The following is a 144,179-nucleotide window of genomic DNA, read 5'->3' on the forward strand; positions in this document are numbered from 1 at the left end:
ATAAGGCACCCATTTCTTTTCTTTAAAAGTCAAAGAGTACAAAGCTTGACAACAAAGATGAATTACAGTCTACAATATACAAGCTCACATATTATTGGAATAATTGTAGACTAAGAATCATCTTTATTGCCATACACACATACGGGACACAAACGCTTTCCAGGAAAATATTTGTCTACGGGCGGGTATGGACGAGATGACGGGCATATGCCGAATCCTATTCGTCGACGGGGTGGGGGTGGGTGGTTGGTGATCATTGATTACTAATTAGCAGTCGTCACTACCATTTAGCTGTCATTGTTGAGGAAAGGGAGTGCCAATTATAATTCATCGCCTGGGCGTCGGAAGAAGCACCCGGCATGAATATGGACCAGCCGTTCGGGAAACTTGCGAAGTTCCCGATGGCCAGTCTGCCCCTGCTGAAATGGCTTAACTGGATTTTCACAAATTTCTTGCAGAGCTATAGCACCCCCTAGCCCTGGTGTAGTGCTGTCCTTGCACACACTGGAGCAGAGGGCTACTTATGCACCCCGGGGAATCTGTGTCTTGCCCAAGGGCAACATAGCCGTAGGTCCGATGGATGTTGCCTCCTAAAGCTCCTAAACTCTGCCAAGCTGAAAGGCTGGCATTTTTCTTGAACTGGGATCCTCACAATTGCAGGCAACAATCTTAACCACTTGGTCACGGCTGCCTGTGGAGCTTTAAAGTTCTCTCCAGCGTGAACATTACTACAACGTGACCATGATAACTTCCAAGTAGAAACTTTATTATTTTGACAACATTCGAATATCCAACCACATGACTGTTTTGTTGAAATTCTGAGACTGTTTGATCTTCAGCTTGTGTGAACAAAGTTGACCAAATGGAAACTTTCAAGAGTATACTGTGCATGTGAATGTTCTTTATAAACGTTGGCATTAAGATGAAATATGCCCTCAAGACTTCAATTACAATTCTCAAACTGGGTTCTTTGGAATAGACAGGACAGAAAAATTTGAAATTTGTTCACCAGGGGTCATAAAATGTATGTTTCTTCTAGATGTGTCTATATGAAGATATAAAGTTTAGTCTTTTATCAGAGAGGGGGGAAAAGTCACTTCTATTTAAATCTCAATACTGACTTGTTTAGATCAAGTGGCAAGTAGTAGATGCGTGTTTTAAAACATGCCCTGCATTGTCAAATGTCGCAAAGCCTAAAACATTTAAGCGGCTAAGCCCTGCATCTGCTTTTACTGCTTTGACAGTTGCCTTATAATGACTGGAAGTGTTTGAGTAAATATTACTCCTACCCTCTGGCTGCTTAGATTAGGATCTGTTTAACATTCTTTTCTGACCCGTTAAAAAGCAACTTCTAACTTCAGTGTTCCCGGTTCAACCCCACTCGGAAACCTTTTGGCTTTGCCATTTCCCCGATACAGTAGAAGGACTGTGCATTAATCAGAATTCTGAGGGAAGCTCACCCAGTCTGTGTTACCGTTTGCTATTCCGAGTCCAAATGCAGTATGACATGTTTGACAAAAGTGAACGAAGGGAATAACACCGGTTGTCAGGTAGAAAAGAGCCAGGCTAAAAGGCCGCAGCAATCAGGAACATTTGGTCCGGCGTTAGGCATGACTTCAATAAAATACCTCCAGTCCCACTTTTAAAAGCATTAGTCCTGGGTAAATTAAAAAGTAGAGTGCAATTAAAAGAAATCACTGTGTAAATGTTAGCATGTGGAAGTTGTTCTTTTTCCTTTCCCCCTTTTTTCCCTCCTCCATGCCGAACAAAGAATGCCCCAGAGGCAGAGTGGTGCAGCTGCTGAATATTACGGCATCCATGTGTTTTAAATAAGACCCCATTATAATCCAAATCATAAAAAAGGCAGTGGCTTCCTTAAACGGATCCTTCAGAAAACATTTAAATTCAAGTTAACCAATATTGGACTAAAGCGTTTGTGATTCATGGTTAAATAATAATTTGGAAAACAAAATGAAAGACAAGAACCCACACCAAATGTAGGTTTTTAAGCATTTGATTTAAAATGGACTTAAATGCTGCAATTTCTCAGAAGATATTTGTTGACATTTGACGACATTAGGAAATTTAGGAAATAACTCTGTTACATAAAACGAAAAAATATATTGATTGATGGCGCTGGGCTCGACGATAAAGTGCCCTTTCCAATCAGCTTAACCTTAAAACATTATTTGTTTTGGTAACATCATGATATGACACGTGGAGTGTATTCCAATAGTTCAGTGGTCTTGCAGATAAGCTCTGGCCTCAATAAGTGAGCATATTGGCTAAATCTGTTGTTAACTGTTTTCCCATAGTTCTTCGCTTCCAAGTGTGGTTTCCAGATGAACTCTAACATTTAGTCCCAAGGGGAGATTTAACATGGAACGATGTGTCATACAACATTCAAACAAACATGAAGGAATAAGCAGCTGATTTATAGCACTCGCAAACAACCTGTAGCTTTCACAGAAGCTCTCAAGTTAAGTCATTTTCAAAGAAACCAGAGGACCAAATTGCAGATTCATTTTGTGGGGCGTGCTGATCCGCAGCAGTCTGCACCCAACCCTTTAGTTAAAAGTCACTGAGGGTGTCGTCTCACACCAGGACAGATGAGTTTCCATGGGAGGAATGAGGACGTCTGGCCAAATCCACTTTTCCACCTTATTAAAATGGATATTTCCAAGTTGTCAGAGGGTGAAGTCTGGGTTTTGCAGACTCTCGCTGACAGTAGGCTTCCTTTTGCCATTGGTTCAGTATCTCCTGTGGCTCTCTCTCTTCCACTGTGCGGTATAGCGGGTTCCCTATTGGTTCTAAGCCAGCAGAGTTCTGGCAAAATGCACACTTTTGGCTGAGCAGCAAACACTAATTTACTGTGACTCCGCACTGTTTTGGGTCGGCAGGGCAATTCCCAAATTCCATTTGACAAAATATATAATTTGTCCCCCATCGTGTAAATGCTTGTTCATGGTAAAAGAACTGGGTGTAAAACTGCCTGACTAAATCAGCAGTGATCTCAAGTGTGCATCATTCTGACCACTAGTCTGGAATAAAGAGTGGGCATTGAGAATTTTAGCCTATGAAGCGTAGCTTCAATGTAGTTTCCAAGGAAATTGAGATTCAATAATATTACATTATATCTGTGGTATGGACACCACTGTGGTGTATGGTTAGCACGTCTGCCTCAAAATTGAGAGTATCTGGATTTTAATCTGAGCCCAGAGACTCCTTTATGGAGTTACCGTGCTTGTACAAGTTCTCTCCGTGTACTCTGCCTTCCTGCCACATTCCTAAAAACGGCATGGTTAGGTCAACTGAAGACTCGAAACTGCTGATAGATGTGAATGTGTGACTGATTCTTTGTTCATATGTGTCCTGCGATTCGCTAGCATGTCTCAAAAGTCAGCTGGGATAGGGTCCCGCTCACCTGCGAGACAAGTGGAAAATGGCTGCATTTGTAGTTTTGTTGTTGTTGTTTGTTTTGTTTTATTATGTTCAGTCTGTCCCTCTTTACTGTATTTGTTTATTTTGGATGGTTGATTTACAACATGCAATCTTCGACAGTTCCCATATTTTTTTTAACCTCACAGCAGTGCACTGCTACAGCCACCTGCCACCTTAAATTAACCAACTCAGATATGTGCCTTATATTGCACCAGACTAATGTGAAATAGGAAATTCCAAGGTCCAATCTCAGGGTAACTGTGTAATCCCAATGTTTTTAGAATTGGAGATACTAATTGATAAAATACATGGTTGATGAATCTCACATTTGTAGAATAATAATTAATCTGATTAATCCACATCACCCCAATTTTTTACTTGACCCTAAGGACAAAAGCTTAGGCTGCCCAAAAAAAAAACTCCTTGTAAAGTTTATAATGATTACATTATTTTTGGACTATACTGCATGTCGCTCCATAGTATCCATAGTACAAGTCGTACATATATAAATCACTCCGGAGTATCAATTGATTTTGTGTCTGTGTGTGTGGTTTATTTTACAAAAACCACGGAAATATGCGTTCCGTTCAAACACTCAGGACCAATTCCACTAAAGCTTTGTGGGGCTTTTGCGCAACCCTAACTAGCAAAAACATAGCGTCTCATTCACAAAACATTTGCAGGTGGTGACATTCTTACTAACTGCGCTGCAACTTCTTGCGCCGATGGTATTTGCATGTATTTATATGAGCGATAATGCATACATTTGGCGCATAAATTGCCCACCACCTAGGCCAATATGCACATAATAAACAGTGTCTCATCACTCTGTTGTGATGGAGAAAATGATGGAGAAATATAGGAAGACCTTGGACGAGGCGATTGTGTGGTACGCTGACAAATTGCGTTTGATTGGCAATTTGGATCGTATCAATTACAACAAAGAGACTGCTGGCTCGCTGACCCGAAAGTACTGCCCAGCAGGACGTGTATTGATCTTGAATCAATGAAAACACATTACAGCATGTAATTACGTTATTATATACCATACAAGCAGGGGTTTTACAATTTCCCACTAAGTCTTGGTGACTGGAGACATAACTGTGACATAACTTACTTTAGCGCATACTGAATGAATACATTAAAGTAGAAATAGACTTGTTAAAGTTATGGTAAATGGTACTTCATTTATATAGCGCTTTTCCACCTTACAAGGTACTCAAAGCGCTTTACATTCAACTACCTATTGACCTACTGATGACGCAGCATCAGGGGCAACTGCGGGTTCAGTATCTTGCTCAAGGATACTTCGACAGGCTCACAATGGCATGGGATCGAACCCATAAACTCTGGGTTGGGAAACGGCCACTCTATCACTGAGTCACGCCGACCCAATCCTGGAGCAGACGATTTGGATTGCAAACTTTTGTCGGTGTCCGGATCCCATGAGTGACGATGACGCTTCATGCAAGAGAGTGCTGTCATCTCCCCACAATCTCAAGCTACACACGAAGAAAGAATTGCGGACATTTTTTCTGCTCTCTAAACTACAACAACAAATTACAAATTACGCAAGTGGGTGGAACTCTTCCACCAATATGGCAACCAGCGGTGCATTCTGGGTAATCTGAAAAGGTGGGAACACTCTATACACACAGATCACGCACTGTGAGTAGGGTGCCATTCTCCATGAGCGAGAGGGGTGTCAATATAGCGATGTGTTGTGTATTGTATCACATGCACACAACATGTCACAGCATGACGTGGACTGGATAAAAATGTCCAATAATTACATATTCTAATAAAAAGGAAATGAAAAGTAATCATTTTCATCTGTTGTGTGGGTCAATTTGACTACATTTTCATCCCAAAGTGCAAATGGGGACAGATGGGGTCAGTGATCAAGGCTGGGTGAGCACCTCCTGATTGATTTGGCTCAAGTATTGATAGTAAATGTGAACACCACACAGAAAGTGGCCAAAACAAACACGCCTGGAAATTCCAGCATTGGTCAACCAATATTTTCTTTTCATGTTTCAATACAACATCAAAACATGGTAGATACAATCAGGGATTCCTCACACTGGATTCAACTAACATGTTGACTACAAGATACTACTAGTGACCTAGTCTGATTTTGTTGCTACAGTTTACAAAGTATATAATTTTTTTAAACTGCATTTCTATAACTTCCCTGCCATGTTGAAGTTGGCTTATTTTAGGAGTGGATGTGTCTCATACAGAGTGGCAGCGCTAACCCTGATCCACATCCGATGACGAGCCCAGTTTTGTGCGATTTACAACCAGACCTGGATCATGCCATTTTGCTAGCATTTGGTTGTCCCCTTTTCTGTCTTGCCCGGCAGAAGCCGACTGATTGCGTCTATTAGTGGGAGCGGTGCCCAAAACGCGGAAAACAAGCGAGCGCCCTTACAATGAAAGCATTTTAGTAGACACCTCACCAAAATCAAACACCCCCACTGCCCTCCTTGCAAACAAATTCACGGAACAATAAAGAAAGTGCTAATGCTATTATATGGCTAATATGTGTACCCTGCCCCCAAAACTCAACCCAAAATTGCAAAGCGAAACAATTTAATCAACAATTTAACCATAGCGCTCCAATAGCGATTTAATTGTGTCAACTCTGTTCCATTTCATCACCAAGTTACCAAAGCGGTGTTGCACATGATGTCTAAATGCTTAGATCTGTGAGCCAAACATGTCACGACCTCCAGACGGCCTGCGATTCAGAGCCACCTCGGAGGAGTTTCTAAAAAGCAGTTCCATTGTAACCGCATGGCAACGGAAAAGTCTAACGGTAAAGTGACCACTTGAGGGTAGAACCGGTACAATGGAAAAGCAGCTTAAGACTCCATGAAAAGAAAAAGTCCAATTGAATTCATACCACTGCATTGAATGACTACTATCCTATTTTTTGATTGTTCTGTTTTTATTTTATTTTTTATTTATTTATTTATTTATTTATTTTTGGTGTTTCAATCTGTTGGAAAGCCTCTTTAAAAGACTTAATAAATCATTTTCATATTATGTAAACTATATTGATGTATTATTATAAAATAGGACATTGTACATTCAATTATTTCCTAGATATTTACCATAAATAGAATATATAACACAATTTATTTGAATAATTGAATGTATTTTTTCATTTAAATCTATTTTTTTGTGCTTAAATCTGATTAAATTATGTTGTTTATAACACTATATTATAAAATATATTTTTACATATATATTTCCATACGTACAATGCCTCCTCATTATGTAATTAGAGTTTGTATAATATGAACCCGAGTGTCCCCGCCTCCATAGGGCACTTGTGGCACCAGACACTTAAGCAGCAAGGATTGTGGGCCCAACCATAACTGAAAATTGGGTCAGAGTGGTTTCTGTGTTGGGCAACCACAGTCAACTTTTCGCCAATGCAGAAGGATGCTCAGCCCATTCTGCCTTCATGCTAGGCAAAGCCACAGGACACAAGAGCCAAGGTGCTAGTGAGACCCCAATACAGAGGAACATCCAGAGACCAAGAAACACTCTGGCACACGCTGGGTGTTTAGGCTACAAGAACTGTAGGCTACAAAAAGACAAACAATCATTCACATTGACATTCATACTGTATCTATGGACAACTTACCTACCTAACTTAATGGACATTTTTTTGTTTTTGTTTTAAATATAAGAGGAAACTAGCGTACCGAAAATTCACCAAGTACAGCGATGGTAGGTTGAAATGCTAAACTCTGGTTCACCATGCCACCTTAATGCAATATAAAACACACAAATAAAACCTTTTGACCAGTCGGTAGGCAGTTCAAATTGGATTGACATTTTTGCCAAAGACAGCACAGCAACTCAAAAAAATCCCCTCTCTTGTTCCAAACACCAGCTGAGGAGGAACACAAAGTCCATTCGAGAAGCAGGTAAATGTTGCCAGGCGTGATGAAAGAGTCTCCTTGGTAATTATATATATAGCAGTCTTTGCTGCTTTTGACAGGATTAACTCAACAGAGCTAAAACAACAGAACACAATTGCAATTGACAAACACCACACACTTTCTGGAAGACGATGAAGACCTTCAGTTTGTCTGTGGCAGTGATCATCATGCTTGCCGTCTTTTTCATTCAGGAGAGTTGCACCTTCTCCATTGATGATAGGGTAAGGACATGAAATAAATACATTTCTTGTTAGATCTAACTCTTTTTCAAATACATCCTTTCATACTTGATATTTAAATTACAGGATACTGACAAGCATATCGTGGTAGCAAGAGATGACGCAGCTGCTGAGATCCCAGCGGACCCATCAATGGTATACTACAATATTTCGATTCATCAAGCAAGATAAGTGATAATTCAAAACAGTGTTTAAGACTTGTGTTGTTCATACAGGTGGCAGGCAACAACAGGCAGAAACGCCACAGTGGACCTTGCCGCTTTTGCTGTAACTGCTGTGGTAATAGTAATTTCTGCGGCTTCTGCTGCGAATGGAGATGGTGATTGTAGGAACCATCTGCAATGTTACATCAGTCAAAAATGAGCATCTGTTAATTTTTGTTCTGCCTTTAATTAAGCATTTGCATTTGGTAGAGTTGAGCATGCTCACATGCTCAGTAAAAAAACAAAAAACAAAAACTTATGAAATGTCTTTGCACAATAAATGGCAAAAAACTGTATAATGTGTCAACGTGTTGTTTGGGTGTAGTCTACAATTGAAATATACAAATGACATACAGTATTAATATCTGGATCTTTTATGTGGCTGAAAGAACTGTCATTTGTCAGATCAACGTTGATGATTTCATAACGTTAATCGATTGGATCAAGATGTCTAAATCTCAACCCAAATTTATTTAGAGATCATTTAAACAAAGTGCTGTACATAAAGTAAAAATATGGCATATACAAGCAAAGATAGTTAAAATAATAAATAACATAAAAACAGTAAATACAATAAACCACTAAAACAATACTGACTCTCATGCTGAGTTGAAAGCCAAAGAATAAAAAATATGTTTTAAGATGAGCATTAAAAGTGGCTAGAGAAAGGGGCTTGCCTAACGTTTAGTGGGAGAGACCGTCAAAGAATAAAACTTAATCCCATCAAAATCTCAATCTCACCTGAACCTCTGCTTAGTCCTCGGTACCTCCAAGTAACATCGGGTCTGCTGACATGAGGCAGAAACAGGGTGTCTAAATAAAAATATATACACTTTTCAGTTCACCAGAATTCACACCACTAGCTTCTTTTTATGGGGATACCTAAAAGACAAAGTCTACACCATCAGACCTGCAACAGTCACTGAATTGAGAACAACCATCGAACATGAATGCACGCAAATACTAAGAGAATTGTTTTATGATGTGTGCTTCACATTGTCGGCAGTGCCTGAACCAGAACGGACATCAGTTTGAGAACAGGCGGTGACAAAAACAATATAATTTTTTTTACATGTTACAAAATAAAACAAATTATAACACCTAGTTTACATTTATTTAAAACCCGTGGGTGTTATTTTGTTTAGATTAAATTATTGTAATTTTTGATAAAATCAGGCATTTCCTTTGAAGTGTGATAACTTAATCATTTATGAATATTTTTTTCACTTTCAACCGCTCAAAATGTTCACTGGCATCAGACCTATCTATACATATATAGTTAAAAAAAATGTTTTTTTTAATGCCCTCTATGGACAATAATAGCAGTATTATGCTAACAGCAAAATTTACTATGCTGTATAAATATATGTAAAATAAAGGTCTAATTTGAATATTTCATATGACATATTTAGAGGCTTGAATAAGTCCACAAGTCATAACAATATAATTTTTTATGCATGCTCAGTTTTCACACAATGGCAGTTTTCTGAATAACACAAAATTCTTGTAATTTTGCCCAAATCTGGCTTTTCCTTTCAAGTGAGATAACTTAGTCATTTATGAATATTGTTTTCACTTTCAACCGCTGAAAATGTTCAGTGGCATCAGACCTATCTAAACATATATAGTTGGAAAACAAATCTAACGCAGTTTCAGGGCTGCTGATTCTGGCTACTGCGTAGAGGGTTGCCCCGGGGTTAGGAATGGGATGGGGGAAATAATGTGTGGCCACTTTGTGAGTAGGAGACCATAATAGTAAAAAAATTTTTGAGGGACATTCACTCATTTCTTTGCCCTGATCGCCGTCATTTTCATCATCCTCTGCCTCCTCGTCGTGTTCATCAAATTCATTTATTAGCCTATGGCGCAACCTAGTGGATTTTGGGTGTTAACACTCTCAACACCAAATTCTTCTATCTTCATGTTTATGACTCGTCAAAGAAGCGATTGCATAAGTAATCACGGAAAAAGCATTATAGCATATCAGGTTTACAGCATATCAAAAACTGTGATTTATAACGGGAGTCAATGAGCCAAAATCGGGCATTATTACAAGAATTTCGAGTGAATCTCTCCCTTCTGTTTGCAATAATTATAAATTGCAGCATGGCGCCAATTTGAACTTCTACATTTTTTAACAATCCTGGTGAAATGTCAGGACCCTAGTGTATTTTTTTCAAATGCTTTTTCTTTGATGAAACACAGAAAAACATAAAAATGCCAGAAAATGGACAAATAACACCGACGGGTTAAAGTGTGTATACAATTTTTTTCAGAACCGCTTATCCTTACTAGGGTCGTGTCACTAGTTGGTCATATATTTGAAAATATACAGCAACATGGGGGTGGGCATCCTATTGCTAAATATTGATTAATCTATTATAAAATACAGTGCCGTCCAAACAGATATTGCATTGAATCATTATATGCTGAAACCATGTGAATTTAAAAAGCTTCATCAACAATAGTCCAAATCACATATTGCGTGATATTCAGTTACAGTATTTATTGATTTATATTGTGAAATGCAGCTGACATAGAGTATTATACATTATCCACATTATTATTTTCAACAGCAGCAGCAATAAGAAATTTTTTTCTTGTTGGACTAGGAAAATAAAAGATGGATAATATTTTTTAAACGATATGTCAATCTTCAATGGTTGGTTGGATTCCCTTTGCCTTAATCATTGCCTCGATATGTATTGTGGCGGCCCTTGTTTTCCTCTTTTAACAGCACTATCAAGAGGAAAATGAGGGCCACCAGACCCAAAAACAAAGAGCTGACAGCAATCATCAATAAAGCCTGTGCTTCCAGGACCTCCAGGCAATGCCACGGCGCATCAAGGCAGGGATTAAAGCAAAGGGATTCCATCTACTGAAGATTGACATTCGTTTTGAAAATACCATCCATCCATCCAATCCATTTTTTTTTCATGCAAAAGACTGGGAAGCATGCATGGTGATTTCTTCACATTATTAAAAAAAAAAATTACATCCTGTTTTCATGGGTTTTATGAGTGTGTGTGTAAGTGAGCTTTTGTTCATGTTTACTTCCTCAAAGATGTGATTCTTTCAATCCCAGTACACAAAAACCAAAGCTACTCAGACTGCAATACAGAGGAACTGCCAGAGCCGAGAAACCGGTCACGTAAACCATTGAGGAAACCTCTGTTGTCAGTACAAGATCACATACTTTTGGTAGGGGTGGTAGGGGTCGGTTGAATGATTCAGTGAACGAATCTTTTGAACGGTTCTTTTTAATGGACTGATTCTAATGATTCAGTTAACTTAAAAGAACTGTCAAGCCCATCACTAGGCAGCTCCAATTGGGGCAACATTGCACATTTTTTTCGCGTTCACCTCGATCATTTGTCTCCATATAAAATACAGAGAGTTGCATTTTTTTTTATTGTTTTAAATGTATATGAATGAAAAAGAAGAGTGGGGGGTGTACTCGGGGTGTTACGACACTTCCCGCTTATGGTCGGACAGTTCCTGCCCACTGTACCAGGTATGATCGGGCTGCAAGATTTAATGTATGTATATAAAGTCAAATATGTCCTTGTTTTCCCTCCGAATAACCATTAACCACAATCCAATTCCCAGAGGCACAAAACATAATTGCTTTACATCTGTGCCAAAGGCAGCACAGAAATCCAAAAAAGTCCCTTTTCACCAGTTGAGGATGGACGCAAAGTCCATTCGAGAAACAAGTAAATATTGCCAGGTATGATGAAAGAGCCCCCTTGACAACTATATATATACACACAGTGTATATATATATATATAGCAGTCTTTGCTACTTGTGACAGGATTAACTCAACAGAGCTAAAGAAACAGAACACAATTGCAATTGGCAAACACCACATACTTTCTGGAAGAGGATGAAGACCTTCAGTTTTTCTGTGGCAGTGATCATCATGCTTGCCTTCATTTTTATTCAGGAGAGTTGCACCTTCTCTAATGATAGTAGGGTAAGGACATGAAATAGATTCCTTGTTAGATCTAACTCTTTATCAAATACATCCTTTCATACTTGATATTTAAATCACAGGATCCTGACCAGCATATGATAAACGTAAGAGATGACGCAGCTGCTGAGATCCAAGCGGACCAATCAGCGGTATAGTACAGTATTTTGATTCATCAAGTAAGATGAGTGATAATTCAAAACAGTGTTTAAAACTTGTGTTGTTCATACAGGTGGCAGGCATCAACAGGCAGAAACGCCACAGTGGACCTTGCCGCGTTTGCTGTAACTGCTGTGGTGATGCGTCTTTCTGCGGCCTCTGCTGCCAGTGGTGATTCTTGGAAACATCTGCATTGTCACATCACAAATATTAATCTGTGAATTTGTATTCTTCCTGTAAGCAAATGCTAAAAACTTATGAAATGTCTATTTGCACAATACACACCATTAAACAGTAAAGAGTGTCAACATATTGTTTGAGTGGGCAATTGAAACGCTCAAATGACATACATTCATTTCTTAATCTCTCATTAGGAAAATTTCTTAGATGTGGATGGAAGAACAGACAATTGTCACATCAATGTGGCTGATTTCATAATGTTAATTGATTAGACTAAGATGTCCACATTGCAACTCAACTTTATTTAGAGAACACTTTTAAAACAACCATAGCTGCATCCAAAGTGTTGCACATAAAGAAAAATCAAATCAATATCACACAGTTTTTTTGTTTTGGTTTACAGTATATCTTTTTAATTTTAACTAAATTTTATGAATTATTATGAAATGACTGTTTCAATGACTAAAAGATGCTGACATATTTCAGAGAATGAAAACTTAGGAAAAACTATTTTATTGTACATTTTATTTTACATTTAGAACCGATATAAAAAAATTGCGATTAATCATGAGTTACTATTGATGTCATGCCAAAAAGCTAGATGTTAATGCTAACAAGAATGCTAGTGTAGAGCCCCTCTTTCTGTCCTTCAGCAAGCTATGTATTATCTTGTTATGAAAGCATGAGTGCACCAACTGCCGTAATTAGTAGCAACCCAGCTCAGCTCAGCTCAGCTCTGCGATGTTGGTGGAGGAAACGCAGAGGTGGCAAATCCACTGGACCTGGATTTGGCCCCTCTAGGTTCCCTTTGTATGTGCATTGAAAATAAGTCTTAACTTGGTAATTTCACAGCCAATTTTTCATGAAGCTGTCAATGTCAGAAGCGTGTGCTATCAATACAGAAAATGCATCCATGAGATTTTGGGTGTGTTTTTTTGTGTGACATCCGTGAACATAGAATGCAACAACACTTTACCGCTATGAGCTTTAACATCCGGGTGAATCATACCTCCCTTTTTTGCATACCTTTGATTCCCAGAAAGCATTGCCTAGCGCAATTTATTTAATTAATTAAGCTATAAGGATGATAATTCTTGTAATTTTTGTAAATGTAATATTTAATGTTGAAACATAACACACATGAAACCTTACGATTACATGACACTTAATGAGCCAGCCAGTCGGTAGGCAGTTAAAACTGGATTTGTGCCATAGATAACGCAGCAACCCCAAAAAATCCCTTCTCTTGTTCCAGTCACCAGTTGAGGAGGGTCACATCCGAGAAGCAGGTAAATATTGCCAGACATGATGAAATAGTCCACTTTTTAACCATATTTATACAGCAGACTTTGCTACTTCTGACAGGATTAACTCAACTGAGCTAAAGAAACTGAGCACAATCGCAATTGACAAACATCACATATTGTCTGGATCATGATGAAGACCTTCAGTTTGTCTGTAGCAGTGGCCATCATGCTTGCCTTCCTTTTTATTCAGGGGGCTTGCACTTTCTCCAATGATAACAGGGTAAGACATGAAATAAACTAACAACCAAGTAAATAACCAACTCTTCTTCTAAAACATATTTTCATACTGGATATTTGAATCATAGGATCCTGTCCAGCATATGATGGAAGCAAGAGATGACATCCCAGCTGACCAATGGACGGTACAGTACAGTATTTTGATTCATCAAGCAGGTCAAGTGTTTTATATATATATTGTTAAGTAATATGCTTTCAAATGAAAATGCGTTTTTCTTTAAAATCAGCAAAATCTTTCGAAGCTGCATTTAATGCTTATCTCTTTTTTCATTTTTTGTTATTCTTTGTAATATTTCATTCCCCTATTTTTTAATCCGTGCTGGGATAAATTAATACACAAAATTCTTGTTTACTCCTGAGCATACACATGCATGATGACAAAGTAGTCAGAAAAAGTACTACTATTACTACTACTACTACTACTACTTTCAAAACGACTTTAAAAATGATTTCAAAATATCAGCCAGCATGAAATAACATGGGCAATAAATGTGAGTGACTCAAAACTGCTTGTTTTGCTGTAAACACCAGTCAGGTGGAAATGCAAAGTCCATTGTAAAAACTGAATCTGCCAGCGATGAGGAAATACAAAACTTTGAACGTCAGTATTTGTTGCACTCACGCTACACAAGAGCTACTCTAAAATACTGAGCCAGAATTTTTTTTTTAAGAACTTAGAATTTAAAAACAAAACAAAAGACATTCAACTCAAAATGTCAAATATAGCGGTTTAGATTTTAGGAACACAACTTCAAGCTATTAATACCTTATTTTAAATATATTTAAAATAAAAATGAATCTGCCTCATATTGCACTTAACGTTGTGTTCCTAAATGCTAAACGGCCATATTAGAATTTTAAGAACAGAACATTTTCAATTGATTTAATTATTAAAACCCACACAAGCTCTCATTCAACTTCACATTTGCAGTGGTCCTTTTGCTCACTTAAGCTGTTTTGTCAGAACATTTTGAACAAATCAGCATTTCTTAAATAGGAACAGGATGCGCTAGGAGCAAGAGATGAAGTTTTGAAAACATCTGAGATGCAATCACAACCAAAGGTAGGTTGAGATACAGGAAATTTCAAAGGCTGAAATTGAACGAGTATTGTTAAACCACCATGCTAATTTCAGTTATTTTGTCACACAGATGGACTCTGATGCGAGACTCAAACATGTCAGCAATGAGAATAGCTGCCGCTGGTGCTGTGGCTGCTGTGGTCGGCCATCTACATGGTGTGGTCTCTGCTGTGACTGGTGATTCCAGGAATATGTAATTCTCTACTGTCATCTGTCTGTACTATCACAATAAACCAATATATAACAATTGTTCTTCATCAATGATTTTTCACCACTAAAAAATTGATTGTTGTGTTGCATCACAGTCTATCTAATCCCCTCTACATTCACCTATTTGCCTCATTAGGATTGTGGTGGTGCTGGAGCCAGTCACTGACTTTATTTTTCAGATCAACAAAAACAACAAAAACGATAAATAGTACTTTGTCTTCATTTATTTTGTAAAATGTTTTGCCCATTAAAAAAATCAACTCAAAATGTCTAGTATGGCCATTTAGGATTAAGGAACAAAACTTTAAAAAAAAAAGTTCAATTGGAGGCAGATACATTCTTATTTCATACATGGTCCATGTGTAAAATAACAAAATATTAATGGCTTGAAGTTGTGTTCCTGATATCTAAACTGCTATTTTTGACATTTTGAGTTGATTTTTTATAATTGGCAAAGGTGTTTCATAAAAGAAATGAAGACAAAGTTCTCTCTCTCTCTCTCTCTCTCTCTCTCTCTCTCTCTCTCTCTGTTTAAATAATGAAAAGACCTCAAAGTGCAATCTATGGCACATTCCCTTTAAACATGGAGAGTGAATTACAAAGTAGCCAGTTGGTCCAGAATATTGAAAATAAATTAAAAAAGGAAGGCAGGTAACAGCTGTCACTCATTACTATTGCCAGCCCTTTTTTTGCATTTTGCACTTCAGGGCCACCGTACCAGCAAGGCAAGCGGTTCTCATGCTAACAGCTTGCTGCTAGCCACTAACGTCAGAGATTTGTATTGTACCAAACAATGACGGTGTCGGTACCAGATGTAATTGAGCTGCCAGATTGCATCGGGGTCGCCGAACGAACACGTCACCCGACAGGATTGGCTGGAAATTATTATCCAGTGGATGTCAAACATTGGAAAGAAAATATTAAAGATGTAATTTAAATAACAAAATGTATGGACTGAAATTGTAAAAACGTAAATAAATCTAAGAAGATAAAAGAAAGATATATTGAATAAATAATAAAATAGATTGAATAAATGATAAATACACAAATGAATTGCCTGAGATGTGACAAATATTGTCAGTTTAGATTGCTAATGTGTTCTTATTATCGTTAAGACTGTTTTGTGATGTGTTGTGATTTGTGAACAGCTAAAAAAGAAACCAAACCGAAGTGAACACATCTGAATCACACATTTCGTCAGCGCTGCTGTACTGACATCATCGACAAGCGCAAAGGCACTTCAATCAATTTTATTATTTCTTCCATTTTGAAGTATCCTGCTTTAATATTCTTAGATGTATTTACATTTTTACAATTTCAGTCCATACATTTTGTTATTTAAATGACAACTTTATTATTTTCTTTACAATGTTTTGACGTCAACCGGATATAACTTTGTTGAACAATTGTAAACGGATCATTTCCAGCCAATCCTGTAGCGTGACGTCATCGGTAGGCGACCCCAATACAATCCGGCAGCGCAATCACATCTGGTACCGACAACGGTGTAATTAATTCGCGGTTTCTTAGCGTCCTAAATTAGCGATTAAATATACTTTTGGGATGGCATTATGATAGTGGTAGAAAATATGGAATTTCAATAAAAACTTCGCTAATGTAAGCCAAAACGTCAAAAGGGAAGTCAAGCTAGCAGTCACGCCACCACCCAGGCTGAGGTCAAAGTAGAAGCCCCCTAAAGGTATTTGCAATTTTGCATTGGCGTTAATGTATTATTTGGAATGCTTTATTTAGAATTTTGCCTTAGTGTAGGCGGCGTGTTGAGTAGGTTCCAGCTTCCTTGTCATGTCTGAAATGCCAGTGTTGGGAGAAGAGTCAGAAAAAAAATCCTTTATCATTATTTTAATGAATAATTTCACCCCAAATTGCCAAAATGCTCTCATACATGTGACTTACATGATCCACAAGGGTTTTCAACTTCCTTAATCCGCGGATTGTGCGCAATCCAAACCGTGGGGCCTGATCAATGGATGCCGGTTACTCATATTGTACATTGTGGGATGTGCATATGCTGTGTAAAAAAGCATTAAAAAAAATTAAACAAAACAAAAAAACGCTTTCAAACATCAATCAGGTGGAAATGCAAAGTCCACTGTAAAAACAAAGACACGCTGCCAGCGATTAGGAAATACTTAACTATAAATGCCAGTATTTGTTGCACACACTACACAGGAGCTCTAAAGAGCCGAGACAGAGAACATTTTAAGGATTTAAAATTTGCTGTTTATTTAACAATTAAAACAACACAAGCTCGAAAGATGAAGACATTCAATTTTGCAGTTGCAGTTGTGTTTTTGCTCACCTTCATTTTAATACAGCAGAGCCGTGCCTGCCCACCAGTAAGAGCATGATTTTAACAATATTCCTTATCAGAATATTCTTAACAAATCTGCATTTCACAAAAAAAGGAACAGAATGGACTAGGAGCAGGAGATTATGACGTTTTGAAAACATTTGAGATGCAATCAGAACAACCAAAGGTAGGTTGAAATACAGGAAAGTGAAAGACTCAAATGGTATGAGTGATATTGCTTATTTTCCGTTATTTTGCCACGTAGATGGACTATGATGCCAGACACAGACACGTGAGAAGTGAGAGACGCTGCCGCTGGTGCTGTGGCTGCTGTGGTCGGCCATCTACATGGTGTGGTCTCTGCTGTGACTGGTGATTCCGGGAATCACCGTTATCTGGCAATAACAACAATAAAACCAATATATAGAAATCGTTCTTCACCAATCACCACTGAGAAATGTATTGTTTTTGTTCACTATTGAACTCTTGGTATAGATTTGTTGCTAAATCAAAATCAAGCATCAAATCAAATTTGTAGTGCACAAAAGAAGCTCTCAAACTGCCCAATGTTCTATGATAGGCCCTGCTTTGTTTCCTACTTTACCAAATGAAAACATTCATTGGTCTAATTACTATTGCCTCCAAATGGATTCTTATTTTGTTGATATGTCTCTTTAGTGATGCACTTCATGTGAAATGTTTGGGGTTACAAACACAACCTTAACATGGCCACTTGCATGGCCACTATTTGTACAGAGAAACATTATCATACAGGGTTTGAAGGAGATAATCAAAACATGAGGCTACTTGCAGGCCTGGATGTTGTTTCTGAGAGGCCAAATTACTGGATAATCACTAGGAATATTTCATATGGTGGCTTTAGTAGCAATTAGCCTGTCATACATGTGGTCATTTGTTAAAAATAAAGTTGGTAGGGACCCAACGTGAGGTAGGAAAGAGAGGACAGACACATAAATTGAAGTGCAAACAAGGACAGATGGATCAGTGACCAAGACCGGGTGAGACTGGTTGATGGCTGTGTGTTTGCTCTGGATTTGTTTGGGGCGAGTATTGATAGAAATGAAACACACCATGGAAACACAAGCCAAAACAAATATGGCAAGAGAAGTCAGGACCTGAGACAAAATCACATAATCCCTTGAAAACTTTATAGCGCTGCTATGTTCATATTTACAAAACATGCAAGTTTGAGTGTAACTTCATCTGAATGTTGTGTTCTGTTAAATAGCTGTTCTTCTGCTCTGGGAAGTAGCCATGTGATTGACTGGCCGCCTATGTAGGGCCCAGTGTTGGGAAAGTTCATTTTCTACGCGAACTAGTTCAAAGTTCAGTTCACAAATTTGAAAATAAACCCGTTTTCTAAACTAAATTAAATGGTCTAAAAATGAACTAGTTCATAGTTCTTCTTCTTCTTCTTCTTTAAAAAAAAAAAAACTTAAAACATAACTTTAAATATAACTTAAAAGGACAATTAGAAATTAAATTATTGGATACTACTGTACACTAAAATAAATAATGAATGACTTGACAATTTTAAAATAAAAGAACAAAAAGACAGTTATTGTGCATGTTGGCCTTTAAGGGCAGTGTGGTACCGTGCATGCATGGAGTACAATTAGATGGAAGAAGGTCGCATTTGAGCTCATGAACAATTTGAACATCTACGAGCAATTTCTGTTGTCATGACAGAAGCTGCAACACAAACAAATAAATGAAAATCTTTGTCTTGGGAGACAATGAAAAAAGAAAAATCGAGGCTACCCGGATAAAGGACAGTCAGGGATCAACATTGGGCCAGCTTTCACTCGCTAGCATGAGCTCAAAGAAGACGCTATGTGGGAAATGTGGTCTTCCTACAGGCAAAACACTACTGCTCTCGTCAATATATCGCTGCCATCATCAACGAAAACTGAAAGTTCTTAGAGCTGTTCAATAAAATATAGCTGTCACGTGTGGCTGAAAAAGGAAACGGCACACTCCCTTCTCACGTGGACTTGATATCACTCGAAATTTGAACTTAATCTATTGAGTATGAAGGACTTTTATGAGACTTATTTGTAATGATTGAAATGGTGTGGTTTTGTGAACATGACTTCAGTGGGGAGGGAGTTTGGGGAACTCACAAACACAAAATAGCGAATGTCATGAGATGAGAAATTCCCAGTGTACTTCCCATCATCACTCAGCGAAAGATGCAATCAATTCTTGGATGCAGGGTCAGTACATTGACACATTGATGAAGCAACATAGACTGAAATGAGTATAAATCGCAGTACATTTGAGCACACTCTTCAGACTCTGTCAACAAGATCAGGAGAAATCCAATTGTTTTGCCCAAAAACATCTTGAAGCAGTCAAAGATGAAGACGCTCAGTGTTGCGCTTGCAGTGGCCATTATGCTGGCCTTTATTTGTCTTCAGGAGAACTCAGCCAGCCCAGTCGGTGGAGTGAGTATCCATGTGACTGACCTTTTGAACACAATCGTTTCGATGTTGAGATTTCAACTGTGAACGCACTTAATTCATTAACAGACACAAGTGCTGGATGAGGTGTTGGATGAAGACAGTCCAGTTACCGCTTTGGATGAGACCTCTGAGGAATCCTGGAAGGTCTGTGAACTAACTTGGAGGGATGTTTCTCCCAGGTTCGAGATGATGCTGGAGTGGAACGTCTTGATCATGTCTGTTCCATTTGGTCACACAGATGCCGTACAGCAACAGACACAAGCGTGGCCTCAAATGTCGCTTCTGCTGTGGATGCTGCAAACCCGGAGTCTGTGGAGTGTGTTGCAGGTTCTGAGCGATCTTGCGCCAACAACGATGCACTTGTAATTCATATTTGATTTTTGCTTAGCCATTTTCTTAATGTGAAATACATTTTTGTTGCATTATCTATATTGAAATCATAAGTTGTGCCATGACAATGATCATATTTTGTGTTGTGTTTGGCTTTAGTAGTTTAAATGTTTAAGTGTATTGGAATATTAAATTATCTTTATGGGAAAACTGTTTGGGAATTGTGTGATTTCATTTATTAGGTTCACGGTCTTTAGCTATGTCAGTAATAAAGTATAATAATGTAAATATTTCTGCAGTCAACTGAAAATATCTTGAAAGATGAACAGATATTTCATCTTTTATTCCCAGGTATTTACACACTAGGTGTGTTTCCATAATAATAATAATAATAATCCATAAAAATAAGATTTGCGGAAAATGCAAGTTTGCGCAAAAGCAAACAGGAAATGGAAAATACTGCAAAAAAGTTTTTACGCTCTCATGAGATGGTTTTTGAGACGTGTCGAAAAGTATTTTGAAAAGACTCAGATTTTTCATGTATTTTTTTCTATCTTAATTGATGAGACTTATCTTTACAATACAAACATGTATTTTGTTCTTTGGAACACTTATTAAATCCAATCAAATGTCACTATTTGTTTAAAAATTGCAATTACACTTTGCTTTTTTTTTTTTTAACTCCCCTCGCCCCCCTTTCTTCCTCTCTGGCTCTCTCACTCTTCCTTTTTTCTCCCCTTATGTTATTGTTTTTTTTGTCAGTAGTGCTACTTTCCTTATTTTAGCACTGAAGACATTAGTCTTATTGTTTACAATATGTGCAAAGTATTGATCGTATTTCTATTAGATTTTTTACTTGTTGCTCTACGTGCCTTCAATTGCCCCCCAGTGGCAAATAAAAGTTTTTTGTTTTTTCATTGAATTGATATTTGACATTAAACAGCATACAGTGTGCCTTGGTAATTTGACTAGCAATTGTGACAGCAATGACATCAGGTCTGTTATAGCTAAAATTGCCATAAATCACACTGGATACAGCAATACACTCATTATGATGGTCCATAAATACGTAAAACAAAGTATAGTTATAGCCATAGCAGGCAGTGGAGTGTGTAAAAACTTGATGAACATAACAGTTTCAATGTTTAGATTTTTACTGAGAACTTGCTGAATTCATGAACAGACACAAGAACAAAAGGAGGTGATATACAGTCACAATTCAGTTCAGGTCAGTGAAAACTTTGAGGAGTCCTGGAAGGTCTGTGAATTACGAATGTTTAATTTTGTAATCATTTTATTATTGTATTGATTTTATGTTTTGTACTTTTTAAAAGTAACTCAAGAAGACAAGGGGGGGAAACAACAGTGATTTCAAATATTGCACAATAACATTACTTTTTTCAATAGATGAGATGACCGTTGTTGCACCTTTTGCCACTAACTAATGTTGATTAACACATATGCATTGCATGTTTTTATTTTTTCATTGTCATAGCCATCCATCCATGCAACCATACATCCACTCAAGTTTTAGTTTGAAGTGATGATAAAAAAAAGATATCATAATGATCAAAAATGTATGGTGCATTGTCATTCATTCGAAGGGTAAATTTACTGTTATGCAATATACAGTTGCTTACCAATTACTGTAACTCATTGGATATGTACACAAACAGTACCGGTGCCACCATGATTACAGAAATACTATAACACTAATAAAAATACTAATACATTTGTATATATATTTTTTATATACATTGAATATTTGCTGTTATTTTGAATATCTTTTTTTTTTGGTACGTTTTAGTTCAGAATAGATAAAGTGGCCTATGATTATCATGATAATTGGCTTTGAGTTGAAAATATTTTTATTGGGAAAATGACACCTCTCTCAATAATAACAAATACTTCACTGTCATAAGAAATTCCCACTGCAGTTCCCATCGTCACACAGAAAAATATACAGTTCTTTCCTGGATGCAGGGTCACTATGTTGAACCTGTGATGAAGCAACACAGGGCAAAGTGAGGGAGCAGCAGTTAATTTTGGATAGGAAGGTAAAAAAGAACATATTATGACACTATCAGTAAAAATAGTTTTTCACATTTCACAACTTAATGAGCTGAAATATACTTCTAATGCAGTTCTTCAATACTAACACAATTTTGAAACATTTATAAAACCATAGTTGCTTTAGAATTAGGCAATTGATTAAAAAAATAATATATATATATATATATATATATATATATATATATATATATATATATATATATATATATATATATATATATACTCTTATAATGATTACAGGTGTAATCAAAGTAATAACCTACACAGACTTTATTTCTTTTGATCATCCAAGTCTTTACATACAGAATGTAATGTATTCAATCTAACATACTGAGACATGCAACATCGGTCCACAGTAGTGTGTCAACATGGCTTCATCATATCTGTTTCTATAAAATGAGTGTCCTGTCAAGTTTGTGAAGCAGCAAGTGTGTTAAATGATTGCTGCTTTTTCCTATTTAGATTAACTTGCTGATGATTAGCAATCATATCACCTTTAGATAAGAAAATGCTCATGACTGTATTGTGTTATTGGGAAATTAAGAAAAATCACATGCAGTTTCCAAACAGAAGGAACATTCCATTGTCATGAGGTGAGAAATTTCCCGTTACTTCCCATCACACAGACAAGGATGCAGACCTTTTACTGAATGCAGGGTCAGTATACATTGAGCCTGTGATGAAGCAACGCGGGTTGAAGTATAAATAGCAGTACATTCTAGCATGCCTCAGAAACAATCAAATGTATCAGGAGAAATCCATTTGATTTGCTCAAGAACAACCTGAAACAGTCTAAGATGAAGATGCTCAGTGTTGCACTTGCAGTGGCCATTATGCTGGCTGTCATTTTTCTTGTATTTGTTCATACAGATGCCGTACAGAAACAGACACAAGCGTGGCTTCAAGTGTCATTTCTGCTGTGGATGCTGCCAACCTGGTGTTTGTGGAGTGTGCTGCAAGTTCTGAGCAGTCTTGCACCAGAAAATAGGAAATAAAATACAATAAAAAAAATCATGCATCATTTTGGCTCACTTCATTTTGGCTTCATGAGATGGCAAATATCTAATTTTGAAATCATTAACAATTATTTTTGTATGAATTGCATATTGTTTTGTTTATTGAATAATATATTTAATTACTTAAAGAATCAAAACATGATAGAGAAAGGATAAAGTAGCATGTTTTTTTTTTTTACTGGAGGAATGCTTCAATGCATAAAACAGCAATATAAATATTTTTAAAAATTGCAATATAAATATAAAAATAATGTAAAGAAAGCCTTTGTTTCCAAACGTGGAGAGTGAAAAAAATACTGTGTTGTTGTATTTATGCTTGTAAATCTGTCCATATATTATTAAGTCTGTTACTTTTTTGTTCATGGAGAATTTAGAATAACTCAAAATATAATTAAGACAGGATCTATCTATCTATCTATCTATCTATCTATCTATCTATCTATCTATCTATCTATCTATCTATCTATCTATCTATCTATCTATCTATCTATCTATCTATCTATCTATCCATCCATCCATCCATCCATCCATCCATCCATCCATCCATCCATCCATCCATCCATCCATCCATCCATCTATCTATCTATCTATGATTAGATGGATTTAAAGGGAATAAGTCTCGCCGGCTTGCATTGGAGAGCTCCAGCAATGGACGACTATCTTGTACACTGTCACCTCGACTTATTGTCGAGTAACTCAAGTCGCAAGTTGTGGTGACAGTGGACCAGATAGTTCTCCCTTGCAAGCCGGCAAGACTTCCTTGTTCGCCGACCTGCACAGTCGACCATTGAAAGGCAGTTTGCAATGGCGGAGTCCAAACCAAGACACGCTTAGGACCTCCCCTTCATTTGAATAGCATTTCGTCCTGGCAGTATGAACCAAAACTGCCAAAATTAAAAATAAATTAATGACTAAATAAATAAATAAATGACTAAATAAATAAATCAATAAATAACTGACTAAAAGTGAAAATAAAAATGAATATTAAAAATATCATTCAAAAATTGAATACAAATGTATGAATTTATGTACAGGTATACTGTATATATTTTGTTGTTTTTATTTCCATTTATATACATTTTTTGGGATTACATTTTTTTGAATTATATATTTTTTATGTTCGTTTTTATTTTCACTTTTAGTCATTTATTTATTTTTATTTTGGCAGTTTTGGTCCTCCATAACTGGAAACCAGTTCAGGCTGTATGTAGTCTGCCATTAGCCCAAAATCAAATGGGATAGGCGCCAGCACCCCTTGACCCTGAACAGATAAGCAGTGTTGAAAACTGATGGATAATTTTTTTTCTTTTTTATTATTATTATTATTATTACACTATTGTGCCAACTCAAAACACGATTAGGAACAGAAAGGATTGAGGCTGCGTGAGAAATAGGAAAATGCTCAGTAAAATTCAAACAAGTTTCATAGTAATAGAGAGTGTAGGTTTTGCACAATACTGCTAATTAACAAACAAGCTAACAAATCTCAATAAAAACATTATGTCATAGTTTGAAACCTTAATACTTGGTTGGCAGTAGTCACATACCCAAACGTATAAACTATTATTTAAAAAAAAAAAGACCTATCCCAACCATCTAAGTTGGAAATATAATGTAGTTTTTCAAGACTAACAACCTTTTGAAACATACAGTCTTATTTATAAAACTACACTGATACAACAGTTAGTAACATTTGTCCAAAAATTTGCTTCTTCGCCAACAGGTTGAGTTGTAAATTCCAACTCCGACCACAAATTCGCTTTACGCTGCTTCACGACAACCAGTTGTCCTCTTTTGACTTTTTGTTTTTCTACCAATACCGGGATCATACGGAAAAAGAGGCCTGGAAAATGGTGAGGGAGGAAGTGGGAATATCTGATAATTTTCTTCTTTACAGTTTCCCTCCTCTTCTCCGTATACGTGACACAAATTGATTTTTTTTGCGTTTGGTTCGTACACGACTCCTGTGATCAAAGTCGCGTGAGCAATGTGACATGAATGTTCACTTTGCGCCAGGTGTGAACACAGCATAAGACTTAACTCGTACATGCAGCTTAGGTATGTTTTGATGTGACCTCGTCATCCTAGAATATTTTTGTGCAATGCAACCTCAATTTAATGGACCCCAGATTAAACAAACCGAAAATAGTGTCCACTCCACTCAAAACTCTCCTTCTAAAGTAGCTGCTTGAGTCTGTTTGTTCCAAAATTTGACGCAATTCCATTTGCACTGTGGCGCCATCAACAGGCAGAGACAAGTCACGTTTCCAGGTTGCGCTACTCTTGTCATAGATAAACAGACTTATAGTGGAATAGAGCAGGCTAAAACACACATCAGTATGGTAGTCATGTTGGCATGTAGACTGTCCCATCAAAGGTTTTGGAAGGCATGGACATTAGCTTAGCATCGCCATAAGCAAAAGAGCGTGTTGTATCTACCGATTTATATGCATAGTTGTTTTTAACTCAGGCCCTCAAACATGCTAGTTTAGGTACAGTACACAGTTGTTGTTTTTTGTAAAACAACTCTTATCTATGGCATCTAATCAAAATAGAGGTGAAAAAGGTATGCGCTAACATTGTGGTTCATAAACGCAACCACATCCACGTCATTATCCGACTCCGAAGCACCAACTAGGTTTGGATACATTTTAAATCATTTCAAACAGTTTTCAGCTTTTTAAAAATATTCATTTATAATAATTTTGTACTCTACTGGGCGATTTTAGGCTAAGAAAAAGTACAAAATAATAACTTTGTGCTGTATTGTTTTTGTTTTTTGTTTTTTTAAGCCCACGAATAAAAGGACTTCGATATAATGGACAATTGGTTCTAATGGACGAGGTCCCCCAATTATTCCATTAAATTGACAGTTCTATATATCTATGTATCTTTATTTTATAATAGTGTACTATAGAAAAATATTTTTTTATATAGTACACTATTAAATATTTTTTTACGAAAAATGGGGTGTTTTGGAGAGAGCTTCATTTCAATAGGTAAAGTGACCTTTAGTCACTTCATATGGTTGGAATTAATCACTCTCACAAGTCAAGGCACCACTATAGTTAAAACACTTTGGCACCATCAAATGCACACAAAAAACATTTATTTGTATTATCTGTATTTTTTAAATGATCTTAGTTATGAAATAAAAGTCATTATCAGTATTCTATTCACCCACTTTCTTTTGCCTGTCGTAATGTTTTAATAGAGCAAATTCAGCAATGCAACATTGGTGCAGATTAGTGTATCAACATCAAATCATGGTTTCTGTGATTGACAACATCATCATCAAATAGCCAACGACTCAAACCTGTAGAGCAGCAAAGTGTTTAGTCAAGGAGATAGTATAGACCAGTCATTTCTGATATTGCACAACAATGTTTGTATTTTTTTTTCACTCGCAGTGTGCACATTACCCTTGTTTTGCTTTTCTATAATTTTAGTTTTTGTCTTTTTATTATTCCTGTCCTTGATATACTGTATACTGTATTTTATAAAAAGGGGGATCACACTAAAATGTCAGTTTGAAAATATGAAGTCAAAATATTGTAATAATTCAAAGATGATGGCACTATATTGCTGTTAACTATTCATATATATATACAAGCAGTGCTACAGTAATAAACTAAAATAAAAACCAAGCTTTCTACAGTATATATATTTAATATTTTTTACTCAATTGCATATCAAAGAATGAATGGGATAGAATGAATGGATTACTACTACTTTTTAGGTTAAGATGTTGGTCCGTGTTTATGATAAAGACCTTAAGTTACTTTAATGAATTGTATTTGTAATGATTGAAATAGTGTAGTTTTGCGAACATGGCTTCAGTATGAGGAACTCACAAACACACAAAATAGCGAATGTCATGAGATGAGAAATTCCCAGTGTACTTCCCATCATCACTCAGCGAAAGATGCAATCAATTCTTGGATGCAGGGTCAGTACATTGACACATTGATGAAGCAACATAGACTGAAATGAGTATAAAGAGCAGTACATTTGAGCACACTCTTCAGACTCTGTCAACAAGATCAGGAGAAATCCAATTGTTTTGCCCAAAAACATCTTGAAGCAGTCAAAGATGAAGACGCTCAGTGTTGCGCTTGCAGTGGCCATTATGCTGGCCTTTATTTGTCTTCAGGAGAACTCAGCCAGCCCAGTCGGTGGAGTGAGTATCCATGTGACTGACCTTTTGAACACAATCGTTTCGATGTTGAGATTTCAACTGTGAACGCACTTAATTCATTAACAGACACAAGTGCTGGATGAGGTGTTAGATGAAGACAGTCCAGTTACCGCTTTGGATGAGACCTCTGAGGAATCCTGGAAGGTCTGTGAACTAACTTGGAGGGATGTTTCTCCCAGGTTCGAGATGATGCTGGAGTGGAACGTCTTGATCATGTCTGTTCCATTTGGTCACACAGATGCCGTACAGCAACAGACACAAGCGTGGCCTCAAATGTCGCTTCTGCTGTGGATGCTGCAAACCCGGAGTCTGTGGAGTGTGTTGCAGGTTCTGAGCGGTCTTGCGCCAACAACGATGCACTTGTAATTCAAATTTGATTTTTGCTTAACCATTTTCCTAATGTGAAATACATTTTTGTTGCATTATCTATATTGGATTCATAAGATGTGCCATGACAATGATCATATTTTGTGTTTGGCTTTTAGCAGTTTAAATGTTTAAGTGTATAGAAATATTAAATCATCTTTATGGGAAAACTGTTTGGGAATTGTGTGATTTCATTTATTAGGTTCACAGTCTTTAGCTATGTCAATAGTAAAGTATAATCATGTAAACATTTCTGCAGTCAACTGACAAAATAGAACAGATCAACATTTCATTTTTTATTCCCAGGTATTTATACACTGTAGCTCAGGGGTGCCCAAGTCTGGTCCTTGAGAACTCCTATCCAGCCAGTTTTAAATCTCTCCCTCCCTCACACCTAAATAAAATGATCAGCTCATCAGCATGCAAGACCTGCTGAAAATATCACAGGGGTCAGTAACCTCCCTAAACAAAAAAACTGAAAGAGGCTGATTAAGTCTACGTTTATAAAAGGCAATAACCCGAATATTGGCAATATTCGGGTTTTGAAAAGCCATGTAAACACGCGCAATAACCTGAATATGTTCTCGTTCGGGTTTCTAACAACGCGAATAAGCCCCTTGGGTTACCCCTTTCATAACCGGAAAACTGGTTCATATAAATGCAATCGGAATACCTCGAATCAAAGGGGCATTGCTTTTTGTTGTGCGCATGTTCACAACCTCTTCTTCGTCTCCTTTTCCTCTTCTTCGCTTATTTGCACTCGCAAGGAATCTTGGTCTTTGTAGTAGCGACTTGTATGGCCAGCGCCATCCCGAACAGTGCCTGCATGTAAACTTAGTCACAGATAGTCAAAGCAAAGGATTCACAACTAAATATTACGGTTTGTGTGTACAAAAACTGACACAGAGTTGATTGCTCATGCCTAAATGCGAAAGCTGATCTTATATTTGGGCACATCCAGGAGCATGTCTGTCAAAACTGCCACACAGTTGAGTTTGTGCGCTCTAAGATGAGTGTATACAAATTGTGTAGATTCCTTTAGTGCATGGGCCTCCAATCTTATTAATTTGTGGGTCGCATACAGAAAAATGGAAGGATCCAAGGTGCCACTTGAAAATTCTTCAACTTTAATTTATTAAACATACTAAAATCTATCAATCAAGCAATTGTGTATTGTTTATGTTTTTGGTTTAAATGCTGTTCGGTTAATGTTGATTAGGCAAATGGTTAAGGAATCTTCAAGATTTTGGGGCATTCAAGGGCCCTGTTTGTCACTAAACTAGTTCCACCTCTTTATTGAATCCTAGCAAACCGTTTTTTAAATAAATAAAAATAAAAAACACTACAGTAGGTAAACCCATTTATTAGTAATACTGGCACTTATTTTTGTGACACCATTTCTTTACTTCTTGCCTTGTGGGCTGTGTTAAGGCCTAGATACTCCAATCCGACGTCGGTCAAATGTGAAAAATGATGTAAATACACACCGTACCGACGATTATGTACCCTGTAATTCCCCTCCGTACCATCGGCGGTGCTAGTCATTATTCCTAAAGACAACTGCCAACCTCTTTACGGGGGCAGGATATAAAAACGTAAACAACTGATACCAGTGTTGACAGCGGCGCCGGGGTAAACGCTGCGGCCAGCTGGTGAAGCGAAAACGGGCGCTGGAACAAGCTTCGTCCCCTTCTCGTTCCCAAACGCATGGATGTACTCCGTTGCAGCGTGTCCTGGACCCTGTCGACTCCTGGCTGCTACCGATCGTCGGTTCACCCGAAAAGCAGCCCTCTGCGTTTTGGTCGCGGTGCCGACCTCCAGCTTCTGAAGTAGCTTCTTCGAAACCGCCGGATGGAAGGGCCATACACCCCTGCTGCTCCCACAAGGATTGCACTGTTAAATGCGCAGTCATTGACAAACAAAACGTTTATTTTGAGGCAAGTTGTTTCCTTTACAACAACTTGGATTTCCTCTGCCTGACGGAGACCTGAATTGTCGCTGGTGAGTCCACACTGCTATGATTGTATTACTACCGCCCCAAGGACGTCGGGCCGAGGTGAAAAAATAATAATTTAAATGTAAACAATGTCTATTTTTCGATCACAGCCTTGAAGCCACCTTCATTGAAGTCGACCAAACTGTCACTGTGCTGTGCTGTGTCACTTACCGACTTTACAAATCTTCTTGCCGAAATCATGCTGAAATATGATCATATCCTCTTTATGGGGGACTTTAATATTCATGTGTGCTGTCCTGAAAAAACATAAAGTTGAGTTGAGTACTGTTTCACTTGCTCTTCTTGCCCTGTGCGCTGATTCGCTAGCTAACAGCCAATCACAGTGATCAAATGCCCTTGACGCCCGACGCCGATTCAACATGTCGAATTTGCTGGAAACAGCCCCCGCGACGTATTCCAACTCGATCCGTCTTCACGACAATAATTTATACACTGATCGGCACATGCCGTCGGCCCAACGCTGTCCGACTCCCGACGTCGGATTGGTGTATCTAGGCCCTTAAATGTCTTTTTTTTTATATACCGCGGGCTGCTGAAAAATGAATGGTGGGCTAGAAATGGCCCCCAGGGCAGTATTTTGGACACCTCTGCTTTAGTGTGTGTTGTTATTTATAAAACCTGAGACGAATTACAATGGCTGATTTTGCATCTTTAAACACAGTGTCAGAAAGACTGGTGCAGCCGACACAGCTGTGCATAAAAAGTATCTAAGGCAGGGATCTCCAATTAATATTTGGAATGGTCCAATTGCAAAGGTTTTCTCAGGGCAAAGGTTCGATGTCCAAATGCCAATTTATTTGTCTTTTGTAAAGCCGATCTGTCAAATAAATAAAGAAAGAAAGAAAGAAAGAAAGAAAGAAAGAAAGAAAGAAAGAAAGAAAGAAAGAAAGAAAGAAAGAAAGAAAGAAAGAAAGAAAGAAAGAAAGAAAGAAAGAAAGAAAGAAATACCACATACGCTTACCAAATATATTGATTGGTGGTTTTGCAAAAAATATGTTTTGCTTTCCATGAAAATACTAATGCCGGTATGTATCTGTACAATAAATGAAACTTACATGACACACAATGCATGAACATGAATAAATGTATTCCAAAAACACAGAAATACCTTGTTTTTGCATTTTTTTTAAAGACACATTTGAACCCTTAACAGTTCAATCAAAAGAAAACCAATAACTTAAATATCGAGTAAACTGGCGTAAGCATCTCAGGCCAATAATCCAATCCAATTATATTTCATTGTAAAAATATGTTTGCAAACATCTTTGGGTGAATGCCATGAATCCTGTGCAACGTGTGGCACAACTTCAAGGCGGGTTCGAGCCAATGTTGGTAATTTAGCAGAAGAGTAGAGGCAAGCCTATCTGGAGAGTATTGGCTGTGCCACTGTGGGAGTGGTCACAGCCAACTTCAATAGTGGCCAATCAAAGTGCTTCCTTTCATACACTTTAAATTTGTCACACCAGTCATATATTAGACATGGCAGAAGCACATCTGCGCCATGAAGTGAGCTCTTGGAACCACCCCACCACGCCTGATTGCTCGTGTGTGTGTGTGTGTGTGGGTGTGTGTGTGCGTGCGTGTTTTCTTTAGTTAACTGTGATCATAATCTCAATGCAAGATATGCAAATTGGCTGAAAAGTGCTAAACAAATAAAGCTTACTTATTTACTCCTTCCAATGTGTCTGTCGCACATAACTCTGTCAGTCATCAATAAGGGGCCCAGCTATAAAACAAATATATATTCAAATCTCATTTTAGTCAACCTCACTAAGTAACTTCAAATCGAATCTTGCTTGCTTGACAAGTCAAATCCAATAAACGTCACACACAACTCCTCAATCACACATACAGTGTATGTAACACACTATATATTTTTTACTTTCTTTTGATATTCCTAAAAAAAAAATGTTTTATTATTGTATTGTGTTTTGTCTGAATTTAGATGTTGATGTATAGCAGCAGCAAAAAGGTCAATCGTGGTTCAAGTAGTTAAGATTGCCACCTGCCACCATAGAGATGCCTGTTCAAGACCATCCCTGGACATGTGGCTGTGTTGTCCTTGAGCAAGAAAGACACTGATAGCCCCAACTGCTCCAATTGGTGCCACTAACTTCACTTTATGGGCCAAATGTAGGGGTCAAATTCTTATTTCTTTGTTAGTGGTTATGTCATTATATAATTTTGTTGTCAATGTGCAAATACAAAAAATACTCAGGAAATGAAAGAAATCTCTAGATTGCATTATTGTAATTATTAGGTGTGCAAAGGAAAGAAGGAAATATCCAATCACAATTTTTGTTGTTGAAATTCCCACTCCAAAGATCACATCAGAATGCTGGAGAGTTTGAGATGTGTGTTGCAAACGTAAACTTTAAAGTAATGCTGACACCCATGAGTCAACAGCTTCCCAGTGAATATAATCTATAAATACCAGTTGACCTTGCACAGACTTTGTCATCTCACAGAGCATAACTCATCAGACTCTGAAGGAACTATAATTGATTAATATATGAAAATACTGCGATTGGCTGGCAACCAGTTCAGGGTGTACCCCGCCTACTGCCCGAAGCCAGCTGGGATAGGCTCCAACACCCCCCCCCCCCCGACCCTTGTGAGGACTAGCGGTTAAGAAAATGGATGGATGGATGATTGAAAATAAACTAAATACATTTTTATTGTGAGCATTGAGGTTTGGAAAGTGTGGAAGGGACCATGACCAGTGACAGCCCATGAAGAAGTAGAAAATGCGGTCTTGTCTTTGGAATACTGTGAGATCATTTCAAAAGGTTCACCCTGGAGTGATCACCAGCAAGACACGTATAGACAAACAACCATTCAAATTCACATTTACTCCTACGGCCTTTTTGTTTTGCCTAACATGCTTGCTTTAGGAATTTGAAGGAAGGTGGAGTATCCAGACAAAAGCCACGTAAGTACAAGGAGATGGAAGTTCGGAACCTGATCATTATTACCCTGCCAGTTACTGTAAGTGGTGCTTTCTGCTACCTGCCCGTCATTGCTGGAGTTTTGGTTCTTGCGCAAGTTGCATGGAAACTCTCAGGTTACGTAAAATTCTACTGACCCTTGATTTCAGTTCATACAATGGTGTAAACAGCGTCGGAACAAGGTTGGTCTCAATAATTGTTTACTGTCCATACAGGGGGAAAAAACAGCTGTTTACACAAAATATTATGAAGTACAGAAACATGTGCGAGGATAAAATTTCAAGTGAGCAAGCATTAAAAAGGACAGAAAAAAGCAAGCAAGCTAGAGACTTGTTTTCATAAATACTTATTCAGAAAGCAGGACATACAGACACAGTCACCAGTGACATATCAAGCAGTAGCAACAAGACTATTGCAAATATATACCCAACAAACTGACTGCTTTTCTGGGTCGCCAGACCCCCAACTCTCTCCCCCCCCAAATAAAACAAAACTGCACCTTTCAGAGTGGCCTTTTATGGGCCTCTTTCGTATGTGGATATAAATTGGATATGTATGCGTTGCGTCTGCACTGTGATGCTCATCGGCACGCATCCGATTCATATGTCATTAAATACCTGATATGCGCTCTGCGCGGGTGGGAGAGAGTGCTTGAAAGGGAATATATACAAGGCTGTTTTGAGTAACAGTGTTACATTTTTATTTGTCTTTAATTTAATCACACTTGAAACATGAAGCATAAAGTTGACATTTGTAGCGAGTCGGGACAATATTTACTTCTGTGAACACCGCAACGTGACGTCGTTGTTTTGGGTGTACGTCACACAACTCTTTGCATATGCAAGACGCGTTACGGGCGCGTTGCGTTCACATTTTTGTAATGTGAACAGTACATAAAAAGATCGGATTCAACAAAAAATCCGAATTAAGCGTCACGCCCTGCAGTGTGAACGTAGACTGAAAGTAGAATTAAAGATGCTGTTTCACATCTTCAGAAGTTCCTTCACAAATCTATGAATTATTGTACATTTCAGAACTACAAAGCACACTTGATTAAAAGCCTAACATCTAGTTAAGTATAAAAACAAATATATAGTATTATACTGGCTGCTTTGCTGTATCAGACGTGGGTCTCCACATTATCACATAGGATATTTGTAAAGAAAGAGGTGACACAGATGGAGTTTTTAATTACACCGGTACACTTACAAACTGAACACATTTAGTTACACAGTAGCCTCCCAGAAAAGTCATTTATCGCTATTTTTATCTTCTTCCCCCTGCGCACTAACCCCACTAAAGCCCTTTAGTCGTTAGTCGTTAAAAATCCATAAACTAACCGCATCACATTTAAAGGCGCAGGGTTCAAAGCGCAGGAAAAAAGTTGCGGCTCATAGTCCGGAAATGACAGTATTCTTACATTTTATTATTAAGCAAATATTTTGCTGGCAAGTCTGGAGACTTACATCATTACTACATCACATTACATCAATACTCGCCGTTGCGCAATGATGTCAGTTGAATCAAATTCATTTACTATCCTTTCCTATATTTAAAAAAGAAGCATCTTTTCAACCCTCCTTAACCCGATGACATATTCTAACAAAGGGGAAAGAAAGGTGGACTAAAGGTTAGGAGCCTCACTTTTTCACCTTTATCTAATTCTCCCACTTGAAATTTTTCATACCTTTTCTACCATCCCGCATTACCGCAGTGGCAACGGCTGCAAGTAGTGTAACGAAGACAAATTTGCTTTTCAGCTAGCTAGCTAGCTCTGCTTGTTATCCACTGGGGCACATGACTTCTAACCACAATGGTTTGAGTTCTTTTGTGCTACTTTCGGTATGACTGGATTGTTCACAACAATTATAAAGACCACGAAGGTCAAATAAGTGGTCTGGTGTTAATTTGAAGCAGAATTGGTTTGGGAACACACAGACACAGATGGACTGATGGAGTTGAGAGCGGTGAAGCAACGTGGAGAAAGTTTCAACAAATTACAAGCGACAAGGTGAACAATGGCAACACTGTGGTTGCTATTTAAGACTGTGTGATTTCAATTTAATTTACCCTCACAGACACAGAAATCCATGTATGCATAAAGACACACACTTTTGTACAGTGTCCATATACACAGACTGATAGACTGGAACCTAACAGACTCGCTAATACACTCATGTATCCTTGCGGGGGGCTGAGCCGCGTGCCAGCCGTGACTCGCGCCCAGACGGATGCCCGTTTTCCGCCCCCGTAAGAACAGAATGTCTGCCAAACCACACAGGGTGATAGTAAAAGGAGAGGGTTTTGTTCAGCTTCTTCTTAACACACACATATGCACACACACGCACACACTCATACTGACTCATAACCACATGAGCGCACACATAACAGAACGCAGCCAGGCAGCAATTAGAGGCCTGTTCGTTGTTACCGCCAGTAAACTTGCTCCATAAATTGAGAAGCTAGTGTTTGGAGAGAAAAAAAAAGTACATTTGTGATAGCCCATTTCACGAGACATACAAACGCACGTAAAATTTTAGTGGAGTGGCGTGTTCTTGTATCTGAAGAGTGATTACTAATCATATGAATTTATATTTCAATTTCAATACTCCCTGAGATTATATCCAAATTCTCAAACTAATATTTGGGATGCCAGTTTAACTGCAATGCACATGTTCTGTATTCAATATCTGCTTTATAATATTAATTATCATTATTATTGCTAATAATAATTACCATATTATTAACATTTTATTTGTCAAATTTTTAGGTATACTAGAGAATAAAGATACCACTTATGTACACTTTATTCTCTGAGTATACCAAGATTTAAGAGAACTGTACTGTAACAATGCAAATCAATATTTCATTACATTCTTTAATTACATCATCCGAAAAATGCTTATTTTGAGCCTTCAATTGCAGCTCAAAGTGCTCATCATTTGATTGATATTACAGATGGGCCTCATTCATCTAATACATGTTAAATTCCTGCTACATGATTTTACAAACAAGTTAACCATTGTATAAATAACAAAATATAGCCAACTTTGATGACAATTGACAACTCGCATGGCGATACTCGAAAAAATATTGACACCGCCTACTTCTTTGTGATTCTGCTCACTTGCCATACCCGACGATTATGTTTTACTTTTACTCTTTTTCCCCTCTTCTCTCAACACCCATTGCTAATGTTCTTATCTTGTGTCATAAAAGTGTCACCAAAGACCAATAAATAAAAAAAAACACATGTTATAATAAATCCTTTCATGTTTTTGAATGGAGCTTGTGCCATATATTATAGGTACCGGACTACAGCACCCCATGACAGTTATAATTTACCTGTAAAACAGGTTAAAGTGTCAAAATAATGCAGACCTCTGTCATTCACCAGTTCTCATTGGCTATGATTTATCCACATATTTCACAAAAGGTACAGTAACCAAAAATACACTGAATGACTACTAAGTGCCCAGCATATACAATACTGTATAATAGTTGTCTATCTAGACATTTACATGCTCTTTGTACACAATTGGAGCCAGTTATTCACTAAATCAAAATCCCACTCGACCGAAAATGATGCAATGCCCAAGCACGTTACATTTAATTCACTGAAAAGACAACGCCATTTCACTGTTCGATGCCCGGTAACAGAAGACGATGATACACAGTGGCTGTACTCTCATTTTACACATAGCTTCGATTCAAAACCGAAATATAAAGTATCCAAACACATGTGGACATTCCAAAACAATTTATAAAGCTTTACCCACCTGTAAAATAGGTTAAAGTGTCGAAATAACGCAGATCACGACGCGGTTGTCTGTCGTTCGCCAGTTCTCATCGGCAATGAGAAAGTGGCCACGTGCATGCGCTCGATACAACAGTGTGAGGTACTCCAAAATGAACCGCAGTCTTACACTGCCACCTACTGACCAAAATAAGCAGTGTTCGTTCTACATATTAAATCAAGGGATACAAAATAGATTTAGAGGAAATAAAGATACTCTCAAAAGTCCTGGGGGAAAAAATTTAATACATTGTGATCACACTTTGTAGGCATCACACATACGTCTTATGTCTCATCAAGCATGGCAAAAATATTGGTTGAATTCTTTAACTTTTGGAATATTTGAGGACTGCTTTAGAGATTAATGTAGTTTGGTTATGGCAACGTCACTCCATTGCAAGTTTTCATTTGCGACCATAACTTCATTTATTATAGTTTTACCTCTCTAGTTTGCGTCTTTTCTTTCTATTTTTCCCCCCTATAAGTCGGACCAGACAAAAAAAAGTGAGTTTTTCTTTAGGGGAAATTTTGTTTTACAAAAACCTAGACCAGGAACATTGAAGCTCGTCACCACCAAAATCCCCGTTCCATCATCGTGGGTGCGTTCAGAAATACGCTCTGTTCCACTCAGATCATGCGGAAACTCAGAATGTTGCTCAAATGTGTCGTTCAGTTATTCCGAGCATTGGTTCATCTTTTGATAGCCTGTAGAATGCTTGATCCTTTTTTGCCTCTTCTCATTGTGGCAGCTGGTCCACAACAGCTGTCAATTAAATGTCATTTGCCGTTCATGCAAAGTGGCAGACACGTTTTCTATGCTGCCAAAATGGCTGCGCTAACACCCATTTTGGGATGCGTGACGTCAACGTCCGGATCTCTATTACTAAGGTTCTCTACTTCCGGCGTAAGTTGCTTCTTTTTTGTCTTATTTAGAAGAAGGAATCATGGCAACTTGGTTTTGGTTTCTTCAAGAAGAAAAAGTCAACCTCCACTTCGGGAAAATTCACCTATCATGGCAGAATAGGGAACGTGTTAGAGAATGGTATAAAGACAAACACTCTTTAGCCAGTATCCTCAATGTTGAATTGTGAGTATGTTAAACTGCTGACAGTATTTCTTCAGAGAACCAGTAATAAATGGATAGCTGACATCCTGAAATAGAACTTGGGAATTGATTTAGGTTAGTGTTCCCCTTGACCACACTTGTTTCAGACTCTTAACCAACAAATGAGTCATCAGTCTTGTACAGTTAATCATTGAAACCAGCACCAGGCCAGAGCTTAGTGTGAACCAGAGACTCCACCGCAGGTCACACTCAGCAGTAAAAGCTGTGAGCCATCCGCCTCTGTACACTCCTACGTATAGAGACACAATCAATGGCGCTAACATGAGGTCAAGACCTTCTTGACAGCGGAGTTGATTAAACACGCTCGTACAACCCACTCACTGACCAATAAAATCTGCTGTGCTGAGGATGATGACTTGGCTGTATAACCAGAGATTCGATCCCAGCAATTTCGGTCCAATATCCTGGCTGCTGAGCTCTACTTCCACCCACTTGAGGTAGAACTCAATATGGTTCTTGCCTCAGCAGATACTTCCTGTTGTGTACTTATGAATGTATAAATGAATATTTCCCCTTCAGACGCTCCAAGTAAAGGCAAATGTAGTTTTAGATTTATTGCTCTGCATAATCTGAATGAATGTGGGGGAGGGAAAACATTCCGGAACAATGAGACCCCCGCTTTACCCCCTACTGTACTCATACCCACTAAAATCTGCGTACCCACAATGCAACACTTGGCTGGCCTGCGCAATGCCCACTTCAAGAAGCCACAAGTGTCAGCCACGGTGCAAATACATCCTTTCCTGGCCCTTAGTGAGCACATTATATCCTCTTCAACTGCTCTTAATATACTTTAATAAGACCTGTTTTCGATTATTTCTCCCTGGAAACCGGTAGTAACACGGCTACTCGGCACATATAAAATTGAATGAATGGAGTGGGATTGCCAAAGAGTCAGGAGGGGGAAAAAGAAAACTTGTGGATTTGTCCACACCAGCTGGATTTGGAGCCCAATATAATACTTGTGCCCATGGCTCTGAAAGTACCCCTATGAGGAAATATATGCCCAGCCCGTAATGTTTTTAAGGTGTGCATGATTCAACTCAGGTCATAAAGCACTCACATGTCACATCCTGTGTGGAAGGACATGGAGGCTCAATTTCCCTCATGGGAAGAAGGACAATGGTTAATGTGTTGTATTTGGCACCCAAATTTCAGAGCAACACGGGCCAACAACTTATTGCACCCACGGGGGAAAATATATACAAGTTTGGAGAGAAACGCCTGCAGTTACATAGATGGTTATAAAAATCCATGTCCCCAATGCACCTGTTTTTACCAAGCTGAGCTGCAGGTACACTTCCACACACATTAAAATGAAAGATACACACACCCCTCCAAAATTAGTAGAACAGTGTGAATGAAGCCAATTCCGTGATTTTTGCTGTAGACTGTAAATGTTTGGCAACAAGAGATGAAAACAAGACAAGATTTCCTCATATTCTATTTAAGCTACATCTGGATATGGACATATGCAATTTCAAAGACAGCAAATCTTGAATTTGTCACAAAATTAAATTTTTAGGCACAGGTGGGCACTTCCGTCATTCGTCCCCGTGACTGACGATGCCCACCTTTCGCCGAGTGCTTCATAACCTGGGTTATTTAGGTTAACTAAAACGAAATAACTGAAACTAAAATTCCAAAAACATTTTCGTTAACGAAATAAAATAAAAAATAAAATACTTTTTCAAAAATGAAAAGTCACTGAAACTACATTTTACATTTACAAAACCAACTAAAACTCACTATAACTATGGTGAAAATGTCCTTAGTTTTCATCTTTGGTAATGAATTAAGATAATAATAATAATAAATTTAATAAATGAGTATTTGGGTTTGATTTGAACTGTGATTTAAGTATACTGTATTTATTTTAATATTAACCGGAGAATAAGGACGTTTGAAAGTGAGTCGCACAGAAGTGACGTAGTCGAGCAGCAGCTAATAGAAAAGCACCTTGACATGAATTTAGCATGTTTGACTTTTGGCTCCAATGGCTTGCCTTGCCTGCTTTTTTATTAAATTCAGCCGAAAAAAAGTGCTTTATTTTTTTGATTTTACCATTGTATTTATTAAATATTGAACACAAATAATACACATATTAAAAAAACTACGCATTTTTTAAATAACTAAAACTAATAAAAACGAACACAGCTGCCCTGAAAACGAATTAAAGCTAATAAAACTTAAAAACCTAAAACCCCAAACTAATTAAAAACTAACTATAATAAAAATTCCAAAACTATAATAACCCTGTTCGTGACGCACGGAATGAGAAGGACCGTCTGTAGTTGACCCCGATCGATAGAAGTAAACCTGCTTCAGTTGGTGCTCAGTCAGTGTGTTTTCACGAGGCTTCACGACGTAAGGTCCTCGCCGAAAGGTGGGCATCGTCATTTATTGGAATTGGCAAATGACGCAAGTGCTCACCTCTGTTTTTAGGTGAACGAAAGTATTAAACAGAAAGACTTAAAGACACCCACGTTGCCTGAATAAACATATTTTTGAACAGTGGAGTATGTTGCAGCTATCAGAAGGGAATACTGCTAACACTGATAACCAGACCTGGGCAAAACCGTCATTACATCGGCCCGTCATTGACTGATGCCCACCTTTCGGCCAATGCTTCCGCATTTTCGGCGAGAACCGTGAAGAGCTGCAGGCGTCTCAGCAGCACCTCCTGCTCACGTTGGGCCAGGCTGTCCACTTCGCGCTGCTTGGGGGTGAGCAAGTACCATATATTTTTTTTTGCTGCCGCCATCATGTTGCTCCTCAATAAAGATTAATGAGCTCACCCCTGAAGAAACTTTATTTTCTTTTTAATCTTTTCTCCCACTTTGCGCTGTATTTCTAGTTGCTCATGCAAGGAGCCGACGGGGCAGCGGACCCGTCTAGGCGATTGACCGCCGAAGCATGTGAGGAACCAGTTGGGCAGATGGAATCGATGGGTTACTGACAACGCTTGTGTTTTGGAGCGTTGGATTTTGCGTTGCGAAGAGTGACGTCACGAACAGTCAAATCCGATCTGTGTGTTTGGAGCTGTTCAGACTGAGGCGCATCCTGTCTATATCGGATATGTCAGCATGAAATGCATCATGAAATGTTCTTCAAATGAGGGTTGGTCCTAAGTGTGGTCCTTGAGTTGAACTCTTCACCTATTGGTTGATCGACATGTCAGTCTATGTCAGACTCTGCCACAGCTAGGGCTGAAAACGCACTCACACGAAACAATGGACATTGTTATTTACAGATTACGGGAACTCGTGAAGTTGTCGAGCATTCAAGTCGCAAGCTCTGGTGACAGTTGACAGGCTGGTTGTTGAGACCTACCGGTATTTGTTCGCCGATCTGCTTGGTGTGAGTGAGAGAAGACTCCACCGTTTATATGCAGTTTGCAGCTGCGAATAGTCCAACACAAGACACACTTAGGACTGCTCCCTCATTTGAATAACATTTCATGATGTATTTCATACTGACAGCATCTGCAGCATGAAATAAATATGAGAGCAATTTTTTTTGTATCCGCATTTATTTATTTAATTTTGTTTATATATTTATATATTTTTTTTTAATCTTGTTTTTATTTATTTATTTATTCATATCTGTTGTTTTTATTTCCATTTATACCATTTTTATTTAAATTTTTAACGATATTTTCTATATCTGCATTTATTTATTTATTCATTTAGGCATTTTTGGTCTTTCATAGTTAACGGCATTCACAGGCAAAGCAAACAAAAGTAGCATACAGAAATAAAAGTCGTTTTCTGAAATAATTAAAAGTAAAAACACGACTTCAAAATGTTTAAAAGACCCAATCAAATGTATAGCAAAAAAAGTTATGTTTTTAACTTGGATTTAAAAAGCATTTACACTGGCTGACTTTGCTTTTGTTGGCAGCTTATTCCATTTCTGTGCAGCATAACAGCTAAATGCAGATTCACTATGTTTATTTTGAACTCTGGCTTCCACTAATTGACTGACTGTAATTTATCAAAAAGTCAATTTGAGTTCAATAATTTGCTAAGTTGATTAAAAATTGTGTTTTTGACATTCGTTGTCACAAATTGAAGATTTGAGATGGGATTTGCTAACAGGGAGACATCCATCATTCGTTTTTGTTTTTTTAAGGGGGATTGACGGTGGCTAATTTCAGGGGTTTAGGAAGCTCGTCTGACTGAAGTGAGCACTTGATTATTTGCTGTAAATCGGTTTGACCAGACTTCATAATAGTTTTGAAAAAGTCAGATGGTATTGAGTCAAGACAGTGAGTAGAATATTTCAACTGCTGAATCAAATTATGTCACAATAGTTCCTGGGTGATTTAAAGTGCTGCATCATTTTGTAATTTTGCTGGTAGTACTGGTACTAGTACCAGTACTAATGAAGTCTTCTTTGACAAATGGCAAATCTGAAACTGAGCAGAGACAAAAAAAATTCAAATAATCAATGCACTTGGGCAACCAAGCACAGCTCTCAGTTACATGTTCCAATACTTTTGCTCACATAGAAAAAGGGTGGTTCAAACAAAAAGTGCAACCTGCTAAATTGTACATCAGATCCAGATGTAAATACCTAGAAATAAAACCTGAAATAGAATGTTGGTTTTGTGTCTGAAATCATCTTTTGATAATAATGCAAAAGGTGAACATTTGAACACTGCCCATTATGTATGTAGACTTACAGTATATTGTATACAGAGATACAGTACATCCCTTGGTATGAATGCTTCCAGTATATTCCAGCACTATAAACGTTTTGTATTTTTTTTTTCCTTTTTTGTCACTTTCAGTTTGAAAAAAATAAAAATAATAACTCTAGAGCAAAGTAAAAACGGTCACAGACAATTTAATTTTATTGAAAAACATTTATTTGGGGCAACACATTACTATTAGGTCATTCAGAGTAGACTTATGTGACACTTTGGAGTTGGATGATGATGATTATTATTTTGTACTTTTGCATAAAATGATGATCAACATATGGTAATCATATTCATTAGTATTAGGGTCACTTCTTCTTTTTTTTAGTATTCCGACGTACGTTTTGGCCGAAGCCCATGGCTGACCAATGTGATTCCATTTCCTTCGACTCAAAGGCCAAGAGGTGATTCATTAAAACAGCAAATTATAAAAACATGTAACATCCAGTGCAAATTGAGTTGCCATTGGAACAAATGTGTCACTTGTGCCCCAACTTCAAACTTATTGTAGTATACACAGCGAGGCAAAGTAGAGTACAGCTCCCCGTTTCCTTATCCCTTCACTGTCTTCCATTGCATGTGTGAAGCGTGACGCCACTACCGACTTGTTTTAAAGCAAAGATTGCTATCACTGCTGAACCCACTGGGTTATTTCCTGCTAGCGGTTGCACTTGTTGGGCCTTTGAACCAAGCTTTAATAAGAGGACTCAACACGACTAATGAAAATTCTCCCAGTCAGATTAAAAGAGTGCTTCAATCTCAGCCAACTAACCACATTTAGTGCAAACACAAACACGCGCGCGCACACATACATGCACACACACACACGCACGCGCGCACACATGCACACAGTTCACAGATGTGGTTTACAAAGAGAGGACAATTCCCTCTGATGTGTGGATGATTGCTAACCCGCTTATCAAGTGTCCCATTTCTAACGCATGTGCAAAGCATTGTCAAAGTACAACGGTGACAACAAAGTAATCCTTTTTATACAGAATGCATTTGACAATTGCTTATTTGTAGCCTATTTAATTTACTTAGTATACTGTAATCTATGTGCTGTGTGCTTTGGTGGTGGTCTTCACTTCAGTGCAATTTGTCTTCATAAGCCTTTAAGGTACCCACTTTAGAGGAGTGATAGTGTGGCCCAGGAGATGACATCTGGGAATCGTTATTAACCTATAACAGGAAGGAGAGTTCTTCAAAAGTTACTATTAGATGTGGATTGATCTTTTTTTCCCAGAAATATTTGTTGTTTACTTGTGTTCTTGAAAGAAAAAAAATAATAAAAAAATTAAGTAGTGTAATATTGAGGCTCGGAGCAGCACAGTGTACTAGTGGGTAACAGATCTGCCTCGCAGTACAGGGGTGTGAGATTCGAATCTTGGCTTCGGTTTTTCGTATGCAGTTTGCATGCTTGTGTGGGTTTCAGGTACTCCAGCTTAGTCCCACATCCAAAAAACATCCATATTCATTTAAAATTCTAAATTGTCCATGTGTATGAATGTGAATGATTGTTTGTCTCTTTGACCTGCGATTGACAGGCGAGCAGTTGAAGCATTATAAAGATGCCGCATTCAGCCACAACTCAATGCATTAATAAGGAACCATTGCTTTTGATTGTATTATGTCATTCTAACTCAATCTTACGAAATTATTTGCCGATTTTATACAATGCAATTGCCACATCCAATATGATGGATGCACTGACTTAACACTTCAAACGGGCCACTGGGTTCAACCGAACTGTAATTAGTACAACAGCATTATACTGTTAGTATTACTAGTAGACAAATGAGACGTCACAACTATTTAGCATTAATATTTATAGTTTTATAACTAAATCCCTGTGAGCATTGTTATATTTTCTTTCTACATGTGTTGCTTCACCATTTGTATTCAAATATCAATTGCTTAAGGCAGTGGTTCTCATGGTTACAGTTTAATACCACCACATAGATGCTATATTCTATTCATTAGCCTGGCTATGGAGTTTCTCATTATGTGTTAGCATTAGTATTAAGCTAACAGAATTCAAGTCTGAGCAACATAGTTGTTTTAGTGACACGTGTCATTCTTCAGAATTTATGTTTAGTTTGATAGTAAACTTAAACTGGAAGTGGCAATAAACAGATTGAAGCCTCTTTTGGGTAATAAATTCTGACATTGATATACTTATCTTCTCTAGAGTATTCTTGGCTACTGTGGATGTTGTGAATGTCTAAATGGTAAAGTTAAAGGGACTATAACACACTATGTTCGTTTAACCTCTTAAATTCAAAAGTGTGTAACTATTCATTTCTGTCATATGCAAAACAATATGTTCTTTCACATCAACATATTTTTTAGAATATATATAATTGTAGGTCTCGTAATTGCTAATTGTATTACATGGGCCATCTAAGAGCTGACGTGTCGGTGCCATCTTTCTGCTACGGACATCCGAAGGAGAAGAAAATTGTGAACATAGTAATTGGTGGTAGGCTTGCTTGTGTGTTCTCTGTGAGACAATGTAGTGCGCGTGCTTCAAAATGCACGTGCTTTGAATTTAGGTCGAATTATTCCATTAGTTCACCACTAGGTGGCGGAAATTCTACACACTGTAACTTTAAGGGGGGAATGTGAGTTATTTACTTTTTATTGGTTGTATACAAATAGTTGTGTCTTGCCATCAAAATAAAAACCAAGTAAATACTTTGCTATATGTGTATATATGAAAATGTCCGTGCTCTGCAATTTCACCTCTCTGTTAAAAAAATGCTAATTAACATTGTAAACACCCTCACGTATGGTGACCAGATGTCTCATTTCCCACATTGATTTGTCCCGCTGCTATGCCTGTCCTGTCCCGGCGTCCCGTTTTTTGCCATGTGTGCCGTATATCAATCACACAGTTGTCCTAACGATTCATTCGTTCGTGGCGAAAGTAAACAACCAAAATGGCGGATAGTGATAATTATTTTTTTTATTTTGGTCCTCAAAACACATTTTGAGCTCCAGCAAACTTCCCTGCTTGGAGCTCCAGGTGGTGGAGTGGAACCGTCACTTTCCTATGATGCAGGTTGGCGTGGGTTCGCTTCCCCACCTGGAAGACCACGTTTGTGTGAGTGCAAAAAAAAAACCTGCCTGTTTGCAATTTTGATTCAATTGTTGTTTTTATCTGAATTCATAAGCATTCCATACAGTTCAGTAGTTCACCATATGCTTTCATGCAGGGAGACAGTGGCATACTGTCACGTACATTGAAGTTGTGTTGAATATTTATGAATGAAAAAAGCTATCTAGTTTTATACTTGAGTAAATTGTGTTTTACCATTGTAGAGTGACGTCACTTCGGGGAAGTCAGTGTATTTTTTCCCCCCGACTTTGCAAGCGGGATTTCCATGTTCAAGGGGGCGTTCCCGTACACACTTGCTGGTTTGAAGTCAGAAAAGTCTGACTTCCCACTTTCCTCAAATGCAGCATAAGAATTATGGGAAATGTAGTCCTACTATCCACTGCGGTTGCCATTCTACGGTCAGACAACGCAAGCTGAGCTTTCTAGTGGTATATTTTCAAAGTTACAATGCTTGACCGGCACAAGGTAAACAGCACAGCCAGGTTCCAATAGCTGTCGGGACAGGGCAAGAAATGTTGGATAATGGCGAGTAAATTGACTAGCTTAGTGCTGTTGATTAGCAATTACATTAGGTCATATTTACTTTATATTTCATTTTCAGCTAATTGTAGCAATGGCTAGTAGGTTGGCTGAAGTTTCACATCAAAAGAAGCTGCAGCCATAGTACAATCATGTCAAAGCAAAACCAGTGAGCTGTGCAGAATGAGGAAAGATTAGCCTTAAAGAACTGTGTTACTAGCATTAGCATATGATAATAATCTAACTTTTACATTTATTAATTTACTTGATATTCTGAGAAACATAATTTATTAAGTGCAGCCCATCGAGATGTAATAAAATGTTCTGCTTGAAAATTAAAGACATGTGTATTACTGAATGTTCACAACTGTTACACTATTTAGACCAAATTATCCATATCAAATTCTTTGGCTTGCTGCTGTACTGGTGTTTTGCGGTAGAACTTGATGAATTCCACAAATGTTTTTGAAATCATATCATCGTGAAAGGGTTTCATAGTGTAGCCACATACTGTATATTAGATCTGTAGACAGCAACAAAAAATTGTCATACAGTCACATGAAATGTTTAATAAAACACAACGTACACATATGCAGTCCTATGACCATACATTTGCTGGCGTCTAATTGTTAAACTCAGAATATATCAAAGCAGAGTTGTATACGTCATTTTTGCTTATTCTTTGTAACAGCGAAATCAGTAGATGGAGTTGAATGGATGGAATACAACACTAAGCATGACATTACAAAACAAATTCTTGCCAATATGCACATTTTGTCAAACTCAAAGAATATTAAAGCATATACGTGTAACAGTATGAGGCAAAACGAAATTGTCATTAAACAAGTACAAAATAGAATCAATAAATAAATCAAATATATACCATATAAATGAAATAGCTATGTAATGGCTATGTTATTGTTTTTAATCATTTTAATATGCAGCTCCGTATTACAGCTTTTTATTTGATCTCTGCAACATTTAGAATGGTGAACAAGTCAATACTGAAAATACAGCAATAAGCTTTCATAATTAGATAAACTATGTACATGTGTGTCTCTTGCCATGCTAGTCAAACAACTAAAGTTCTTCAAATTCTTCTTCTTCTTATGCACACTATACAGTTAGAGCATACAGCGGACTGAACGTAAACAGTTTGTGCTGAGAATAAAATACTTTGCAACTATGCATGGTAATTTATTTAAATTACTCTCAAAAATTTACAGAACATAAAGGCCACACATGGGAACAGTCCATATCCATTCAGACAGAAAAGTGAGGATAGCTTTGACATAAATATCGAGGAAAAAAAAAAAGTCTCTTTCATCTCAAGGTGCCATCTTCTTGACCGTCAGCCTCACTTACCTCAGCCTAGTCTCGTACCTCTTTATCCTCCTCCATCTTGTTCTCTGCTTCCTAGTTTTCTCTCTTCTCTCAGGGCTGTTTATTGAACCCCCTTACCTATGTCCCCCTGACCAATCCAGCTTGCCAACTCTCTCACTACCTTTCTCTTACACCTCCCTCTATTTGGCTTGCCCGCCTTTCCAGTCTCCGGTTGCCCCCACCATTTTCAATCACCCTAGACAGTTAAATGACATGAGGGGAAATGAGTTCAGTAACGTCAACTGTAAAAGTCCAAAAGGCAAGTCATGGGGTGGGGCTGCGGGGATTGAGTCACCGACCTAGCTGGACAGTGCAGCCAAGGGGAAGTAGCAAGAGGCAGGTGCGTGAAGTGTGTTTTTAGTGTCTTGGTACTGATATTGTATAGTAGACACGCATTTTGTGTTGACGAATTTTCGAATCATGGCCGTGTTCATGTAGGTGAGGGGTGGGATGTCGCTGGAGGTCTGAGAGGCAGGCGACGAGGTTTGGTGATATTGGTCAGTCAGAGCATGGTTGAAGCTAGCAGCTTTGCGTAGGTTCTTTGACAACGGTGAGTCCATCTTTTCAGTCCTCACTGGCTTGAGCGTGCAGAGGCCAAATGGTCGCTGTGCTGGTTCTGGGCCCAAAATCGCAGCCTCTGCTTGCCTTTCTTCTTTGATTCTTTGGATCGATGCTTTCCTGAGCCTCCTGAGGAAAAGAAGAAGAAGTGTTATCCCATAAATTTGTGTCAGGTTCAGTCAACCTAGAACGTTTAATAAACAACAGACAAGGAAGCTGGCGAGGAGAACGGACAGAGATGTGCACAGTTACAATCTCCTACCAGGTTTCAATTACTATGAATGAAATATTTTTCTTGCATCACTCTTGGTTTTATTGGATTGTTAAAAAGTTCCAGTTTTTTTTGTGTCACCCTATATATGACTATATAACTAAGACATGTCTGCCATCTAGTGGTGATTGGTGATGTTACAATTTAAAAGCACCCACGGATTTGCATATTCGCTCATTTTTTTCTTTTTTAAATATTTGACCATATTCTGGATTTATGTTCTATTTTTTCTGCTATTTCTCCATTTCCTCTTGTCTTTTGTTGAAAATGTATATTGAATGTTAATCAACAGTTTTGGAAGAATTTTGGGGTTTACATTTTTATTTTTATGTTTTTATTTTTTGGGGGAAATTAATCAAGGGTCCACTAAGTGTGGTCCCGGGCCGCATGCGTGTCTGCCAGTTGCCCATCCGAGTTTAAACCAATTACCTGCAAAGCCTTGTTCATTTCACTGCCTTTGTATTTCTTTTTTGCATTAAAAAAAATCCAGACATTTTATTTATTCTCCTAACTGACACTTGTGTAACTTGTTATCAAGCAGGCAGTACATCAAGCAGGACAAGTCCATTTGTGGACCCGGAATTTGTCCAATCATGTGCCAAGACTCACAGCCCCTGTCCTTTCAAAGACTTTCCATGAACTCTTATCAAGTTATTTCCTCACTATGACATGAAACATTAAACGAGTCAATTGTACTGTATATGTTGTAAGCTCCAATATTCAGGTTTGAACATGAGGTTTGAACTGTACGTTCACCCCAACACTTTCCAGTGCCAATGGAACTTGTGAAACTCAACTCTTCCCAATTTCGTCCCTCAGCCCGAGGTTAATCGATCCCAGGTTTCCCTGGCGGGACAAGACATGCTGGAAACTGACATGCTCTCATGGAAGCATGTGTGGTGAAGGTTTTGCACCCTCAACTCTCTGTGACAGGGAAAACGCTGGCTACTTCACCGCAAGGCAACAATCTGGCTGCCAAGGCCACAAATAAGATAACGAGGTGTATGTGTGTGTGCGTGAGAGAGATATTTATGTAAGACAGAGTGAGTGTGAGGGAATATAAAGTAAAATAAAATGTAATTGGGGTGGGGGACTTGGACGATGCGCCCAAATCTGGGTCATGATGTAGAAAAAATCGGACTCTCCACGCCATGGTTCATGTGGGAATCGGGTGAAGTGTGGGAAGGATGCTTGTGCAAAATAAATAGGTTTTTGGAAAACTTTCAATAGCTTCTGGCTCTCATTATTGAACTTGTTCAAGTCTTTCTCACGAAAAAATAGGTAAGCATGTGTAAAATGGCATTATCTCTAATTGCCTTCTCATATGTGCTTACTTTTGGCCTTTAAAGCACCCCGAGAACACACCCTGCGCCCATTCCTGGAGTCAAATTTGCACTTGTTTAAGCTGCCACGCATGAGAAGGCGAGATATTGCTCAGCTAATAGGCTCTCTCGATGAATAATACAGATGCATGCAAACATCAAACCATCTCAGAGCTATTTCCTGCAATTAATCTCAATTGGTTATTTTGAGCCACATTGCCAATTTAAGCCATGGCCATAAAGCTTCTCACACACAGCTTAGCCTGTGAGAACAAATTTCACATCACTTCCATCGAAATGGTATGCCCTGACATGGAAGAATGCGAGCGGAAAACTTTGTACACTTGCTTAACTGATGCCACTTTAGATTTTTAGCATGGCTTACAGCACGAGAATGTTTGTTAAAGCAAACCTGGAGCAGAGAGACATTTGGCTTATGGCAGATTTTTCCTAGCCTTTTAAAGAGGCAATTTTCATTCAAAACAGTGTTGCTAGGTGCCTGATAAACAACACGTTTAGTGAATCAGCTCAACGTAAATTACATTTGACAGCTATAAAGAAACTGGTGCGCCATTAAACTCCTGTAACACGGAAGGCTCGATTCCTTGGACACAAGGTTACATTTAAGCATTTACAGCAACTGTTTGAAATGTAAATAAAGATGAAAGTTAAAAAAAATAGCTCTCGCGTTTGGGTCTGGGAACTTCTACAATGAAGCGTTAAATGTTTATACTTGTGTTTAATATCCACATCAAGCTTCTGCTTTCCGGAGGTGTCATGTGCAAATCATTTTATACAAACATTGAGAAATGACAACATTTCTCAGCTTTAAAAAGGTTGTTTTCTAAAATGATATATATATATATATATATAAATTGTGATGGACAAGCAACATTTTTGCATGGACAAAAAAAAAAAACCCTGATTAGAATAAGAGGGTGTTATAGAAGCGATTACAGAGCAAATGCACTCTATGAATTGATCTCCGATGTTTCACAGTCATCAAGTTTAACCTTACCACCATTGGTAGTAGATTCATACAGATTCAGACTATAGCACCATTATTATTATTATTGTGCTACATGTATTTGGCCAAACTCTGCGAAGTGACTGAAGCAATACACCACCACTATCACTTGAGGCCACTTGTTAAACTCAAACTTTTGATTTTTGGCAGCTAGAGGGCAACCAATCTCCACATAAGCCTCTTCCTCCAGATTCTGATACAATCAAAGATAATCTATCATATGTCTCCAAGAACCTCATTTAGTTTTTCCTCAAGGCACCAAGTATCCTGTACACGTCCATCATCTTATATTACTTAAGCTGATTACCAAGGTTCATCGAAGAGGCTGTTTCATTTACCTGGAAACAAATCATTAACTCAAGTTGATCAATCCTGTCAAAACTATATATAAAATATTTTCCCAAATCTCATGGAATGTAAAGGTGATTTTATCTCCAGAGGCACAGCACGTTTAAACCCATTTGCCGTCTCCGTTTTTACATTGTCAGTGGAACATAAAGGATTGAATTAAAGGAGAATGGCTTTTATCAGAAAATGATGATCCTTCACATGCTATTTATTTCCGTTCTGGCTGCGTTTACACACCACAGCAGAAGCATAACTCACTAATGTTTAGTTTTCCTTTACAGATAGAATCTTTTTCTGCCAGCTTGACATTTGTATTTGAGCTGGAAATGAATATAAATCAAACAAATAAACACAAAAAAAATCTCAAGTACAAATCAAAATGTTTTGTATTCAAAATCAGAAGCAGAGCTTGCGGCGGGACGGTTGTTTATTGCTGTCACAAACGACCTTTCCTGGAATTCTTTTATGTCCATGTGCCTGTGTGTGTTTGAAACAAACACATGCCTGTAATTCCTTGTATCCCACTGAGTGTAAGCTTCTACGTCATCTACATGATCTTGAGAAATACTTTGGAGAAATATTCCTTTATTCTGCCCCTTTTGAGGCTCTCAGCAATAATTTTTAGACTTTAGACTTACTTTATTGTCATTCAAATATATTGAAACGTTGTTGCAAGGCAAAACAAAAACAAAACATTGCACATTGTATTGTAACAAAACCAACAACACAAAACAACCAGCAGCTGAAAAATGCTACGGTTGAATAGAAATCAAATCAAAATCAAAATAGAATATCAATATGATGTATTTAAAATACACATACAATTATAAAATCGCAGAACTCAAAATGGGGTGTTTCAATTAATTAATTAATTTATTAAAACCAATCTAATTGAGATAATTTCATGGCGGGGGAACCCCCCCAACAAGTTACCATATTACACATATACTATTGGTCATCGTGCTGCTTATTTCTATACAACAACCCCCCCCCCCCCCCAAATAGCAATTGTTCCCAGCCTTAGACAAAAAATAATAATAATAATACTGATTAACAAAAAATATATATACACAGGTAAATGGTGCGGGGACAGTGTGGTCAAAACAGACGTTACTAGGAAATGAAGAGAACTGCAATTTTGCTGACATGTTCTATGTGCCCTCACTAATCCAAACACAGCATTCTGATTACTATTGTGTTTGTGGAATATGAATTAAGCAGCTAAATCCACCCACTTTTATCTCTCTCAGGTGCGCGGCAATCTAGCCACGTGCTGTCGACTGAAAATGACATCACAGCTGCTTAGGGCTCAGGTAACGACCAATCACGGCTCACCTGTTTTCTGAGTTTGGTCATGTGATGTTCGTAAGCAGAGTTGTGATCGGTCGTTCCCTGAGCTCCGAGCAACTGTGATCTCATGGTCAGTCCACAGCAAGTAGCAAAATGGCCGCCCCCAGAGATGGATAAAAATAGGTGGATTTTGTTGTTTATTGTAATTCATATTCTACAATGACAATATTATTCATAATATCGTTCTTAAACTAGTGGGGCTGAATATTATTGTAAAGAACATTTTTGGGTTGACGTACTCCTTTAATATTAATAATTGAGCTGATTTAGTTAAAATGGCAGAATTATTCTCTTGCGCAGTTGTTTTTGCAGTTACATAATTTAGGTTGAATATTGATATAAGCTGAAGAGCGTAGCTTCTGTCACTCTGTAGGCTGGAAATCTGCATTACAACAGTGCTACTTTGAGCTGATGTAGGCTACGCTTAAGCCCCGCCTCTGCACTATGTGATTCTAGAACATTATTATTCTATCTTGGGCAGCCGGTGTCGAAAAAAAAGATGGATTCTTTGAGAGAGGTCATTATTGTATGTTTATTTTCTGCTACAGAAAAATGTAATAACATTTTTTTGGTTTACTATCTTACAAATGTAAAACAAGAGGCTGAGCACCACCATTTGCTAAGTAAAATGTGTAATTTCCGTATGTCTGGTGCACTAGTATGGGAATGTCACCAGTCCACATTGAATATAAAGCATGCATCTCACTGAGTGGTGAGTGCTTTCAAACATAGCAAATTTGGGTTTAGTCAGGGTTCTTAAAAGGTTACAAACATGTTCGCAAACAGTTTTTCTTGTCGCAATGAAGTTTTGAACATGTTCTAAATTTCCTTACAAATGCATTGTCTCACTAACAGTGGATAAGGAGTGGGAAGCACAAGTAATCTTTGCAAAACTGTCCCAAATAGTCATTAATAGTTGCTATCTGTCTTTCACAAACACTTTACTAAATATTTTCATGTTGTCTCTAAGCATCGCTGCATGTTGTTAATGACAGGAGCGACAAGTTGATGAATCCAGCAATCGCTACCGTCACAAGCACTCACCACTCAGTGAGATATGGACTTAACTCATTCACTCCCAGCCATTTTCACTGAAGCAACCCCCTTCGCTCCCGGCTGTTTTACTGGATTTTGACGGATTTTTCAAGGCCCACACAATATTTTGTCCTATTGCTATAAAAACACGGAACCTACCAAAGAAAGATTAGTCTCTTCTTTCATCAGGAAAAAAAGTCTTATTTATATCTGTTTCCGTTTTGCAGCCCTTAGCATTAGAATATGGCTAAGTTTCATCACTACTCACAAACCTGATGAAAACACTGGAAATATTTTTTTTGCAACATAGCCCTCGTTGATCTCTTATACTCTGCTGCCACCTGCTGTCCGTTTTTGTAATAACAACCATTGCTTTAAGCGTTCTTTTCAGTTACGAGACTGCATTCTGTATGCTCTAGCATAAAAAAACATAAAAATAAATAGGTTTTTGGGACCGTGGCAATATTTAAAATAGAACGTTGTAATATGTTTTTGGGAGTAAATGAGTTAAAATACAAAAATGATGTTAGAAGGGCTGATAGGCTTAATGAAATTAAATGCATTGTGGCTTGAGTGACAATGACTAAAATTTGAAGTCTTGGGTTGCTTGTCTTTTTTTATACAAGAGGAAAGGAAGCAATAAATAAATAAATAAATAAAGTCAGTGACATTGCAAATTCTCATGTGAAGCTTTTGCTAAATATTACTTTGCAACTGATTTGTGAACAAATAGAAAAGCACTGACTACAGGCGCAGGCCAAATGAGTTCATCCACTAACAGCGCTGGCAGCGCTGCATGAATCGAAGGCCCAATCTTACCTCCGTTGCTTGCGGTTTGAGAGGAATCAATGACCAACCGCAAGAAGGCATTAAGACATACGGTAAACGGGATCATATTCTGCTGTTTAAAAAAAATAAAAATCCCGTTACCCTTGCGCGTCTCTCGGTGCAGGCTTCTAATTAATATCTTTCACAGCGCAAAGGGAGGGGTTGACATGTTGTAAATCAACAAATTTGAAGTGGTGTACTTAAGGTAAATTCATATTCAGCAGCTCATCTCTTGCATAAGCAGGCCGTAGTGCAGGCCATCATTTGTGAGGGGAAAAAAGAGAACAACTGGCGCCAGTGAGATTTGATTTCAGGGGGAGGAATTGGATTATCAGCCATTAAGGGCCTCCTCACACATACATTTGTAACGTTGTGAAGGGAAAAGGAGACATAGCCAGGCAGCGTTCTCTTTACTTACACACCAGCGGCCGTCTGGAAAAAGGTTTCATACTGTATACACCAACGCATCTCCAAACTGCTACTAATGTTTCATCTGATTTATAGGTGGAACTCGGCCCAATGACATCAGGTGAGCTAAAGTTCAATAAGATGCAGTCCAAAGCTTGGCCCAAAGACTCAAGTTTTGCTTCATTTCAGAGTTGGACGCTATTTACAGATAAAAACATGCCAAAAATGCAGAAAAGTACAATATTTTAGAAACGCTGAGGAAAACAAATGCTGGGAAAAAGAAATGATCATGACAGGGAGAACAATCATTTACAAGACGCTCACCTTGCCAACCAACTGACAGGAGGTTCTCTGCACAGTGTCAGTGGGCTCTAACAAGGTTACTGTATGTCGCACTCTTTCGTTCACTCTTACACTTTCTGCTTCTCTTTCCCCTCCCATGATCTGCTTCCTATCACTGTGCTGCTGGGCTCAAATGATTTAAAGCACACACATTCCAATTCAAAAAGCTAATGTTGGGATTAGTTTGCTCATTATTTTCTCATCTAAAATCTGGTGCAGGATATGCGGAGGGATTAATGCATGTTAGCTCACCCGTTCGCTCTTTGATGCTCTTTCTTACTGACAATAAATTGAAGTGAAAACCGACTTTGAGATTAACATCTCTAAGCGGAAAAGTCCCGGCTAAACATGCATGAATGACAAGGTGATTAATATGGCCAATAGTCAGTACGGACAGCATGTTTTTTCCCCTCTGAGAGGGTTTATCATAGCCACAAATGGTCCAGTAGGGCCAAAGAACAGAGGATGACCCTGCACATTAAAGTATCCATCAGTCTGCTCAAAGTTTAACGTGACACTTTACTGCATTTCACAATATGTTAACTGTTCCCTTGTGCTGTTTGGGTTACAACTCCTGGCTCCAGTGTCTAAAGGTGGATTAACAAGCATTATTATGTTCTAAGGTTCTCTCCCATGCCTTCCCTTACGTACTTCTATGGTCCCTAACATTAGCAGACTCATTGGAAACATAGCTTCCAACAGTACAGGGAAACCTGCAATTTAGTGATTTTTTTGATTGCATCATTAATCTTGGAAATACTGGGACCTGCTTCTTCATCCGTCCAAGAGGCACTTTACAGTATAACCGCGGTATTTGTAATTTCTAAACTAAAGAAGTATACAAGATCTTTTTTGGACAAGAAATAGACTGATATGGTTTACCGATATTAGTAGCCAACGGATCCCATAACCAATATTTGGAGCTTATATTCATTTGCAGTAAAAGGGATAATACTGGCGTCAAAATTTTGAAGGCCGATGCCGATATGCTTCAAAATGCCAAATATCGGCGCCGATAATTGGCCTGTCCCTAGTCTGGACATTTTCTGTCTGCAAGTAAAACAGATAAATCTAATAACACCTTATTCGTGGCATTAAAGTAGCACTAACTTCCAACTTTAATAAAATATTTTCATAACTCTTCTGATGAAACATCGACTTAAAACTAGTTGAATGGTACACTTTTGCCATGGCCTGAGGGCGTCTGTATCATTTTTACTGGCACTAAACAACTTTGAGGAGGATGGTAGGAACACTGCCATGCAAAAAAACTACAAGTGTACAAATGTGCAGACTGCTTTATGCCATATGTCCTTGTATGTCGACACACAATTACTGCTTTCCTGTCAGAAGCTGCAAAACAACTGGAAAGTTTTGTCTGAGGAAACAAAAAAGAAAAAAGGAAAGCTAACCGGATAAAAGGACAGTCAAGGATCAACATTGGCCCGGCTTTCACTCGCTGGTGTGAGCTAAAATACGACACAATGCGCTTGTCCTCATGGGAATTGTGGTCTTCCTTCAGACATAACATTACCACTTTTGTCCATATGGTGCCGCCATAATCAACGTAAACTGAAAGTTCCTTAGTGTTGTTTTAGGTATTTTGATTATCTTTCCTTTTCATTTCCAAGTGATACAGTTTGGTTTGGTTTGGTAAAGAAATACATTTATTGTGTTTACATTGCAAAGGGTCTCAAAATAACTAACTATTAAATAACTTTTCAGCATCACGTTTTGGTGGTGCAGGTGGCAATGATACATTACAGCACACTCGTTGAGTAACAAGGGATTTAGTATCATCATGAAGGAAATTTAAGTCTGAGCAGCCGAAAGTCGAACCAGTGACGCCAGTACAATCAGCTCACATTACTGACAATCAATGGCTACCTCCACACTTCACTTCATGTCACCCACAATGGAAAACAAAGCCTTACTGCTTTGAATGTCCTCTTTATGCAACTTCTGTTACATCATAATTTCAGTTGGTGATGGTTAATACTGAAGTGTTGTGGGACTTTTAGTGCCATATTGTCATATCAAGACATCAGGAGGATTACACTATAGAGGTTCACACTATTGCAGACAAGATAATTTCAACATCAGCTGATGGATTGCTGTCTGCATGGGTGTCAAAGTGGGGGATAAGATGGAACCATGGGCTTTTGTAAAGTTTTGAAGATAGTTTTTTTCCCCCTTTTATTTATGTCAGTTAGAAAACCCAGCACTATAAATATTCAAATCATATATTGATGTGAAGATTTAATAATATGGTTGCTTTAATAAAAATTATTACTGCCACTGTGCAATGGGGTTGTCAAGGCGCTATCTGTGACCCCTGCACGATGGAAAATCGGCCATCTTGGATCGCGAACTACGGCAACAACACTAGAACAAAATGTCATATGTCTGCGCAATAAAATAAAATGATACATGAAAAAAACTTTGATTCTTTTTTTTTAATCATCAATTGCTCTCTTTTTATTTTTTAATTGTTTTTATTTATTTATTTTGTTTTGTTATTTTTGTTATTTTTTTAATTTTTTAATTTTAATTTTGTATGTGCGTGAGTATGTGCATGTGCGTGTGTATGTGTGCGTGCGTGTGAGTGTGTACTCATTAGTTCACCTAAAACCTATTAAAAATCCCATACCGTTCACCTTAACCGAATACTTCAGAATCCAGCTAGAGTCGTGAGGTTGTCAGGAGACCCGAGGAAGGATCAAAGAAAAGAAAGGAAAGTGAAATCCAGCACCGACCAGACATCACCTACTACCCACCGGGTTACCAACCAGAGTCTTTCACCAACCCCAGAAACATCTAAATTCCAACAAATTAGGGAGACCTCAAGAGACCAAAGGAGAGACTGAGGAAAGGAAGGAAGGATAGACGAAGCAGAGTGAGATCCACAGACATCAGCCTCCACCGATTCAACGACCAGAGGAAGAAGCAGATTGTGTTTGAATTTCGATAGATGCTGGTGTGGTGGATCTGGCCAAAACTTAAATTCTTGATGAATTCCAAAGTAACTAACCTAAGTAACTTTTGCTCCTATACGTTTTAAAGATGAACATTTGACTTTTTACCCCATTGTATTTCCAGTGAGTCTGCATTGTTATACTTTACAGTAGGTCTGTGGTGTGTGTGTTTTAAATGACCCCCACCCCTCACCCAGTCTCAACCCTTTATGCTATCGTAACCCTAAGATGTTGTTGTCAATTCCGGAGGCTGGGTAAAAGGCGGACAACAAACAGTTTCGAGTTGCATCTTGCTGCTAAATTAACCAGACACGGCAGGACAGGATTCAAGCACGTCTCTCTTAGTGAACTCTCTTCTCGAACGAGGCTCGCTCGGTTACACCTATCTCTTCTCTCTCTGCGCTCATGACATGCGCAGTACACAAAACATTTCAGCATGTAAAACTAAAATAAATACAAAACCCAAAATAATAATTCACAAAACAAATATAAGTCAATTGCAAGTAAATAAAAAATACACATTTGCAAACAATGTGTTTCACTATGATAATGGCCACACATTGTTCTAAAGACAATAAAAATAAACCGCACCCACTCTCACAGCAAACTATAATTACAGTATGTGTCAAAATCTTTTTTTCTTTTTCTTTTTTTTCTTTTTCTTATAAAGAGCTCAGTATTGTTCATTCGGAAATGTCATCATCATTGCAAAATCAAAATCTTTTCTATTCGTACAAGATATGCTTGGGTACAGAACTTATTTGCTTAAATAAAAAACAAAAAAACAAAAACAAACGTACACCTGTCCTGTCCCTTTCGCAATGTCTGTTTCATTTTGCGTGTGTAAACGTGTTTTGTGGTTGCTGTAGTTAGCGATTAGTGTTGTTCCGATACCATTTTTTGGCCCCCGATACCGATACCCAGCTTTGCAGTATCGGCCGATGCCGATACCATACCGTTACCTACGTGTTTTTTTTCTCAACATGAAAAAGCTGTCCTGCCATTGGTTCAGAGCATTCAAGGGCCAATAGGATACCTTAGCTCGGCATGCAGTGAACATATCACACATCAGTGAATGTCTTGCATGAGCAAGACACAAGATGCTGCATCCAAAGTCCTATATTAGCGTCAGAATTAATGGTATCGGCATGTTACTTTTTAGTACTCCCCGATACCGATACCACTGTTTTAATGCAGTATCGGGGCCTCTGCCGATGCCAGTATTGGTATCGGAACAACACTATTAGCTATACAAGATGGCCGATCTTCTGCGCATGCGCGTCACAAATCCTGCAGGGGTCACAGATCGTGCCTTGACAGAGGTTATTGTTGTACATGAATGATTCCACTTATTCAAAAATTTTTTGGTTCAACAGCGCCCCCTATACATGCGGAGGCTATAAATATGTGAGTTTGTCACTGATGCGAACAGTTCATGTGTCTGCCGAGGTAAATTGGTGTTAGCTAATAAGCCGCAATATTAATTTAACATTTTGTTCTCTAGATCAAGGGTCTCAAAACCAACTAATGTGGGGACTGCTTGAGCTAGAGTCTGGGTCTGAGTCTGGGTCTGATTCATCACCAACCTCTCTCTGCATGGCAGGTTTGGAAAAAGACATGACTGGGACACGATATTTTTTCTTTCTACTTTCACTACTGTCAATTCAGAATTACGTTTCACCGAAAACTGTCTTGAGCCTGAGCCAGAAATGTGCATCCAGGGCAGGCAGGAGAGGCAGAGCCACCCTGTCCTCCCCTGCATGTGAAAACTAAAATAAAAAAATAAAAAATAAAATAAAAGTGTTTCAATTTTAGTTATCTGGTTCAAGCTTTAAATTGATTTTCTTTTTCAATCCAATAATGTCATTAAAATGAATAAAATCACTGAATTTGCGCATTTCCTCTGGGTGTGTGCGGAGTGGGCGGCCCTTTAAGAGGGTTATACGTATGCGGGCCCAGAATGTGTTACTGCGCCCCTTTTTGTGTGACACATTTTAACATTCGGCATCCAAAAGTACGTCAGTTTTCTTGACGTCACATTATCTTAATAACAACAACAAACAAATGACAGAGCTTGCTGATTAATATGATGAATGTCTATAAGTCTTTCATTGCAGCAGTTGAAAGTTAAGTTGAAAAAGAAGAGTATATTGACTTCAGCTGCATGTTCTGTCACCCATTGTAATGAGTTGGACGAAGTTAACAAGAGCCCCCCACAGGACCAGATGGTTTCTTACCAAACCATGCAAGGTTTATTAGTTTTAAGTAGTGTTGTTCCGATACCGATACTGGAATCGGCAGAGGCCTGCATTAAAACAGTGGTATCGGTATCGGGGAGTATTAACAAGTAACATGCAGATACCATTAACTCTGACGCTAATATAGGACTTTGGATGCAGCATCTTGTGTCTTGTTCATGCACGGCATTCACTGATGTGTGATATGTTCACTGTATGCCGGGCTAAGATATCCTATTGGCACCTGAATGCTCTGAACCATCCATCCAAATATGGGCAAAAAGTGGAGTACAGCCTGGACTGTTCACCACTCATCTCACATAGTGCCTATTTAGAGTCTTCACTTGACCTAGCGGGATTGTGTGGAAGGAAACCAAAGTAGCTGGAGAAAACTAAGAAACAATAGAAGAGCTCCATCCCTTGACAACAAGTTGTCAATTCTTTTGAAGGCAGAAATTAATACCTTCAATATTTGCTATTTTTCTGTCTCGCGAGTGTACACGGGCCTGTGAATGCATGAAACTCCTTTCGTGATTTCCACTTTGAAATCAGCTAAGCTAAAGAGCAGTCGATTTTGTCTTGAGAGCAGGCAGGCAGTGAACAGCCATTAACGACAGGCCCGCTCAGCCTGCATCTGGAAACCACAGCACTCCCGAGACGAGCGAAGCCCCCACTGTGGTTTGCTATCTCCCGACTGGCTCATCGACACATCTGGACTTAAGTACATGTGACTCTCATGCTGCACGGGCACTTGGGTAAATGAGGGATAATTAGGCTTAGTTGGCTTTAATGAATGGCTTAATGTTGTGTTTTATTTCAGATGAGAAAAATAGAAAGCGCAAGGCTTATCAAAGGCAGGGCCGTGGTGATGCGGTGTGTTGCTTTTGCGGCCTGAAAGTTTTGTAATTGTTGTACGGATGGGGTCAAGGCAAAGTGAGCTGAAGATAGCAGCAGCACACGAGGGAGTGGTTAAAATGTGACCACAAATTTAAAGATTGGGAACACACGGTAGCAAATTGATCTTTATATCTGGAAAGTTATTACAGATGTGAACGGCATCATTACTCAAGGACAGAAGTAGCACTGGATTTATTATACTGTAACTGTACATTTGATAAATATGAGGAAAGACACTTTGATCATCTTATGATATATAACACCTTATAATGCTTCATGACTACATCATCTTCACATTTGTTGTTGTGTCACTACAGGACACTCGATATTGTTTCATGACTACAATTTTCATTATGTCCAAATGTATATTTTTGTTATAGTGGCTTGTTTGCTGCAGCACTATTGCCGCTCCTACTAGCAGAGACACATTTCTTTGTAAAGATGATTGTGATTACGCACGTGTTATACAATGCTTTGCCGATTAATTGCTTGCTTGCTTTGTTTGAACCTATGAATAAAAAGAAAAAAAATACATGAACTAAAATACATTGCTCAGCACGCTTTTTAAATTCAAAAGGAGAAGGAGAAAGTGAAAGGCCCGTTCACCGTCGATGAATAGTAATCGCCGCATGGCGGCGTCCGGCGCACTGCAAAAAGGACTGGAGAAATTTTAAGCCAACAGAACAAGAACATTTTACTTAAATTTACCTGTAAGATTATAAAAAATACGAAAATAATACTAGGCCCATATCAACCACTGCGGCCACGCTTGGGAATCATTTGGTGATCTAACCCTGCAATTCCAACTCATAATGCTGAGTGTCAAGCAGGGAGGCAAAAGGGTCCAATTTTTATAGTCTTTGGAATGACCCAGCCAGGGATTGAACCCACAATCTCCCAGTTTTAGTGCAGACACTCAAGGCCAGTGAGCTGGTCATGCCTAGTGATCTATCTAGATACACATTTTAATTTTTGAACACTATTTATAATAATATATTGTACTCACTTAAAATTAAAATAATAACACTAAGAAATACATTTATAATACAATAAATTTATACAATAAATATATTTCCAAGTGATCTATCTAGACTTACTTTCTATTGTAACCAATCTCATTGGTTGTTTGGCTAACCAATAAAATTGTTAGGCCCGTAACCACCCGGAATGGTCAATGTCTGACCAATTTATTGGTTAATATGCCAATATGAGCTAGATTGATAGTTTTTTTTAACCAATCCATTGAGTGTATGATTCATTCTCACTGGAATCCCAAAATTTTGATTTTCGATTAGTTTTTAACTGCTAATTCGCATCTCACTTCGAGTCACGACCAGCCCTAATGTGTGTACATATATACTAGGTCAGACTCACACCCAAAATCTACACTCGCCGTTTGCGTTAAATTGATTGGCATCGTGCACTTTTTCAACAACAACAACAAAAAACACACACACACACAAAACACATCATAGCCTAAGACATGAAAAAAAAATATTAAAATGGTAAATAAAATGCACATATAGTACTGTATCTACATCATATGGTGGATGCCCTAATTGCTTTAGGCCACACATTCACTTATTTGCAAACATAATTTATTGAAGTGTAAAGGTAACCCCTATCGCACCTAACATATTTTGTTAGTGTAACAAAACAAACAAACAAAAAAGCATGGAAAAGTTGTCACTACATTGATTGTCACATTTTTTTTCTTAATCTAAACTGTTTTAAACCACAATTTAATTGTAATTCACCCGGGATCTAATGTGCACTCTTCCACTGTACAGTACTGTGGTTTTCTGCTTAGGTCCTGCCATTTTGCACTTTGACTTATTTTGCCAGTTTTGCATGTCAATATACATAACACCACTGACTTGTCTCAAATGATGATGCCATCCTAATCACAACTGAAATGAACACCTTCAGCTGCTTAATATGACAGCTATTGTAACAGTAAATTAACTTACTTTAGAGCAATAGTGACAGAGATATAAAGCAGCGACCATGTATGTTCCCACCATACATAGGATTTGCCTTCATGCCAAAGTGTTACTCATTCATGTGCGTGCACACATTGGTTCCCTAATTGCACCTTGACTGCTTCCCCCTTGATTTCCGTGGGCCTTGTAACAGAACGGAGCACAATATAGGAGGAAATTGTCCAGCAGGATTCATTCTAATTTCTGCACAAGGCCTTTCATCCCTCCTTTTCTCTACTGGGAAATTTCATGAGGAAATCCCTCACATGTTTGGACATGGAGCGCAACTGTCCCAAAACAGGACCAGACCCTAACGAGAGGGGAGCCAAACTAAGTCAGGCAGGCTTAGTCACTAAAACAGAGACAGGGGCTATCAGGATCACGCAGAGACCCCTCAGCAATAGCCGGTGATGAGGGAGTGCATGCAGGCTGATGCTTTTTGTTTTCTCTGATTGTTGTACTAACTCTGGAAGGCGCTGTTCAGTCTCCTTTGGTTATCCGACACATATTGTTTGATAAAAATAGCTCGTTGGTTCACAGAGAAGTGGAAGAAAGGGGAGCGTGTGTTTGATCTATTAGCAGAGCTGCTGCTGCACAGGGTAAAAGGAAAAGCCCATCCAGGAAGGGTCTGATCCTCTTTAAGGCCTGCGCTGCATCAAACACTTGTCAAACACCAGGCAGATGGACAGCTGAGTGGCTTCGGCAGATCGGATCACAGAAACAGGCCAACAAGAATCACTGCTGCTCAGCTCATCAATCCAGACATGGCTCTCAAAACTCTTGTCAATAATCCCCCCTGTGTCTCACTCAAACACAAACACAGGGCTTCGGGCCATATGGCAGACATTTTCTTGTTGGTTTTAGATGTGTATGATTACAGTGCAATTTCAACAGTCATTTCAAGGTCTCACCTCACTGAGGTTTGTGTACCCCAAAAGGCAGCGGCATCTGTCAGAGTTACAGCACAGGAAGGCGAAAGGAATCAAATCAAAGAGAGACCTTAAGCTCCCACTAATCCAAGAGAGATGTCCAAGGTCTATTGGGATCAGCGACCTGAACCTCGCCACCCAACAAGAAAAAAATGTATGTTTTAAAGAGGTTTGATATGGTACCCTGGCAAAGTGCAGTTTCTTGACAGTAACCACCCAATTGTGCCTTGGATTTAGTTAATTATTCAGTTATACAGTCCTCACACCTCTATGGACCACCAGTGTCTATGGCAGTGGTGTCCATACAGAAAAAGGACAGGATGCAAGGGCCAATGATATATAAGATTTTGATATATAGTGGATGTAAGTCATACACAACGATAAACTGCCAGGTTTTTATTATATAAAAATGAGAGCAAAAAATATTATTTTAAAACTTTAATAACTTATTATTAAAATCACAATCTAAAACGTTAAATGGGAGTCAGCACACACACGCCACCATTTGAAGTTGCTCAGATTAACCCCAAATAACATCCAACTGTTCTAGTAGGCTTCGTCACATTTTTTGTAGTCACATCTTACAGCCCATGGTCCAGAGACCTCCCACAGGGATTGTATTGTTCAAAGCTATCGGCCAGAAGAAGAATTTAAGAAAATATGGCCACAACAGTGACGCTATCAAGAACTGGAGATCCCTCTAAAATTGAGGAAAATATGAGAAGAAAACTGGTCATGGAGACTGGCAAGCGGAGCTGCAAAAATTTCTACCAAGTACTGGCTGATTAGTACATGGAGCAATTATCTCAAGTTTTCATTTGTCAGCGCTTTTAGTGGAGTGACAAAACAAATTTCTTAGAGAGAAAATACTGTAATAGTACAGTGACACAGTACACACAACCAATAAACCAAAACAAATCAGTTACGTTAGCCAGGATGATGCACTTGAGGTCAAGTATATTATTTAATATATTTAATATCTACGGAAGAGCTCAACTTCTTCTACGCATTGCGCCAATGGCGCTTAACTCAACACTGCCACCGAGTGGCAGCAGGAATGTACAGCTCTGCCTCTCCTGCCCACGCCGACAGCACGTCCCAGACAAAAAAAAAAGGTACTTTCTTTCTTCAACCCAAACAGAAGAAGTTCATCAACTCCAACAACCCCATGAATGCAGGTCGGCCCTTATGTTTTATGTAATCAGAAAACCCGTAAAAGTCACTCTTTTAAGCTATGTGTGACATCACCTCAGTGTTCAGCTTTAGTGTGATGGTGGGAGTGCAGGACTCTACTGCATGCTCTCTACTTATCATCATAAAGGTTCTACTTGTAGTTGCCCCCTGTATTTGTTATACACACATACTCACAAAGACAGAAAATCACAAAGATGTGCACACAACCAAAGAGAGCAGGTCTATACTTGTCACTTGGTTGTGTCTCAAAGTCTCCATCCTGGCCCATTGCTCATGGGCAAGATTGGGTCAGAAGCCAAAGACTCGCTTTGAATCACTACATTTAATTAAAAGCTCTAATGTCTCTATAAAACTGACGGCCAGATATAGAGATAGACAGGCAAGGAGGGTGGAAACAGGAGGAGAGTTGAGAATGAGCTTCTGGTGGCTGAGACCGAGTTGCTACAACTGTGCACCAGATGTTTTCGGGCACCCTTGTTCAGATTTCCTTCTTTCTCCTCAAGTCAAATTGCTGGAAGAAGACAACATGCGGGGCTGCTCTCAACTATGTGCGCCACATCCTCTTCTATGACATGCGTGTTTGTTCCTCAGGCAGCCTCGTTGAGTAAAATGTAACAAGCAAGCCAATGTCATCCCTATCTCAGACAGGAAAGGAGTGGAAACAAGACCAAGAAAAAGTGCTGCTAATGCGGTGACTTAATCTGCCTGTGAGGTCGATTTTATTGTTTCTATGCGACTTTTACTTGTTTCTCACAGTCTGTTTGAGAACGTATGCATATGATTCCTCATCTGCATGGTGTGGGATATGATGAAAGTTTTGTGGCCGACAGGAGAATTGTCAGCTGCGCTGTAGTGGAGGTCTGGCAGACTGTGACCAGCTTGGGTTATCTAAATATGAGGTGAAAAACCTTGACACTGGGCCTACTTAAAACAAGTGTTAGATCGATATACAATCGGGTGACAAATTAGAGCAAGCAGCCAGAACAGCTTCAATGTGCTTTGGCACTGATTCTACAAGTTTCTGGAACTCCATGGGAGAAATACAAAACCATTGTTCCAAAGATATTTCCTTATTTGGTGGTGGACTGTACTGTTTCCAAAGCTGATCCAAAATGTCCCAATTAAATTAAGTTCAAATGGTTTCAATTGAGCATTAAACCGTTAAATGATCCAAGTTCTATTTCAAGCCATCTGCATTTGTTTATGCACTCGTTTATTCATATTTTGACCCTCGTCACAGATCGTTGGACACTTGTGGTTTTTGGATGCGACTTTTTTTATTTTATTTAAAAAAAAATTGAAGTAGGATGAGCAACTTTCATACAACCTTTGAAGTCACTTGTAACTGTAATGTTTTGCTATAAATTATGATATAAAATAACGATGCAGTCCTATTTAATCAAATTCAATGAAATTTGAGCGTCCGTCAATCGTCAACAGTCGGGTTGCCCTTCTGTCACCATCAACCCGTCAATATTGCGAGCCGGACCAAATTGTAATCGTAAATCCATTATTCGGCATTCCTCAGCGAATGGGCGTCCGTCAATGTTTCCCATCATTGGTTATTTTGCTGACATTTAGTGTGTACACAGTCCTAACTGACACAAATACTAATACTTAGGACTCTTAGCTGTTCAAAAACGTGTCCGACTTAAAATGACGCAATGTTAGCTGTCTAACAATGCGCATGATCTCAAATACATAAACGGAGTACTGAACTAATGCTTGCATAAACATAGCAGTAATGAGGAATTTACAACAGAAGGAAAACATTATCGCTGTCTGTAGTCACCTTACAACATGGCCGGCTATCAGTATTGGGACAGAGCCAGTAGAGTGAAGGCTTGGAGAATGGTGTGCAAGGAAGGTAGGATACCTGGTAATTGTATATTTTGTTTACTGAAGGAGAAAAAGAGTGTCTTGGCCCAGTCCCAGAAAATAAGTGAAAGTACTATTTTGTGAATGCATCATGTGACTCATGGGACGGGCGGGTCAAACGCTGTAGTTCTTTTTTTGGTGCCAGCTACGACCGGCCAACAGTAGATGTTGGTGTGCTTACAATAAAGAAGATGACACAACCAACCAACGTCTACCGTCAATGTATTTGGGAGACATTACAGTACTCTGCGGTGCATCAGTGAATTGGGCGTCCGTCAATGTTTCTGTCATTGGACAACAGCATAAATGATCCTTTAGTACTGACCTGGTTATTGATGATTAGATTGACAAACAAACCCACTTCCGGCAATACTTAGTCCGCCAAGTTTCTCATCAATATTTTAATCATTAACAAAACGGGAGTCCCTAATTGATTGATAAAAAGTGCTTTGATTTAACATATTCGGTCATTAAATCCCATCAACTTTTTTGTTGGATGTCAAAAAAACTATCTTCCTCACCAAAGCTACCCTAAATAATAACCGATTGCTGAACTTCAAGTCTAGTAACATCACAACATTTAATTAGAACTAGAATTGTTGTTGTTATTATTGCATAGAGTAAAACGGAATTTAAGATGCATTTAAACTGGGTAGTACAACACTGTAAAAAGTGGCAGGCAACTGTATTTCAAAACGATAATAATCTTCCAGGTCTCTCAGAACATATGATGTGGAGGGCAGGATTTGTCCAACAGGCTGGAGTTTGGTATAGTATGTGTCACAGAGTGCGAAAAGAAGAAGAAAAAACAGCCTAAACTGCCCATCAAGTGGAATACTCTCCAAGGTCACAGCCTTAAACATGTCATGGGTAATATCAGCTCATATACTGCTCAGCAGGGGGAAATAGCTCCCATTCGCGGAGCATGGGAAACTTGTTCTGTGAATTTCTTGGGGTCTTCTCCTCTGCTCGGGTTTGTTGGCACTTTATTTGCATATTGGCAACCTCTCATTTCCTCAATTTTGAGTGAGTGAGTGATTCATATGCATCAACAATATGGCGACATCTGTTAATTCTGTGAATATGTTTCTCAGATTCACAAGGGACACAATCAAGCCATATACACTACAATATGTCAACATCGACCATAGATGACTTGCACAATTTAATCGGGACATATATATTTATCAGAAAGTGTCTGTCCACAGCATTGTTACTACCACCACATTGGATTTATAACATAAAATAATCTTATTTTATGTGTTGCCGTACATGAGTCTGCAAAAGTTAGTTTAGCAGAACCATAACTCAACTGGAGTGTGAAATAACACTCAATTGGCAAACCCCCTCAGTCCTCCTGCCTTGAAACGACCAGATGACAATAATGTAGGGGAAGTTGCCAAGAGCATTGCTAACCCTTTCACCTCCCACCTTCCATTCTTCCTCCCGCAAATCTTTGAAGAACCTACACTTTTATGGCTCATGCCTCTGGTATGAAGATGGGCGCTCCATATAAAGACACCAGGATCATGGGGTGTTTCATATATTGCATTTCTGAAGACAGTTGGGTTTGGATATGAGAGCAGGAACACTTAGTAGAATGTTATTCAGAAGTTCTACAAGATAACAGAGGGGGTCACGTAACTAGTAACTACCGTTAGTCCATATCCTGACTACTGTCGAGGTGCCCTAGAGCAAGGCAATAAGAACTACATTACTTGTGAACAGCATGAGGACATATTCCTTGTTCTCTTTTCAGCTCACCTCTTTAGTTCTACAACCAGTTTTAATAGCGATTAAATCTAACTGACCCTTCTTGGTAGTGATAAAAAGAGCAAGAAGTCACACTGGAATGGCCTGTATCTAGATTCAAACTGACCTAACAAGACAGGATACTTTTGAGGCCTAACTAGTTCCTGTCTAACCATATAGAGCAGTCTTATTAAATGAAGATTAAGCCATGGCTCCGTCAGTCACAACAGGCCACAATGTGAGCCACACTGTTGAAATCACTGTGACAGGGTAACTGCCAATTACAACTCCCTTGCTGTCCTGGGAAAGAACTTCTCACTTATTGTAGCTCCCGCTGGCAAGAAGAACGGATTTAAATTGTCTGTGATATTTGCCTGGCCAGAGATAACCCTTAATCACCACCCATCATTCCATTGTGGCAGAAATCAGAGCAGGACGTCCTCTAAATATTCTGTATAGTAGAAAGTAACATCAATTTGAATAAGGTACGTACAAACAATAGCGTTAATCTTTGAACAGTAACTATAGTGCTTGCTCGAATCCAGACAAATTATTTGACTGATGGACAAACAGACCATTAAATCTTTTGCTGAGATAAGACCAAGATACTCAATTTGACTCAAGACTAATGTAGACTAGGGAACACCTGTGCATACTTTGGGTTGTACAGACTAGCTGACCAGTTGACTTTACAACTCCAAAATGACATTTAAAGCATGACATTGACGTTGCTAATCATGTCTATATCCGTATTGCTTTTATTTTGAAGGCCTGTATGTACAGCCGTGGCCACGTGTCTAAGATCCTCGTCTGCCACTGTGGGAACTCCAGTTCAACAACATCCACCTCCAACATCTCCTGGATACACGGCTGTGGTGTCCTTGAACAAGACACTGATACCCTGAACGGCTCCCTGGGCGATTAAGTAGCCTCATGCTGCAGTGTGTGCCGCTAACAGTGTATTTGCTGTGTCCAGTATTGTGATGGGTCAAATGCAGAGGTTACATTTTGCGTGTGTGTGTATGTGTGTGTGACCGGCAAAAGAATGTTGACGCAGATAATGCCTGCATGCTGTTTCTTGCATTTGTAAAAAAAAAAAAAAAAAGAAAAGCTTACTATGTGGTTTACGCCTCGTCATCCGTTTGAACCTCTTGATAGGAGAGCAGGGAATTATTCCACCACACAAATAGGTCCGTTATTATTCGCAAACACCATCAATTCCCGGAACCTGCGCGATGGTGGACCCAGAATGAGGGCGGGTTTCCCCTATTGGATCAAACTGTGCAACTCTGTCTATTGCAGCGGCAAGTATACTGGCTGGAAATACCATCACCAGTCATCTTGTGTTCTAATGTGTATGTTCTGAGTGAATTCGGTGTAAGAGCTGTCCATTGTTTGTTGATATGGATTGTTGCAAAATCTTTGCTACTCCTTTGAAAATGACAAATGATGTCATTAGTTAAGGTACACTTGACTTTCATCACAGTGTTGATCCTAAAAAAATCTGAACTTGTGCAACCCTCTCGGTTAGAAGTATCCAAACTATGGCCCGGGGCCATTTGCAGCCCACCGTCCATTTTTTAGTGGACCGCAGCATAATCAAAAAATAATTTTTGACTCAGCCTGCAACCCTATTGGGTGTGTGTGTGTTGAAAGGGTGGGGGTTGCGACAGCCAAATCCTTCATGAGAACAGTACAACGAACCTGAAAACCTATGGAGATTTACCAGATATGCAAAGAAGCTAAAGTAGTAACAACATTTCTCTTTAAAATGTTTCATGAATAAACATGTTTTAGTTGAAGAGTGTCATCTTATTACAAATTAAAACAGGGGCATATCTATTGTACCGGATTACAGGGCTGAGGACCACCACAAAAACCATGAAAATATCCCAAATTATTTGCATTATTACCTTTAGCAGAAAATTAAGAATAAACAACAACAACAAAAAAACGCCAAAACAAATAAAACACATAATTGCTTAACTTTTTATTTGTATTTATTTTTTGAGCAAAGTGAGCCTTCCATCCTTCGATTATTCTGCATGTGGCCCTCTGATGAAAAAGTTTGGACAGCCTTGCCCTAGCCTGCAAGATACTAAAATGAATTTGTGTTTTCAGCAGTGGATTTGGGCTGATCTCTGTACATTGTTTTTCAGGGGCAGATATTTTGAAGCAGATGTTTCACAGACAGTAATGACCAGGGGGGTTCGCAGCACTGAAGATTCACCCCAGACCCAGACTGGCTTCAGACAAACCCGGGCATGCATCCCACAAGTCAAACAATTCCTCACAGGGTCTGGATCTGGATATACATTAGCCATTGTGCCAGACTAGTACAAAGACTTAAGTAAATAAACAACTGCCCCTTCTCTGACATGCCCAAATGGGCTTCAACAATATGTTTTTCTACGTTGCCCTCTGGGGGAATGATGAGGTAATACTGTCTTCTAAAGTACAACATGGGAAAAGTGTGGCAGAAGGAATGAGATGATCTTGATGACAGCAAAGGTAGTTAATCACCATGCTTATTATCACGCACATGCATGGAATGACAGAGCATTTGTAGTGACAGCATCTTGGAACTGAAATAACAGACGATTGGCTATACGAGGCCCACAGCCAGAAGATTGTCTCTGGTTACACATATGAGAAATCAAATCCCTCTCAATAAGCCTGATGCTCAGGTATTCTATTGGCTAGATTCAATCATATCTTTCATCTTTTAGAGCACACTTCTTTGCATGACTCTTGAGGTGCACCCTGCCTCAATTGGAATAGGCTTCAGGGTGTTTATGTTCTTAAAAATAAACACTTAATACATGTTTGTTTGGTTTTATTTAAAAAGGGGCTGTGCCATATCACACCACCCATAATACTTGTACAATTATTTACATGATGCAAAACAATTACTGCTAAACGCCCTGTGATAAAATTTTAAGACTTTTTCTGAGTTTCCAAACTGTTGAAATACACGTATTTTAATGACTATATTGATCGCATAAGAGACACAAAAAAAATCAGAACTTCAGAGATTGTTTCAAACAGAAAAAAACTAATTTCCACCAGTTTGCTTAAATTCCTTTTCCATCATAATCCATTTTTTGTCCCACTCTTTTATGCATAACATATGTCAAAAAGAGCCTGTGACGCGGCTTAAGGTTGACATAATGCAGTTTGTCATTTGCATGCAATAGCCATTGAAAGGCAAAAGCGTGTAGAAAGAAGCGGATTTGAATTTGGCGCTGTTGTGACGTATGATCGTATGTGCCCAATGTGTGGTTGCTACATGCCCACTCAACTCAGGAAAAATGACTGACGGCATCTCAAACTTAGCATCAACTTCCAATCTCAGATGAATTGAGATATATACTGCCTCAATTTATTTTGGGAAGCATTTTGGAACTGGACATGTGCTGTGTTGAACACATTTCCATCAATTCTTAATTTAAATTTGCAGTATTCAAGCATTTAAATTATTCTTGTAAAGTCAAGCACAAAAATGCTGGAAGGCAAAGTTTTCTGTTCCACGATTTGCACACAGCCATGCTATTTTATTTTATATATGTAAATTAATCAAAACTAACATTTACTTACTCCCCTATTGCAAGTTATGTATGTTTTTATTTATTCTTTGTTTAACCAGGTAAGGACATTAAGAAACTGTTCTTACTTGCAGCACTGACTTGAAGGCAAGTTGGGGTTTAGTGCCTTGCCCAAGAAGAATTCAACAGCAGACAGTCAGAGCCGTGATTAGAACCAGTGACCCTTTAGTCACTGAGCGACTCGCTCTATCAGCTGAGCCACAACCGCCCCATAAACAATATCCTCTCAGTTTTGACATGACTCAAAGGTTCTGGCAAACAGATCAAACTTGCACATCACTTATTTCGGGTGCTTTTTCCTACTAAAGCCTCAAAAGCTGGTTTGTATTGTCATACAGGTGGAAAGTTACAATCTTAATTCTTAAATAAGTATAAAGCAGCCAGTGTGAACAGTAAATTGTAAAACATTACATAAATGCAGATTTACAGATGGATGAAAACAACAAATGGTTAATACCACCACATATTTTATACATCCTCCACATAAAGGATGAACCCCCTTTTTTTTAGGGCAGAGTGACGAATCAAGACACTGTTATTGTGGCAACACCAGCTGAGAACAGCTAATGAATCCCAGCAGTGTGAGCGATGTATGCTGTTTACACTTATATTGAACGCTTCAGACACGGTTTACACCACTCTTAACATTTGCTGTACAAACAAGTTGCCTTATGACATTATCTGCACTTTAGTTTCCATGCTTGTGTCTAATTTCTCAGAGGGTTTAGATCATTCCAGACATAAGGAAAATAGTATGATTGGCCACATTATTCTTGTACGTCTCAACAAAGCTTGAAAACAGAGATCCATCAATAATTTCCAGTGTAGTTCAGCTGCTTAAAAATGCAAGTTAGGGTGAACAGATAAGCATTCCCATAAGTGATATATACTTACGGTACTTCTGATGCTTTGTTTTTAATTCCTCTCTCTGTTTAATCCACAGAATCCATATGGGGTTATCTAATCCTGTGCTTAGCAAACATTTGTGTATAGCGTCTAGAAAATTATGCAGGTAAAAAATTTCATTTTTAGACTATTTTCCACATTTGACCACTATAAATCCCTCTTGTAGATTTCAAAGCTTTTTTTTTTTAATCTGGTCAAACTGTCTGCAGCATGTCATCCGTCACCTGCATTTCAGGCCTCTCGTGCCATATGACAAAAAACAGTATTTCTTGTGGAAAGTGATTATTTGCCAATGTCAAGTCAATGTCTTTTAGTCTTTTTTTTTTCTTATTCATGCCGTTCAGCTTCAGCAGCCTACATATTCTACATTGTATTTATTTAAAGGAAATAGTGTTAAGTTTCATTGGCTTTTGTCAAGTGGGGATTTTTACAGGCAGTTAAGCAGTGGGGAATTAATAACACATGCCAAAGTCTGAAATGTACCTATGTCACAAGGTCAGGAACGGCTGGGATGTCCATATAGTGGCACTTTTACAAATAGCTTTAAACAGTACAGCAGAGATGTTACTCAGTAGGGAATCGTGCCGAGAGATTTACAGTGACCACGTTAGTGGAACAGTAGCTTTGTGATGGATGAACACAGGGAGCCTGCAGCTCTTTTCTAAGAATTTAATGAAAATAGTTCTGCAATTCAGACTTTACAATGTTTCACCAGCACCTTTATGTCAGGTATAATTTACTGCCGTAACCATGCATACAAAACAAAATTTTAATCAAAGATCACCGTAAAGTCTCTTGAAAAGGTCAAGCAGGCAAGGCAAAGGCATTGGAAGGTATGTGGGGGTTGGGGGAGAATTTCCCTGACAAACAGAACAGCCTTTAAGAAATAAATGTGCGGTGGAATCACAGTTTCCAGCAGCAACAGTAGCAGCAGTTTCTGTATCATTGAAATATGAGATCCCAACAGAGTTTATTGAGGTTTATTAACTCTTTCAACACTCCACTTAATCATGCTTGCTTTCAATGTACAGTAGTAATTTCCTCTATCTGTTAGGCTTTTTTTTTTCTTTACCCGACAGCCAAAATTATATCTGCCACTGTAATTGCCTCCTTATTTGGTGAATTAAATATTTATACTCGGCTTATCCTAATGCAAAGTGTACAAGAAAGTACATTAAGGTTTAGTACATTTATTTTTTAAAGCACTATAAACTGAAGCCTTCGCACCAAATAGTGCGTTGAGCCATTAAAAATGACTACTACAGATTTGACTTCTCACTCAATGACCTGCCACGCTTACTGTGTGCACCACAAATATATCTCAAACTGACGGGAGGAAACAGAGGCGACCATTGAGGTAACCTGCAGATCGTCCTTAAGAAGGGAGATGGGAGAGTGGGGGGAAAATATACCTCAGAGAGAAAACTGCCTTGCAGCCCACAATGGAAAATTACTGATATTTCATGCACGGAAACGTCACAGAAAGCCTCACTCGCACAGACAAAGTAAAAACAATGTGGTGTGTTGGGGTTACATGAGACAGGTGGAACTCAAAGTGTGGACAAGGTCTGTGTCTGGGATTGGAAGTCAACTATTTTCTTTATATTTGCAGCGTAAACTTTTAGATGAATGTGGAAGCTGTACAAGGTATTGCTGTGTGACCTCCCTACCTTTTCTGCAGTGCCTCATGGCCATTTTGCACCTGCGCGACTCAGCAATGGTGGGACATGGTATTGTGTCCTTGGGTGGTTTCTTTACAATGTGCCGCGTCCGGGTCTCCAGACCCCACCTATAGCCACAGGTTTTGTTTCTTCTGGTGCAAGCTCCCCATTCGCTCCACTGCCCGACCTCGCAGCCATCTATAGACACACACGGTGGTATGCAGAGAAACCACAGCAGAATGTCACTAAGAAGCAATCCACAGACCCCACGTCAAAGCTTTAGTACTGGGTGAAGGAGCTTTACTTAGGATGCCATAAGCTTTTTTGTGGTTTGTTTTTGGTATCTAGGGAAGACAAATAATGTCAGAGGTAGGCATTCCATCAGTAGGCTACTGACAGAAGGTCAGTCAGTCTGGCACTGTCGGGCGCCCGTTTTGCTGACGACTGATGGGAGCACGCATTTGTCTCGTGTGTTTGTTAGCAGGAGTTTCTTAGAGAGGATTATATATGTGTCAGAGTGAGTTCTCCTGTTTTTAATAAGATCTCCGTGGCAGCTGGTAGCCAGCTATGATTGGCTAAGGAGGCGAAAGAAACCAAATGTAGTAACGATGATGTCACTCTACTTAGCCATGACAGCACAAATCTAGTCTTAGTGTGTGTCTAAAAAATGTATTTATCTTTTGGTTGGTTATATATAGTTGTGGTTTTCCGTTACATTTTGGTGAAATTATTTTTGCCAAGAATATTTTGTATACAATGACTTTCTGTTTGGTGCACACAATTACTTCCTGTTTGGACACTTTGCTGCATAGTGCGAGAGACTCAAAGAGAAAGACAGACACATTATGTTGTGAGATGGATTTTTCATTATCTTGGATTATCTACTACTGGGGTTACAAGGTGCACATTGTATGTTATAGTTTGTTTGTTTGACTAAAAAATATTACTGTAAATATTCATTGTAAATACTATAGAATATCTTTGTTTTAGTTTTCACAGTACGTGTTGTGGTTCTTTACCGGAGTAGATACACTGTTTGCTGTGAATGTGTGTGAGGTAGTAAGTCATAGTAGCGGAATGAGAGGAAGATCTGTAGTTCCTAAAATAGCGGTGACAAACTGTAATTTTAGCAGTAACAAACTCTTATGTAGCGACAATGGAAGCGCGGTTGAAATAACAATGACGGACTGACGATTCCAGTTTTGTTTGGCTTGAAATAATGACGAACTGACGATGGTCCGGCCGCTGAAATAACAGCAACATTTACTGACATGCCCATCTCTGAATGATATGCACTATATTTAAAACATCTACAGTATGTGAATATGTGCATGTCTTTCATGTTTGTGTTGTTACCTCCACACTCCATGGTGTCCTCCAGTGGGGCAAAGCCCTCGGGGCACTTGTCAAAGCATCGCCCTTTGTGTAGGTAAAAACCTGACTTGCATTTGGTGCAGAAGTCTTTGCTGAAGCAAGACTCACAGTTCTCTATCCTGCACCCTGGAGAGAGAAGGAGAGACATCAGGGTCCATCTGATCTCATCTGGAGTTGATCGAGAGCTCTGGGGTTTGGGGAGGGGGGTTCGTGAAAGGATTATACAGTCTCTGCCTCGGAGAAAAACGCCCGTGCCCTGTGAATCATTTCCCACCAATGCACGGTAAATGTTGAGCTATTTTTCTTCTTCTCAGAGAACAAACAAATGGTTAAGCGATAAGCAGAAATCCTGATGATGTCCTGTGTGTCCGACTGACCTACAGTACATCAGCAGATTGCACGAGCATGTAACTGTCTGGCCATAAAAGTCAAGTATCCATTAAGCAGCCTAGTATAGAACTGGACCGTTCAGAACACGGCAGTCTAATTTGGCGCTGTAAACATTGATTTAGCTTGCATTTCCTCCATGGGGAATGTGAGCCAGATTGTGATAGACTACAGTAAATAGTGCAACACCAAACCAACAAAATTGTGTAAGCTACTAAAGAATTCAACAGAGGTACATAACATTGCTTAACAGTCAGCTTTGTCTGGGTAAACACACTTGAGTTCTTCTCATTCAATTCGTGACATCGCATGTAAGTGATTATCAGTCAACCAATAAGTTGCCGTGTTTCTCTCCACGTCTTTGGCAGTATGTAGCACTGTGGTTTACAGTTAATGGGAGCATGCCTAAATGGTACAACAACTATCAGTTGTTTTGATACCCAACTTTTGAAAATAGTCATGTAAGAAATGGTGTACCTTTAGTGAAATGAATAGAAACATGCCTTTGAAGGGAAGCTTCACAGGAAGTTCACGTTTTGCACTTTTGCTGCAGTAGGATAAACACATGCCTTAAGGCTATGAATGATGTGCCACTGCTGCCAACCATGTCAGTTTCGATAACTGATGTCCAATTTTCATCTAAGTTGGCTCGCTGAGTGGATCTTTTAGGATTTACAGATACAAAAAGAAAAGGATGGGTTATGATAGGGGGTGGGAAAAATAATGTGCACACTCTTGCTAAAGACACCGTGATGTATTTAGTCATAAAACATGACTTGCAATAAGCTTGTGTGTTTGTTTTTGTCCGTGCGGTGTGCAGGTCATGTTGCAAAGAAGATGATTGCAAGACAGTGCTTGGTGCTTTCATTATCTGTAAACAAAAACACAACCAAGTTTAAGCTGCTGTACTGTCATAATTCATAATTTGCCTTTAAAGGTGTGTACCATTCTTTTTTCATTCATGTCATACAGAAATTACATTGACCAGTCAGTGAACTGCAATGTGTTAACACCACCATTTAAAACAGGATTATTAGAGAACCCTGGTGAGCCACTGTCCGGCCTGTTATGTATGTCTCCCTCCTCCAACACAGCTGACTCAATTGATCAGCTCATCAGCAAGCTCTCTAGAAGCCTGATATTTATCCTGTTCATTGAATCAGGTGTATTGGTGGAGGGAGACATTAAAAACAGGCATGACAGTGGTACTCGTGGACCAGGGTTTCCTACCAATAATTAGTTACGTTAGCAACACCCAATCAAGGGAAGAAAAGAGCTTATTTTCACTTATTGTCTTTCGCTGTGTAGTTAATTTAACGGTTACTTTACCCATCTTTATGCTTCCTCTCAGTGTGCCTAGAAAAGTTGGATGTTGCACACATTTATATGAGTGTTTCTGCTTACATGTCGCTTGGCAAATTAACTCCTTATGGTTTTGGGAACCAAACTTAATTACCGACGAGTTTTCTTCTAATATTTTGAGATAGTTGCATCTCGAGTCATCTTCATCCACTATGTGTGCAGGAGGTGTGGCACTCCTGGCAACACTGATAAAGCAGCACACAAGCACCGGCATTTTGTGTTTCTCAGTGAACACAGTAGAACTGGCCTGGTCTCGACCGACCTTGATCAAATATACCGAGTCTGCCCTGTCCAAGACAAGATGGAGTAAAAAATGCCTTAAATTCCAAGACAAGAACGAAGACCCTCAAGAAGTGGTCTCAAGACCGGTTTCAAGACTGATCTCAAATTACAACAATAACCTGTAATGCTTGGTAGAAACAGCTAATAATAATAATAATTTGTCATTTGACTTCCATTTTGGCTAGAGAAAGAGGTGCCCAAGTCTTCAAAAGCCCCTATCCAGCCTGTTTTCCATGTCTCCCTCCTCCAATGCAGCTGAATCCAATGATCAACTCATCAGCCAGCTTTGTAGAAATCTGATAACGATCCTGATCGTGAATCAGGTGTGTTGGTGGAGAGAAACATGGAAAACAGGCTGGACAGGGGCTCTCGAGGACTGGATTTGGGCACCCCTGGGCTAGAGACTTACCAGGTGCAGTGTCATCCGGTCCTTGTACCTTGTAAGTTAGTGGAACTGGGTATTATTTTTTTAGTTTCTTGGAGCTTAAACTGTCATGTATGGCATCTTATTGAGGACCCAAATGCAGGGAAAACAACTGGTGCCAGGCTCAATGCAGCGCAAACTGAAATTTTATAAACAAAAGAATAACTAGGGTATGGGGAAAACTGCCAAACTAAAAATTTAACAAAGTCCTGATATAAAGTCTAAACTCAAAGGAGCCAAGAAACACAAGACTTACAGCAAACAAGAAACAGGGACTAGACAATGGTAGGTGACGCGACAATTATCTGACAAGAAGTGAACGAAAACCATGAACAAAATATAAACAAACTATTGAGACGAGAATCACCTGGACAAGACACAAGTGGCTGAGGGAGCTGATTGGAAGACACAAGGGACTGGGAGGACGAGCACAGGTGGACATGGTAAAACTTGATGAGACAATGACAACAGGGACACATAACAACTAAAATCTAACCAAAACAAAACACAGATCACGACATAAACATTGCTATTGTGATTTTCCATAAGTCAAAGCAACAGACACAGACGGTTGCGCTTTTATCTATGACCCTTACAGGGCTCAGGAAAGGGAAGGCTCTCACAATCACACCCCTTAATTACACCATCTCCAGCTAACCATCAGGCCTCCTCCTCGACATTCCTCCAAAACAAGGGGGTCCCTCCCCACATTACTTTGAACCCTAAAGTATGGCCTCAGCCCACTCACTCTGGTCCCACGCTTACCAGAGCAGTCTAAACAAACTATGGACTCACACACATGTGCAAACACACAAAGCAATCAGATATGGTTTGAGATACACCAACTGCGTGATAAAGGTTCATAACATACTGAAAAATGTTGCAACACTAAACAAATCGAAACATCTTTGGTTATTTCATGATTGTATAATGATAAATTGTTGTTCTTAAAATTACAATTTGAAAATACATTGACTTTATTTTATTTTATCCAATGCTATGTGTAACCACATAGTAATGCAGAGCCAGCTTTGCCTGAATGAAACTACGTCAGGCAGGTGTGATACAACGAGAGCACAATTCAAGGACCATTTGGGAAGTTAATAAATCACAACGCAAATTAGAAAGCACAACACTGTCTTTTACCCTTCGCACCTCCCAGGCCTGTCATCACTAGAGAGACTTTCAGCTCCCTAAAACAAAAAAAGAAGGAATAATAATAAGGGAGAGAACATCTGGCAGTACTCTGTAGCACTCACAGCCTGTTCTGCAATCCTCAGGTATCAATAGTCAATACAAGCCAGAGGGACCAATTCTGAGCGATATTTACCCAAAAGTGTTTGGACAATTTGCTTTCTAAATAAAAGATAACTAAATATGTCCCCCCGCCAGATGGATGAGGTGGATGGCACATCGATGAGACTCTCTGGCAGTTACAATGCAGAGAGGTAGAGCTTGAGGGTCAGAGGTCATCATATCAGAGAAAGGAATGAGTAGGGAAGAGATCGTTATGACAGAGAACTACCCCTGTGTCCAGTTATCAGTCAAAAGGCTATCAAGGACAGTGGAGGCTATCTAAGACACTGGAAAATCTCCCACATTGACCACCAGCAAGTCTGCTGGTGGAGTCAGTGGATTTTTCAGCAGCTCCACAAACAGATACAGGGGAGCGGGTTCATTCGCCCAGTGGGATTAACCTCTGGACCACCTTTAAAGGCTTCATCTAGGTGCCTGTGGGAAACTTATGAGAAATAATGAGGTCATCAGATCTCACTGATGATCCGGTGTTCCTAGGACTTAAACATATTATCGTCATTATCTTCCAGCTGAATTCTGCCTGGGAGTTACAGCATTAAGGAAGATGTTGGCACTGCGAGAGGAAATTCAAAAGCTGCCAGGGCAGTGTGATTATTGCATTGTCATTGGTGCTGCATGACTTTCGGATTCAGATGCATTTTAACTTGAGACATGAGTCATCAAGAGTCACTTGTCACACAGTGGTACATGCTTGGCAGAAGCCTGGGTCTGAGGAGGATGTGTACCAATTGTATCAAGGACACGCAAAACCTCATGTCAGCTTCAGTCAAATTTTGTTCCTCTACAGTGTCAAGTGTAATCATGCAGTTTATTTATAAGAACATGCACTGCTTAGAGAAAGGGTGCTAAAATATTCTGGCAAAAATCGATTAATCTCTTGAGTTCCAAACTGGGACTTTTACATATCTGAGCAGGATATGGTTTGTCACACCACTCATCTCAGACTCCTCGTGAAAGCCAGCCAGACTTGATGTTGCATAGCAGGAGTGTCCATTTCCTAAAAGACCTGGCAATGTGAAAAGGAAAACAAGCCCTATTTTTTTCCATTCTTTGCCTCCAAGCTGAGGAGAACAGCTCTGACCTACTCTCTAGGCCTGGGGTTTGGCTGACATGGAAGCTTTGGCTTGCTCACTGCCACTCAGCCATGACATGCGGAGCTATGGATGGCAAGAGTTCACGGCAAAGGCCAGAGCTGCCATGTTCCTCCCAACTCTTTCCATGCTGTTTTTTTCCACATGGGTGCACCTCCACATGCCAATGTCAAACTAGGTGAAGCAAAGGTGGTGTTCTTGTCAATCACAATGTCCTACAGAGGGAATGACAATAGCAGACATTTTAGTGGCTCTCCTGGTTTCCTCCTGCAAAGAAATAGACAGTAGTTCACTAAGATCTGCTTCATTATCTTCACAGCCAGCTGCAGCGCACACACAAACATGTCTTAGGTTCAGACAGTGGTCAAGCACACAGCATTTTTATAGTCACACAATCGTCAGCATTGTAGTGCTTCAAAAAACATGCAACTTGCCGTCTGGCTGTTATGTCCTGAGAGCAGGGCTTGGTTTGGTTTGTTCGTGGATCATTGTATTTATATGCCAAATCTGAAAGTGTGGTTTGTAAAGCTGTGATTATTAAAACGTCCCTTGGTATAGAAAAGAGGCCAAAAGCAACTGGTTGCTTTGTTGGTCAGGCAATGCAGTGGAAATACCCGCAAACTTATGAATTTGACTGAGAAAGATAGGACTTGAATGAGGATGATTGAGAAAAACTGAGAAAATACCATTGCCACCAAAGCCAACAAACCAGCCTTTACACCTTTGAAACTCATTTCACAGATGTCCGATGTCATATGGCTGATATTCACCACAAACACAGCTAATTCCTGTGATGGACAGTGACCTCAAACTATAAAAAACAAAAACAAAAAAATCCAAGGCAGTGATAAATACCCAAAAGGAAACACCTATTTCTGTGCTGTAACAAAGGCAGTAAAAGAGAAATCACACATAGTAAATTGTGTAGAGTACATTTTACTCTATAAAGAGTCTATTTGGTCCCACTCTAAACATTAGAGTCAAATTTACACTTGGAAAAGAGTAAAATAAATGTAAGTGTTTTTACAGTGTACGAGAGAATTGGCCTATCCCATGACAAAAACTTAGTAAAGTTTTTTTTCCACTCAGAAATTCTAATTTTAGAAGGTCATTTTTTGTGTACATTCTACTAGTTTATTTAAAAATAAATAAATAAATAAAAAAGCTACACAAGGGTTGAGGAACTTACTCATGACCTTCAGTTTAGGAGAGCCACTCTACCACTTGAGCTATGCCGCTCCTAGTGCCTACTGTTTGCTAACATCCAAAGGGAGATCAAAAGCGATGAGGTATGAACATTCCAGCTGACACGAGCGATGTATATATACGGTAGGAGTGGCATGTTCCTCAACCCAGGAGTGACTTTACTTTAACAAAAAAACAAAAAACAAAAAAAACTCGTAAAATGTAGTTAAAATCTCTCCTTGCAAAATTTTGTGAAAAATCTTAACTAGGTTTTTTCAAATACTTTGAATAAAATTTACTCTCAATATTTTACTCTCTTCCAAGTGTAAATTTTACTCTCTTTATTGTGGGGCCAAATACACTCTTTTTAGAGTAAAATGTACTCTTTATCTAATTTACTATGAGTAGCACACATACTTTATTTCACTATTTTATTCAAGCTGTTTCCAAACTGTTGACAATCCTGTGCCCTGATCAAACTGGATGCTGGTTGGCAGCAAACATATCTGAGGTTTTTGTGTGGTTACTGATCACTGCAAAGGGGCAAGAGCAGCTATGTTCGTGGCCAGCCTGTATGTGAAAAGCAGCAGGCATGTGGGGGGCTTCCTGGAAATTGCGCTCATGCTAACCCTCTGAACACATTGTCACTTCTAAAAAATGAAAAAAGAAAGAAAAATACTTTCTATGAGCCAGAAAGCTTGTTTGCGATGGGAATTTATGTATTATGAAATGTGACCCAAATTTGGATGTACATTAAGCAACCCAACATGTGCCTATAGCTACAAATATGTTACACATTTCCTGTGGAGCGGTGAATTGACACCCACAAACACTGATGTGGGCCTGTGTGGATGATAAGCACCCCTGGGGCTAATACTGTACAAGTGTTATATATAAAGCTATCCCTAAGCTGTTAAAAGACACTTTTGCAAAGAGAACACCTATAATAAATAGACACGTGGCTATATACTGTATGAGGCTTCACAACTAATTAGGTAGAAGCATGTATTGGGCTGCTTGGAATGCAAACCAAACCGGTTTGGGTTCAGCTTTTTCAAAAAAGTGTTTTACAAATAGCCATGTGCTTATCATCTAATATCCTACTAAACTTGGAAAGCGCAATACAAACACAACCGCCAAATGAAATTTAAGCAGCTGGTAGAATGTGGCCATTGTAACCAGGGCAGCAAACAGTTCACAAAAATGTAACCTAGCATGTACTGCGTTTGTGATTGGGAGTCCATATAATTCAAGAGGACACAGTAGCAGACATGACCAGATTCAGACGAACAATAATTTTAGCACCAGAACAATATGCCAGCATCCTCAAATTAATGAATGAATAAATTACAGTTTAAAACAACCAGGGAGTTAACTTGAATTTGCTAGGCAATGTGAAAAAATATTCAAGTTAAAAACATTTCATTATATGTAATACAATTTGGGGGCATGTGAAAATAATACACAATGTAATAAAGATCTACCGGTACTCATATACTCGTTTTTTAATTTGTCTCATAATGCACATGACAGAGGACCGGACTGGCTGACAGTCCTAAAATACGACAACCAACTGTAATTTAACGATGACAAAAAAGCGGTTAAAGTACCGTAACAATGACGGAATAAAGGACTGATGATTACAGATTTGGTCGGCTTGAAATAACAATGGACTGACGACGATAGACCCTGGTGCCCTGGATGCTGGCGAATGACGAATGATGGACGAGCCGACCTCTGGCACTGTAATATGTTTTGTTTGTCCAACACGAGTAGTACAGCACCTATAGGCAAGTCCTAATGTAACATGCATGATATCAGAATGATGAACAACTGTGACAAACAAAGATGTGACATATAAGTACAATTTTGTAGTTTACTCACTGCAATTTACTCTATGCTGCCAGAAAAATGCAAATTGCAATCATTTTACTTTTGTTCATGAAGTCTTCTTCTCTCTCTCCCTTCTTTTCTGGGCTATTAAGTTTTTATGTTATGAAAGTGGCTTTAGGTCTTAAAGTCAATATGATTGCGTGAAAACATTGAACAATCTTCCAATGGTTCCTACATGTTCATATTATTGTGCCTAAAGGTTTTGGCACTTTCCATTTGGGCTTCATTTTAGTTTGTCTGCCAGGAGTTTGGCTCAGAGAACCATGAGTTCAAGTTCCTCTGCTTTCACAAGAAGCACTCATCCAACACCTCCTGCCCCATGTAAACCCATAAAAAGATCTCTCTCACACTCTTGCTCAATCTTCTCTCTCTCTCTCCCTTTCTCACGTTAAAATTGTTATTAGAACTGAGCGCTATATGAGGAGGTGAGGGAGACATCACATTAATTGGATTTTGGAGTTTGTGATTTGTTGACAATTTCAAGCAGTTCAGTGTGTACCCAGACTCTCACCCAAAATCCATTGGGATAAGCCCGAGCACACTTGCAACCAAAGCAAGGATACGCGGTTCAGAAGATGGACAGATGGTTGGATGCACTTAAGAGTTAAAGTTTAACAAGAATTACAAACATTGCATAATAAATTCATTTTCAAGAAAAAAAGAGCAATGATTACATTTATCATATTTACAGTTTACTCATGCTCAGGTAAGACAACGTGCATATACAGTACATGTATCATATGTTCCTTGGTAACATGAGAACAAATCAAAAGGAGTTTAATTTTGTTGAATTAATAGAGTTGTAGGGATTTCTCATATTGAACCATATTGCTGGTGAAAGTTAATGCTTTATCACTCTGTAGTCAAAATACACTTGATGGTGTGGAATCTGGAAAATTCAGCTGTAACTGGCTAGATGTTCAAAGTCAAAAATGTCTATGACTGCCAAAAAATAATACAGTCTGGTGAAAGAATCCGCAAGCTTGCAAAAGAAAATTGCCAAGAGACATTAGCTTGATGCCTTAAAGGTCTCATATTATTCAAATTTTCAACATACTAAGATAATTCTCAAATGTGTAAAAGACATGTCTGTGACATGCATTCGTCAAAATTGACTTTGGATCTAATATTTTTGCTGTCCCTAAATCAGCCAAAAAACGCTATGTTCAAAACAGCCTGTTTTAGGGGTGTGTCACTTTTATGTAAATAGCTGCACCAGGCCCACGTCTAGGCCATACCCTTCTCTCTCGAAGGGTCATTGTAGCCATGTGCTAATGTTGTGAATGGAAACGACTGGCCATGGGAGCAGAAGAAAAGAAAAATACAGACATGTCTTTTACACATTTGAGAACTTTTTAATACGTGGAAAAGTGGCATAACCTTTTACCATGAGAAAAAGTAGCATGTTACTACAGAGACTATGTTGTAGCGTTAGTTTGTGACTGTTTAGGCCATAGGTGTCCTTGATTGCTGCAGTTCTGCAGATTTTGGAGGTTTCCCTCTTCCAACACAAGCTGATTCAGGATCGTTATCAGGCTTATGCAGAGCTTGCTGATGAGCTGATCATATATTAGCTGTGTTGGAGAATGGGAACATCCAAAATCTGCAGGACTGCGGCCCTCCAGGACCGGAGTTTGACACCTATGGTTTAATCAATGGTTATTTTGCCGTAACCGGCAAATCTCCCACAAACGTTATTTTGCCGTGAATGTCCCCGATTTGCCGTGAATGCTTGTAGACATTTACAAGTGGTTATGAATAACATAAATGTGCACATTTAGGCAACTGCGCGGTCGCAACGTGCAAGCCGTCTCGTCGAGACCACTTAGCGGCCGGTTAGCATCACACAGTCATGTCAACTAGGTGGCAACTTGCCAGACACGGCAAATTAACCACCGCGGATTGATCCCACTTTAGGCACTAAAAATACACCAGTAATATGGTAGAAGGTGCACATCTCTTATTAGAAAGGATAGGAACACTTTTGGGACCGATCCATTATGTTTAAATGTGTTGCAAATCCAGCTCTGAACATACTTTCACTAACAAAACAGTCCTTTGAGAAATGATGTCTGTACACGTCCTTCAAAAAATAAAATTAATCCACTTTCTTCTCAAAGACTCGGATGAAGAAGCAACCACGTGTTCCTAGTAGTTGTTTCTCCATTGCTCTCCATGGAGCATTTGCAAGCAGGGGAGAAAAAGAAAGGAGCAGCCAGCCTCTCCAATTTCAATGGGCGTGACAAACCTTTACCAGAGGTGGTTCCACAACCCGAGCGGGCTGGGTCGAGTGCACTTCCGTGTCTTTTTGACGTCACTAAGTCACGGAAGTTTAATCTGCCCGTTTGAAGCACACATTTTAGAAAGGAGGAGAAAGCTAAAGAAGTCGCAGACTGACTTTTTTCATACCTGATTGGATTCTAGACAGGCCGGGGATGCATATTATTGATAGAAAACCCCACTAAAGTGCATTTTCATACTATGGAAACTTTAATGCTAATATGCCATTGTGTTTGTAGCTCAAACAGTATTCAATAACATAGCTACATTTTTGTCCTTCTCACTCTTTATAGATCAATATGAGAAAATAGAAATAAAAATTATCATCATAAGGGTCTTTGAGCCATGCTTTGTCTGGTCACCTTGGACATTCATACCATGGGTGAACCTGCCAGAGGCATAAAGCCACAGACAATTTAGATCCTAGTATCACTGGACCCCTCCAAAACGATAAGAGGCTGGGGACGTACAGCCTCATATTTCAAAGATCTGTACACAATTCCTGAATACTGACAACATCCCAGTTTTTGCAAGGCCAGCATACTTTGTTCATGTTTGATGTGCTCTAGATTTGCATATGAGTCTCTGTGCTCCAGTTCCTACTAATACCCACCAACTTTGTAATGCCATTGAAACCAACATTTCAGAGACCATAATCAACAACCTGATATTTTTTATGCAAAGGAAATGTTTTGCGCTGCTTCAGACAAATGTTGATCACAGATACTGTTTTCCTGGGAGTTTATGATGAAACTGAAGTTGTGTGGGAAAAGGACATAGTGGTAAATTGTACAGTAGGTATGCAGGACAAAAAAGAATGGAGTCCGTATCACTTACGGGAACACATGTTGAGTTCGGGGCTGCGCATGCCGTAGTAACCAGCCGGACAGTCATGAAGACATTCGCCATATTGTCTCATCCTTTCTCTCCGCAGAAACAGGAAAAGTTTGGGCTGGCAGTTTACACAGCCGTTGTCTCTGGAGCACACTGAGCAGCCTTTACAGATGGGGTACGCTCCATAGGTAGCTGCAGGACATAAAGGAGAGGCAATCATCAAAAGAGGGGAACAAGACTTTAAAACGTTAAATCCCACAAACTCTGATCATCACCTTGTGTTCAGCTCTTCCACAGCTAATTTAATAAAATAATGGTCTTGTCATGTTTCGGTTCTGTGGGGGTTGGGTTTTTGTTTGTTATGGGTGTTCTTGTTGTTTTTGTCTGTGGTTGGTGTTTTTGTTATGTGTTCCTGGTTTCTTCCCTTGTCTCGTTATGTCTAACCACGTCCACCTGTGTGTGTCTTCCCTTCCCAGTTTGTGTGACTAATCTGAGTTTTCTCAGCCACTCGTGTCTCCCCAGGTGTGTCTCATTAGTGTTGGTGTATTTAGTCTGTTGTGTCTGTCCAATCAGTGTGGGAGCATTGTCTACGTTATGTGTGTCAAGTCTTCGTCACAGCCAAGTCGTCTTCGTCACAGCCAAGTCGTCTTCGTCCCAGCCAAGTCGTCTTCGTCCCAGCCAAGTCTTTGTCACACCCAAGCCATTGTCACAGCGACAGCCAAGCCATCGTCACAGCCACAGCTAAGCCATAGCACCAGCCAAGTCATAGCCACTCCACAGCAAATCAAGTCAAGGCAAATCAGGTCATGTCACGCTCGTTCCAGTAATGGTGGCCATCTAGTCACATCCCGCCCAGTCATGGTGACCAGTCTAGTCATGTCCTGTCCAGTCATGGTGACCAGTCTAGTCATGTCCCCCTTCACAGGCCTCTGGTCTAATTACTAGATTGGTTTTCTTTCTTGTTTGCACTTTGTAAAAAAATAAACTAACAAATAAAATAAAACATTTGACTCAACAAACTTTTGATCAATTTTCTAAGATGACATCAGGGGTACACTCTGAACTGATTGCCCGTCAATTCCAGGGCACTTACAAATAACCACTCAGACATAATGTACTTGTCTTGTATACGTATGGGCATTTTAGAGACTTCAGTAAATCAAACATGCATGAATGTGGGAGAAAACACACACAAGCACCAGATCTGATTCAAACTAAAGCATGCTAGATTGAAACCATGTTGTATTTTCCCATTTATCTTTGGCTTTTTCAAAGATTGAATCTATATTTTAATTTGCTTGCATATAATTCAGAACATTGGTGACATAAACCAATGGGTGATGAAAATTATGGGAAATGTTTAATGGCTTCCTCAATCCAGGTCCTCAAGGGCTGGAGTCCTGCAAGTTTTAGATGTTTCAGCCCTACGACGCACCTGATTCATATAATCAGCTCATCAGCAAGCTCCGCATAAAACTGATAATAATCCTGATCTTTAGAATCAGTTATGTTGTAGGACGGAAACATTTAAAACCTGCAGGACTCCAGCCCTCCAGGATTGTGAAAGCCTGGTTTAATACAATAACATTAGCTTGTATTTTCAAATGTGGAAGTCTAGAGTACAGGAACAAAAAAGCATAAAGCATTTAAAAACTGCCCTTCTAAGTCCTGATTAGTTATGAATGTGATGTGAATGTGATAATTGTGGACAGAGCTGGCATCCATGACGAAGAAACTTGTCGAAAGATCAAAAAGCCGCAGTGACTTGTCTCAGCTCAAGTTGCTTGTGGAAGACAAAGAGTCCAATATAAAGACAGCCGTTTTCCACTAGTTGCGACTTTCTGTGTAATGTCCTTAGCATTGCATTCGCCGGAAAAAGTCCTTGGGCAAATCCAGTCTCTTCAAATATGGGAAATGTCAGTTAATCCTCGCCAAGTCTTAAATATCCCAAGCAGTGACCACGCATCAGTGCTGATCCAACTCAGCGCCCAACCACAATGCTTAATAAAACAGTACACAAAAAAGACTGGACAAACCTTAAAAGACAGAGCAGTCTTTGCCAGCTTTAGTGGCCATGGATCATCATATTAGATTTCGCTGGATAGATTCAACCAGATAAAAGTGAGAGCTATGATGGCCCAACGCAAGCATTGGTTTATAATTATGTGAACGGCAGTCAATAGATGCTACTATGGTCTCAATATTTTTTTTTAAACATTTTGCGTGTGCTCGGAGAGCCCATCCATCCAGCCATCCATTTTCTTAACCGCTTGTCCTCACAAGGGTCGCGGGGAGCGCTGGAGCCTATCCCAGCTGGCTTCAGGCAGTAGGCGGGGTACACCCTGAATTGGTTGCCAGCCAATCGCAGGGCACACAGAGACGAACAACCACCCACACTCACAATCACGCCTATGGACAATTTGAAGTGTTCAATTAATCTGCCACGCATGTCTTTGGAATGAGGGAGGAAACTGGAGTACCCGGAGAAAACCCACGCGAGCACGGGGAGAACATGCAAACTCCACCCAGGAAGGCCGAAGCCCGTACTCGATCTCACGTCCTCTGCACTGGGAGGCGGATGTGCTAACCAGTCATCCACCGTGCCGCCTGCTCGGGGAGTCTTTTGGGGTTATTTTTTATTACCAATATACACAAATATTCCTTCAGTGAAAGTCAATGGCAGAGGAAGTGGAATGGAGTGTTGTAAGCCTAAAACACAAAATGCCCGCCTTTCAGCCGCTGACTAATATGCCCCAAAAGAGTTCAGGTAGGAAATGGAACTGTTACAGTACACTGTGTTGTAAAATATGTTCATGTTCATTTAACACTTTAAACATCTGTAATTTAAAGGGGAAGTCAACCCCCCAATTTTTTTTGACAATAATATATCCTTTGCAGCTCGACTGGTCTAAATATGGTATTCTGGTTAATATTACATTTGTGGAGTATGACTTAAGCAGCAAAATCCAGCCGTTTTTATCCAGCTCAGGGGCGGCCATTTTGCCACTTGCTGAAGATGACATCAATGTTGCTCAGCTCTCAGGTAACAACCAATCACAGCTCAGCTTCAGAAAACAGGTGAGCTGTGATTGGTAGTTGCCCTCAGCAACATTGATGTCATCTCATCTTCAGTCGAAAGCAAGTGGAAAAATGGCCACCCCCAGTGATGGATAAAAATGTCTGGATTTTGCTTCATAACTCATATTCCACAAATGTGATATTACCGGTAATTATAATGTTTAGACTAGTGAAGGTCACATATAACATATTATTGTGAAGACATTTTGAAGGTTGACTTCCCCTTTAATCATTATGTCAAAGTCATGATGTGTAAAATTTTTATTAATGTCAACCTTGAGTAAATTTTACATCAAACCCCTCTAAAAATGTCAAGACAGAGAACTCATTTATTTTATGTCTCAGTTATTGGATTTCATCATATCGTGCAGGTGTATTGTAAAGTTGCCAGTGAGTCTTTTCAGCAGTTTTTTTTCTTTTCGCATTTTTCCCTGCAATCTTACTCTTTGATCCTTTTCTGTGTCTTATATTCTCAATCTGCATGAATAACATTGAATTTACATGACTGAATGCTAAAAAAAAATCCTCTACTGACAGAAAAGGAAAGACTTGGCAAAAGTAATCAACTGTGTAGCTGGAAAGCTAATTCTCTGGCTTCTTTTAAACTTGCCCAACCCTTGCCTGTGTGAAAAATAATAGAATAAAATAATAGAAAAATAAAATCTAAGGCCGCAGTCATTTTAGATCTGGCTGGTCAGACAAAGAATTAGTGGGTGACAAATCTTTTCGCTTGGCTGAGAATTTGAATTGTATAATATGTTTAACACCTTTCAGCAGATCCCACGTCCACAGTTGCAAGAAAGAAAAGGAATGGCTGGATAGTGTAGAGACAACCTCTAATGCTGATCTTGGGAGATTAGCTTGTATTTTTCTGTGGAAAGGTTTTGAGGTTCAGGCCACAGGTATGTCAGAAAGCAGGCCATATTTCACAGTGTCTGGAGCTGAACTGTCCCATACCAGTTAGTGCACACAAATCCACCAGCAGGTTTCAGCCATTGTAAAATAGAAAACACTTTTTAATCTGTTGTTTGACATGGAAATACCAAACCGAAACTTAAATTAAATAGTAATCTAAAAATGTTCAAAAAAGAAATTTTTAGAAAACTTTTTTTTTTTTAAATGAGCGGTAAAAAAACGAGAGAGAGATGAGAAACACAAGCAAGATTGACCTAAAATGACAGGAATATATTCTTAAATGTGTAGAGCGTTGGGGTATTTTATTGTTTCTTTTGGTAAGGTACACACACACACACACACACACACAAACACACCCCCACACACATTGAAGTGCATCTTTTCAAATGTCTTTTGCATTTTTACACGAGCATCTTTGTGTCTTTTCTTCATCATGTAGTGTCATAGATCTTTTTCGGCTTGTTTTATTTGTTTTCGTCTGTTAGTCATGTTAAAACATAAGTGGCTTAGATCTATAGAATATGTAAAAAAAGAAGTGGTTATTGTGAGATGATGTATTTGAGGTTTACCATGTTGAATATGTTCAAAAGTGGATAGAGGCACACACGCCATTCGAAGAGCCACTCCATGCATTCGATAAAGTGGATCGTTTTTGGTTTCAGCCGCAGAATACATATAATGGGAAGCAAAACAAGTCCACAATTCCCACTTCTAACATTCTAATTGAACATTCCAGTGTGCCTAAAGCGTTGTTTTTATGAAATACAGGGTCCATGCAAACATCACGGCAAACATCAATGAAGAACCCCTATTGAGGATTTCTTACTCAGTCTGACAGGCCTGCAAGGCAAATAACTTGTCTAAGGCCACTGGTCTTCAGAAACCACATTAAAACCTTTTCAAATATCCTCTGCCTCACCCGTACACAATCTATTGTGACAGCTAGATTATGAATTAATGTGGTGTGCTACACAGAGATTATATTTGCGTTTGGATTTACAAAGGAAAATGTATTCAATGTGCACAATATGTTTTGAAAGAACAGTTCAGCATTTTTAGTCGTATTTGCCTTCTTTGATATTCATAAATTAAAATTAAAACAACAACAACTGAAAGCCAGTAGGTAAACTAGCTGTCAACAGAGCTATCTTCAATGATATAAAGTCCCACCCAAAAGACTAGACTGACAACATTTGAGTTTGACACCAAAAGATGAACATGCAAGTAGGAAATAACTTCTCTGGTTTTTGGCCACATATTTAAAACTGTCTGATAGATATATTAAAATATTATTTGTAAGAAAGTACCACATATTTTAGGTGGGCAAAAGTCAATAAGACAAACCTATAACCACTAGGGCTGGGTATCGATTCTAATTTCCTCAATCGATTCGATTTTGATTGTTTTTTTTTTTTTCAATTTGATTTAATTCACTTCAATTTAATCTGATATTGATCACATACATTTTTCTTAAATATAAAGGACACAATAAAAAACTCCACAAATTTAAAAATGTATTTGCGGTGGCAGTAACTGCTTAAATTATTTAGTTTATTAATGAAGTAGCACATATTACAATCATTTAAATGTTACACAAACATTGACATCAGCAGGGTTGAGATGAAAATATTTTCATAATTCTAATTCAATAATTGTAAATATGAATTATAAAGATTCTGAATTGTCTTAAAGTGCAATAAGTCAGGTCTTTCATAAATGTAAGAAAATCATTTTAAATTCATGTGAACAGTAAATTTCAAGAAAACAGTAAGATACAAAACAATCGTACTGAATTTGGCCAATTTTTGTGCAATGGCCTGAGACATTTTCCACCTCTCAGTTTCACAAAGGCTTGTTTTTCACACAAAGACAACTCTATGTCAGTTACACCTGGTTACACCACTACAATAAACAGGCAAAACCCAGATTTGAATCTTTTTCCACTGTTTGCTTCATAACACATGTCAAAATGAGTATGTGACATGATTTAAGGTTGACATCTGTGTGGTTTGTCGTTTGCATGCAATAGGCATTGAAAGGCAAAAAATTGTGCAGAAACGAGCGGATTTGAATATGGCGCTGTGACGTTGCCAATTGAAGTCGCTGGTGGTAATTATGCATATTTAAATGAGGTGATATGGATATAATTTGTGGAGAAATTGCCTACTTCTATGCAAATGATCCTCATTGATCAACAGCGTCAATTCACAAACACCAGCGGTAATAGCCACATGCCGCTTGAGTGACAGTAAGTTGGCGCGCCTCTGTGGAAGGCTGTTCATTAAAACAGTAGTCAGGTTTCCATCCAATTATTTCGATTTTTCTAAGAGAATTTACAGAAAATGCGCAAAACGGATATGCAACTTATGCCTGTTTCCATTTGTTCTTCTTTTGCGAATAATGAGGGGGGACTCCGCCGCTGTAGGTGGCGGTATACATCATAGAGATCTGATCCACCAGTAACTTTTAGAAGAAGAAGACCAGGAAGTGACTGCGCCGTGCGATGACGTCATATAAGTTTGCTTTTTTGATAAATCGTAGCGTTTCTTTGCTGTTTTCCATATAAAATTGCGTTAATATTCACATCTTTAATTAATTCCAAAAAGATTTGTTTCGTTGTCGCCCCAAATATACCTTACTTTATTGTCCGTCATTGCTTTGTGACTACAAACATACATGTGACGTAATATCCGGTCAAAACGTGTGACGTGTATCCGGTCTTGCCAGCGGTTATTCGCAAAACCTGATTCCATAGCCAAAATTCGCATTTTCCTTTTTTCGATACGCTTCAAAATTCACCTCCTCTAAGCGTAATTTTTTTTTTGCGAATTTTGGGCCCTTTTTCAAATTTCTAGCATTTCCATTCAGTTTTATTTTCGCATTTCTTGACAATTCTAATAAAATGGGTGGATGGAAACCCCACTACACGTAGATTACGTACTTTGTGCAGGGTGCATTTTGCGATGTACAAGACAGGACATACCTTCAAGCGAACCCGCGATTGCCAATCAGCATAGGCATCATCATTTGCGCGTGATGCATTAACATTCCATTATGCTGAAATGAAAATCCACATGCACATGTCTACGTATGCCCACATCAATCTAGGAAAATATCAAAATGATCACACCCTTTTTTTTCGCTTAGTGAGAAAACATTTATGTCCATAAACTGTTTTCTGATAGTCCTGTTCGCACCTCCTCGGTCCAAGCTCACATTCTGATAATTTCATCTTTCTCTCAACTGCTATTATTCTGCCATGGCATTCTTTGCGCAAATCCAGCATGGCCACGTTAAGTAAATCAGGTGCAAACTGAACTCAGCTGCCAAACTTTGTGGCCGTGTTTGCGCTGGTATATAAATAGAGCAATATCCATTGTGAATAGGTTGTTGAGAGCTATCAGCGGACGTAGTGCATTCTTTGTGGATTTGGCCCTCAGTGTGCAATTTGTGCATCCTGAGGCATACTGACTGGCTGGTTCTCAGTTGTAATGATTTTCATGTTAAATTCAACTGCACGGTGGGGACCGACTAATGTGTGTGTATGTGTGGCTGTTTTCCTTAAAACCTGGAAATGTATTTGGAGCGTCCACACGAAAGTCAGTTTCAATGTATCCTCAGTTTCGGAGCTTGAAACCGATCACTTTTGAAACCGGGCTCCAGAGTGGAAAGATTTCAAAACGTACGCGTCCGTCCGGACACCTTATTCAGGATACTCCTCCAGTGATGACGTAATGGTCACAGCTCGATGACGACGCATTGTCGCACATTGATTCGAGCTAATTCTCGCGTGATTGCGCGCAAACCGTCAGTCTGCTTTTGCAGCAAAATATTTTGCTTCTTTACTCCCACGTTCACCAAGCGGTGTTGTACTTGAATCACCCGCCTTTGTCACTTCTCTTGTGTTCGCTTTTCTCATGTTGTTTCGATACATGCAAAGCCATGTTTCTTCTGTAGATTGCAATAAGGATAGGGGGAAAAAGTGTTCGTCTTCTTCGCTGATTCTTCTTCTACGCTTTCCATTAACTCCCTGTGGCTGCGCTACAGCGCCACTCCAGACTTACCATATACATTACAGCCGTTAAACGTCTTCAGCGTCTTCTTTTGGACACACGCAAGTCTTGAAATGCTTCTGTTTGTACTAGATTTGTTTGAGGAACGAAGCCGGCTTTGCTTCTGTCTGGACGGCGCCTAAAAGTTTACGCTGAACTAATCAACTAATCATTACGGGAGCTAAATAATCATAAGAAAACTGTTTTCTATATCACAAAAGGAGATTACAGACCCAATCAAGCAAAGTTTATTTACATATTGAATACTTTTCATATTAAAGTAGCACTTAGGAACTTTTCGACCTTAATAAAATATTTTAATAACTCTTCTGATGAGACATCGACTTAAAACTAGTTGAATGGTATCTTTGCCTTGGCCTGAGGGGTCGGTGTCATTTTTACTGGCATTAAACAACTTTGAGGAGGATGGTAGAAATACTACTATACAAAAAACTACGAATTCGCTGACTGCTTTATGGCATACATCCCTTTCCATATTTGTTGCAAAGATGGAAGTCAATTTGAATGTTGACGCTCGATGTCATGAGCTCAAAAACGACGCAATGCACTTGTTCTCATGTGAGATGAGGTCTTCTTTCAGGCATAACATTACCGCTATTATCCATATGGCGGCGCCATAATCAACATGAACTGAAAGTTCCTTAGTGTTGCTTTAATGAGAAAATGAATAGTTCAAAATCACAGTTTGTTCTGACCAATGAAAATAGCTTGGAAATTGCTAGTTTTTGCATGGAGGCTGGGGGTTATAAACTCATGAAATGTTGGAGTTTCGTTGTTTTTCAAGGGACCAATTAGCATGTGTTCAATTTGACTGACGCTTTGCGCGACAAATGAGAGGCTTATTATTACTGGCATACAGTGTGTGACCTAGGACGTGGGTGACGTGGACATGACTCTCGGTGTTGGCGACACTCAAAAGGTAACAGTGTGTAAATCTGCCACATATGTTTTGTGTCTAATAAAGGTGCCAATCGGAGATCTCAAAGCTCATATGGACACAGAAGAACACAAAAACGCTGTATGAGGTGTGAGTTCATTTGCAAAGTTGACCACATTCCTTGTTAGACCTGGTAAAACGGAACAAGGATGACGAAGAAAATTAAAGACTGAAGTGACATTTTTTTGTATGTTAAATTAGTGTCCTTGAGAGGCTACTGTTTTATTATTGTTATTATTGAAGTGAAAAGATAGTAAGAAATATTTTGTTAAAGCTGGATTTTCGACAAAAGACATATTATTTAGATCAGAGTGCCCAACTGCTCCCAAATCCATCACGAGGGTATTAGAGGGGATAAAAGGTGAGTTTTGTGTGTGCATGTTTATTGTTATATATTAAAAGTTAAAAGTTTTTAGGAGGGGTTTTTTTCAAAGTAAAAAGTAGGTCATCTGTTAGTAAAACTTCACTTCCGGAGCGTTCAAATAAGGTGCTGAGCGGTGCCCGTTGCCCAAAATTTTAGCTCGCAAAGTTCGATCCCTAAATTGTACAGCATTATGTCATTATTACTTCATTTGTCAAGTAAGACTTCAAAAGAAAGTCATATTTTTATCGTGTTTTATTTTCTACACATACTGAGGAGGCATACATTAAAAGATGTATAATGTTTGGCATCTTCGAGTAAACTGAGTATTATTGAAATATCTTGAGGCTGGGCAGTGTCATTTTTTGGAAATCAAAATATGGCCACCTTGCATAAATAATAAATTCACGGGTGCTCAACTTTATTATATTTTTGGAATTTTTATTTTAGTTAGTTTTTATTTCATTTTGGGGGGTTTTAAAGTTTAGTTTGAGTTAATTTCAGTATTAGTTTTCTTTTTTTTATGTGCATTATTTGTGCGCAATATTTAATAAAAATGATGGTAAAATGAAAAAAGGAATAAATGTCTTACTTAGCGTTGCATTTCGGCTGAGTTCAATGAAAAACCAGGCGAGCCGAGCCATTAGAGCCAAAAGTCAAGCAGGCAAATTTGTCGCCAAGGAGCGACATCATCTGAAGGTGCTTTTCTATTGGCTGCTGCTAGATGACATCACTTCTGTGTGACACACTTTCAAACTTCTTTATTCCGGTTCATATCAAAATAAAAAATACTTAAGATCACATTTAAAATCATCCACAAAGTCTCATGTATTAAATTAATTACCAAAGACTAAAACGAAGGACATTTTCGCTATAATTATCTTTAGTTTTTGTAAACATAAAATGTAGTTTCAGTTAGTTTTTGTTTTTCAAAAAGCGACAAAATTGTTTTTTTTTTAAATTTAGTTTCAGTTTTTTCGTTTTCATTAACGAAAATAACCTTGTTTCCATCAAACCAAAGCAAACATTAACAACATACTAACTTATCATGCAGAAAAAGTCAATAAACTGTCAGCAGCCACTAAAAATTACACAAAGTTAAAAAAAAAAATGGTGGGAAAAAAAAGAAGCAGGTGTAGGATTGAGAAAGTGTGATGAAGGCAAATGTATTTTCCAATATAGCAGAAAAAATGTCGGACCATTTTCCAGCTGGAAATAGTCTGGTTCTTTGGTCTAAGGCTTTTCCCCTTGTTTACTTTTTAACTGATCATATTGTAAGCACATGTTTATAATTTCGGACTGCCCTGCTGCGCATAGTAATTTAGCAGGATTAAACTGAGAAAACACGTTTGGTGTCAGAAATATTAGCCAGGCCAACAGAGTCCTATTCTCCAGTGGGTGAGGCTTGAGAAAAAGCAGCCAGTCAGTGCTAAAACAGGCACACAACTGCAAAATGTGGGCTAAATTACAATTTATAGAGCGTGTTATAACAGAAGCTCAAGGGAAGTTGGTTGCTTTTATTCTTCAGGTTGTTACCAATCACACAGGTGTTACAATTTGGATAGATGTACAAGACCTGCTGGGAGTGTAGTGGTTTACTCAACTGACTTTGAGCAATTCCCAATGTTAAAATGTAAATTCCACCAACAATTGTTTAAGTTTTAGGACTTGTCACCTGTACGTTTTCCTTCAGATTACAGCTGTCAGACTGCATTTCTAAATCGTCATCAATCTGAAAACATATTTTGCACTTAGACATTTGTCTAGCTCCACTCATGTGGCTCCACCATGTACTCAGTCCAGTTCAAAGTGAAGACCTGCGGTTAGTTCATTGGCATCGTTTTAGTGTAATGATGGAATATAATTTATAATCCTATGTCAGAGGTCAAACCACATCTGGGGCTGCTGATGTTAGAGGAAAATTACCCCCAAAAAAGGTTAGAGGAAAATTACCCCCCAAAAAGGTGACCTTGCTGACCTAAACGTAAGATTATTGTATTGCTATTCTTGACCAAAACCATCCAAGCATGCGAAACTAACAAAAGTATGGTTGAATTTTGCAATTTGTGACATAAGGTTTTAAAGCCAAACTACCTGTAAATGCCATTAGCCCAGATTGTCTTCTTTTTCATTCATCTTTTGTTTTACGACAGCTTCCTGTCAAGAGGCACATGCCATCAGTCGGCAAGTGCTTTTCATCCATGCAATAGTGATATCCACTACATATATTGTGTTTGGACAGAGCAGGTGTAGGAGCACTTTATGACACTGACACAGAAGAAGCGAAGCACAGTAGGAGTTATCTGATGACTTACGATGGCAGACTGTCTCTCTCTGGGTAGAAGCAAACATGTGGTTTGCTTCTTGCCAACTCTTCCCTTCTCTTGCCCATACATCTTTATTCAATCTTTTGTATAGAAAAGAAAACAGATGTTACAGTGATTTGCCCCAGTTGAAACCCCACTGGACCTATAAATCAGCTATTGAGTCAATACAAAAAACACATTTCGTCAATAAAGATGATACATTTCAAACCTAAGTTATTGCTGTGTGAAATTTTTTATTATGACTCAATATGGAGATGTGTCCAAAACACCTTTAGGCGAGTCCAGAGCTCATGAAAGCTACATTTGGAAAGGATTAGTTCAGCTGTGCAGTAGGTGTTTGCAAAATGTGTCAGGAAATTAAATTTGATGTGCAACTTCATTTATCTAGCACAGCAAAGATTAAGGCCTCATGTACACGTATCCCAAATAGGTGGTGTTAAATTGCATGTTCACTCACTCAAACACTGTCGGCAGCAGGTGTAAAAGTGGTGTCGACTGCCGTTTTGAAAGCAGGGTTTTGCGCTTTAGGTAACAGTAGCTCTGATGGTTGTCACTAAGTGTAAAATTAAGTTTAGAAGCAATGTGATTGGATGTGTTAGTAGGATGGACAAGCAAGCATATTTCTGAGTTACACAAATCTATCACTCCGAGAATTTTGGTGATGCCAGCAACCACAAAACAGATGCTTTGTTTGATTTAACTCACTAAGTGCGGGGCAATCAGTTGTGCAGTATCTGCCCATTTTGTGTAACAGTGCATTTAAATTTGAGGATAGCGCAACAAAAAAACCTGCTCTGGCAGAGGACAACATCAATTGCCACAATGGCCCAAATACAACCAGCAAATTGAAATTGAATAAATGAATGAATGAATGGTGGAAATCATTCAGAAGCTCGAAAATTCCATTGATGAATAGATATCTCGTATTATTTTTTGTTTCTGGCATTTCATGAATGTTTACACAGGTGCAAAAAACATTTTTTTCTCTCCGTCGCTTCTCATTTTGCCCGTGCCTCATCGTCATGTTTACGCACAGCGTTGCCATTAGCACATGCCTTTCAGACGCGGTATTAGAAAGATGCAAAATTCACTATTTCAATTTGCTTATGTTTGATAAATATCATTGCATGTGCCAAATTAATATATTTGCATATACTCCTCCCAGAACATGCAAAACTTAAACTTGAGTTTTCATCATAAATCATGTTTGAGTATTTATTTATTTTATTTTATAATTTTTTTGGGGTGGGGGCTTGTTTTATAGTACAAGTAGATGATGCCGCTTTATGATATCCATGAACAAAAAAAAATCTGAAACCTAAATTGACTAAAGAACTTTGGACCTGAAGACTTTTATCCCATTCACACCAATCTAATATTAATGATATCAAATATCTTTAAATCTATCCCATTCATGTTTCATGAGATTGAGGTCAGGGCTTGCAAATTCTTCCACACTTATCTTAACCTCATTCTGATGCTGCAACAAAAAATGTTCTTCCCCAAAAGTGTTCCACAAAGTTGGAAGCCCAAAACGTCCTGAATGAATTAAGAATCGATGGGGTTAGAACATGCCAAACAACCAAATTATTAACAAATATCCAGAATTTCCCCATTGTATGACTTTAAAGGCTTTCTCTAGTCGATTGAATACAGTATAGCATACATTTGCAAGAACAGCTTTTGAGATTTAAGGATAAGCTTGTTTTGATACTTTCAGGAAAAATCAGAAATTGTTTCCTGGCACATTCTATTTACTTTGTACTGGCCACGGTTCTGAAAGGTTCTAAGTTACCATAAAAAATTAAGAGATTATGTACAGTCTCGCCGTATTATCACAAGTCTGCAAACATTTTTGAACATTTTGATTTTTTACAAGCATGTAATCCCTGAAAACCGTGGATAAATCTGAATTCCTTTGGAAAAGACAGCAAAGGAAACACACGTGAGTGATCTGGCTTTGCTTCCACAAACAAAACTCTCGTATCAGTAACAAATGAATGGCTCTGGTAAATAAATGGATCCAAAAGGAAGTAGGAGGAGTTTGGAGTTTTAAATATTTCATTACATCCAGCTTGCTCTCCGAAATCTGCTCAAGCTGTGAGAGAAATGTGTTTCCCTTCACAGGAGAGAAAATAAATAGGTGGGTGGAGTGGCTCTGATTAGGCCACATGTTGGTAATTCACAACACATAAAACTCACACCTAATTTTCACACCTGTAGCTCAACATGCTCTATATCTAGTAACTCACTCACTCACTCATTCACACAGTTGAATGTGTCTTTTCTGTGGATTTGCTTCAACGTTGGACAACAATGAGTACTTCACAGGAGGGGATCAGTAAATTGATGGGCATGCTGGGAATATTTGCACTCCATGTAGCCTTGATGTCTTTCACACCCAAAGTGCTGATCACACTCTCTGTACCATTTGTCATCATGTTGACAAAACGCACCCCCACCCTCCCATCTGACAACCAAAAGGTGTTGGATGTGGATCTTTCCTACATGCCAAAAAGGCAAAGCTCCAGATGGGAGATATATGTCTTTTGGCCAGGTGACTCACAAAATCAGATTGTGAATCATAAAACAAAAAAATATCTTAAAAGTGTTTTATTGTTTCTTACTGATTGTCTGTGCCAGTAGAAGAAGCCAAATCCATTGAATAACAAATGGTTTCATGGACCATCATATCACCGGACGGGAAGAAAAATGTCTGAAATATTTCTGTACAAAAGTAACTTAGTAATGAAGAAGCAAAAAGAACACCAAAACATTATTTAACTAATTCGCTCCCAGCCATTTTTAATGAAACAACCCTATTCGTTTTACTGGATTTTGACTGATTTTGCAAGGCCCACAGAATGTTGTGTTCTATTGCTATAAAAACGTGGAACCTCTCAAAAGGAAGATTAGAGTATCTTTTTTCATCAGGAAAAAAAAGTATGTTTGTATCTGTTTCTATTTTCAGGCAATTAGCATTAGAATATAGCTAAGTTTAATCATTATTCACAAATCTGTTGAAAACACCATGGCTCTGGTTGATTTCTTAGACTCTGCTGCCAACTGCTGGCCGTGTTTGGTAATAACTACCATTGCTTTAAGCGACCTCTTCAAGTCAAAGGCTGCGTCAAAACCTTCTGTATGCTCTAGTATTATATATATATATATATATATATATATATATATATATATATATATATATATATATATATATACATTTATATACATTTAAAATAAAAAGTTGAATACGTTTTGGGGAGCAAATGAGTTAATATAGTAAAGTTTTTTTAATGACATAATCTAAACATGTTATGTTGCTGATTTCAAGATGTTTCCATCATTATTTCATTATAAAGTTAAATACTGTACTTGTGTTCTGATGTGTTTTGTTTCAATCCCATACTATATGCTTACATTCAAAACGCCTCTTAAAACCCATTTTTTATTCTTTGGCTTTGTTGTTGTTATTTGCTTGATCTCAAATTGTATTGCTTTTAAGTGCTTTATAAGTAAAGATGTGTTGACAGAAATCATGAAAAGAAATGCAAACTGATGAAGGCAAAACCAAAAACCAAAACAACAGCCTAAACACAACCACCACAACACATTCTTTTTGTCAACAACCTTCTTCTGTAACACAGATGGCAACAAGGCTCAACATGATGCCCTCTGCAAACTTTTACCTCATTAACCTTTTAACAAGATACAACCTAACACCCCGCCTCTCCCACCAAGGCCAGGAGGGAGATCTGAGGTGATCAGCAAGGGTCAAAAGCGGAGCACACCACAGGGGACCAATGGCAATGTCTCAGTCTCATTTTCACACATGGTGCCTGCTAAAAAAAACTTTACATCAAAGTCTTAGTTATCGCACCCAAAAGCAGAGATGACTCTAACATCTATAAAAGATCATTCATAACAAAGTGGGGTTTTTTTCCCTTAAGATCAGGGGCGGAGCCTGAGCTTTTTCCATCACCACCATGCAGGTCTGGTTAGGCATCACTAGTTTGTCAGTCTGAATGTTGAAGTTCTACGGGATTCGGGCCTCGTTGTATAGGCTGCCATGAATACTGTAGTTCTTGGACCTCCAGTCCATAATTGTTACATATGTTCTGGTACACTATTCCTGTTACCTGGTCGTGGTACTCCATATATGCCATGCCTGCCAGCATCTTACACCCTGTTGTGATGTGCTGCATTGTCTATGGAGCTTATTTGCACAGCCTGCACCTGGGGTCCCAGTGTGGTTTGGTAGACCCTTGTCTCTGTTGACCTTATTTTTAAGGCCTGTCCTATTGACATGATTAGTGCCTCCGTGCTGTTATTCAGTCCAGCCTTTTATGTTTTCTCAATGTCAGCAACTTCTTCAAATTGCTTGTGGTACCTGCCATGCAGGGAACTTGTCATTCCATGGCAGCCCATCTGGCTCCTTCTCTTTACTGGGCTTCTGTTGCCAGAGACATTCACTAAGCAGGTCGTCCCTGGGGGGCATACTTACTTATGAGAGCACTGCATGGTGAGAAAAAGGCTAAATGCTAATAAAATCCAAAATAGTGTGGCAATTGTTTTGATATTTTTGGAGGTTGGTGTTGACGTGAGTAGAGATGTGCATGAATTTTGGTGATGATTCATGGCATTTTTGTGTGATTCAGTGACGTTTAGCTTTTGTACATTTACAGTTGAGCTCATAAATGTATATACCTCAAAGATATGCAAACTTTCAAGCACAACAGTATAAAGCATAAACATGTTATTTCATATTAAAGTATGTGTACTTTTACTCAATTATCACTTCTGGGTACTTCATTCATGACTGGTCATATTAAATCGTAATGCAAACTTATGACTTAAACCACTCTTGAACATCTCCCTTAACACTTGTGATAAACAGATAAATTGTATCCAGACATCAAGCAGGTGCCTGGTGCTCTGTCATCTGGCTTCACTGTTATTTCATCACCACAAAACTGCTCCTTAATGGCTGGCACTACCCTCCCCGGGCATTGTACCAGCAAATGAATTGTGTTGGCACTTTAAGCACAGTGTGTGTGCGTGTGTGTGTGTTTTCATCTGCGCCATGTGGGAATAGACTCTTAGGATGAATGCCATGAGGCTGAAATGTCCCAAAAAGTTCAAATGGATCACATCAAGCAAAATGAAAACAATGACATGCAAAGTTAATTTCATTTCAGAAAAAGTACTGTACTGTGATTCTGGGTGTATAAATGTAAAGCGCTGCCACAATAAATATTTCGGTTTAAGTGTCATAAGGTGTGTGCAGACACACTATGTTCTTGTGAGAATGTCAAATAATGTGACATTTAAGCAATATATACAGTATTTTCTGGGAAGCAAGATGTTGCAACACAATGCACAATATTGTATAACAAAAACGTACTGAAAAAACATTGAAAAACATTCAAACTAGTGGCGATCAAAAATTTTAAGCGTAATGAGTCGCAGGACTTCAATAGTTAACTCATGATTAATCGCAAATTTTATATCTGTTAGAAATGTACAATAAAATATTTTTTTTAAGTTTTCATACTCTTAAAATTAAGTTAAAATTAAAAAGATGTACTGTACTGTAAAAACAAGTGTGATATTGATTTGTAAAGTCATTTTTCTGCCACTAGATGGCATAATTGCATTTGTAAGACGTTGGTGACAGCTCAGTGCATTTTTCTTTTCATATTAAAAGCTATCTAATCCAGGGGTGAGTAAACTCGGTACTCGAGGGCTGGAGTCCTGCAGGTTTTGGATGTTCCCCTTCTCCAACACAGCTACTATATGATCAGTTCATTAGTAAGCTCTGCATAAGCCTGATAACGATCCTGTTGTTTGAAATCAGCTTCTGTATGCTCTAGCATAAATAAATAAAAACATAAAACGTATAAATACGTCTTTGGGACACTTAAACATTTCAAATAGACCGTATGTATACGCTTTTGGGAGCAAATGAGTTAAATGTGGATTAAAGTGGCCAGAACGATAAAAAATAATTTGCATGGAAGAGTTTTGAGCTATATCGTCTTACTCAGCACAAGACTAGTGCGAAGCGCTGACAAAATGTGCATGGCGGCGGGTTAAACATTGAGAACCTGTTTGCCCCCGATAAAATTCACCATAATCACCCTTTGATTTACATGCCCCAAAATTTAGACATGGTTCCAGGAACTTCTGCCACTAAAATGTCACATGTGCCGGGGGCTCATGTCAAAGAAAAAGTCCTCGAGAAGCCAAAACACCCAGCATGGTGCAGAGAGATGATGAAGATGCGCTAGTTTTTACATTCAAGTGCAGCTGCACCATCTATTAAAATAGAGCCCTTTATGTCTGTCTTGCATGAGGTGACTCAATGCATTATTATTTATTTTTTACAAAGCTCTAACAGAATCGGATACAAATTGTGCCCCTCTTGTGCCTTCAGACCACAGCAGATTATTCTCACATCATCAAACATAAGAGTAGACAGTCTCCGCTACTCATGCATATGGATCCACGCACGCACGAGCTAACCAGCCCCATATTGTCAGCTGCACTTCACTCCTGTCTATTACCACAACAAAGCAGTACTCAGTTAGAAAGTAATTAGCCAGTAAACATGTAAACTATGTGACCGCTCTCTGAAGATAGCCAAACCATGTAACTCCTGCTGCTAACAGCTGTTTACTTAAGCAGGATTGCTGCTTGTGCAAGCTGGCCCCAATCCAAATAAAATAATAGACAGTTACTTAATACGTAATTTTCAGTTATTTTCAGTTCATCAAATGTAAGAAAGCTTTTGTCACCGTTTTTAACACACTGTTATCCATAGCCGATGGTTACATTCACAAGGACAACAACAATGAACACATGCGGGCCAGTAACAACTATGCAGTGAGATGATATTGAAATTTAAAAAGTAAATATTTAGCGTCATAAATTGGTGTTAAGGCTGTGCTGCAGAACTACTTCAAAGATTAGCCCCACTCCCACCCATGTGTGAATCTCATTTTGAGGGATTAGCTGGTGACAGATACTGAGGCTCTTTTAATGGAAAGTTAATGTTGAACACAAAACAAAGGTGAGGTGAGCAAAACATGAGCGGACACGTGGACATGATGTATCAATTAAGTCGTCCGATCTCCTCAGTTGTTTCCTTTAGTTTGCCATGGGGTTATTGCTTATTTCAATTGTGCACTTCACAGTCTTTTATTATTTTTTTTGTGGCCATTATCCCGGATTGTATAAACAGTCCTTGACATACAGATGTATCTAATATATTATACCTTAAAATAACTTTGGTTTGATTCGAGTTTCTGGCTACCTAAAAAATCTTTTCACCCAACTCCACTCACCCATTTTATGTTCACCAGATGGTTGTGATCTGTTTGGTTTCCAGCTGACAGTGAGTTCATTGGCACTTTTTGTGTGTGCTAATAACAGACGTCCAAAATAATAGACGCAAGTTAAATGACAATCCTGCCAATTCGAGGGACAACTCTCGTGACAAGTTGTCAGTCACCCGATCTCCTGCTAATATAAAGTACTTTTTTTTTTTTCAAGCAGTCGGCTGCTTTTGGCTTATAGCTGAACTCATAGCTGTGATTATGAGGAAATCTGGTCAGGTAGAAAAAGGACAATATTCACCATGTAATATATTCACTACACTGAAAGCCATTTTCAAAGTAGGGGCCGTAGAAACCAAGCATTCACAGGCAAGTTGCTTTAGCAGACTCACTTTGCTCACTTTCATTACATTAGTGATCCAACAACCTTGGTGGATGACATTCTAAAACCAGGACATTGTAATTGGTCTGTTATGACTGAGAAAGCATATAAATATACTATCAACTCATAATATTACATGTGCACATCAAATTGATTGGTGACTATTTTTGGAATCAGAAGTCAAGGAAAACTGCGTGTTCAACCACAAACAGAATGCTAATGATATCTAATCGTAATTAAAAGTGAAGACAATTTGGAATTTTGGTCTCCATTTTTAGCAAGAGATATGAAATAGACGCGCATGATTTGCTGTAGCATGCCACATAAAATGCTGTGGTGGTAAAGATCTGGTCTATAAGCCTTGAGTTTGATGCTGGTCTGTGCATTCAACAGAATGATGCATGTCTCATATATTGACTCTCCCACTGTGCTACGGCCTTTGCATAATAACCTGCGTTCCCAACGCGCCTTTTATTCCGACCACTTAAAGCTACAGCAAATGACCCTCCAAGACCTCTTTACATCTGACAAGCATGCTACGTTTCCCCTTTCTGTTACCCGCCCACCCCCACTTACTCTCTGAGAGACAATGAGCTTAGCATCAAGGCCCAGTAATGACTCCCAGCCTGAATCCTGATTAGAAACATGCCGGGTGCTTCTGCGCTCCGCAGGCAGCCTCCTCACAACACAAGGCACAAGAGCTTTAAGAACAGAGCTGGAATAGACGTTGAAACCTCTCCCACTATTTCATTCATTGCTCCTGTACCAACGAGTCATTCATATAGTCCGAAGGTACCGTTACAACAATAACCTCAAACTCAGTCGTAATCATAACGTAGACTCAATAGAGGCTGCATCCAATCCCTAACTGGAGCATCCTGGTGAGTCTGTATTATTATAATAATAATTATTATTATTATCATTATCATTATCATTATCATTATCGTTATCGTTATCGTTATCGTTATCATTATCATTATCATTATCATTATTAATATTATTAATATTATTAATATCTTATTATTATTATTATTAATAATAGGAGTGTCAAATTTAGTGCGGTCATTTTGAGTTAATTTAAAATTCCTTTAACGCCACTATTTTTTTTAAAACACGCAAATAATTACCACCCCTTACTTGGAAAGCCTGCATTGGGGGAATTCCAGTCGCAAAGCAGCAGACACATCTACGTAAAAATTTACAGTAATAAATGTAATAATAATGCGTATATTTATGGAGACTGGGGTCGAGTTGTATTTTAAAATTTGCAACAAAAATGCACTAAGCTATCACTAATGTCTTACAAATGCAATGATCTAGTGGTAGAAAAACAACCTCAACACAAATCAATATCACACTCGTTTTTTACAGTACAGTACATCTTTTTAATTGTAACTAAATGTTATGAATTATTATAAAATTACTGTGTCAATGACTATGCAGCCATATTTCTATTAGTTTAACCCCCCCCCCCCCCCCCCACACACACACACACACACACACACTTTTATGTTAACAAGAGTATGAAAACTTAGGGGGGATTATTGTACATTTTATTGTACATTTAGAACAGATATAAAATCTGCGAACTATTGAAGACAAACCATTAATCACAATTTAAAAAAAAAATTGTCTGACACCGCAATTTTTTTTTTATTTGTCCCTTCCAGCAGATAGATTAATTAAACTCACACCACTAGTAAGCCACACAGATAGAAACTGCTTATTGCATCACTTAATTATACAGATTTGTCACAGCTCCACATGCGGTCCTACAACATCAGACAGTGAGTGGGCAGGAGCCGGGCTTACTGAAACCACCCTTACCTTTTCTTAATAGCAATATTTGGTTCACAAAATTACAGGCAAGCTCTGCAGAGAGAAGCTTTAATGCATCTGACTAACTTCCTCTCAATAACAAAAGCATTGCATGCTGAGCTGTATTTTGATGTGGTGTGTCTGCATAATTAGAGATTCCATAAAGGCAGGGAGATGGGGGCAAAATGGAGTCATGTCCATCTGTCAAGTGTTAGGGAGGTGGGCACAGGGCTCAGCAAACATGGTCCCATTGCTCACTGTTTTTAGGGCAGAAGCCACACAACTGATATTATTCTTGCACATAGTGCCAAAGTGTGTTTCCGCACACTGTCTCAAGTGGCCGCATGACGTTTAGAATTACCGTGCCTTGCAGATCGATGAGAAATGGGTAGTTATTATCTGCATGCACACGGAAGAACACAATACAATGATATGGCAAACAACAGTAGATTTCATGCACCGCGTTTGGAGAGTGGATCAAGGTGACATGGTCATTAGATACAGTGAACCACTGGCTTTTCACGATTCTGAATCGTTACTCACAAATTTACCTACAGTATTGATGGGGTTTTGTTTCTATGGAACATACGCAGCGATTCACTTCTATTTGATTAAATTTTCTACATGCTTTCAATTTATTTTAATTAATTTTTATTTTTCCCCTTCTTCCTAAGATGTGTAACAAAAAATAATTGCACTGATGTACATGCATAATTCTGGTAAAGTTTTTTTTTTTTTTCATAAAATCAACTGTGATCATTTATTTTTAATGTTGGGATTCAGTATGAGGTTAATTTTGGGATCATAGTCTGTGGTATATTTATGGTTTATTAGTATAGGCAAATACAAACATTTCGTTTTTTTGGGTAGTGATGACAGGAATTGGTGTTTACTGTTAATACATTTAGTATTCATTTTATACAATTTCTCTGTAATTTCAGTCAGTCAAAGTGATCATCGATTGACTAGCATGGCAGTCATTTGAAATCAACTAATGGAACGAAAATACGGAAAATTCAGTAGATTCCCTCTTCAAGAGCAATCATCTCCAATTGGCAGGAAATGATGACATCTCCAACTTTACAAGTAGACAAAAAGACACAAAACATTACAGAAGAGAGTCTTCACAAAGTCCCCACAATAATACCTGATGTGGTACCTGGTTTTACATCAATCAATTTTCTATATTGCTTGCCCTAGTGTCACAGATAACTGGAGCCTATCCCTGCTGGGTAAATTCTGCACTGGCCATCAGTCAATCACAGAGCACATATAGTCTTATAGATAGGTAACTATCTAGACTAATATATGCAGTTACTCCGAACGCCATATCACAGTCCCGTTATTTTTGCTGATTTTTTTTTCTCACAGTTTAACACTATTTTGTTGTGCCATTCATTTATTTTGGATGTAATTCCTCGGTCGACCACTAGATGCAAGCACAATATCAAGTTCTAACGAAACCAGCACACTATCAAGTTCTAACGAAAACAGGAAGTATTTCAGCTCAGCCAGTTTTTGCTGAAAATTATTGAATAGTTCTCATTTTGTATACTCAACAAACTACTTTGTATACTTAACTTTGGGTTCATCTCATAAAAAAATGGGAGAAAAAACAAAACGGCTGCATTAATTTTTTTGTTGAGTATAAATAAGTACATGTAACTGAAACGTTGCCCATACATGGTTGTTCCTTCCTAGGCTTGTCAGGCAACTATAAGTAAACTCCTAATTGGCAATAATTTTTCTGCTGTGCATCCGAGCCAGGCTACAGCTGCATCTCATTGTTTCCTGTAAAACAAAGTTGTTATCTTAACACACTTGGCTAGAAAACAAATGTATTTATGTTCTTAGTTAGGTCCAGGTGTGTATTTAGAAAACAGCAAAATGGTGGAAATAAGACGATTTAAACATTTCCCATGATCAAATTAATTGTGGGGAAACACAATGGCAACCTATTGTATCCGCATCATTACCTTTACACAGCTCGTCCCTGAATTATTTTCGAGTTGTGCATTAGTAATGTGAAAGGAAAGTAGTCTGGAAGTGGCTTTTACTCCAAGCCTGAGGGCTTTGGGCAGCTCTCCTACCTGTGAAACCCTTGCATGAGTCATTTTTTTTCTTCAAAAATACATCTTTTGTGTTGTTATTTTATGTGTTAGTAATGATCCACGCATTAGAAATTTTACAGCCCAATAAACTTGAGACATTGGGACCAAATTGGCTGGTCATACTTAGTAGCTTTATGAGGAAACATATTGAGGTGTAATTGCCTCAAGAGAGCACTTGAGGGAACAAGTACGCAGTAGGTAAGAAAGCAAATCTTCCTTGCATTCAACAGGGACATTGAACTTCTTTTCTGCAGTTACAGATTTTCCACTAGCCACATTGATATGTGGGCCGCATAAGCTTTTGCATAATACGTTCATTTCATTTCAGATTTCCGAAAAATCTGGTTCTACACTGTGGTAAAATGTCACTTAAAACACAAACATCTGTTTGGCATTCAGCTTAGCCAGCATATGAGATCCTGTCATGATAATGATTGAGAGTGGAAGAGAAGATCCTGTTGTGTACCTCCTCCGCCCTCCCCAAAAAGGAAATAAAGACAACTACCATGAACTGTTTTTCATATACACTCGTGGGACATCACAATAAGTATATCTGAACAATCCAATGAAATCCACACCAGGTATTGCTATCAGTGTCGATATCTGTCTTATATTATGGTATCGGTACTCAGGAGGCTGCCGATACCAGCCACAGATACTTCAGGAAAAGAATATCTAACATAAAGTTAGTCCTGATCAGCAGTAGTTGCCACTAAACTATGGCAGTTAGACACATCGCTGAATTATTATCTGCGTCAGGAAGACAGATATTTGTTCCCAATTTTTGTCATTGTGGTAAATGAAATTTTATATCAAAAGTAGAGGTATCGGAAATCTGTATTGGAAATCTGTATCGGAAATCTGTATCGGAAATCGGTATCGGAAATCGGTATCGAAAATCGGTATCGGAAATCGGTATCGGAAATCGGTATCGGAAATCGGTATCGGTGACTACTCAAAGAGTGAATACTTGTACTGGTATTACTCTGAAAAAAGCAGTATCCCTTAAAATGGAAAAATAATACCAAAATACTTATGTTGTCGGTCCATTTCGATTGACGTTGGAAGAAAAAAATAATAATAATTAAACAATTGTTTATGATGGTGGTTGCACTTCACAGTGGTGTCGAACTGCACTGCATCATAAGTAAAGGTCTTTCTAATATTGTGGTTATTTTTTTTAGCTACGTAAGAGAGACAAAGCCTTCCATAGGATAAAGCAGAGATATCAAACATACGGCCCGCGGGCTGGATCGGGCCTGCAAAGGGGTTTAATCCGGCCTGTGAGATGCTCTTGTAAAGTAAATGGAGTGGACGCTAACTATCTGGCTCCTTAATGTGATTTGAAACACGCAATTCGACACCTCTGTTACAATCTTTGTTAGAGTGTACGTTTACTAGTAAAATGTATAAACATTTATCTACTAATTACAACATTTATCTACTAACCTCGCATAAAATGATGCAAATCCGTGAATACTTTGTGGGCTGCCAGTCCTTTCTGTTGATTGCTGCTATCAATCAACGTCTTTTGTCTTCATTAGTAGGTATGCGATAAAAAGCAACATTTGGTTTACTCCTTTGTCTGTCTGTACAACCGACCGCACAGCAATTTTATAATATAATCGATTAGATAAAGGACTTTACGCTGTACGAGATTCAATGGTTTCAATACAGGCAAGTGGTTATTTTGCCGTCCAGCGTCCCATCAGGGCTGTGACGTCACGTGCAAAAGGTCTGTCTGTACAACCGACGGCACAGCAAGATATGACCATTTTATAATATAATCGATTAGATAAAGGACTTTACGCTGTATGAGATTCAATGGTTACAATACAGGCAAGTGGCTCTTTTGCGGTCCAGCGTCCTGGAGGCGGCGTTCCCATGAGGACTGTGACGTCACGTGCAAAAGGTCAATATGAATATGTACATTGTCCATTTAATTCGATTAGACATAACTATATCCATGAGAAGACTGGCACAATGGATAACTACAACTAGCAATTTAACTGGCCTTAAAGAATCTGTGTCATGGATATATCACGCTACGGCATACTTTGGCCTCTGCCGGGACTTTCAGCAGTGTAGTATGGCATTCACTCACTGAGGAGCCTTTCACCAGTTTCATCTGATACGCTGCGACTCCAAGCAGGAGCTGACGCTACAGACAAGGTCGACATGTGCGGGTTAGTAGGTCAAACAAGGAGCTAGTCTTTTGACAGAGTTCGGAGGCAGGGTCAGACTAATGTGATTTATCAATATGACGCAAAAGTGATTCATTGTCCGTCATATCGACTGAGATAATCCACAAGATAGGCCGTGGTCATCGTTGCCTAATGAGTGAGGAGGCGTCGAGGGAAGGTAAATAGGCTGCTTGTTAGGAAGAGTGTGTAGCATTGTTCTGGCCTTGATACGCTGATTCGAGCACCAAGAACATGCACCTGCAAGATGTCCTTATATTTGTCAGTTTTTCCACAACTGCTTCCTTCTCTCACTTACACACGCATACACATTTGGATTAATGGAGGAGCCTGAGAAAGAAAGAAAAAGACAAGAGTTGTGTTGCCAGAGCTCGGGCTCAGGTCAAGACTTGGCTCACCATAATCCCTCTCAGGTGATGCTGTTCACATTCAGCTCGTTCCAGCTGATCTGCTTAAATATGCCTTCCTCATCCCCTAAACCCTCCACCCCCACCCCCACCCTTTTCTCACCAGCAAGGATGATGAGAGTGAGGGAGAGCTGCTGCTTTTCCTCACCCATCAAAACCTCAGCTCATTTTTCAGCCTTTCTGCAAAGCCATCAATGTGTCAGTTAGCTGGTGCCGCACAAGAATAAAGTCAACAAACCTTGACAGTTTTATGGAAAGAAGAAGGTCAGGATGCAAGGCTCACATCACCTGGATTAGACGAGCATGATGTGAGAGAGCAGTGTCAACAGACATGCCATCTGAAGGGCTGCCTTCCCTTTTTCCAAAGGCTACAGTGGCAATGCGGGTTTTATGAAGCAGCCACTTGGAGCGTTCCTTCTCTCATCAACATATTATATTGCACAGAAGTGCCGGGTTCCAACATTAACACTGCCAACCACAAACTGGGGATTTTGTGTAAGCTTTCAGCACACTAGGCCTGGTTTTCAGTGAGGAACCGTCTGAGATTTTACATTTGACTTCATGTACAGTACGTCTACAACCTCTTCTTATCAGTGCTAACCTCAAAATGGAATAAAAGGCTCAAGTATTTGTAGTCAAAACAGTTTCCAACTCTAATGCTTGTCTAATGTCTGCCCTTATTATTCTTTGTTGAAATAAGGGCATGATCAGCGTCATGTCATCACTATTTTCTGTGGATTTTGGCATCAAAACATATCCCGCAATCCTTGTACCGACTTTCATCAGCGCTACAATGCATTTCTGACTTTGCCCCCTACACCCTGCTAGGCCACGGTTGTTTCATCGAAACACTTTTATCCTTTAAACCATCTGGAGCTATGAAGTTCAGTAACACATCACTGTGAATTGAGCATAAAATGATCGCAAATTAGCTGCAGACGTTTGGGTATTCAAATTCTGGGCTGCAGTTTTAAAGGGGTTAACAGTATCACATGGCAACTTTTCACCACTCTGGCTGCTAGTAGTACATAGGCCAATTCATTACTCGTTTAAACATCATGTTGCTCCTGGCAGTGCTACTCAAGTGTGATTTTATGCAGTCAGCAGGTGGCATCATTAGCCAGAGAACAGAAATAACAAGTACAACCGTTGTCAATAAGCCCTTTTCTATATCACCTACATGACAAAACAGTCACTAAAAAAAATTTGAGATGTAATGTATCAAACATTCTGTATTAAAATCTCATCATGCTCAATATTGACCGACACTGTCGGAAAAGTGTAAACGTTTTCATATGTTCACAGCTTGGATAGAACTGCAGTGAATCATGCTGAGAGGCATGTGTCTTGTTACCTCATGTGCAGCATTATATGAATGTAACACCCCCCAAAAAATTACTGAAGTTTGACACCAGTGCAAACTATAACATTAACATTGCATTTTATGTAAATCTCCGATTTTGTTCCCTCACTTAAAAAAAACTTTTTGTTTTTCCCCTTCAATAACCGCTAATAGTGCCGGTGACCTTAATGAGCTCCTCTTGCAGAGTTGCCTAAACCTTGCCTTGTTGAAGTTAATTGCCTTCAATTAAATTGTTTGTCTATTTCTCCTGCAGTGCACTGAGGAGGGGGGAAGTGGGGATGAGACCGCATTGGCCTTATTAACTGTGGTCTGTTCTAAAAATAGCTCACCAGTGATGGGACAGGCCTTGCTAAGAAGAATTAAAAGAAGAAAAATGTCAACCTTTTTTTCTTTTTTTTTACTTATCATGATACACTTTCTTAAGTTACCAAATAGTCTATATTTTGTTTAAAAAGTAATAGATTGTGTTGAATGAAAGAAAGAGCTGTTTTTATTTACTCAAATATTACAAAAAAAGGAAAACAAATAGCAGCATAAATGGACCCAAATAAAAATCTGCGATCCGCAATAAGCAAACTGCGAAGTATAACATTTGCATCATCCATCCATCCAGCCTCTGTAGCGCTTATCCTCACTAGGGTCACATGCGTGCTGGAGCCAAACCCAGCTGACTTTAGGCAAGAGGTAGGGTGCACCCTGAACAAGTCGCCAACCAATCACAGAGCACATATAAACAAACAACCGTTTACACTTCACATCGAACAACGAATAAGCGCCTTCATTTAATCTACCACGCATATTGTTGGAATGTGAAAACGGGGAGAACATGTCAACTCCACACAGGAAGGCCCTGATTTGAACCCACAACCTCTGAACTGTGAGGCAGATGTGACAACTAGTCTCCCACCACGTAGTTTTGTTTTAATAACTACTCTTTAGATGTAGACGCGTCGAAAAACAGTCCCCCTTTCATTAGTTTTGAAACTTTGCTCAAAGTGTTGAATAATCTATATTAAACCAACTCCTCCAATAGGAAGTAAAACTATCAAGGTTGAATCAGAAAATATTTTTTAAAAGATGAGAATGCATTGAATCGAAGTTCTAAATCCATCATCCATAACATATTGTCTTGTAAAAGTAAAACAATTGTATACTTGAATTTTCTTAACAGATTTTTCTGGTCTACCTTAAAAGATGTTTAGTGATTACCAAACATTAGGTTGTGTCATGCAGGATGTGAGTTCCAAAACAATTTTAATTAAAAATAAAAGATCAAAATCACAGTCTTGACAAATTGATCTAAAACATTCACCTGGTCTCCTTGAAATCCTGACAAAATTGTTCACTACATTTCACCCCTTACACCTCACTCAGTTATGCAGATACATGCATGCATCACATCAGTCCCAAAACATTTTTGTGCGTGTTCCAAAAGGCATGAGTGTTGTTATTGTTCCACATAAAACAGTTGTGCTCGGCAAGAACACTGTGGCCAAATTGAGTTTCAAGCGTGTCTGGGACTCAACACTGCTGAACGATTTGGATAGCTCCTGGTACATGCCAGACAGACTGTGTATAAACCTGTCAGAACAACGTGGAGAACTACAAAAATACTGAAGAATTAAAAAAAGACTGGACAATGATCTCTTACACACTTTTCTGTGTTGCTGTGATAAATTTAAAAAAATGCTGCAGGCAAATACCAAATGTTTGGATTGACTTCCTCAAATAGCGCTTTTGCCCCGTGGTATTACATTGATAAGTCACAATAGTTTTGAAAACTGGAGTCAGTTTGTGTACTTTAAAGTGTCTCAGAAGCTCTGGGGAAAAATTATATGTTGTATTAAATAATATAATATACACACCATATGAATGGTTCCTCGTATCAATGCATATTAAGAAAAAGTATTTCATGATTTTTTTTAATTATGCACTGAGAATATTTTAGCTCAGCGCCGAAACTGCTATGACGTACTACAGCCATGTTTTACGTGCTGGCTCTGTATGCATGTTTTCCCCTTCTGATTCATTTCAGTTTTTTTGATTCATCTGGATTATGCCATCACCTTGCATTGCTGGCTTTTGTTTGAAGCGATGGGAGGATGGCGTGAGCCTGTTTTGGCTCCCCAGAGCGGATTCACGTGAAAAAGACAGAGACCTGGAACAGCACCTGCTACCGGTTTATTCAGAAAAAAGAAAGAAACATGTAAGAACTAAAATATGTTAACACACAAGTTGACTAATTATAGCCGGTAACTTTTCTTTAACAGTGCCAGTGACAGAAAGACAAATGAACGTGACATTCTGCTTATTCTGGCTTTATCCCATCGCATTTGAGCAGCAATCAATTTTCGGTCACTCTAGCTGCGTTTCCATTACAGTTTTCCGCAAAAGTGATATTGTACTATTTCGATAAAGTACAATTTCAACTTGTCTGTGTTTCCATTGAGGAGTGTTTCGCTTCTGAGGCGCAATTTTTATAATGTCCTATCTCGCGAGATCTGTAGGAGGTGCTCATGATGTTTACAGAAGACGGACGCCCGGAGTTGTTAAGATTACTTTAAAAACATCTCTCTCCCCTCATCGGGCGGGTTCGGGCATTTGGTGTTGGTGTTGCGTGTGCGTGTGCGCGCGCTTATAACTTGTGTTATGGTGCGGACGGATGGATTTCAACGAGGACGTGCGCCGTATGTGGCTCGATTGCTCGTTGCCCCGGGTAACGGCCATTTCTCATGCAACGATATGGAACGTGCATTGAACGGCGGCATATTGGCTCTGTAGCTAAATCACTTTGTCCTTAAAAAGATTTGTTATCCCCTCAGGATGCAGCTCCGACATAAAAGCGCGTCCTCATACTTCCTATGTCCTTTCCTCCGTGACCGGGCGGGGGTCACATTACTACAGGGAATGCGCAAAAAGTGTTTCCATAACACTTTTGCGAAATACTTTCGACATGTCTAAAAAAACACCTAATGAGAGCGTAAAATTTTTGTTGCCGATTTTTGAGTTTTTTCGCAAATCCAGTGTTTCCAATAACAGCTTGCTTTTGCGTGACTTGTCTTTTGCGCAAAACTGGGGGTAATGGAAACACACCTTCTGTTGGCGGAATAAAATATTCGGTCCCTTTAGGTCACACTCGATTCCTTCTTTTCCACGTTCTGATGACAGATAACAACGATTGGGGTTAGGTTAGTATTAAGCCGTTAGCTTACGGCAAACAACGTCACTCTCGCTAAATGACCAGTGACAACTGTGATGCATTATTTCACCGGATACCGCTAACGCTGCCTGATATGAATAACAGCAATCAGGGTTAACATCAAGACGTTAGCGAAAGGACTCGTCTTTTTACTACCCAATTGCTTCGCTGCTAAGGAACAAGCAGCACTGGGTGTAACCCGGCAGTGTTCGGTGAATTTAATAACAAAATATGGGCAGCTCAGAAGATGGTAAAGCTCACTCCTCACTTGTGTCACTACATGTTGATTTGCTGTCAGTATTACACAATCAGACTCTGTAATAAGTCAACAAGATCGATCAAATTACAAGGCATGTTTTGCGTGACTTTTCTGCATTAAATACTGTGAGACTGATTCAAACAATAAAAACAGCGAGCAACTTACTTATCGCCAGTTTGAGAGTGAACAGTGAGGACGACCACTTGGGCGTCTGACGTCACGCACACCCAGTGCAACAACAGGAGGCGTGGGAATAAGCTGTCATGGCTTGCGAAATTCACGAAAATATCTCATTTTTACCAGGCCGTTCCATTACGTTTTTACCAAAGTAATCATTGGAATCATATTATTTGTACTTTTACTCTCTCTTAAAAATGCCTTTAGGGGGAATTTTTGACATGTCTCTTACATTTTAAAGTCTTTATAAAGATAAACTGTCTTGACAGGCTTCGTAAGCAAGGGAAAAGTGATGACTGACATGGTCCCGAGAATACAGTATAGTATTTTCAGGAAGAGGGGTCCCAAAGTTTTTTTCACAGGGCCCTAAATCACACACACACACACACACACACACACACACACACACACACACACACACACACACACACACACACACACACACACACACACACACACACACACACACACACACACACACAAATAGCAAGTGAAGCAATGCTGTGTTGTTATCCAACATATTTAGGATGTTTGAACAGGACAAAAATACAAACACAACTCTGAGACGCTATCTAACAGAGTCATTCAAGACAGAAGAACAGAGGAACACAAACAGAAGGGTGAAAAAACGTGTGTGTGTGCCAGTACCCCGCAGTGCTTCACTGATTATTTGCAGATGGACAGTGGAGGGCTTTCAGAGTGTGGAGGTTCCCCCTGGCACGCAGTGCATATGATTAAATCTGTGATTGCCATACAATTTACAAGAAGCAACCCCCTCCCCTGACTTTGAATGAGTTCTCTAGAACATTAACACACAGTGGGGAGCGGCTGTCCAAAAGTTGGTATAAAAATAAATAAATTAATTAATTAAAAAAATAAAATAAAAATGCCAACACCCTTATAGGGCACCCAAAGGATCCTATGAGTTATGTCACAAGTCTTTAGAGGACTTGGCAGGGGCTAACCCTCCTAATCCCACTGTCTCCTCATTCATTGGGAGTATAGTGCAGTGTTTACAAAGAGGCTGATCCCCTCCTCAACTGCGCCTCCGCTGAGCAATTGTTATGCGGGTTTCCTACCAACTGTTCAAAGTGGTTATGAGATCAATTAAAACCAGCTTAGGGGGACTTGAGTGGAGATGTGCAATTCATATGTCGGGGTAAAGGGATTCCTTATCCATTCATTAAATGTCTCTCAAGATAATAGCCCCAACCCGTCCAACGAGATGTAACTTTATGGAGCGATGCGCATCAGCATCTTTTTGGACAGATTCACTTTTAGTCCTCAAAGGGCATGCGCCCAAAAAAAAAAGAGGCAGCCTAAAGCCTTTTATTGGTGTTATATACTTTAAAACACAATTTGAATTGTATCACTTTATTTTGCAACAACACGTGTCCGGCGTATTTGCGCACATTTTACACATGCCGGCAGTGAAAAACTGCACAGCAGCATACACAAGCTTATATCTTGATGTTGGAAGACTTTCTTACTTGCCGTTTGGTATAAGATTCTGGAATGTTCCTTGCTTATCGTTTATGCCAAAACACACCTGAGCGTTGTTAGAACCAGAAACAGTCAGTGTCGGGCTAACTTTTTGTGACGTCATCGTTTTAAAAGCGCATGTAAAATACAGTAGCCTACTGCACTGTGAAAATGAAGAATGAACAGCGTTTGCGTTGAACATCGTCACCATGTGGATGTTGCGGTATATGAAGCTGTAAATTGTACCTCTTTTGGTTCTCCTCCAACGTTGAGACGGCGCTTGACAGTTGCTGTACTCCATACAGTTCAATACTATCAGCGCAAATGAGAAGAGTCGAAACTGCATCTGGACGGCGATGAAGTTGTCCGGACCCCGATAAAAAAAAAAAAAAGCGGGTTGCCAAGCGGGCTTTGTAAATGTTCTCCGGAGTTCCTTTGAGCCGAACTGCAAATTTGTCAAACATCAGACGAGATGCGACTTAGTATTAGGTCGCCAATTGGGATCATTTTATGGAGCGAGATGATCCTCCGCTGAGTATGAGTGTCCTCGTCGGTGCGCTGTGGAGATAATTACAAAAGAGATTAGTGTGATGGTGTAACGAAATCAATACATACGCGTAAAGTGATAGAATGTGGATTAAAGTCAGTAAAAGAATCAGTCGCTTGTGTGGTAATTTGTTAACACAAGTAGACCAACAGAAAAAAAACCGCCCCTTCCAGGACGTTGGCGCAATCGTGCGTAAAAGTGAACAAAACGACGAGATAAACGTGCAGTTAAACTACCTTGCATTGGACGAACTGTTCCTCCACTCCGGTTCCGCTTTTATTTTAGGTTCCCCTTGGGTGCAAGTGCAGCGTGGGAACACGCAGCATCACTTCTTGTGTGACAAAACTTGGGTTTCCAAAAAAGAAAGCAGAGCTCCGACAGGGACGCTTTGCGGCGTGCATGAAGTAAATGAGAGGCAGAATTTCCCCCCTTTCTGTAAAATTCTTAGATTCCGCTCAAGTTTGTCCCGTTGAACAGTGGACACAAAACCACGCGTGGTTGTATTTGGACGGAGAGCGAGCCGCAAATGATGCGTGAAGTGTGCGTTTCCGCGCGCGCGCTGCTGAGGTTGAGCGGTGACTGACTCCAGATTGGTCCTGATGCTTTGTGCCTCCTTCCTCATATACAGCCGTGCTGATGTCACGCGTGGAGACTTCTACTTTTTGTGTTTCTTCTTATTTATGATGCTGGAGATGACATGTCGTGTATTCGCTCCCCTCCAGCCACCCCCACCCTCCTTGTCTTGCACACTCACTATGGTGCGACGTTGCTTCTGGGTGCGAGTGGGCGTAAACGAGTTTTTTGAGCCTGTTGATGTAAAACAGCTTGAGGGCCCCGAAAAAATACGTTTCGGGGGCTGTCTAGATTTGGCGTAGTGACTGCGGGAGTAATTAACATTTTTCCTGTACAATCACCCATATCCCAAAGAGGATCCCACTTCCTCAATGCACTTCCAGCCAATGCTTTCCACTGAACTCACAAGTTTAGCCGGATCAAAAATGAAATGATGACATACGCTTCAGACTAGTTTGGTCAACTGACGGTAGTCCAGTTGAATAATTAGAAGTTGGAGGAAGGAAAAAAAAAACGAAGGATGTGCCTAATGTGCGTAATAAGATGAGTCTGCCAGTCTCGCCACGTCGTTTTATTGCTCGCCAAGGACTAAATCCACCACCCGTCCCCGAAATTAATGTAAATCGTTAGAGAGGCTCAAGTATAGTTGTGGCGCGTGCATAAATCATTCAGTAATTTAAGGGTTTTCTTGAGTTCAAGCATTTAAGGCTGACCCGTGTGACCTCATAAATGGATACAATCTCGCGCCGAGCAGCTTCTCCTACCTTGATGAGGGAAAGACACTATGCTGGCTGGCACTCATCCGCTTCCCAGTGACATTCAAACTCTGGCAGCTTGTCAACTTTGAAGCTCTTTCAAGGAAAAAATATGACTCACGGGTAATGTGTTGAACTTGTGTAATATAGAAGGTAATAACAGAAGCTTTCCGTTGACATGGCTTAAAAAAAAAACTTGCGTGATTATGCGTATGAGGGTAAACCATCAGGCCATTTCGTTTGAGCAAACCCAGCAATTACAGCAGCCTGAATAGCTGATGTGGACGCAGGTAAAGGATGCTTTACCCAATTCAGCCACTAGGTGTGGCACTTAATCTTTCATGTATTTCAAGGCATGAAAACCGTTTCCACTACCCTCTTGTCATCACTCGACCTGTTACATGGACTTTCATGACGAATTAACGAAATTTGTCAGGGAATGTTGTATGAAACGAAATATTGACAAGTGAATTGAAAAGAAATTAAATTTGATTACATTTGCACTTAACTCTTTGACTGCCAGACGTTTTCAGAAAAGGGATGCCGCCAGTGCCAGCCGATTTAAGCATTTTGACTGATTTTCAAGGTCCACAGAAAATGTTCTGTTTGGACTATGGAAACACACGTACTACCAAATGAAAGATTGGACTTTCATCTTTCATCAGAAAAAAAGAGTTTGTTTCTACCTTATTCCGTTCTTTAGTAATCAACAATAGAAAATGGTTAGTTTCATCCGATTTCGCTTGTTTTGAACTCAAATACGGAGAAATCAAGCTTTTAGTGAAACGATATTATTTCATGCATTCTAGTGAATTTGACACTTCTTTTTGTCCATGAATGATGCCACAAACACCTAAATAGTGCTTTACTTCTATAAAACACTACCACCAAGAATGAAAAAGTGTTTTTTGATAGCAAAATACGTTTATTTACATTCAACAGTGTAACAATTTGACAACAATTTGGCAAACTATTTACAAATGTGTGCAACTGTGGTGCTATTTACAAATATGTGGATGTTTCAACGACAGTTTTTCTTTGTGTAACACTCTCCTGCGTGCAAAGAGACGCAACAGCATATGCATGATCCATTTTATCCACTCCATTCATGGTGGCATCGTAGTCCAGAAACAGTGTCTTCTCCGTGATCAGACTGTACCCGCTCCTCCGATGAATATGCATTGGACTCGGGGTACTCTTCATTGTCCGATCGAATGTCCGCTTGTGCAGCTCCGCGTTTTCCGGCGTTAGCAGCGCTAGCCGGCGAGGCTTTATGACGAGAGAATAACGGCCACGTATAGCTTCCAACTCCGGCGAGGTTGACCATCATCATCATCATCAATGTGGATTGGTCGATGCTTTTCGACTACTCTCCATCGTCCGATCGAATGTCCGCTTGTGCAGAAGTACCCGGCCGGCTATTGTGCGCGTTTTCCGGCCTTAGCAGCGCTAGCCGCGCTAGCCGCGCTTTGCCGGTGAGGCTTACTACGTGTTCATAACAGTCACGTTGGCGTAGAGCTTCATCTTCATCATCATCATCAATCTGCATTGGTCGATGCCAACTCTCCATCGCCCGATCGAATGTCCGATTGTGTAGAAGTACCCGGCCGGCTATTGTGCGCGTTTTCCGGCCTTAGCAGCGCTAGCCGCGCTAGCCGCGCTTAGCCGTGAGGCTTACTAGTGTTCATAACAGTCACGCCAAAGCTTCCAACTTTGGCGTAGAGCTCGTTGTCATCATCATCGTTGACATCAATGCGCTTTTTAGTATTGATTGATGCTTTCCGTCTTTGAAAAAAATGCTCAAGCTGAGCTGCTTGTAACCGGTTGCTTGGTCAAGCCATTGTGGCTTGGATCAGCCATTGTCTCCTCAACACTCTAGCTCCGCCTCACGTCTTCTACTGACGCCCACGGTGGGCGGCCCATCCAACCTTGTGCAAAGAGAGTCATCGCTGCCCTCTAGGGGCCAAAACGAGTCTTTGACTAATCAGATCAGCCTGATTCTTTCAGCACAGCTGCCCAAGGCTTTCCTGCACCCGTTTTTGAAAAAAAAAAAAAAAACATAGGGGACGTCTTTTAACGTCCTCGGCGCCCTTCCCTAGGTTTATGCTAAACGTTTTATAACGTTTATGGCAGTCAAAGAGTTAAAACAACAAAAGCAGCGAGTTGGGATTTCTCTCCTAAGGCAATAAAACATGAGTTAGTTTCTATTCCATCACTGGGACTAATGAAAATAACTTCCCTCTCAGAGTATATTAAAAGTAAGACCCATAGATTTTTCCTTGCCAAATCCTATAGTGACCTTTGTCCTAACTTTATTTATTTATGCAGTGCGCACTGAAGGAGATTGTGGTCGGGAGGACTGTTAGCTGCAAGCAGTGCTATTAGTTTGGGTTCCCCACTATAATAACATCTGAGAGTGCTTTGTTAAGGTGAATGTGATAATTTATGCCTTAGGCACTTTTTATTTTCATGATGTGTCACTCGGAAGGGGGACGGGCAAAGCAATCACTTTATTTGCCTCTTCCCTTCTTTGCTCGGCAACCTCTCTCCCTCCCTCTCGTTGCAGTGCACAGATAAATGGAGATGACTTCATTATTTGGAATATCTGGCTCCAAGCCCTCAGTGCCATAACAGCAATGAGGTAAGCTGCTGTATACTTTCATCAGAAAAAAAAACGAGACTGAATGTTGTTTTTTTGGGGGACGAGTTGACGTTAAATCTATATGTCGTGTCAATTGATGCATCTGAAAAGTATTGTCTGATACTGTATTGAAAACTCAGTTTAAACATGTTTTTCAAAAAGACGTTTTGTCTTAAACAACCATTGATATATATATATATATATATATATATATATATATATATATATATATATATATATATATATATATATATATATATATATAAAGCTGTGACCTGCAGGCAGAAATTAAATCTTTATACAGAGGGTAAGAAAATACAACAAAAAAATGTGATTGCACGAGGGTGCACACCATTTTATAATTGGGGATGTGATTGTGTTTCTCATGCAACGATATGAGATGTGCATTGAACGGCGGCAAATTGGCTCCATAGCTGAATCGCTTTGTGCTTAAAAATACTTTTTATCCCCTCTGGAAGCAGCTCTGACACGAAAGCGAGTGGCCCCGTACTTCCTACTTTCTTTCCTCCGTGCTGGGCGGGGGTCACATGACTACAGGGAATGCGCAAAAAGTGTTTCCATTACACTTTTGCGAAAAACTTCTATTTCAACACGCCTCAAAAACCATCTCATGAGAGCGTAAAAACTTTTTTGAGATATTTGAGTTTTGTCGCAAATCACGTGTTTCCATTACCAGCTTGCTTTTGCGAGGGCAATGGAAACGCACCCATACACAGTAAATTATGTAGAGTAAATTTGACTCTATTCAGAAAGGGACTAAATAGGTTCCATTTTAGATTAGGCTAATATTTACACTAGGAAGAGGGTAAAATAAAAAATAAAAATAAAATAAAAAAATAAAATAAAAGTAAAAGTCACTCAAGGTTTGAGAAACAAAATCACAACCTTTAGCTTGGGACACTACCACCTGATCTATGCCCCTCCTACTGTTTGATTTTCAGCTGACACGAGCGATATATTAACAGAAAGCAGGAGCTATATATATACGTGGCTCAAGGATTAGATCGGCTGTCTCCCAACCTGAAGGTTGTGAGTTAGTTCCTCCACCCTTGAGTCACTTGTATTTTTTATTATTTTCCAATTCTTTATTTTACTCTCTTCGAAGAGTAAATATTACTCTAAAACGGAGTCTATTTGTTCCCACTCTAAATAGAGTCAAATTTAGTCTATAGAATTGACTGTGTACTGGTCACTTGGCAGATTCAGCACAGTGGCCAAGACCATCCAGCAGTTTAACAGGGCAGGTTCCACTCAGAACAGGCCTCCATACCGCACACTGCATCAAACTGCTCTGCATGGCTGTCATTCCAGAAGGATGCCTCTTCTAAAGATGATGCACAGGGAGCCCACAAAGAGTTTTCTGAAGACAAGCAGACTAATGACATGGATTACTGGAAACGTCATGTGGTCTGATGAGATAAAGATGAATTTATGTTTCAGATGCGTGTATTGGGGCAACCAGGTTAGAAATACAAAATACCGTTTTTTTTTAAAAAGTATGTCTTGCCTACAGTCAAGCATGGTGGGAGTGTCGGTGGCATTGGGAGCTACAGATTATTTAGGGGTCCATGAATGCCAACATGGACTGTGACATACTTCAGCAGAGCATGATCCCCTCCCTCTGGAAACTGGATCACAGGGAAGTATTCCAACATGATAACGACCCTAAACACACCTCCAAGAGGACCAGTGCCTTACTAAAAAGGCTAAGGGTAAAGGTGGACTGGCGAAGCATTTCTCTAGACCTTAACCCTATTGAACATCTCCTCAAGCTGAAGGCGGAGCACCTTAAGGTCACCTCCGTGATTTCATCATGGAGGAGTGGAAAAGGATTCCAGTACCAACGTGAAGCTCTGGTGAACTCTGTGCCAAAATGACTTTGGGCATTTTCACTTTTGTTGGCAGGGGTTTTGCTAATAATGTCTATATTTGCACTAATATATAAGCTGTACAATGACTACTCTTCATTGTGTCAAAGTGTCATTTATTCCATCTTGCCTCATGAAAAGATATCATTAAATATCTGCAGAAATATGAGGGACACACTTTTATGAAATACTGTACACTCATTCACCCACCAACTGGTGTTGCTTTTTAACAATGGGAACACCATCTAGCCTATTCCATCTTCTCAATGAAAAGCAAAAACCTGTCAAGTTTTACAGCGGGTGTAATTTACATATGATACTCATTTCGTTATTGAACTGTACGTGCACATAAAAAGGCAGGAATGTGAAAGAATTGCCTTTTTTAGGGAAATTAGGATAAAGATAGAGGGAGTGTGTAGCAGACGACTGAGTTATGCGAAGGTCAGATGTAGGGAAAAGCGGGGGTGGTGGGGGCGACATTAAAAAGATTGTGACCGTCTGGCTAATGGTTCTTTATGGCTCCCTCATGTCCTCAGATGGGCAGAATGACTGGCAGAGATTGTGACCGCTGGTAACTGTACATCACTTCTGTGTGCCCCTTTAGCTGACGTCCAACTCAAGGGGACTGCCACCGACGGTAAGTGTACCACTTAAACACCATAAAACCAATAGACTAAACAGCCATTCAGCACTGCAGCTCACACACACACACACACACACACACACACACACACCCACCCACCCACCCACACACACACACACACACACACACACACACACACACACACACACACACACACACACACACACACACACACACACAAAGTGTATCATTTTTAACTGGCCCACTCAATGACTCAATATGCACATTTAAACCTCATCAGGTATTACCGTTGCAAGACAGTCTGACCGCTCAAACCTCAACTGCAGAATGAACTGACCAGAAACAAGACAATCATTAGTGAACTGGCTTTGTTGATTTAATCGAATCAGTGATTTGAAACAAGTGCAGAAGCACAACGCAGAGGGAAAAAATGCAGCACAATGATTAGGAAACATTTATCTTTGAACAACTAAAGGTTTCCTGACCTGTCCAACTTTGTGTCTGGAAGAAAACAAATGATCACATTAGACCATTTGGAGATCAAACCCATGTTTTTGTTGTTGATCGTGGGAAATGTGAATAAGTAACAAATGTGCAGGCAGTTAAGCGCTGACATTTTCCTTGTGTGTGTGTAAAGTATGTGTTCTGTTGGTAAGCTCTGGGTGGTTGTGGGCTGACAGGGACCTTAAGCAGCTGGCCCAGATGGCAGGCCGTAAATGTTTTCTATACAGAGTGTAAGTGATTTGTTGCCTTAAGGACATTGGGATATCATGGTGTGCTGTGTGTTATCTGTAACCTCTATTATCTCATTACAAAATCTCTGTAATGAGGGTACACTTATTTACTCGTTTTAGCTATACAGGACAGGGTGATGGGTGATGTGATTGTGACTCAAACAATAGGGAGGAGGGTAATTGAGCACATCAAAAGTCCAACACTGAAAATCTGAAGAGTTAAAAGTTGAACACTTAGGATGCCTGTCGAGAACATGGCCTTGATGCTGTCTGCTAAATCAACAACCTATCAATCTACGTTGACAGCCATGCCTGTTTGCAGTGTCGGAGATGTGTGAAGTAACAAGTCACATCTCAAGTTCAGAGTCTGCATGATTATGATATTCAGGATAGTTGTAGTACTTGGAGCAGTCTACAAATCACAAGGTCAACTTCAAAAACACACTTCAATGGGATGACTGGATCCTGAGCCACATATTTGCAACACGTCCTAAGTGCAGGGGACCCTGGCCATTGAGTAATGTTCACCAAAAAACAATGTGAGGGTTTATCTTATTTACGTTTCTGAGCTGAGTCACTGTGCTCCGGTCTCGTTTTATGGTTGCTTGGGTTCTACCTTGTCATTAGGCCTTTTAAGAGCAACAGAGGGATGAAAGCGTTAGTACTCTTAAACTTGCTCTTAGTAGAGAGCTTTTGTTGATGGTTCATCAGCATTCTTCAGCCTTGTTCTTGTGAGTTGATCATTTAAGAGTCAGAACTGAGTTCATGTTAACTTATCCATCTAATTGATTAGGTTATGGATAGTAGCCATTAGCAATAGACTAAGAGCAAATAATCTAGTGTGTTTCGTAAAACGTGCACTGTATGTCGCAGTTTACCTCATTGCTATTGCAATGGTTCACTTTCTCAATGTTCTTGATATCCAATATTTTGCTATTAATTAAGTACCATATTTTCACGACTATAAGGCGTCTTAAATGTTCTAAAAAATCGACGATGCGCCTAATAATGAGGTGCGCCTTATGTGTGGACCGAGGTCCAAAATCTGACGCATTGCTTATATACATGAAAGGCGGACCTGGCTGAAGACAAGCTTGATGAAAGCGCGAAAGAGTCAACTTGGTGGCAAACAAACAAACCTAACAGACAAATGGACGCGGGAATAATTTCTGTTCTCGCAGAATTACTCACCGTTTCCTTATTGAATTTGAATAGCGAGAGGCGCTTCGTGCATTTTTAGCTGGTAAAGATGTTCGTGCTTTCCCTCCCCGCCTCCCTAAGACGAGATGGAAGACGACATTTTCATGCGTTGCGTTGATTGGTTAAAACAAACGTGCAAGATGTCGTCCAACCAGCTCGAAGTATTGTACAGCAAGTCCCTCCTTTCCTGAACAGATCTGCCAAGTGAAGTCCCAGATTGATAATGTGAAAAACTCCCTTGAGTGAATCACAATTGTCAATCTGGCTTGCGAGGTTAGGTTCTACATCATCTTGATCACAAATACCGTCCTTTGTAAAAGTAAGACAGTGACTTTACAAGTTCAATTCACATCAACTGCGAGCATATCTAGATAATTCTACATCATTCTGAGGTCTGAGCTATGATTTACTGATTACAGATAATGTGGAACAACAACAGCATTGAGACCAAGGGACCAAACATGGCAACTTAGGGTGCACTCACACTAGGGCCATTTCTTCCGTACCGTACTGAAGCCTGATTGCCCCCCTCCCTTGTCTCCCTCCGGCCCAAACTCACATTACTCTAACCAAACCGTGCACGGACCCAGATGCATCCGAAATATAGTGTCAACACGGTGATTCACATAAGAAGAAGACGTCATCATGGGGGACTGCACTTCATCATCAAGCCAACGTGAGCCCTTTGCTGCTGACATCTCTTTGCTAGGGACGCTCTGGTTGTTGTATGGTCAACAGTTCAGGTCACTCGCTAAATACGTCGCACATATGTAAGTGACGTCATGGTTACGTTTCGCGCGGCGACTACTCGCCGCGGCTGTGCACATGTGCAACCGTACCATTCTCTGGCCCACCTCTCCCAATTGTGCTTAACTGGGGATCCGAACCGTACTCAGGTGCGGATTGATTGCGCTCACACTACTGGACTTTAGCAGCAAGCGTGCTTGGGCACGGTACACTGTTTTATTCCCCTTCCTTCCCAAAAACTGACATCAAGACATCTATCTGTTTGCAGGATATTTTAATAAGTAATTTCCATTTTACAAGCTGTTGCATGAGCAAAATATGATACTGTATTAAAAAGCCTGGACCATGAAATATATGAAAGAAAAATTCAGATTATTTGTAAATAGAGTATTTATTGGTCCTTTCGAACAAGCAAATAAACAAAAAATTGAAAATCAATTTCCATATATGACTTTTGACTTTTTCATATTTGAAATTCATACATGTATAACTGACAGCAATATACTAATAAACAGAAATATAAAACATATAAGAATTTCCCAAAATCAGAAAGAACATTTCCCACTATTAATAAGCATAGGTGTCTCTCCTTTCTCAATTGGGGCGATCTTGCAAGGATGAAAAGCCATCAGCTGGGTGATACTGCCCTCTAATGGATTATCCATGCAATGCATGTGTCAGAATATATACGTCAGGGTTTTAATGGGGGAAAAATATTATACTCATGAAATAGAGGGCTCAAAATGACTTGTATTTAATATGATATGTTTGGCGTTATTAATACATATTTGAAAGGGTCTTGTTTGTGAGCCATGCACGATGACGCCTGATAATGATTTTATCACGGTTGAAGACCTGACCAACTGGGACACTTCATGCTGGCACTGCAAGTGCTCTCATTGCAACTAAGAAGCTTTTGGATGATCTTTCACGCTGAGCGAGTGCAGTGTGAAAAAGGCTTCAGGTTCTATTCACACCAAAAAAGTCCTTTGGTCCGCTTGTTGGGATGTCAAGATTATGACAATATCGTGTTATTGCGATATTAAAAATTGCCATCAAATTGTCATCGTCATGTCACGATATTGAAAGCAGCACATCTGTTAAAAAGGCGGAAAAAAGGTAGTTAATTAGTGCAGTTTAATTTTAATTAGGCATGTTTTTGGCCACCTATGTTTAAGACCTATGCTAATTGCCAGGTGAAGGGAATTTAACATGTTTGAGTTCCTTCACAAATTGACTCGATTCATAATGTATGGGTGCATTAGCCAGTAATGACCTCAATATTAAGTGTTATTGGAAGGTTGTTTATGTACATTGAGGTTAATGTTAGCTGTGCTATTTGAAGTATATGTGCAGTCTTGTGGAGTAGAACAATACAGAATATACGTACCGGGATTATGTATTCAGAATACAAAAAAAACAAAAGCCAATTTAATTATTTTCCTTTGGTGCAGTTCGCATTCACACTGTACTTTTTGAATGTGGACTACATTCTGTAAACACATCCACGCGCGTGACATTCGTTGCTCCCATTGCACAGAATCTACTAGGGTGGCATACAGAGCACAGACCCAAAAATGAAGGAAAATATAGTAATGTGCTCTGCATGCCCTGAATCACAACATTACGCAGAGAATACCACCACGATGCCTAGCTATTGTGGCAGAATGGTGCATATATCCTGGAGTTGGTTCAGATCGACACAGGTTTGTAGTACACCTGAAGCAAACTGCATTCTGGATTTGTTTGTGTGTATTTACACTTGCAAACAAATCCTGGGCCGTCCCTGGTTTGTAGGACTTCCATGTTTAACTCCATTTCCGGGTCTGTGCTCTGTATGCCGCCCTAGTCATTTTTGTCCAATAAGAATACCGATCGTCATGGATGTGTGAATGCGAACCGCACGAGTAAAATTATCCGCTCTTGGTCCAGACCAAACAAGCGGACCAAAGAACTTTTCTGGTGTGAATACACCCTAAAGCACTTTGAAACAGCTAAACAATACTGTAGATGTGTCATATCGGGAGGAGTGAGACACATTGGTGACTGGCATACTGCAGCTGGTTTTCCTTGTGGCTTTCAAAACAGCTAACCTCCTTCAATAACCACATCAAGACCCCCACCCACACATACGCACACACATTTCCTGGCCCCTTTCCTTCTCACTGACCCCCAACGCCCCAACACACCTACCACATTTCCTATTAAGGCCCCAATAAATATTCTAAATCAACCTGCACGCTGTTCACGATTACTGCAGTCATAGTGCTTATCTCAACTAAGTCCGTAACTTTACACCTACTGGAAAAGAAGACTCACAAATATTACATATACAAACAAACCTTTATACAGTATATTACTGTATCTATGTGTTTGCCCAGTATAATAGGGGTTACATATCCTATTATGAAACAATTCACCCCACTACTGATCCTGTACTGGTTCATTAAACCCATCTGGTAAAAGTACTTTCTAATGAGTCACACCAGTAAATTGGACTAGACCAGAAAAGTATACCAGCTCTCATGCAGTGGCTCTCCAATAATTAAATCCCAAAATCCAAATGACTTCCATGATCACTCTCTTTAGTTATACTTTTATTTAACTATTTTTATGTCAGTACATTGTACCTCTCAGAAATTTTTTGACTAATATAGACAGCACCACGTTCCTGGTGGCACCCTGGTCAACCAGATATGCCAGCACATTCCCTCCCGGCGCATCACGTACTGATAGGGTCCCTCACATTTCTTTCATTTTGATCAAGGTCTGACATGTTTTCCACATACTGTCAAGGCTTTCTATGGAGAAAAAGTTGATGCCGGGGAGCTTCGGGGCATGTTTGTGGCCTCAGATACTCCGTGGTAGAAACAAGTGTTGTTACGCCCTATTATGTACTGTCACATTTTGTTGTTTGTTGTCTGCCTATCCCGTTCCCCCACATTGCCTCACATCCATACTATTTTGTCAACGATGGCCTAAATGAGTGGTTGTTAACCTAGGTTCAGTGACTCAGGCCCCGTTCACACGAAAGACAGTTTCAATGTATCCTCACAAGTTTCTTACCGTTTAGGCCATTCGTCTACACGATGGCGCGGTTTCGCAGCTTGAAACCGATCACTTTTGAAACCGGGTTCCAGAGTGGAAAGATTTCAAAACGCTTCCGTCGGGACACCATATGGAGGAAACTCCTTCAGTGAGGAATTAATGGTAGCTTGATGATGACGCATTGTCTCAGTTTGATGACATATGCGCCAATTCTCTCAAACCCATTGAAATTCATTTCAAAACAATTTGTTTGCATTTCCATATTTCTAACCTTTTGTCAAGAACATTATCGCCGGACCCTGTTACCACAGTTGTCATGTTCTGTGCTCTCAGACTGTGTTGTGTTGGCAGCTTGATTTGTGGGCGGTGCCTTGGCGACACACACCTGCTGACGATCATTAATCAGCTGCCTATAGATAGTATTCACTAACATCACGGGTCTGCCCCCCATGGTGGGTCAACTTTCCAGCAGACTCAGCTGTGTTTCTTTTGTGTTTACACTGAATATTATTTTGTTATTGATGAATGTCACCCCTAGCTTCCTCTAACGTTACTTGTGTAAGCAAGACGTATGCAAAATATTTAGCTCAAACACTCCTCGCAACGGTACACGTTGAAACGTTTGATTAGTGGAATTGCTTAGATTACAGACATGTGCCGATGTTAATGCCCGGACCGGACTACATGGCAATATATGCACTGAGGTAGGATGGCTCCCAAAACACGGACATTCTTGTGTCTTCTGTACTTCTGGCTTTTATTGGTTGCTACGTGCATTTATCATTTGTGAATTCGAGGTGAAGAATCTCAGGTTATTTTTAAACCAAGTTAGCTAGTTCCCCGACCGCGCCAGCTATTAGCGCTAGCATGATACAACAACAACAACATTATTGATTCATCACTTATTTTCGTACACTTTAAAAAAAAGTCTCAACTTTTGGGATGCTGGGTAAGGAAAATAAGAGACCTTAAGGAGGGTAATTGGAGAGATCTCAAAATCGCACATCTTGACCACCAGATCTATTTTTAGCCAGAGCTACCCACGGCTAGCGGCTCATATATATTACGATCTAATTATGGTAAAAGCATTTTAAAAATCTTACAAATCAAAATGGTCAGAAGTGCAGAACACACTTTGGTAGACTTTGTCGGTTGGAAATATTTTCGATTTATCTTTGCAATTCCGGATACTTCTGTGTCCGTTCCCATTCGACATTCCATGGACCCGTGAACGGCATACAATGTGGGGCAAATAACGTAATGTGAATACTTCGTTTCACATCTTTGTTCACCCTATTTTTGCACCCGTGAACGGCACACGTGTGTACCATTGTGAAGCGCTTCGAGAAAATCTGGAATGAATGACGAACAAATTAATGTATCAAAGTAACTTGTAGTAAGTAACATGAGCGCACCTCAGCATTTGCTTGCGTTGTCTCGCTGGGCGCAATTGTTTGCCACAAAATTTTTGACCCACCCAATGGCTGCCGGGAGATAGGTGGGGGTCGATGACGTCATGTGAATACTTGGTATTGACCATTTGCACCGACGTCACATGATCACGTGACTATCCTATGACGGACGGCGGAAGGAAATGATTGTTGAAGGGAAGTGGACGTGACCCGGAGCGACTTAGTGACTTAGCGACTGTTATTTTACAAATTAAAAGTTATTATTGCCCATAGAGCCATGGAATCTACTACTTCAACCGAAGTTCGCCTGTCAGTCGAAGTTGCACATTTAGTCGGGACTCATAGAGCGCGATATTTACTTAAGTTGGAGATCGCTAGTTTGAAAACAGCCCTTACCTTCTGTTGCATGCAGTTTTTACCAAGTTAATCAAATCGGCGACTTTGCCGTAATTCACAGCGTACAACCTATATCATTATGTAGTCAATGCCGTCTCTTCTCCTTACACCGGGGCTGATTCAAAAGCTTGTCGCTGGCTGAGTCTCTGGGACGAGATGCTACGCTCACACCGGGGAACAATATACCTCGTAATTTATAGGTAAAACTTGTTGATCATGCTAACTGACCTATTTTTACATAGTCCGTTCTATATTGAAATGCTGTGATGATGATGATATGGTACTATGTTTACTAGCATGTAGTGGCAAGCTATGCAGTAATTTCATGAATATGACTCCGGCTCCAGAGTGAAAAACTCCAAGCACAATGACGAAATCCCACCCTATTAAACAGTCAGATGCACTAAATAGTTTTGAAGAAGGTACCTTTTAAAACTAAGTTGTGTGTTCGTGCAGTTGGAGTGGACGCTAACTATCTGGCTCGTTAATGTGATTTGAAACACGCAATTTGACACCTCTGTTACAATCTTTGTTGGAGTGTACGTTCACTAGTAAAATGCATGAACATTGATCTACTAATTACAACATGTATCTACTAACCTTGCAAAAAATGATCGCTGCAAATCCCTGAATTCTTTGTGGGTTGCCAGTCCTTTCTTTTGATTGCTGCTATCAATCAACGTCTTTTGTCTTCATTAGTAGGTACGCGATAAAAAGCAACATTTGGTTTACTCCTTTGTATGTCTGTACAACCGACCGCACAGCAATTTTATAATATAATCGATTAGATAAAGGACTTTACGCTGTACGAGATTCAATGGTTTCAATACAGGCAAGTGGTTCTTTTGCCGTCCAGCGTCCCATGAGGGCTGTGACGTCACGGGCAAAAGGTCAATATACTTTAGAGCAGTGGTGCCTGAGTCCGGTCCTTGAGAGCCCCTATCCAGCCTGTTTTCCATGTTTCCCTCCTGCAGTGCAACTGAATCTAATGGTTAGCTAATCAGCATCTTTGCAGAAGCCTGATAATGATCCTAATCATGAATTAAGTGTGTTAGTGGAGAGAAACATGGAAAACAGGCTGGATAGGTGCTTGTGCTCGAGGACCAAATTTGGGCACCCCTGTTGTAGGGCAGCTGAAGCAATGTTCAGTTGTTGAACTATTCACTTGCTCACTTCCGTAGCCCAATGGTAGTATCGACTCCAAGCTCCTGTTCCTCAATACTCGCCTTCCTCGCGCCTCGTCTAGTCTTGTTATGCCTGCCAAGATTTTCCTGTAAGTTAGTTCTTGGTTTTGTTTTGTTTTGTAGCCTTTTTTTGTGTGCAAGCTCTTTTGGTTTAGTAATGGTGGTACCTACGCTTTTTGTTTATAGTCGTTCCTTGCCTTTTGCAAGCGTTTTATTTTTAACTTTCTTAATTGTGTGCAGTTTTTTTGTAAATATTTTTTTGTCAATACCTTATCTGGTGTCTGCGTTTCTGGGATCCACCCCGACGTTCCTAACAACAGTGGTCTTGAGGTATACATATATAAAGTATATCTATCGCATTATTAGTAGAATTAGTAGAATTGGTTGCGGCGTGGCTCAGTGGTAGAGTGGTCATCTCCCAACCCAGAGGTTGTGGGTTCGATCCCATGCCATTGTGACCACGTCGAAGTATCCCTGAGCAAGATACTGAACCCCCAGTTGCTCCTGATGCTGCGTCATCAGTAGGTGAATGAGTAGTCGAATATAAAGTTCTTTGAGGGCCTTGTAAGGTGGAAAAGCGCTATATAAATGAAGTACCATTTACCAATAGAAAACAACACAAGATTTGTAATTATAAGTAGAATTGCATTAATGGAAATGACTCACAAGGCATTGTAATTGTGCAAATTAAGAGCAATGCTTCAAAGAATAAATCTATCCCAAAAAAATCTACTTAGCAGTGGCATTTAAACAATGCATTACATTGTACAAACATAGACTAGTGTACCTAAACTTTTTTTCAAGTACCAAAACAAAACACAATGATTAAAACATATCACTCATTAGTTACACTCCAAATGATAAATGACCTGTATGAATGAGAATAACCATGAGAATACAGTAACCGCGCACAGTGCAGTGTCATTGTGTTTGTTATTCTATGATAAATAATGTTGTCGTTGGCACACAATGCTTTAATCTGCAAATTATTGGACATAATAATCTGGAGAAGAAGCTTCACTTTTGTTGAGTTTTGAGCATTGTCAATTTGAGTTGATGTGGGTCGTTGTGCTGGTAACCCAACTCTCGTATTGGTCATGTGACTTCGCCAGACTTTGACATCCCACTTCAGCAGCAAACAATTTGCTCTGGTACTTTGATAGCGGAATAATATGCTCGACCGCTGCTAGCGTGCATACACATACACACTCCCCATAACTCATCACTTCTTCCGCCTTCTCTTCCACGTTCTCTCCCGCTTGTGCACACAACATACCAATCGTCGATGACACATGATACTACGACCCAATATTCCGGAAACACTTACTTTCACTGTCATTATTCCTTGCCGCTGATATGAATAGCAGAGATATTTTTTTTGCCTCAAGACGTTAGCATTCAGCTAACGTTTGGCACGTCCTCAAAATTCTACTGAGAAGTGGTGCATCACTGGAGTTACCAGCTTTTTAAAATATCCGTAGTATTCATGTTACGGCTGGAACGCGGCAGCGTTCAGTGATTTCCTTAAATTAATAAATGTAGTTTAAAACAACAACCAGTTCAGGGTGTATCCCGCCTACTGCCCGAAGCCAGTTGGGATAGGCTCCAGCGCCCCCCGCGACCCTTGTGAGGAAAAGCGGTTAAGAAAAATGGATGGATGGATAGTTTAAAACTAAATAAATTGGCACAATCTGTAACAGTGGGCAGCACTGCGATCACGCATTGCTTGGCCTATCTGTGCTGCAGGGAATTTGGTGCGCTCAGTAGTTGACTTGTGGCTGTTGTGATGGCACGTCGTGTGATTTCTTTATTAGTGTAATCCTTTTCTGTCGAGAAAAAGAAAGAAAAAAGAAAGAAAGCGGTCAGTGAAATATGAATTCACATGTATCACGAAATGTATGGTGTTCCACAGGGTTCAATTCTGGGGATTCTCCTGTTTTCATTGTATCTGCTGCCCCGGGGTTGTATCTTAAGAAAACAACAGGTTTTTTTTCTTTTTTAAAGTGTTCTATAAATATAGAAATGAGCTGAGTTGATGGGAGTCAGTGCGCTAACTGCATGATTTGCAATGCCAAGTTGAACAATTCTATTCCAGCACAACTAGCCATCTAGCAAAATTAAAGGAACACTTCCTTTCATTGTGGAATTGGTCACTGTTTTACTCACGACTGCCACCTCTGTCCTAAAGCATAACTACAGCCTCTGTGTCAAGCTCGTGCATGGTGTGCGTGCGAGTATGTGCGCTCAAATAAACTCTACAGGTTGTTTTTTTTCCAGTGTGGAGTGTCCGGGGCGAACACTCCACACTGAAGGAAAATATACCCAACAAGGTTAAGAACCACTGGCCTAAATCCTGATTGCTGTAGCTGCTGGGAATATAGTGTAATTGTAGCATTAGCAGCCCAAAGGTCAAATACAGAAAGAGGTTACAGCGAGGTTGATCAATATGACGAACATTAGCTGCCCCACAGCTGGTTAAGTCAGGGCATCAAAACATGTGGAAAGTGATGTATGACAACAAAATAGCTACAATGGATCATTATTGGGGACTTAACAAGAACGGAAAACGTGCCAGCTGTCAAATGACTCAGATTTAGGTTGTGATGGGTAACACATGTTTGACTATTACAAAATGACACAACACCAAGGAGACTGGAGATGTTTTGTTACATGCCAAGGTCACTCTTTCCATTCTCAGATGCTGCTGCCATTGTAAACGTAACTTGTTTGATGCTCATCACACATGGATGCCACATTTTAACATCATTTTAAATGTGAGCGACCAACTTTCTATTGTAATTTGTCCTCATCTATTGTATATTAGCCGCCCTGAGGACTAAATGCTATGTGCTTTCACCTCTGCTACCTGCAGAGATGTACCTGTCACTCACAACATAGCATAACAAGCACAGACAGCACACACAACACAATATTAAATGTTCATGTTTAAGTATTTTTTGAAAATGAATGTATTTGAGATTTATTGTAGTTATTTACTGGGTTATATTATGGTTGAAAGTTTTCCCCATTTTTTTCTATTATTATTTAACTATCAATTAATTTAAATGATTGCATTTGAATGAATGAATTGCTTTACTACAGACTCAAGGTCCCGGCACAAATAAGCGAGATACACAAACTAAAAACAAAAGTATTAAAAAATACCTATACACCCAGGTAATATAAATATACACTAAGAAGCAACATATACATGGCTGAAGTACCAATGTTTCCAGAGCTCTGACTGGCATTGTGTAGCACTTACACTGATGTTTAATAAGTGTTTTAATAAGATTTTATTGAGTCATTTTGCTGGCAGATACATTTGAACAAGTTGAACAAATTTGAATCAAATTTCTTAGTATAGCCGAAAAGGTATTGACTCTTTCACTTAGAAGAATTTCACTTGCACTGGTCTATCAGGGTCTATTAATAATCTCCGTACATCATTATAAAATATCTTAATTTTCTGCAAAGTAGTTTGACCAGGATCCTCACTAAGTATTTAGGCACCACACTCTGATCTAATTTTTCAAATAATTTCCTTGAATATTTGTTACTGAGTCCGATTGAAGACACATGATTAAATGATTGCTGAGCAGTGGTACTGGGTGTTTTGTTTGGCAATTTAGTAAAGTGGGGGCACATGTCAGTCAAGTCTAGGTCAAATACGATGATCAAAACAAACATGATCTGGTTTCCTCACTGGGGAGTCCAAGCTCACCCCTAACCCCGCTAAATGTGAACTCTAAAGCATAAGACTTGAACACAGAATGCCCAAAAGTGCCCCAGGCCTCGGCCTGTACAAAAACATATTCCTGTAATCTAATTTATAAGAAGTCTGGCAATGTTTTACTCCAAGAAAGAACTTTGTGTATTAGTGCTGGGTTGCTTTATCATTGTTTCAGACAAAGCTGTAGCAAGGACCCCAGCTAGACGTAGACCTCACAGGATAAAAACAAAAGCAAGGGGAGGAAAGCCTGACTGAAAAAGAGAAATTTGTTAGAGGGAGCAGGGAATGGTTAAGAAACTACACTATTGACATCTACGTGCCCTTAAGCCAAACAGAGAGCCTCCATTACTGGTTTTATTTTACAAAACCACGATCCTCTTCCTTAGGGGAGAGGAGATAATGTTCATTTCGACCCCTTAAACACTCCCGAGCTTTTGACTTTAGGCAAGGGGACTCCAGCGAGTCTCAGTGCCAACCTCACACAGAAAAAAAGGGTCAGGCATTGGGATGTAATTCTGTTAAGAGAGAAGTACTTGGAGCATCCATATCTGAAAATAATCCCCCCTTCAGCACGCCTGGCCTGAAATTAATGCATTGATAAACACTAACACATGATATTGTTCGAGTACTTTAAGCCATTTGGAGCAACCCCACTTTTAGCTTGGGTTACGATTGATTTTTCAGGGAAACTGAAATGATCATGCGGTTTTTTTGTTTTTTTTATGACTCAGATGTGAGATGGAAAGATCTTCGGCGTTACTTCCAAATACATAAAAAAAACTCTCAAACTGCTTGTGTTGGTCTTTTATAGACAAATAGGTCTGAAGCGTTTTTTTGAAGACTAAAATATTAAAAAGGATAGCAAGTGCGCTTTGAGGTCACAGAAGGATCTTATCGATTATATAATTGGTTTACTGTAAACTAATGCTAGAATTCAAATATGGATGCAAAGGCCGATTTGAAACATGATGGGAACTGAAAACTCTTGATATTTGTGGATGTAGTACTACTAGACAAAAAACACTTCACATGAACTTCTGGTCTGCAATATTTCAAGCAACATACAAAAGCTTGCTGAACATAATTGAAACCATCACATTCAATAGCTGAAAAAAAAAACACATTAAAACTGTCATCAAACTAATTATTTTTTGTATGGGTGCAAGGGGCTTTTGAAAACAGTATGCGCTTACTATTGTAATATTATTTCAATTTAATTACCCTCATGGGATCTATCTATCTCACTGTAAAAATTATAACCCCGCTTAAACTAAAAACATTTTTATCCAAATTATTTTCTTAACATTTTAGTTATTGAGCAAACCCAATTAATTTACTTTAAACTGAATTAACATATTCACTATGACATCAGTTAATTATTATATGTATGACCAAATTATATTTCTCGCATTTTATAAAGTTAAAGTTTGAAGTACGACTGATTTTCATGCTCATCTAAGTGGGGTGAAAGTTGTTCTACGCATTTGACCCATCCAATGATGGAGCGGTGAGCAGCAGCAGGGGCTTGCGCTCAGGGATCATTTGGTCATCTAGCCCCCCCAATTCCAACCCATAATGCTGAGTGTCAAGCAGGGCGGCAAATGGGTCCCATTTCTATAGTCTTTTGCTATGACACGGCCGGGGATTGAACCCCACGACCCCCCAGTCTCAGGGCGGACACTCTACTACTAGGCCTCTGAGCTGGTTTAGTTTATTTGACAAAAAACAACATTTGTATTAAACTTGATGCAAAAAGACCCTTGGCCAACAGAGTATACTCAAAATATATGTATTAATCTTAAAAAAAATCTTATGAGCCATATGAACTAGAGATGAGGTGAGGAAGAAAAGAGGAGAAAGAAGATGACGGAGAAGACAGAATATCCCATTTACAATATACCATGGGCAGTCTTTCGAAAAATGTCACCCAACAAAACAAAACAAAAAAAGATTGTCTAACAAGCATGTCACACATTTTTTGCGCATATTTGTGGAGCAAAATATGCAGTTGTGGGTCGAAGAAAGCATTTGTAAATAATTCTGCTACAATATCCCTCCTCCATTGGCCACCGATGCAAAATCATGAGGAGGAAGCCAGTGTTGGTGGGATTTATATTAAAATAAAGTGATCACATTCACCAAAACTTTTATTTCCTCAATGTACAAATACTCTTCAGAAGCTGATGAGCCACTCTGGCCAGCTGTGCTGTGGCGTGTGACAGGCCTGTGTGTTCATGTTTGTGGGGGTGTGGCATTGGGCAAAGCCCTGACAGGAGTAGGAGGAGCTTAGAGGGGGATGAGTTGAAGTGCGTCTTTTAAATCTTGTAGGCTCTTTAACATTGTCAAATCTTACCCCCCCCCAAAAAAGTGTGACTTAATACTTACTAATAGTTACTGTAACAACAGAGCAACTTATTTTCTAAAACAATACATTGTATCGGATACTAACTTCTCTCCCTCATTGTTTTTTTTCCTTTTCTCTTTTGTAATCTTGTCTTTCAGTTGCTGCTCGACAGTTTGACCATACACTCAGCAGTCAGCAGGACTTTGGTGCTACTGTCAAGCATTGGCTGCGTTTTGCTTGTGAGCGTAATGGCACCATCCGAAAAAATGCAAGTGCTTTGAACGCAACTACAAACGCAAGTCAAACTTAGTGTTCCCCCAAGTGTGTCCTTGTATGGACTAGTGTTCCTATGGTTTATTTCATTTCATTTGTTTTTTTCATTCCTTTGTCAAGTGAAAAAAAACAATACAATAAAGACCTAACATTCTTAGAGGCAAAAAGAAAACAAGTGTTATTCTTTCTGCCCCATTTCTCCCCAGAATTCAGTTACAAAGTAGTGTGTTTTGATCTCTCCTAAAATATTTTGAATATTAAAAATGTTTTCGGTCCTAAGATTTTCATACAATATGGGAAAGTATGGCCATGGAAATCATTTCAATCAATCAATCAATCAATCAAGTTGTAAGAAATCTGCAGAAACACTAGATTAAAAACATAACTTTTTCTAGTGGACTAACCCCAACATTTTTGTGAATTTAAAAAAATTATTATATATTAGTGTACATAATAATAATGTACATTTTAATGTAGATTCCAATTTAAATGATTCCTTACATTACTTCAATATAAAATCAACCACATAATGCATGCAGATTCTGATTTAGATGATGGTTGAATCAACATTGATATTGTGTGATTTATGGTTGAAAAGCAAACGTCTCATTATTTGATCAACCTTGTGCTTTCTGTATAATTTAAACTTTAGAATTCAATATAAGAATCAACCAAAATATGCACGTAGATTCGGATTTAGATGGTGGTCGAACCAACATTGATATTGTGTGATTTATGGTTAAAAAGTAAACGTTGACTCAACATTTTATCAACCTTGCGCTTTCTGTATAATTTAAACATAAGATCTCAACGTAGATTCAATACTTAAGTTAAACTGTGATTCAACCTTGATTCAACCACATTTTGCTATCTGGGAAATGAGCTCGGACAAACACACGTGGTAACAGGCCTAGACAATCTGAGCTGTAATTAAACAATATCAAATGAAAGACTGCTTTCTGAAAGCAGTGTTGACCCTCAAACTACCAAATTCAAAACACTCACTCAAAGCCCAACAATATAGCATAGCCTTAAATGGCTACAGCTACAGTACAATGCCATGATGGTACTGATGTGCTGTTGTTTTTAATGCGCAAGTCCATTTGACTCAAACTAAATATTACCTGGAGGGCATGAAGAAAAAAAAATGTAATTGAAAGGAAATCAAAAACTTTATTTTGGGTCCTTTGGATGTATATTTAGTTCCGTAAAAATCTAACTTGATGTCTGTCAATGCAAAATAAATGTTTTTCACAATCAAATCAATAACTTTATCCTGTTTTTAATGGAAATTATTTCAATGAACAACTGCATGTAACAATTTCTACAGTCTATCTATCTATCTATCTATCTATCTATCTATCTATCTATCTATCTATCTATCTATCTATCTATCTATCTATCTATCTATCTATCTATCTATCTATCTATCTATCTATCTATCTATCTATCTATCTACTAGCTATAGCTAGCTAGCTGCCGTAGCTGTGTCACACTTTACAAAACAAAATACGGTTAGTCCCTGAAATTACTTCTGATCTACTTTTGTTTTGCAAACCTTATAAAAACTATGTTGGAAGTACATTCAAAGACGTGTAAATAAAATAAATGGTAGATTCACTTCCTCACATTTGAGGGCCTCAACAAGCATAGTATCAAATTGCAATAAGTGTGCCAGAAAGAACTAGGACTCCTAATCAATTCCATACAATCTGCAGCTAAAGATTTTGAATGTCCCTGATCATGTTCCATAGTTCAACCTTGACAAACAGTGAATGCATGAATCATATTCAAGTCAAGACAAGTAATTCATTACTTATTTGCGAAATTGCGAGCAATATTGAGTGTCAGTTGCAATACTGTTTGTTGTTACAGTGCTTTAGCAAAAGATTAAAGCATTAAACACAAACAACCTTCAATTTGTTTCTGAAGCAAATTTTACTTATGAAATTAATCCATTAAAAAGTAAATCTTATGCCTATAAAGCATGCATTACCTGTGCATTTTAACATTTATATTAGCCACTAGTGTAAAATTAAAATAACTGCAATGTTAATATTTTAGAATGCTTATTCTTAAAATACTCCTTTAATGACAAAGTCAGTCATATTTTAACAAATTTTTTGGAAGTCCCTTCTGTGGACAGATGAGTCCAAAATTGAACTGTTTGGTCACAACTAAAACAGTCATGTTTGGTGAAAAGTCAACACTGCATACCAACAAAAGAACTTTCACCCTAGAGTGAAGCATGGCGGTGAGAATGTTAAATTATGGGCTGGCTTTTCATCCTCAGGACCTGGACAACTCCACATAATCCATCATGAATTCAGAGGAATATTGTGAAATCCTGGATCAT

The 144,179-nt window shown here is 39.1% G+C and overlaps 6 protein-coding genes and 1 pseudogene across 6 annotated transcripts; 6 read left to right on the plus strand and 1 right to left on the minus strand.

Annotated features, from left to right (window-relative positions):
* Positions 1 to 7,447: 7,447 nt before the first annotated feature.
* Positions 7,448 to 8,149, plus strand: LOC147171876 (hepcidin-like). Its single transcript, XM_086078926.1, has 3 exons — positions 7,448 to 7,621; positions 7,706 to 7,774; positions 7,855 to 8,149. The coding sequence occupies exons 1-3, from the start codon at positions 7,532 to 7,534 to the stop codon at positions 7,960 to 7,962; spliced, it is 267 nt and encodes an 88-aa protein (XP_085935052.1). The 5' UTR covers positions 7,448 to 7,531; the 3' UTR covers positions 7,963 to 8,149.
* Positions 8,150 to 11,623: 3,474 nt separating this feature from the next.
* Positions 11,624 to 17,748, plus strand: LOC147171877 (uncharacterized). Its single transcript, XM_086077815.1, has 7 exons — positions 11,624 to 11,819; positions 11,900 to 11,968; positions 12,049 to 12,146; positions 12,837 to 12,965; positions 17,083 to 17,347; positions 17,417 to 17,488; positions 17,567 to 17,748. The coding sequence occupies exons 1-7, from the start codon at positions 11,730 to 11,732 to the stop codon at positions 17,675 to 17,677; spliced, it is 834 nt and encodes a 277-aa protein (XP_085933941.1). The 5' UTR covers positions 11,624 to 11,729; the 3' UTR covers positions 17,678 to 17,748.
* Positions 13,287 to 15,027, plus strand: LOC147171878 (hepcidin-like). Its single transcript, XM_086078233.1, has 5 exons — positions 13,287 to 13,444; positions 13,521 to 13,682; positions 13,768 to 13,824; positions 14,697 to 14,762; positions 14,851 to 15,027. Exons 2-5 carry the CDS (start codon positions 13,590 to 13,592, stop codon positions 14,959 to 14,961), a joined length of 327 nt encoding a protein of 108 aa, XP_085934359.1. The 5' UTR covers positions 13,287 to 13,444; positions 13,521 to 13,589; the 3' UTR covers positions 14,962 to 15,027.
* Positions 17,749 to 17,896: 148 nt separating the features above from the next.
* On the plus strand, positions 17,897 to 20,330 carry LOC147171879 (hepcidin-like). The gene is made up of 3 exons (XM_086078234.1): positions 17,897 to 19,769; positions 19,854 to 19,931; positions 20,026 to 20,330. The coding sequence occupies exons 1-3, from the start codon at positions 19,683 to 19,685 to the stop codon at positions 20,119 to 20,121; spliced, it is 261 nt and encodes an 86-aa protein (XP_085934360.1). The 5' UTR covers positions 17,897 to 19,682; the 3' UTR covers positions 20,122 to 20,330.
* Positions 20,331 to 22,987: 2,657 nt separating this feature from the next.
* On the plus strand, positions 22,988 to 23,156 carry LOC147171880 (hepcidin pseudogene; annotated as a pseudogene).
* A 4,093-nt stretch (positions 23,157 to 27,249) lies between these two features.
* Positions 27,250 to 27,788, plus strand: LOC147171881 (hepcidin-like). Its single transcript, XM_086078284.1, has 3 exons — positions 27,250 to 27,386; positions 27,471 to 27,548; positions 27,643 to 27,788. The coding sequence occupies exons 1-3, from the start codon at positions 27,300 to 27,302 to the stop codon at positions 27,736 to 27,738; spliced, it is 261 nt and encodes an 86-aa protein (XP_085934410.1). The 5' UTR covers positions 27,250 to 27,299; the 3' UTR covers positions 27,739 to 27,788.
* An 18,757-nt stretch (positions 27,789 to 46,545) lies between these two features.
* rspo2 (R-spondin 2) lies at positions 46,546 to 121,002 on the minus strand. The gene is made up of 6 exons (XM_086078660.1): positions 120,527 to 121,002; positions 119,990 to 120,301; positions 87,323 to 87,511; positions 76,247 to 76,390; positions 74,900 to 75,088; positions 46,546 to 48,072 (listed from the first exon to the last, which is right to left on the minus strand). The coding sequence occupies exons 2-6, from the start codon at positions 120,087 to 120,089 to the stop codon at positions 47,957 to 47,959; spliced, it is 738 nt and encodes a 245-aa protein (XP_085934786.1). The 5' UTR covers positions 120,090 to 120,301; positions 120,527 to 121,002; the 3' UTR covers positions 46,546 to 47,956.
* Between the last annotated feature and the right edge of the window lie 23,177 nt (positions 121,003 to 144,179).

Source organism: Leptonotus elevatus, chromosome 6, assembly GCF_054856555.1.
Source record: "Leptonotus elevatus isolate MCC_2025b chromosome 6, RoL_Lele_1.0, whole genome shotgun sequence".
In the NCBI taxonomy this organism is placed as follows: domain Eukaryota; kingdom Metazoa; phylum Chordata; class Actinopteri; order Syngnathiformes; family Syngnathidae; genus Leptonotus; species Leptonotus elevatus.

Coding starts and splice junctions, on each gene's coding strand:
- LOC147171876 (XM_086078926.1), top strand. CDS start 7,532: ATGAAGACCTTCAGTTTGTCTGTGGCAGTGATCATCATGCTTGCCGTC. Junction 7,622..7,705: donor CCTTCTCCATTGATGATAGG/GTAAGGACATGA, acceptor TTTAAATTACAG/GATACTGACAAGCATATCGT. Junction 7,775..7,854: donor TCCCAGCGGACCCATCAATG/GTATACTACAAT, acceptor TTGTTCATACAG/GTGGCAGGCAACAACAGGCA.
- LOC147171877 (XM_086077815.1), top strand. CDS start 11,730: ATGAAGACCTTCAGTTTTTCTGTGGCAGTGATCATCATGCTTGCCTTC. Junction 11,969..12,048: donor TCCAAGCGGACCAATCAGCG/GTATAGTACAGT, acceptor TTGTTCATACAG/GTGGCAGGCATCAACAGGCA. Junction 17,489..17,566: donor TGCAATCAGAACAACCAAAG/GTAGGTTGAAAT, acceptor TTTGCCACGTAG/ATGGACTATGATGCCAGACA.
- LOC147171878 (XM_086078233.1), top strand. CDS start 13,590: ATGATGAAGACCTTCAGTTTGTCTGTAGCAGTGGCCATCATGCTTGCC. Junction 13,825..14,696: donor TCCCAGCTGACCAATGGACG/GTACAGTACAGT, acceptor TTTCTTAAATAG/GAACAGGATGCGCTAGGAGC. Junction 14,763..14,850: donor AGATGCAATCACAACCAAAG/GTAGGTTGAGAT, acceptor TTTGTCACACAG/ATGGACTCTGATGCGAGACT.
- LOC147171879 (XM_086078234.1), top strand. CDS start 19,683: ATGAAGACGCTCAGTGTTGCGCTTGCAGTGGCCATTATGCTGGCCTTT. Junction 19,770..19,853: donor CAGCCAGCCCAGTCGGTGGA/GTGAGTATCCAT, acceptor ATTCATTAACAG/ACACAAGTGCTGGATGAGGT. Junction 19,932..20,025: donor CCTCTGAGGAATCCTGGAAG/GTCTGTGAACTA, acceptor TTGGTCACACAG/ATGCCGTACAGCAACAGACA.
- LOC147171881 (XM_086078284.1), top strand. CDS start 27,300: ATGAAGACGCTCAGTGTTGCGCTTGCAGTGGCCATTATGCTGGCCTTT. Junction 27,387..27,470: donor CAGCCAGCCCAGTCGGTGGA/GTGAGTATCCAT, acceptor ATTCATTAACAG/ACACAAGTGCTGGATGAGGT. Junction 27,549..27,642: donor CCTCTGAGGAATCCTGGAAG/GTCTGTGAACTA, acceptor TTGGTCACACAG/ATGCCGTACAGCAACAGACA.
- rspo2 (XM_086078660.1), bottom strand. CDS start 120,089: ATGCAGTTTCGACTCTTCTCATTTGCGCTGATAGTATTGAACTGTATG. Junction 75,089..76,246: donor GGACACCATGGAGTGTGGAG/GTAACAACACAA, acceptor GTGTGTCTATAG/ATGGCTGCGAGGTCGGGCAG. Junction 48,073..74,899: donor CATGAGGCACTGCAGAAAAG/GTAGGGAGGTCA, acceptor TCTTTTCCTCAG/GAGGCTCAGGAAAGCATCGA.